Genomic DNA, 136,443 nt, shown 5'->3' with positions numbered 1-136,443 from the left:
GCTCACAGACTCTGCATGTTTCCATCGAGTCTGACAAAACCTGAGTTGGTCTGTAACTGCTCATTGAGACAAGTCCCCTGATGTCACATACAGATGCTGGGAGAATGACAAGTTTCTATAGAAATTTCTAAACCTTTACCCTGAATTTCTATGTTTCTATCATTACATAGAGATGACAGAGTGTTGACAGATTTTGAGTGGTCTTTAGTAATGAATTGTTGAAAGTCTGGTTTAGCTAAACTAGTTCATAAATAACTCAGCAGGTGCCTTTGCTGCCAGAATTCTCAGAGTCTCTATAAACTAATGAGCATTGGAAATCTGCAGGGGGGAAACAGAGTATGCAGTATCCCCCATCATGATTCAACCCCAGATTTTATTTTTCACTGAGCATCTCACACTTAGCAGTGTGTCTTTTCTATGCATTGGGCACTGGGAGATGATGTGTAGTCATCTCAACACAGACCTGGCCTTCAGACTCCACCACTCACTGCTGCTCTGTCCAGGTGAGCATCAACTTGCACTGTTTCAGAAGCAAAAGGAAAATGAACCACAGCCATTGAAGTCCCTCAGAACTGAGGAAAAGTTACTGACTTTCCTGATTTGTGTTCAATCTGGCTGGCCATGGGTACAGACACAGCTGGTTTCCCCATTTGTGAGTTGGACAGATTTCATTCCTGGGTGTTTGAATGATATATTCCCTCATCAGTGAAACCAACAGAGTAAATCAACTTAATTTTCTCTTCCTATGGCCATTTATACCCATTCAATTACGCCTGTGTCAATTAAACCAAACATTCTTACTGTCTCTATTTCTAATAAAAAGTGGTAAATACTCGAAAAACCTTTTCATAAATAGGCATGTATAAAAGCAATGACCCTAATAAAAATGTTGGACTTAATAAAAGTATTTTAAAAAACAGTGGGAACCCTAATATAATAAAGGCCTTGGCCAGGCGTGGTGGCTCACACCTGTAATCCTAGCACTTTGGGAGGTGGAGGCGGGTGGATCACAAGGTCAGGGGATCGAGACCATCCTGGCTAACACGGTGAAACCCTGTCTCTACTAAAAACACAAAAAGTTAGCCGGGCGTGGTGGTGGGTGCCTGTGGTCCCAGCTACTTGGGAGGCTGAGGCAGAAGAATGGTGTGAACCCAGGAGGCAGGGTTTGCAATGAGCAGAGATTGTGCCACGGCACTCCAGCCTGGGCGACAGAGCGAGACCCCGTCTCAAAAAAAAAAAATATATATATATATTATATAATATACATAATATATATATTATATAATATATACTATATAATATACATAATATATATATTATATAATATATATTATATAATATACATAATATATATATTATATAATATATATTATATAATATACATAATATATATATAATATACATTATATATATATTATATACATAATATATATATTATGTATATAATATATATATTATGTATATAATATATATAATATATATATATAATATATTATATATATATTATATAATATACATAATATATATTATGTATATTATATAATATATATATATACATTATATTATATATATATATTATATATATAAAGGCCTCATTTTGCAGGTGAGGACACTGAGGAGTATAGAAGTAAGACGGGCTTCGTGCAAAACCGCATTCCTTATTGTTGGTGGAACTGAGCCCACAACCTGGAACTCAAGTTTCTCTGCTTTTAGTAGACGCTCAAAGAATTATAATAATTTACAACAACGTCATAATCATTTGACATTTCTGAGCTGTTCATGTTTTATTTCATGTGTACTTCTCCCCTCAACAATTACTGTGCCCTTGGCAATTTAATAAAGCATGATAATATTCAACTCAGTGACCTACAGCTTGACAAGCATCTCCTACTCCCAGAAAACAGAAGGTGTTGTTGTCAAACTAATACTAAATAATAATTTTCTGTAGTCCTAGAACCTCTGGACTTCCCAATTACACAGCCAATAAACCCCCTCATTGTTGAAGCCAGTCTGAGCTGGGCAGCCTGACTGGAAGTCTAGAACATCCTAACTCGCACAAAGGCCCTTAAGATGACCCCAATCCACCTGTCTGGCTTTCTCTATTGTCACTTCCTTCTACATCCTCTCTTCAACAACCAAATTAGATTACTCACCATTCCCCACACTGCCTTGCGATTTTCTTTCTTTCTTTCTTTCTTTCTTTGAGATGGAGTTTTACTCTTGTTGCCCAGGCTGGAGTGCAGTGGTGTGATCTCGGCTCACTGCAATCTCTGCCTCCTGGGTTCAAGTGATTCTCTTGCCTCAGCCTCCCCAGTAGCTGGAATTACAGGTGCCTACCACCACGCCCAGCTAATTTTTGTATTTTTAGGAGAGACAGCATTTCACCATGTTGGCTAGGGTAGTCTCAAACTCCTGACCTCAGGCGATCCACCTGCCTTGGTCTCCCAAAGTGGATTTTCTTTTTTTACCCATACATTTGCCAAAGCAGACTTTCCAGCTAAAACCTTTCCCCTGGCCTTGCATCCTCTATATCCATCTGTCCAAACTTCCCTCACTCTCCAAAGTCTCATTTCAAATGTCGCTTTTCCCTGAAGCTTCTCCCGGAATGACCCATCTCTCCCTCTTCATTCTGATCATTTCCTCTTTGAATTCCCATAGCGTTTGGTGTGCCCTCCTCTTCCAGCACTGAATCCAGCCTTGCCTCAAATTAGAGTCACTTGTACACCTGACCTTAATCCCCCGAGGGCAGGGATAGTTTGTGTTTATCCCAAAGACCTGAAACAACTAGTACAGAACCTGAGACACAGGAAGGCCCCAGAATTGCCTACTGAATAGAACAGTGATAGTGTTGAATTTGGTTCCTCCTTTAACCTGTGTGACCCCAGACGTTTGTTTTCTATGAAGCCTCAAAACATGGTTATGTTTCCTAATTTACAACTAACACGTGGAAACCCATGTTTTGAAAATGGGGGTGGGGAGGATGAACTGAAGGCAGCCTCTTCACCCAAGTTCCAAAGGCCAGGTGGCCCACTGTGAACCTTGTTTAACCACACAGAACACACAAATAGCTAGAACAAGGGATCTAACAGTTACCAGAATATTTTCAGAAAGGTGACTTCAGAAGTGCCACACTTCAGGAAGACCTGGACTGAGAAGGGATCAGACAACTTTAGGAAAGTAGGTGCCAAACAGCCCTTTTACAGTTTACACACAGGCCTTGGTGTCAGAAAAATACTGGTTTGAGTACTGGTTATGCATCAGAGATGTCACTCTGGACAAGATCCTTACGCTCTCTGGGACTCAGCTTTCTCATCTAAAAAATGGGGATAATAGTCGGGCACGGTGGCTCATGCCTGTAATCCCAGCACTTTGGAAGGTGGAGAGGGGTTGATCACCTGAGGTCAGGAGTTTGAGACCAGCCTGGCCAACATGGCAAAACCCATCCCTGCTAAAAATACAAAAATTAGATGGATGTGATGGCTCACACCTGTACTTGCAGCTACTTGGGAAGCAGAGGCAGGAGAATTGCTTGAACCTGGGAGGCAGAGGTTGCAGTGAGCTGAGATCGCACCACTGCACTCCACCCTGGGCAACAGAGTGAGACTCTGTCTCAAAAAAAAAAAAAAAAAAAAAAAAGGAGGGGTGGATAATAATAGTGCCTACCTCAAGAGGTTGCTGTGAATACCAGAAGAAGCAATACACACCAAGTGCCTATAGATAGTAAGCACTTGGTAAAAATGTAACTGCCATTAACAATAAATATGATGCTCACAGGGTCAGTGGAAAAAGGAGTGGAAAGTAGGAGTGGTGGGAACAGAATAGGAGGGAACAAAGCACCTCTGAGTAGACATTTCTGTATAGCTCCAACTCTTTTTATGTTTCACCCTAATAATTCATTAAAACTAGGATAGGAAGGCTGAGGGTGTTTTTGGAATAGAAACACTAATGAACCAAACTGCATTATAAATAATGGCCACACTGAAAGGGATGAAGAAGAAAATAACTGATTTTGGAAAACAGCATTTTGACTGGATACTATAAGGCAAGCTTGTCCAACCTGCAGCCCAGGATGGCTTTGAATGTGGCCCAAAACAAATTAGTAAACTTTCTTACAACATTATGAAACTTTTTTGTGATTTTTTTTTAGCTCCTCAGATATTGTTAGTGTTAGTGTATTTTATGTGTGGCCCAAGACAATTCTTCTTTTTCCAGTGTGACCCAGGGAAGCCAAAAGTTTGGCCACCCCTGCTGTGAGGCTTAGGGTGAAAATATCTGTCCACAAACAATGGACTCCAGTTAGTCAACCTGTCACAGGCATATGGAACTACTTTATGATACTAGGGTCAAACAAATAAGTGAATAAAGTGTACATAACAAGAGCCACACTTCCCACTGTTGAAAAGGCTAAAAAGAAGGAAGAGGGGGAGGCTAGGATGAAATCTGTGCTTGGATTAAAGCAGAAACATTCGTTATCAACTCATGTTTATTTTAATATGTATACAGACAGATACAGAAACAGATGTAGATGTGTGTGTATGTGTGGTTAGTATGCATGTTTTATTTCCTAATCCTATTCACTGGGAGGACCTACAAAAAATTGACAAATTGTTTATATGACACTCCAATAGAAATGAGCATGCCTAGCACCAGATCCTGGTTTCTAACAGCATTCTCCAGTAACGGAAGCAGGGCTCCTTGAAGTAATGGCTGATTGTGGGTCAGGGTAGGGAAAACACAAGATGAGCGTGTAATGTCTTGTATGCCAGAAAATAGACACACTCAAGAAAGGGTAGTGGCATGGCAAGAGGACACAGGGGGCGATTGGAGGATGCGGGGCAAAAAGTTCCAGGCAGAGGAAAAAAGTTCCAAGTTTGGCAGAGGGCAAAAATTTCCAGCCACATGAAAAATATTCAAACCCTTGACATATGTTCAGAGCTCTGAGATATTGCCATAATTAAAGGAACAGAAAAAACTGTTGGGAAAGGAAGTTCTACTGAAAAGCTACCAAGTTTGAATGTCACTTAACTCATGAATCATGTTGAGGAAGTCCATTATGAAGTACATCCGTATTGTGTAAAGAGAAAACTTGAAATTTTCTTTATTTTTGTTTGTTTGTTTGTTTGTTTCTGAGAAGAGCCTCGCTCTGTTGCCCATGCTGGAGTGCAGTGGAATGATTTTGGCTCACTGCAACCTCCACCTCCTGAGTTCTAGAGATTCTCCTGCCTCAGCCTCCTAAGTAACTGGGATTACAGGCACCCGCCACCACACCTGGGTAATTTTGTATTTTTTTTAGTACACACGGGGATTCATTATTTTGGCCAGGCTGGTCTCCAACTCCTAACCTCAGGTGATCTGCCTGCCTCAGCCTCCCAAAGTGCTCGGATTATAGGCATAAGCCATCTCGCCCAGCTGATTTATTTCTATTATAGGTTGAATTACATACATTTCTGATGCTATGCCACTGCACTCCATTGCACTCCATAACCTAAAAAAAATGGCAATTTCATATGCATTAGCCTAACACATTATCTAGGGTCTCCAGTGCCATGTTCAGTAGAGACATCGATAGAAGGTACCATTGTCTATGTCCTAACTTTGATGAAAAGCACTTCTAAAATTTTACTATTAAGTATGATAATTGCTTTACACTAAGGAAGATAGGGCTGGGTGTGGTGGCACGCACCTGTAACCTCAGCACTTTGGAAGGCTGTGGGGAGGATTGCTTGAGCTGGGGAGATGGAGGTTGCAGTGAGCCAAGATGTTGACACTGCACCCCAGCCTGAGTGGCAGTCAGAACTTGTCTTAAAACAAAAGGAAGCTAGCTTGCTAATAGTGCAGTATCTGATGTTGACTCTGCCCTTGCATTATTGTAATAAAACCTAATTCACCATGATGCATTATTTGTGTGTGTACATTGTTGTATTCAACTTGGTATTATTTTACTTAAAATTTTGGAATTCATGTTCCTAAAAGTTAATAATAGCTAACATCTATTTGGTTTTCTATGTTCTGGGTATTGTTAAGTGACTTTCCTTGAATTATTTCATTTCATCCTAGAAGGCTTACTGTAAAGGTTATTTCCCCCTTTATCGATGAGGAAGTGAAGGTGCAGTGAAGGCGAGTCATTTTCCCGAAGGTCACAGGGAAGATAAGTAGTGGCAGCAGGAATACAAATCCGGATTGCCTGGCTCCAGAGGCTGAGCACTAAGCACTGCCCTGTGCCCTCTCCTGTGACAAAGACTCGCCATTCAGACTGTTCCATCGTGAACTTTCCTTGGACATCCTTGTTCCAGTTTTGTACCAAGATTATATTATTCTCCATAGATAATTAGATAGCTCTTCTTTTTCTTTTACTAAAAAAACTTATCAAACTTTTATAAAAACCTATTTAATCCTATCACATTTGCTAGCCTGACGTTGACAGTTTTGTAGTGTCCTCCAGGTTTTATGGCATTTCCAAGCTCCTGTCCTGGGGACACTGGAGAGGTATACATCCCATAAAGCCAGGGATACAGACCACAGATCAGTTTTGTTTTTTTTTAAGGCTAGTCAAGTGAAGCAGTGGGAGTGGAGAAGAAACAAATCTGTAACTAGTTACAATCAGTTGTAAACACCACCACACTATGATCAGCCAAGTATTCCTTTTCATCTCTTCTACTCACTATTCAGTAATTACTCTCGTTTTTCAGTTTGTTTTTTTTTTCTGGATAGTCTTCCAATTATAATAGTATGCATAAATTATCAGAAGTAACCTTTAATCAACATTATACTATTTCACATACGTGTAAGTACATATACAATATTAGCTGTATTATGGGCTATACAGGGCATGGTGGCTGGTGCCTATAATCCCAGCACTTTGGGAGGCTAAGGCAGATGAATCACCTGAGAACAGGAGTTCAGGACCAGCCTGGCCAACATGATGAAACCCCAACTCTACTAAAAAATAAAATTAAAAATTAGCCAGGCATGGTAGCACACACCTGTAATCCCAGTTATTCAGGAGGTTGAGGCACAAGAATCACTTGAATCCAGGAGACAGAGGTGCAGTGAGCCAAGATCATGCCACTGCACTCCAGCCTGGGTAACTGAGTGAGACTCTCTCAAAAAATAACAGAAAAAAAAAAGAAAAAAAAAACCTCACACATACAATATATACATAAAACAATATACACATAAAATATAGAGATACGATAAAATTCACATTAAACACGTCACATATGTTCCTCCAACCCTTTATACAATTGCTGTCATATATTTTACTTCTACTTATGTTATAAAACACACAATCCATTTTTCTGGCCTTAAACAATAGATTTAACAAGTTATGAAAAATTGTTTATTGTCCAACATATTTATCACTATAGCACTCTTCAATTATTCTTGTAAACCCAGGTTTATATTTGCTCATTTAACTTTAACATGAAAAATTCATTTTAACATCTCCAGTCAAATTCTCTCAGTTTGGAGACTAATTTACCCATTTTATTCTTTATTTCCTTTTTATTTTTGAGAATACTTTGGCAAAATATAGAATTCTGGGATAGCAATTTTTTTCTTTGAATACTTTAAAAATATTGTTCCACTGTCTAATGGCATCTATGGTTTCAAATGAGAAGTCAGCACACATTCATACAACTGTTTCCCAACATGGACTATATAGGATTTCTCTAATTGCTTTTAGGATTTTTCTCTGTAGTTTTGATTTTAAGCAGTTTGACTATGATAAGCCTAGATGTAGTCCTCTTTGGTTTAACTTGGTCAGGGTTCAATGTGATTCTTGGGAATGTGAGCTGACATTATCATCAATTTGGAAACATTTTCAACAATTATTCCTTCAAATATTCCTTCTATCTCATTCTTTCATCTCCTTCTGAGAATCAAATCATGTGACTGTTAGATAATTTTATATCATATTATTCCACAAAGTCTCAGACACTGTGTTCTGTTTTCTTCATTCTTTTTGCTTTGTGTGTCAGTTTGAGTCATTTCTATTAAACAGACCTATAATTCACTGATTCTTTCTTTTATTATGTTCTGTGATGTCCATCCAATAAGTGTTTTTGAACTTTTATTGTGAAATAATTATAAACTCACAGGGAATAGAAAAAGCAGTACAAAGAAGTCCCATATGCCCTTCCTCCAGTTTCCCATAATGGTAACATCTTACATAATTATAGAACAATATCAAAGCCAAAAGTCTGCCATTGGTACAATGTGCATATATAATTCTACATCACTTTACCACATGTGTAGATTCACACAACCACCTCTGCAATCAAAGTACAGAACCAATCAATCATGATGAAGATCTCCCTCATGTAATCCTTATGCACTCAAACTCTCCCTCTTCCCCCAATATACCTAACCCCTGGCAACAACTGTGATATAGTTTGGCTCTATGTCCCCACCCAAAGCTCACCCTGAATCATAATAATCCCCACATGTCAAGGTTGGGACCAGGTGGAGATAACTGAATCATGGGGGTGGTTTCCCTCATGCTGTTTTCACAATAGTAAGTTCTTACAAGAAGAGCTGATGGTTTTATAAGGGGCTTCCCCCTCCACTCGGCACTCATTCTCTCCTCCCGCCATGTGAAGAAGTGCCATCTGCCATGATTGTAAGTTTCCTGAGGCCTCCCCAGCCACGTGGAACTGTGAGTCAATTAAATCTCTTTTCCCTATAAATTACCCAGTCTTGGGTATTTCTTCATAGCAGCATAAGAATGGACTAATACACGCTGATCTGTTTTCTCACACTGTCATTTCAAGAATGGTATATTAATATGACATTTCACTCATCTAATGCCCTTGAAAGCCATCCAAGTTGTTGGGTATCAATAGTTCATTTCACTTTACTAAGCAGTATTCCATTCCAAGGATGTAACACAGTTTGTTTAATCATTCACAAACTGAGTGACATTCTAGTGTTTCCAGTTTCAGTTTATTACAAATAAAGCTAGGATGAATAGTCATATATAGATATTGGCATGAACATAAGATTTCACACCTCTGAAAAAAAGCTCAAAGTGAATATGTAATATGTATATTCATATGGATATGTAATATGGAGTTAAAATATGGTAAGTAAATGTTTAGTTTACCAAATGGCCAAAATGTTTCCAGAGTAGTTGTACGATTTTACACTCCCATCAGCAATGTACAGAGCTAGTTTTTCAGCATCCTTGACAGCACTTGGTACTGCCACTATTATACTGTTTTAATAGGCATATAGTTGCAGAATTAGTTTGCTTTTCTTTAACAGGTAACAATGACAAATATATTCTCATGTACTCATCTGCTATTCATATAGCCTCTTTGGTAAAATATTTCTCATGTCTTCTGCCCATTTTCTAATTGAATGTTTTTTGCGTTGAGGTTTGAGACATACTCCAGATATGAGTCCTTTGTCAGATATGTAGCTTTTAAAGATTTTATCCATGTGTCTATCTTGTCTTTTCATCATTTTAACAGGGTCTGTGGTGGAGCAAATGTTTTTAATTTTGATGAAGACAAATTTATTAACTTTTTTCTTATATAGATGATGCTCTTGGTGTTAAGTCTAAAATCTCTTTATCTAAGTCACAGTCACCAAGAGTTTCTCCTCTGAACCTTCAGGATAATATATACTAAAGACTCTCGATAACCTTATTTTCCTCCACAGAGCACTGAGTTGTGTTCTGGCAAGTAGCGTCTGGCCAGTCACCTCAATCCTGTGAAGGCTTCTTTTCGCTTTTGTTAGTACTAGTCTTTTCTTGTTTTTCCTTTAGCCCTAGGATGTAACCCTTAGTCCCGTTACATGATTCTTAGTCCTAAAGTGTGGCATGGCCCTTCTCACATTTCAATGGAAAATTCAAGGTGTTTACCAAGCCCCTCTTAACTTGGTGAGACTTTACCTCCAAACTCTATCTCCCTAGCTCGAGCAACTGCTGGAATTTCTGCTCAAATCTTTAACCTCCCAGCTGCTGCTTTCTGCTGGCTTCCACAGGGTGTCATTCAGCACATGCACAATGTCAAAGTTAGCCAATGACTGTAGAGGAACTTGTACACATATTTTGTGACTCTGCTCTCACTATGATTTTTCCCTACTCATTCTCCACCACTCTTTCCCAGCAGGGACAAATTCCAACCTCAGCTCCTTGCCCCAGGAAGAAGTCACTTCCTGCCTAAACTCTATTCCCTTGGTGTGAACTTAGCGCATCTGCAGGATAAACCAGTTAAATGTACAGCTCAGCCAGGTCACTTCCCTTCCTTCAAGTAGTGTGTTGCCTCCAGTTTCCATCTACTTTTGTTTTTATATTCCATGCAGATCTTTTATTATTATTATTATTATTATTATTATTATTATTATGATGATGATGATTAGCAAGAGGGTAAGCCCAATACAGCTCCTCGACCATTACCAGAACCAGAAGCCCAGGTGTGGTTGTTATGTTAATTTCCCAGTTTGGGAGAAGTATAATTTCATACCCCAAAACATGACGAAAATTGAAAACAAAAAACTGCAGTTGAAAATTTATATGGAAGACTTTTTTCCCTCTTTCTAGAGTTGAAGATAAAAATCAACAAACTGGCTGGGCGCCATGGCTCATGTCTGTAATCCCAGCACTTTGGGAGGCCAAGGCGAGTGGATCACAAGGTCAGGAGTTTAAGACCAGCCTGGCCAAGATGGTGAAACCCAGTATCTACTAAAAATACAAAAACTAGACGGGTGTGGTGGTAGGTGCCTGTAATCCCAGCTACTCGGGAGGCCGAAGCAGAGAATTGCTTGAATCCAGGAGGCAGAGGTAGCAGTGAGCCAAGACTGCACCACTGCACTCCAGCCTGGGTGACAGGGTGAGACTCAGTCTTAAATAAATAAATAAACAAACAAACTTCTTTGTTATCTCTCTGTGTAGGTAATAAGTGGGTTGCTTTTATTTTTTTTTCAAATTCCCCATTTTATTAAAAGAATAGCCTTCAAGGCTCTCAGCTCCACCTAACTGTTTCAGGCAAACCTCAGACCTCATCTTCTATTCTTAAATTGCATCAAACCTCAAAACTATTATACAACAGCAATAACTACCATCTCATCTTGTCCCAGGCAGCCTTAAAGTGTTACCATTTCAGGATTTTAGTTGCCCCCATTTCTGACTTTTGAAAATTTCCCTCACTTTCTTGTTCATTCCCATGTGTATTCCAAAGTCTTTTTGTTACATTTTACCTTGCATTTTTAGGTTTGTTTGTTTTGTGTTTTTTTGTTTTTGAGATGCAGTTTCACTCTGTCACCCAGGCTGGAGTGAAGTGTTGTGATCTCGGCTCACTGCAACCTCTGCCTCCCAGGTTCAAGCAATTCTCCTGTCTCAGCCTCCTGAGTAGCTGGGACTACAGGCACATGCCACCAGGCCCAGTTAATTTTTGTATTTTCAGTAGAGACAGGGTTTCACCATATTGGTCAGGCTGGTCTCAAACTCCCGACCTCAGTTGATCTACTCGCCTTGGCCTCCCAAAGTGCTGGGATTACAGGTGTGAGCCACTGAGCCCACCCTCTATGTTTGTTTTTGTGGTTTTTTTTTCTTTTGATGTGGGAGGATCACACATAATTTGGAAGATTATTTCAATAGCTAAATTGCCATAATTAGAAGACCACATGTTATTTTTATAATTAGAATATTTACAAAATCATAATAAATGCTACATGGAAAAACTATAGGGAAAAATAAGTCTGTATATATGTATATATAGTTCATACATCTCAGAAAGTGCAACAAGTGCTGTTTGTTCTTAAAAAAGATTATAAATTGAAAATGAGGACTATAGAAAATAAGGAGAATGACAGAACTGACACTGTGTAGTTCTAGAAATGAAAAGCAACACTAGTCAAGCTAGGAGACAGAGAACAGGAAGTAGTGCCATTGTGCATCTTAACATGGAGCAAGAGCCCAAAGTGGAGCCCACAGTCTCACAGCCTTTGAAACGGATTTGTCATATGCTATGTTTAGAGTTTCCAAAAGCACACACTTTTCAGAAAGAACTAAGTTAATTAATGCTTCCAATCACCATATATCCACTTTTAACATAAAATTCAATTCTATAACTAACTCAGTAGAAAGATAAAGAACACAGTACCAATATACTTAAGTCACTAATTCTTATGATATTTCACTCTTTTAAAGAACTGAATCATAAAGTGTGACCATCCCACAAAAAAAATGACGACATAGAATGTAAAATAAATTTTTCAAATTAAATTAGAGGCCAGCATTATTCTAAGGAAGTAACTCAGGAATAGAAATCCAAATATCTTATGTTCCCAATTATAAGTGGGGGCTAAGCTATGGGTATGCAAATGCATACGGAGAGTTATAATGGACACTGGAGACTCACAAGTGAGGGAGGGGAGAGGGAATTAAAAAATTACATATTGAGCACAATCTACACTACTCGGGTGACCAGTGCACTAAAAACTCAGACTTCACTGTTATACAGCTTATCCATGTAATCAGAAATCACTTGTACTCCAAAAGAAAATGAAATAAAAAATATACATTAAAATATATTAATTAATAAATTAATTAGAGGTCAGGTGCAATGGATCATGCCTGTAATCCCAGCACTTTGGAAGGCTGAGGCAGGTGGATTGCTTGTCACCAGAAGTTATTTCCCAGCCTGGGAAATAATACAAGACACCATCTCTACTAAAAGTAAAAATTAAAAGATTAGCCACGCATGGTGGCAGGGACCTGTAGTCCCAGCTGCTAGGGTGGCTGAGGTGGGAGGGTCAGTTGAGCCCAGGAGTGTGAAGTTGCAGTGAGCCATGATCATGCTACTGCACTCTGGGCAACAGAGCAACACTCTGCCTCAAAAAACGAAAATTAAGTTAGATTAATTTCAAAAACAATCATAGTGATAGTGAATTAATAATCTGTTGAGGCCAGGTGTGATGGCTCATGCCTGTAATCCCAATACTTTGGGAGGCTCAGATGGATGGATCACTTGAACCTGGGAGTTTAAGACCAGCCTGACCTGGTACACAGTAAGCATTCAATAAAGCTTGGCTAAAATGATATTTTTAAAACTAAGAAGACCAGCCTGGGCAACATAGGAAGACTACATCTCTCCAAAAAAAAAGAACAAACAAAAACAGCTGGGCATGGTGGCAAACACCTGTAGTACTAGCTACTTAGGAGGCTGAGGTGGGAAGATGGCTTAAGCCCAAGTAGTGAGCTGTGATTGTGCCATTGTAGTCCAGCCTGAACAACGCAATGAAACTCCAGCTCAAAAATAAAAATAGTAATAATCTGTTGAAAATAAAGAGAAAATGCAATGGCGATTAATGATAATATAATGATTAACATTTCCTGAACTAAAATTGTATGTTTTATATTAGAAAAATGTTAAAACAGCAGTTATAATCTACATGATTTTTAATATTATGTTCTTATTGCATACATCACATGAATGGTAAAGTGGCACTGCAAAGGAAAAGATGTACCTTTACAATGGAGCTCTCTGGCAGCACCACTTTAATCAAATGGTCAAAGTAGGCACAACTAATAAAACCTGACACTGCATGCTTCCTGATGAGTTGAAATATGAAGTACACAATATTACCTATGGTATGTTCTTATCAAAAAAAAAAAAGGTTTAACATGAATCTAATGAAGCTTCCAGACCTAACTTACACTTTATATGGAATGTGTGGACTAGAGGAATAAGTTGGCAATACCAAGAAAAAGCAAGCAGACAAATCTGGAATGTGGAACATTCTACAGGACAAACAGCCTGGACTCTCCAAGAGTCAATGTAATGTGGCAAGAAAAAATAGAGGAATCATTCTAGAAAAAAACATTAGGAAAGAGACTCCAAAAGTGAATTATAGAGAGCACCAAGTTGTTTCTTCTGAAGATGCAAAGGAGATTTATTTTTAAGAATTCCATTAATATAATCCACCTATTAATAGAGATAGGAAGAAAAATTCTATACTCGTATCTTCAGATGTCATACCAAACTCAATAACCATTAATGTTGAAAACAAAGAGGAAACTGGTAAATACTTATTTAACATGATTTTATGCCAACACCAAGCATTAATGAGAATATAGAGCACTGAGCATTCTTTCATTAGTCAAAGCATTTTAACTTCTACAACCTTTTTGGAAAAGAGTTTAGATTACCCCCTAAAGTTGAACACACACATGTCCTATAATCTACCAATTTTATTCCTACACATACCCAACAGAGAGCTTGCGCGAATGCATGAAAATGTGTATGCAAGGTTTATAATAGCCAAATACAGAAAACAATCCAAATGCCCATTGCCAGTGATGTAGTATACTCATGCACTAAAAATGAACTACAGATACCTGCAACAAGGATGATTCCATAAACATAATATGAAATAAGAGAAGCCAGATACCAAAGTATACATATCATATGACTCAATTTAAATAAAATTCAAAAGCAGGCAAAATCATCATAGAGTTGGAAGTTATGGTAACTTCCTTTGGCACAAACGGAGAGAACAGCGATTGGGAGAGGGCACAAGAGGGTCCCCGGGTATGCTGGCAACGTCGTACTCAATGTTCTGTTTCTTGACCCAGTGGCAGTTTCTTAGGTTTTCACACTTGCCAATAATTCATTAAGCAGTACATTTACCTCTTGTACATATTTCTGTATATTTCTAACACTTCAATAAAAAAGAATTATAAATTTTAAACCAGAAAGAAAGTACAAAGTCATCTCTAAATATCTAAAAAAAAAGAAAAGAAACATATATAACTATATATCATATTGGTGACAGAAGTAGGAAGTGAAGAATTATTTAAATTGATTTCAAAACTCAGTGTTTTGACTGTATGTATCATCCAGTGGGATATATCACCAGGGAAAAAAAGTACTTACAATGTACTTTGTAGTTTTGTTGTTAGTAACAATACATGTACTACTGTTTTTCAACTATTCTAAACTTTAAGCTAAAAAAAATAGATCATTATGTTAATGTTATTAATGGTCAAGATTTTTCTTTTTTTTTTTTTTGAGACAGAGTCTCACTCTGTTACCAAGGCTCAAATACAGTGGTGTGATCCCAGTAGCCACTGCCTCCTGGGTTCAAGCAATTCCCATGCCCCAGCCTCCCGAGTTGCCAGGATTACAGGTGTGCACCACCATGCTCAGCTAATTTTTATATTTTTAGTAAAGATGGTATTTTGCCATGTTGACCAGCTGATCTCAAACTTCTGAACTCAAGTAATCCACCTGCCTCGGCTCCCAAAGTGCTGGAATTACAGGTATGAGCCTCTGTGCCCAGCCAGGATTTTTAGCTTATAAAAAGAAAAATAAAAATTGTAAATCAAGAGGTACAAACAAATTTTAAATCTGAATTGGAGCCAGGTGCAGTGGCTCACACCTGTAATCCTAGCACCTTGGGAGGCCAAGGCGGGCAGATCACCTGAGCTCAGGAGTTTGAGACCAGCCTGGCCAACATGGTGAAACCCTGTCCCTACTAAAAATACAAAATTAGTCAGGCATGATGGTGCATGCCTGTAATCCCAGACACTCGGGAGGCTGAGGCAGGAGAATCACTTGAATCAGGGAGGCAGAGATTGCGGTGAGCCGAGATCGTGCCATTGCACTCCATCCTGGGCAACAAGAGTGAAACTCCATCTCAATAAAAAAATCTGAATTGGAAAGGTATCAATAAACTCAGAATTTCTCTCTTTTTAAGAAACAACAGTACCCAGACCTGACTTCTGAAAATCTCTACAAGAAGAAAAAAAAAATCCTAGAGAACCCAGACTGCATTCTCTAACTACATCTTCTAAAAAAAAGTAAATGAGATTCCTTATGGAAGTGGTTTCAAAACTAGGAGCTGACTATTCCCAAAACAAGCCTGTGATAGCACACTGCCAAGAAGCCCGCAAGCTATCAGAGACAGGAGTAGGCTCATGTCAAAGGGAAAAAGGAGCAAACTTGAATGGCTCCCACTGGATGGAGAGGAAACAATTTAAACATCAAAAAGACTAATGACTGCAAAGGACTAGATGACATACATATACATATATACATCTATAAGTTCTTAAGACTATAAAATCAATTTCACTGGACATTTATGGAGATTTCTAAGGTACCAACTCACTGGACATTTACGGAGATTTCTATGGTACCAACTCTTTATTCTGAAAACTGACCTACCAAGAGAAACAATCAAGCATTTATCCTGCCTTGAGAAACAAATTCTATTTTAGGATAACCAAATAGTTGATCAGGGAAAGCTCTTCTGTAAGAAAACTTCCAACTACAAATAGAAAGGAAATTACAGAATAAGAAAATTATCATTTTGCATCTCTAAAGGATTATTACATGTAGACAATAATCGATTGATGTTAAAACTATAAAAGAGTGATGAGTTCCTGGCTCACAGATGAAGATATGAAGAAAGAAAAGAGTGATGGGAATATTTATAATAAGGCCGACAACATCTGACTCCAGTGATCAACTTTAACCCCTCTAATAGGGGCATATAATGTTTAGTTGTCTCACTTTCTATGAAGTAATAGGAAAAATACAGCACCAACTATGAAAAATTCCTATTTCCCTAAGCCATCCCCCCAAAAGAGCACTGAACCAAGGGTCCACGTATAAGCAGCCACGTGCAAGAAAGGAGAGGCAGGTGATAAAGGACTCTGTTAAATAACACCAAAAGGGTGCAATAAAGCTTCTGATGTTCCCATTTGGGCCAAGACAAGGGACAATTTGTAACAAATAAATGACACTAAAAAAAGAGACCAGGAATTAAGAGACTTAGGGATCACATTACCTAAACACAATCCTGGCTCAAAGAAAAATTACAAAATGACATGTATGAAACCATCAAGAAAATCTGAACACTAACTGGGTATTAGATGATATTCAGGGACTACCGTTGAACGTATTGGGAGTGATAATGAAATTGTGGTTATATATTTTTCTAATCTTTTTCTGTTAGAAAAATATATTTGCTAATGAAATGATATCATTTTATTTAAAATACTCCAGTCAGAGAGAGAGGGGGAGAAAAAGGGAGAGGGAGAATGAAAGCAGGAGACATAGATGAAACAAGATTAGCCAGTATTGATGATTGCTGGAAGTGAATGATGCTACCTCATTATTCTAGTCTCTCTACTTCTATATATGTTGAAATTTTCCATAATAATAAAAAAAGATTTTGAGACAGGCTCTTGCTCTGTTACCCAGCTGGAGTGCAGTAGCATGATAATAGCCCACTGCAGCCTCAACCTCCCAGGGTCATGTCTCAGCCTCCTGAGTAGCTGGGACCACAGATCCGCACCACCACGCTAGACTGTTTCTATTTTTTCTAGAGACAGGGTCTCTAGACACAGTCTCTACCATGTTGCCCAGGCTGGTGTCAAACTTCTAGGTTCAAGTTATCCTGCCACCTCAGCCTCCCAAAGTACTGGGATTACACCCATGAGTCACCATGCCCAACCAATAATAAAGAAATTTAGTGAATGGGTTAACCTAAAATGTCTGTTAATATTCCTTTTGGCCAGGCATGGTGGCTCACGCCTGGAATCCCAGCACTTTGGGAGGCTGAGATGGGTGGATTATTTGAGGTCAAGAGTTCCAGACCAGCCTGGCCAACATGGTGAAACCCTGTCTCTACTAAAAATACTAAAAAAATTAGCTGGGTATGGCAGTGCATGCCTGTAATCCCGGCTACTCGGGAGGCTGAGGCAGGAGAATGTCATGAACCTGGGTGATGAAGATTGCAGTGAGCCAAAATCGCGCCACTGCACTCCAGCCTGGCTGACAGAATGAGACTTGGTCACCAAAAAAGGAAAAAAAAAATTCCTTTCAGTTATTGCATTTGATGAGTCTGTATTAAATTTCCTATAATATATCCACTGCATGCTTCACACTAAATATATTGGCTTAATAAGAGAAATATTTATTTAAATTATTACATATAGAAACCACAATGATTACACACTGGTAAATGTGTTATCTAGGAAAATAAGCTTCAGATAGGTATATTTTCCTGTGAAAAAGATACAGATGCCAATAAAGGCTTCTAAATGCATAAAGGAGATCACGGCTAGTTATTTTCTGTAGCTGCTGATGAGAGAATAAGATGAAAGAGACTTAAATTATATTACAAGGACAGTAAAATAGATTTTTGCTTCATTTTTTCTTTCTCTTTGTAACAAATTACACCATCATACTCTTCTAACATTCTTTTAATCATTCATTAAACCCTTCAGCTTTGACTGAGTGCCTGAAATACACATTACTTTGCTGGCTCGGCACTGTGGGGTACAAAGGTGAGTAACAAAATGAGGTTCTATGCCTTTAAAATGCTTATAGGGGCCAGGTGCAGTGGCTCACACCTGTAATCCCAGCACTTTGGGAGGCCGAGGCAAGTGGATCACTTGAGGCCAGGGGTTCAAGACCAGCCTGGCCAACATGGTGAAAACCTATCTCTAGTAAAAATACAAAAATTAGTGGGACATGGTGGCATAAGCCTGCAGTCCCAGCTACTCATGAGGCTGAGGCTGAGAATCTCTTGAACCCGGGAAGCAGAGGTTGCAGCGAACTGATATTACACCACTGCACTACAGCCTGGGCAACACAGAGAGACTCTGTCTCAAAAAATAAATGAGTAAATAAGTAAAATAAAAACTAAAATAAAGTGCTTATGAGATCTTCAACCACAATTTTTCTTGTTCACTGATAGTAAACCTAATAGAGAATTCAGGATTTATCTTACACTTGAAATTTTGTTACTGATTACTGAAGAATTATCTACAAGCACCCAACTCTGAGTTTTACAGAAACCTGGCCTCAGGAGTTCTGAACCAAAGATTCACCAGTGGACTCCACAGGGTTTTCAGATCCCCTGAAATCATGTGCTAGGTGCTGACTGAATTTTTCTGGAGAGGCTATAATGGTTTTCATTCATCTGATTCCTCTCAAATAGTAAAAATCACCAATGGAATGGAGCCACACATCCTGTAGCAGAAACTTCTAAAAAAACAGGAAAAAGATAAAACATGGTACCATGTAACTGCTCAGCCTCCACAGATCCTGCTTCTGGAAGTTGAAACATAAATTCTTAAAACTTGCACAACCTTTTTTCTAGTGCTTGAATGACCTCTAGTGGCTATTTAAATTATCACAGCCAATTGCTCACAGCAAGAATTAGGTTGGTGCAAAAGTTATTACAGTTTTTGCCATTAAAAGTAGTGAACTAAAGAACTAAAAGGTGTTGAGAAATAACAAAATTAAGACGGCATCACAAGGGAGCACCTGGCTCAATTTCAAGTTATTATATAAGCTCCCTACTATCCAACCAAATGTAGTTCACAATACAATGTGTGTGATACAAAACAGTCCACCAGATAGTTCAGTACACACCATTTTTTTAAATGAAATAAGTATGATTTTCCCTAAGTTCTTGCATTTCAAATTAATAAAGCATCAGCAAACACGCATGAAGAGAACAGTACCGGAATAAAAGATATAACAAGAACCTCGGGAATTAACACCCACACTTTCCTTTCAGTTGAGGCAGGACCAGAAATAATACAACGTCGACAAAGTACAACAACTGGAGTAGGAGAAACACTTTGAGAATACACACTGGCCACAGAACTCAACCTGAGTGAGCACAGGTAACAAATATGGTTCAGGAACTGCTGGGCCAAACTCTCCAAGTGGGAGTGCAGCAGCCGCAACAGCAAGTACCAGTAGAATGAGGGCAGCACATCACCCAGGGTGACCAGCAGGTCCCAGGTTACTTCACGTGCCCTCTGCCCAGTCCCTTGAGAATTCATGCAGCAGCAAAACATACCATCTTCCAGGCCCTGCTACAGGGAGTCCCAAGAATACTGATACACTTTCATTCACTTATTCTGAAATATTTGTCAGTATCTAGATATACACAAGACACTGTCTAGGCACTGGGGTGGAGTGTGGAATGAGACAGTTCACAATCCCTGTTCCAATGGAGCTTGTAGTCTAGTGTGGAAAGAGAAATAAATACATAAAATGCCAGGTGGTGATATATGCTGTGAAAAAGATCAAGTAGAACAATGGGGTTTGGAAATTACAGGGTGCCCATAGTATTCTTTTCTATAAGTTGGTCATCTCAATTCAAACTAGCTGTTCTTGAAGTGCTCAATACCTACAGTGGCTGGTGGCTACTATAGTAGACAGCACAACAAATCTGAAACTACCATTCATGCCTTTTTAGTTCATAATCTTTATCCTCTTTCTTTCTGAATGCTAAGAGAATTCATCCAACTGATCTTCAAATTCACTAACTCAGCTTCCTGAAGTATCCATACTCTACTGCAACTACTGAATCATTTAATTCAACAGTCATATTTTACACATTCGGAGACTCTTTCTTCACAGCTCCTGAGCAACACATGCCTGCTCTGACAATGCAGGAATATCCTCTAAAATCTTGAGACTTTCTCTTGGATTTTATGTTCTCTCCCATCTCCTACAGCTACTCCATCTCACTGGAGACCTTTTGCTCTGAGCCATCAGAAGGAACCATTTTTGAGATGCTAAGCCTTCTTACCTTCCTGGTAATACTGCCGTACATGCTCTTATCTTTTAGATAAAAATCTACTCGACACATCTCTGGGAACAAAGTTGGGTACCATTGGTAATCATATAGGTCACAATTCATTTATTTTAAGCCCCCACCAAAAAGGAAAAAATTAGACTTAGTGGCATTTTACTAGTAGCTCAGATATCCAACAATTTGCAGGAAATAGAGATGGAATTGTAAGCAATGGAAATACAATGAAATTAAATTAATCTCCACCCAGACACTGTAAGGACAGCTGGGATACTATCCCAGCAATTGGCTACTGCAGTGAACGGCACAGAGAGAAAAGTTTCCAATTTCCCTTAAGGCTCCAAATACCAGCTGGCTACTATAGTGGACAACATGTTGCGGGAAGTCAGGGACCCCAAACAGGGGAACCGGCTGAAGCCATGACAGAAGAACATGGATTATGAAGATTTTATGGACATTTATTAGTTCCCCAAATTAATACTTTTGTAATTTCTTATGCCTGTTTTTACTGCAATCTCTCAACATAAACTGTAAAGATTTCATGGACACTTACCACTTCCCCAATCAATACCCTTGTGATTTCCTATGCCTGTCTTTACTTTAATCTCTTAATCCTGTCAGTTGAGGAGGATGTATATTGTTCCAGGACCCTGTAATAATTGCGTTAACTACAAAAATTGTCCAGCATGTGTGTTTGAGCAATATGAAATGTGGGCACCCTGAAAAAAGAACAGGATAACAGCAATTGTTCAGGGAATAAGAGAGATAACCTTAAACTCTGACTGCCAGTGAGCCGGGCAGAACAGAGCCAATTTCTCTTCTTTCAAAAGCAAATGGGAGAAATATCGCTGAATTCTTTTTCTCAGCATGGGATATCGCTGAGAAAGAGAATGCGCAGCTAGGGGTAGGTCTCTGAATGGGCCCCCCTGGGGCGTACCTGTATCTTACGGTTGAGACTGCAGGGGTGAAATAAACTCCAGTCTCCCATAGCACTCCCAGGCTTATTAGGAAGAGGAAATTCCCACCTAATAAATTTTGGTCAGACTGGTTGATCTCAAAACCCTGTCTCTTGATAAGATGTTATCAATGACAATGGTGCCCAAAACTTCATTAGCAATTTTAATGTCGCCTCGGTCCTGTGGTCCTGTGATCTCACCCTGCCTCCACTTGCCTTGTGATATTCTATTTCCCTGTTAAGTACTTGATGTCTGTGACCCACACCTATTCGTTACTCCTTCCCCTTTTGAAACTCCCTAATAAAAATTGCTGGTTTTTGTGGCTTGTGGGGCATCATGGATCCCACCAATGTGTGATGTCTCCCCCAGACACCCATCTTTAAAATTTCTCTCTTTTGTACTCTGTCCTTTTATTTCTCAAGCCAGCTGACGCTTAGGAAAATAGAAAAGAACCTACGTGATTATCGGGGCAGGTCCCCCAATAACAACACAGACACAGAAAGTTTTCCAATTCCTCTTAAAGCCCCAAATACCACACAACCAGCTTCAGCTCTACAAAATACCCTCTCCTTACCCCTTTTTAACCTCCTTCAGGACCTCTTGCTATGTCCCATAAAAAGTCTTGGTTCTTTTCACCTACACTGACTCTTGAGCCTCTCCCAGTTCAAGGGATAAAACTCTATTACCAATTAAGTGTAATATACATTAACAGAATAGGTAGAAAGTAATCTTTTATACTAAAACACTAAATTCAAGGTGAAAAGCCAGAAGGATTTGAATTTTGAATTATAAGCTATGATTTAACTAGCAAATACATTAGCTGTAACAAAATGTTGGACAGACTATAAGAAAACTGGAAATGAAAAGTCTTATTGAAAAACAAATGAAATAATGATGAGTAGAGTTCACAAGCGTTGTTAACTCTGCTGTGCCATTTTAATGATGGACTACATTGTAAATGAGCTGCTGTGTTTAAGCCTAAAGGTCCGTTGAGGTGATAGTTCTAGAACAATTTCCACAATCCCACAAAGAAAAATCAAGTGAAGGTCAAGGAAAGCTGCATGTTCTAAATTACAGAATCAACAACAATATTTCTTGTCATTCATCACATTTCAGTCATAAAAGACATTACCTCAACAACAGGTGTATTTTCCTGGAGCTCAGTTGTGTGAGAAGCCAGTAAACCAATCACCCAAGCAACGTTGGCCCGTCTGTAAATGGAGAGAAAACAGGCTCTGAAGAGTAGGTACTGAGGAAACTAACCCGAGCTAGTTACATTATGCAACGATGAGCATTAGATATAAGACGGTGAAACAAAAGTTGAATGTGACAGGTCAGGCCCACATTCCCCATTCACTGGGCATCTACACAGCCCAGAGAATCTCTCCCTCGTATACACAGGGAGACATGAACTGTAATGTCTGCTGCAATTCTGCAATAGCAACAAAATTTAAACAAGTTGTGGTGTAATAGTAAAAGGAAAAATAAAATTTTTTAAAAGCCTTAACAAGAGAAAAGAGCAAAACAGTAATTAATCATTTTATTGCTGAATACAGAGACATTTGGCTAAAGGTCTCTTTTCTAATTGTTAGTAGATCAGTGAGTTTCTATGTAAGTGCTAAATATCTGAACAATAACATATCTGTATGCATTAAGTTTAAAAGAAATTTTTACAATCCAAACTTTTTACAGTATTGTACTATTTGCATAAACACTAGTCTTAATGAGGTGTTCCTTTAGTATCCAGCAGAAAACTGAATTTGATAAATCACTATTAATAAATCACATTCAGTATGATTTGAAAAGGTATTTCATACAGAAAAATTAGTTTTGATGACTTTTTTTCTAATTGAAATGAATGGTGAGTTGATGAGAACTGCACTCATTTAGTGATGTCTGCATGTTGTCTGGGATAATCAGTATGTACTTTAGTCAGCTTTTATTTTTTACCTTCTTAAAGTAAACCTATGTGTGGCCAGGCGTGGCGGCCCACGCCTGTAATCCCAGCACTTTGGGAAGCCGAGGTGGGCGATCACAATGTCAGGAGATCGAGACCATCCTGGCTAACACAGTGAAATCCCGTCTCTACTAAAAATACAAAAAACTTAGCTGGGTGTGGTGGCAAGCACCTGTAGTCCCAGCTACTTGGGAGGCTGAGGCAGAAGAATGGCATGAACCTGGGAGGCGGAGCTTGCAATGAGCCGAGATCGCGGCACTGCACTCCAGCCTGGGCAACAAAGCGAGATTCTGTCTCAAAATAAATAAATAAATAAATAAATAAATAAATAAACCTATGTGGCACCCATGGAGGAAAACAAATCAGACTCAGAGAAGCACTACAGGGAAAAGGTCTGGGTTATCACAACTCTAACATACAGAGATAATTCTTAGAAATTTCAACACTTATTAAATTGCCCATTAAAATTTCTTAACGTACACAAATTAAAGAAGTTCTAGGCAATTGTAGAGTTAGCATCCCACCTCTGAATAAAAAGATTATAGTTTAAAAGTAATCATTTTGAAAAATATCTGTAGGATAATTGGAAAAGCCATCCTCCCACCTCAACCTCCCAAGTAGCTGGGACTACAGGCGTGCACCACCATGCTCAGCTAATTTTTTCAGCTTTTGTAGAGATTGGGGTCTTATTATGATGCCCAGGCTGGCCTTGAACTCCTGACAAACAATCCTCCCATCTCAGCCTCCCAAACTGCTGGGATTACAGGACTGAGCCATTGCACCTGCCTATCTCTTTTCAAAGACAAGCTCAAAATATTTTGAAACACTGAACCATTGTTTAATCTATGAAAGTAAAACAGCTACCAGATTTAATCAACTAAAATAAAAATGTATCAACATGCCAGTTATTTTTCCTAATATGACCAAAACAATTCCTATTACAACAAAAGAAAATGCACTACCTAAAAATCCTATATTTTTAAAATAGAAACTTTAAATAGCTTATGAATAGTCACTTTTTACCAAAATCCTAAATACAAGTACCACATGCCCTGTAGGCAACACCCTCACAGTACAGATACCTTCTCAAAATTCAGGTTTTCTCAGGTCACCACTCCAGGTGCCCCCAGTGACTTGACACTGTACCTCAGAAACAACCCATCTCCATGACAGCGTCTAAGGCACCACTGTTTACCAAACCTTCATGCACTGACAAATGTCCCACATCTGCACTGTTCAATCCAGTATCCACTAGACACATGACTATCAAGCACATAAAATATGACAGATGCAAGTGAGGAACAAAATATTTATTTAAATTAATTTTTTTTTTTTTTTTTGGAGACAGGATCATCCAAGCTAGAGAGCAGTGGCTCAGTCTCCACTAACTGCAATGCCTCCTGGGCTCAAGTAATCCTCCAAACTCAGCCTCCCAAGTAGCCGGGACTATAGGTGTGTGTCACACACCTGGCTAATTTTTGTATTTTTAGTAAAAACGGGGTTTTGCCATGTTGTCCAGGCTGGTTTTGAGCTCCTGAGCTCAACTGATCTGCCCACCTTGGCCTCCCAAAGTGCTGGGATTACAGGCATTAGCCACTGCATCTGGCCTTAACTTTTATTTTAAAAATTACCCCCACAGTTGAGGGTGAGGGAGACAGTACCCTGGGGCCTGGTAGGCACAACAAGTAGGACGAATAACAATACATACCTCATGTCGTTAAAAGAAACAAAGGATACAATACATGTGCAGAAAGTACCATTGTGTCTGACAATACGTGCTGAATGAGTAAGCTACTATTAATTTTTAATTTACATAGCCCCCATGAAGTGAATGGCTACCACATTAGAGCAGAACTAAAATTTTGTTGTTACTTTTTCATTCGTTGACTTGTTTATTATCTGTCTCCCCAAGCAGCCCAGAAGATCCATGAAGGCAGGGCTGTATCCCGATCACCACTGTGACACTAGACAGTGCTTGGAGCACACTCGGGCATCTGAAAATGTATGTTGAACAAACGTATCAACATCAAAAGCAAAATAAACACATTAGTAGGAAAGGAGTGCATAAAAGTATGGCTGTACAAGGCAAACAAAATGCAAACAGGATTGCCAATGTAAATCTCAGTAGAATTCAAGGCTAAACTCTTCAGAAAAAGATTCCCTTTAAACTAAAAACTGTATGACCTACAAAAGATCTAAGGTGCGAATCTTTATACACCAAATAACAAAGCATGCAATGTAAACCCATAGCAGTGGTAAACTTCAATTTTCTTCTCCTCCAAGCACAGAGAGAAGGCAATAATGAATATATTAATCAATACATTCACACATTCAGGTATCCTAAATAAAAACTAATGAAGTCAAAGTAACAGACGTATCAAACTCTACACCCTACAAACAGTGACCACCCTTATTCAGTGGGAGGCTGCATAGGATGGTGTCTAACACTCTAGAATTCAAAGTCTTGGACCTAGCTCTGGCCCACCATTGGAGGTGAGGGAGACAGTACCCTGGGATAATTACTCATCTTTCATGGGCCTGGTAGGCACAACAAGTAGGACCAATAATAATATGTACCTCATGTTGTTCTAAGAATCAGGAGATAATCCACATGCAGAAATTACCATTGGGTCAAGACAACTGGTGCTGACTGAGCAAGCTACTATTACTACATTATTATAGATAGTTGACTACATTCATGGCATACATTAAAAATGATTTTATATTAGACCACAAAGATAAATTTTTAGAATTCCCTAGGGCAGAAATTATAAAGGACTCATTTTGATGTAGTAAAAGGAGAAAAGTAAAAATAGCAAATATAACCCAAAAAGCCTAAACACTTGTGGAATTAAAAGCACTTCTGCCAGACATGGTGGCTCATGCCTGTAATCCCAGCACTTTGGGAGACTGAGGCGGGTGGATCACTTGAGGTCAGAAGTCCAAAACCAGCCTGGCCAACATGGTGAAACGCCATCTCTACTAAAAACTACAAAAATTAGCTGGGTGTAATGGTGGGCGCCTGTAATCCCAGCTACTCGGGAGGCTGAGGCAGGAGAATTGTTGAACCCAGGAGGCGGAGGTTGCAGTGAGCTGAGATCATGCCACTGCACTCCAGCCTGGGCAACAGAGCAAGACTCCCTCTCATAAATAAATAAATAAATAAGTAAATAAAGCACTTCTATATACCTTATACCTCATATTAAAAAGTGAAAACTTTGGCCGGGTACAGTGGCTCACACCTGTAATCCCCAGCACTTTAGGAGGACAAGATGGAATGATCACTAAGGCCAGGAGTTCAAGACCAGCCTGGCCAACAAAGTGAGACTCTGTCTCTCCAAAAAAAAAAAAAAAAAAAAAAAAAAAATGGTAATTTAGCCAGGCATGATGGCATGTACCTGTAGTCCCATTCCAGCCTGGGGCACACAGTGAGACCCTATTTTTTTTAGAGTAAGTCTCTAAAAATAATAACAATAAAATAAATAAATGAAACAAAAGAAAAAATAAAAGGGAAAGGGAAAGAAAGAAAGCGTCTGTAAATCACAATCATGTAAGTAACACAGATCCAAACTTACGAGACATTCTTTGTCTTTAATGGTTGCAGACTAAACACTCGACACTCACTTTTCTGAACCCTCTAGAGTCTCTAAAATACAAGCTCTTTTTATTAAAGGAAAATTGGAAACAAAAAGGAGGGCTAAAAGTGGACTAGAAAGTTTGAGAAAATCTCAGATGCCAGACATGCAAAAATAAAATTAAGACTGACAGAGAATCAACAAAGGAATCCCCTGTCTAAGAACCACAGGTAGACAGACGTTCCCAAGGAAGCCTCAGGGACTTGGAATAAACTAAGACAAAAAGAAAGAATGAGCCACAAGACAATCATCAGATTAAACAACTGCACAAGGAAAAATTGTGTCCTTGTACAAGGAACAGTTGAGCCAATCAGACCGTGTCTCTTTTCCATCTCCCTTCCCTGGTACATGGAATAAACCCTGCAGCCCTGGCCTCCTGGGTAAATGCGGAAAATTGTTCCTACAGTGAGCAATCCACCTTGCTCACTGGATGGATGGATGCAGGAAGCAGCGACTGTGGTCCTCCACATACTGAAGCGGGGAAGGGGTTAAATGAGGAAAGCCAGCTCCACTGCAAAGAAAAACCCACCCTGGCAATTGCAGAGGCCTCCAGCCTGCCTATCTGATCTTCAGCCAGCTGGAACCCCAAATTAAACTCTACCAGTCAACAGGCCTCACCTACCCACATACCAGCCCTTTCTTTACAGGAGAGGCTATTGGAGAAAGAGACTTAGGCAAGAATAAAGGAAACTCGTATTGCCAACTTCTATACCAATCAATTTCATCATTTATTCATAATATAAACGAAGAACCAGAGATCACCAGGCATTTGAGAAATAAACAGCATTAAAAAGCAGGACCATGATGAAAAAGAAGTGACCTACAAGGTCAAGAGAGAAGAATACAATGTTTATAATCCAAATTTTGTTCCCTTTTTATCAAAGTCCAGGTTCCAGGCTTATATTATATAATCCTAACGTTTAGCCTTAAACATTAATAACAATATTTAATTCTAAATTCTGCTCCAAAAAGAGAATTTTTATAATCCTAATATTTATCCTCAAATTCAAAAGTACACACCAAATATAGGCAGCTAGGAAAAAGGACCAATCAGAGAAAAAGAACATGAACAAAAACTTTCAAATATGATTGCTCAAATTAAAAAATTAACTGGAAATCCTAAATAATAAAATGAGTGGGGATAAATACCAAGCTTGAGAGCTCAAAGATAAAGTCAAGGAAGGGCAATAAAAGAAGAAAGTTTGCATGGATACAAACAGGGAACAATCGACGCTGGGGCCTATTTAGGGTGGACGGTGGGAGGAAGGAGAGCATCAGAAAAAATAACGATTGCTCCTTACTAAGCTTAGTGCCTGGGTGACCAAATAATCCGTACAACAAACCCCCATAACATGAGTTTACCTATATAACAAACCTGCATATGTACCCCTGAACCTAAAATAAAAGTTTAACAAAGAGAGTTTGGCAGTTCTTCAAACAGCTGAACACAGAGTTACCATTTTATCCAGCAATCTCACTACTGCAGGAGAAATAAAATTGTATATGTTCACACAAAACCTTGTGGACAAATGTTCAGAGCGCCATTATTCCTAACAGCCAAATGTGGAAACAACCCCAAATGTCCATCAAGACCACATAAGCAAAATGTGGAACAGCCATACAAAGATTATGCAGGTAGAAAAAGAATGAAGTACTCACACATTCCACAATATGGAGGAACCTTGAAAACATTATGCTAAGTGACAGAAGCTAGACACAAAAGGCCACATACTGTATGATTCCATTTATATGAAATATGAAGAATAGGCAAATCAGCCAACAGGAAGCAGATTAGTTGTTGCCAGGGGTTGGAGAAGAATGGGTACTGGGTTTCACTGGGTGAGAAAACTGTTCTGAATTTAGATAGTGGCAATGGTTGAACAACTTTCAGTATACTGACACCTACTGAACTGCACACATTAAAATGGTGAATTTTATGGTATGTGAATTATATCTCAATAAACAAGAGAAAGTGAGAAAGCAAAAGAAAATTTGAAAAAAGAGTCAAGAGACACAAACCCGCACACCCATCCTGTAGGGGTTTCAGGAACAGAAAAAGGATGAAATAAGAGAGGAAGAAATCTAAGAAGTAATATAAAAGCTAAAGGAGGAGTGAAGAGGATAGGCATTGTGGCTTACACCTATAATCTCAGCACTTTGGGAGGCCAAGGCAAGTGGATCACTTGAGGTCAGGGGTTCGAGACCAGCCTGGCCAACATGGTGAAAACCAATCTCTACTGAAAACACAAAAATTAACTGGGCATGGTGGCACACACCTGTAATCCCAGCTACTCAGGAGGCTGAGGCAGGAGAATCACTTGAACCTGGGAGGTGGAGGTTGCAGTGAGCCAAGATTACCTCACTGCACTCCAGCCTGGGTGACAGAGCAATACTCTATCTCAATATAAATGGAAAGAAAAGAAGGGAAGGAAGGGATGGGAGAGGGGAAGGAAGGCATGGGAGAAGGGAAGGAAGGGGAAGAAGGGGAGAGAGGAAGGGAGAGAGGGAGGGAGGGAGGGAGGGAGGGAGGCAGGAAGGCAGGCAGGCAGAAGCAAATTAGTAAAAAGAGATGGCAGGAAGGCAGGCTGAAGCAAATTAGTAAAAGAGATTCCTAGAGACAATCTAGTAAAATCTACAGGCCTGGAATAAAAAGAAATGCTAACTCAAACAAGACACACAAAAGCGGGGGAAAAAAAGGTAAGGTTGACCCCCAAGTCCTACAGAGCTACAGTTAGTACAGGGAAGAGAGCTCAAACACCAAAGCATGGCAAAGAGGTAAGCCACTGAGAGGTCTTCTTCAAAAGAAAGCAAAACAAAAAATCTACCAGCCGGGCATGGTGGCTCAGGCCTATAATCCCAGCACTTTGGGAGGCCGAAGCGGGTGGATCACCTGAGGTCAGGAGTTCAAGACCATCTGGTCAACACGGTGAAACCCCGTCTCTACAAAAATACAAAAATTGCCAGGCATGATGGCAGGTGCCTGTAATCCCAGCTACTCGGCAGGCAGACACAGAAGAATCGCTTGAACCTAGGAAGCAGAGATTGCCGTGAGCTGAGATTGCGCCACTGCACTCCAGCCTTGGCGACAGAGCGAGACTCCGTCTCAAACAACAAAAAAACCCTATCCAATGATAAAATATAATCAACGAAGAGGAGAACTACAGCAAAGAAACAGGAAAACTGTGTTTTTATTAAAAAATTAATGATGGATGAGCATTTACTTTACCTTATTCAAGTATAAAACTCTTATTTAAAAAATAGAAAAATTCTTCCTAAATTCATATCTCAAAAAGGCACTTGCCACAGTAAAAAGCAACCAGTGTAATGAGAGAATATATTTGCAATCACTTATCTGACACGGGGTTAATATCTAGAATATATAAAAAATACCTACAACTCAACAACATAAAACTCAATATAAAAATTGGCAAATGATTTGATTAGACCTTTCTCCAAATAGCCAACAATCAAACAAAAAGATGTTCAACATCACTAGTCACAAAATACAAATCAAAACCATGAGATACTACTTCACACCCATAGGGATAGCTGTCAGCAAAAAACAAAAACAGAAAACACTAATGTTCATAGCAGCATTGTTCACAATAGCCAAAAGATATAAACAAGCCAGTGCCCAACAACAGATGAAAAAATAAACAAACTGTGGTATATACATACAAAGGGATATGATTCAGCCTTAAAAAGGAATGAAATGCTGACACGTTAGTTGCAACATGGATGAAACTTGCAAATGAAAGCAGCCCAATTGTCCTATAGAACTGATGCTTACAGTCTTTTAAAATAAACATAGAAATTGAGCCTCCCAGTCTTAAAACTTGAGAAAGTTACATTTGTCTTATCTGAATTCCTTTGTTGGGAAACCAACCATCAGGCCTCCCAGATAGTTATCAAGGAACTGAAACTTACCAGATCACCACATCTGGACCATAAGACACCAGACCACCTCACTCATCACAATTGCCTAACCAACTACCTGCTTCCTGTCGACCAACTTCTCTTCCCCACCCTTCCCTAACTCCTGTTTTCCCATACATGGTTACATTTCTTCCCTGCTAAATAAACCTCTGGTTTTAGTCAGTTGAGGTGACAAATTTGAGATTGATCTCCCATCTCCTTAGCTGCAGCACCCAGTTGAAGCCTTCTTCCCTAGCAACACTCATCGTCTCCGTGATTGGCTTTCTGTGCTGTGAGCAACAGGACCTAGACCAAACTCCTTGATGTTTTGGTAGCAATATGAGGTACTCACCATAAGCAAATTCACCAAGATAGAATAAGTAGAGTACAGGTCACCAGGACTGGGGAAGGGAAAGGGAAAGTTACCGTTTAATGGGTAAAGAGCTTCTGTTTAAGATGGTGAAAAAGTTCTGGAAATGAATAGTGGTGATGGTTATACAACAATGGGAATGAACTAAATGCCACTGTACACATAAAAATGGCTAAAATGGAACATTTTAAATTATGCATAATTTACAATTAACACATTTTAAAAATTACAGTATTACACTATTACTATATATGAATTATACCTCACAAAGTTGATTGGCAAGGAGAGAAGGATATACAATTTGATAAATACTCAATGTTGGAAGTTCTAACAAAAGGCATTTTAAACACATTGACTGGGATTATATATTGACACAATTTATTTGAGCACTTCAGCAATTTTTCAGAAGTCACAATGATATTTACTGCCTTCTACCCATTTGTTCTAATTTGTTCTAATTCTATGAATCTTCCCTAAAGGGAAAAAGAAAAAGCGGGCACAAAGATTTAATCTCAAAAATGTTCATCACAATGTTGTTTCCAACATTATAATACTATCCAAAATTAGTAAGCAAAATGATCAGATATTCACAACATATAAAAAGTTTACCTTAATTATTATGTATTTTATTTTTAAATGTTAATAACATTAAAAATACATAATATATGTGTTATGGGGGAAAACAAACATAAAATTATATCATGTGATTCTAATTTTTATAGGAAAAACAAAACTAAGAAATAAATATACCTACTTCAATAATAATTATCTCCCAGACTAAGTTAAGGACCCTTTATCATATGCTATGAAGGTAATATAACCTGAGATCAGAGAAAACCTCACTAGAAGTGGCTTTGAATGAAGGAGAATAAAAGAAGATTCCTACCAGAGAAATTGTCTACCTCAGTATCATTTTATTCAAATTAAAACAGTTTTACAATCAAACTTCATTAAAAGCAGAGGAAAAATAGTATGTGTGAATTTTGGTATCCAAGGGGATACTAGAACCAGTCTCCGGGCTGATACAGAGGGATAACTGTACTTGGAAATGATTTGGGATATCTGTTTGAAAATGTTAGCAGGGGGCACCCCATTCAAAGATATAACACGTTTTAAATAAAAGTGTTTAAATAAATATTTCATTGATTCATTTTTAATGAGCATACCATAAGCCTTCTCAAAGTATTAAATGCTCAAAGTATTAAATCCTACTTTCTATTACCAGATTTTACTTTGGGAGAGTAACATTACAAGATGTATAATAAGAATTACCCTTATTATTAAGCATTTTCTAAACTCCTATTGTTTCACCCATATTTTACCAGCATAGAAGAATAATTATTATACTACTGCCACAATTCACAAAATCCTTTCACCTCCGATTTTTCATGTGCTTGTCCTAACAATCATGAGATAAGCAAGCTTCATGATAATAACTGCAACTTCTACAACCCCAACCCCACTGTAAATGAAATACCCACTAAGAATCAGGCACTATATAAAGTACCTCATATATTTACCACATTCAAAGTGGAATAATTACCAAAAATCTATGAAGTGGTTATCTCATCCCCATCCCAATTTTATAGATGAGGAAACTGCGGCTCAGCAATTAAAGTAATTGGCCCAGAAAGCAGATCTTTGATCCACACCCAGGTCTGTCTGAATCCTAAACCTATGCCATTTCCTTGTTCCACCCACCCTCCCCAGGAAACAGAGAATGAGAAAAAGATAATCATTTGGCCGAGTCTTATAGGCAACTGGAACCCAGAGCCTTCTAACACTTGATCTATGGTGTTTTCTACCTGGTATGTCACTTCTACAAAAATCAAGGACACTTCCTTCCATCGGGAGTTTATAAATCATAATCTCATTAGATTATAAATAACATCATAGGGAAGCTATGTGCTACATGAGGGACAGATAAGCATGGCCAAGGGAAATTTTGAGGAAGTATAACTAAATTAATACACAGGGATCAGGGTTGAAGTATTTTAAAACCAATACTCAAAACAGTTATCAGCCTGGTGCAGTGGCTCACACCTGTAATCCTAACACTTTGGGAGTCAGAGATCAGACAATCACTTGAGCCCAGGAGTTCAAAACCAACTTGGGCAACATAGTGAGAGACCTTGACTCTATGAAAATAAAAAAACAAGAACACTTAATAAAGTTTCCAGGAGTAGCTTAGATAATCCCAGCATTGTATATTAGGAGAAGGGCTATTTTTAAATATTCTAGAGTTTATCATTGGAATGCCCATAAAAATTGCCTATGAGTAGAGTCATCATTATGTCAGAAAAATTTATGATAATTATTTAGGACTCTGCTTTTGATAAGTATGTATGCTGTAACTACTTAATAAAGTCACGAAAAAAATTTTAAAATATAAATGTTACTTACATATCGCAGTTTAGAGCTATCTGCGAATGCTGGATTACCAATTGGAACTAGAGTAAAAAATGTAAGTGTAAAAAAAGAAAAAATTAAAATATTTAAGTCACGAAACACAGAAAGTGACAGCAAAGTTAACAGCTCAGATCTTCATAAAAAGGAAATTTATACTGTACACCAAAAGTGATATTTACTAAATTACAAAGGCACTTGTATATGAATAAGATTAAAATAAAAACGAAGAACAGTACTTTTAGTTTCTCCTACCACTTTATATTCTCTAAATGACTGCCCTTACCTGATAGACACACACCAACTATAGAAAAAAGTAAACTTAATAATATCCTGGAAGCAAATGAACTTAAATTCTTTCAAGCCAATTCCCAAATGAGGGCCAACTACAGAAAACACCTCTGAACCACCATAATTCCTTTCTGAGGATGACCCCAAACACTCTGCCAACCGATGCTAAACATGAGCCAAAAGAAACAAAAAACAAAAAAAAACTCTGACAAATTCCCATGAGCTTACCAATGGACCAAGATAGTCCAAAAAGTAATATTCCCAGAGGATAGGAAAAAAATTTCTTAGAGGATTGATGTCTTCCTTCAAGGTCACAGCAGAAACCTTGCAGGTTACCAGATGACCCAGTAAAGGAACCAACACCCACAACCCATTCCACATGGGCAGTTCATTCCAGTCACTGATGAGAAGGGAAAAGGTCTTATGATATCACGTGTTTTTTTTTTTTTTTTCTTTTGAGATGGAGCTTCGCTCTTTTTGCCCAGGCTGGAGTGCAATGGCGCGATCTCAGCTCACTGCAACCTCTGGCTCCCAGGTTCAAGTGTTTCTCCTGCCTCAGCCTCCCCAGTAGCTGGGATTAGAGGAGTGCACCACCATGCCAGGCTAATTTTGTATTTTTCATAGAGACGGGGTTTCACCATGTTGGCCAGGCTGGTTTCAAACTGCTGACCTCAGGTGATCCACCAACCTCAGCCTCCCAAAGTGCTGGGATTACAGGCATGAGCCACTGCACCTGGCCCAATTTCATATATATATATATATATATATATATATATATATATATATGTATATATATATATATATATATTTTTTTTTTTTTTTTAAGACGGAGTCTCGCTGTTGCCCAGGCTGGAGTGCAGTGGCACAATCTTGGCTCACTGCAGGCTCAGCCCCCCACCGGGGTTCACGCCATTTTCCTGCCTCAGCCTACATATTTTTTTAAAATCTTACAAGTTAACATAAAATGGAAATCTGAGTATTACAAGCAACAACAACAACAACAACAGAAAGTTCAAAATCACCATCTACTCTCATCTACTGTAAGACCTAAGGATTAAGCAGAGGATAATTTCCATAAACCTAAAATCATGATAAATCAGTTTTTTCATGGTAGTTAAATCAAATTGCTATTTTAGCACTTGTTTGAGCCTCTAAAAAACATAAATTTAAATGCATAAGTCACATCACAGAGGCCTACCAGTGGGGAATGGAGTAGCCTGGTGGCCACCTCCTGGTGACCAGCCACCACGCACAAACAGCAAAGGAGATTAAGCTTGGCTCAGGAGGTCCTCGAGCTCTTCGCAATGGAGTCGATCTGTGAGCACACTTATTGCAAAAAAGTCATTCCAATCTTGGTCTTTCAGAAATTATAACTTATCCAGTGCCAAGGAAAGAAAATAACAGAAGTATGAATGATGAGAAAGACAACTACTGGAAACACTACATGAGAAATAAACACAGAATTATGACAGCTAAGATGAGGACAAAGAAAACACGACACTGTCAAAACCAAAAATACTCCAAAGATGACACTACTTCTATTTGTCCTTCTATATTTCCCATCTCTTTATCTATCCATGGAAACTTTTTAACCACTTCAATGGAAAACTATGCTTTCAAACCAAGCAGATGTCTAAAGCAGAATTGTCACACAACCTAGACTATAACAAAATGTAAAGTTGAATACAACTGGAGTAAAAGACAAAAGAGCCTTTGTATAAATAAATCAAGCCTCAAATATTGCAAAAAGCACAAATCCCACCGTTATTAAAAAGATCCAATAAAATTACTGTAAAAAATGACGAGGAAAACATGATAGCTAAAATCACCTGAAATGCCTACCTCCAAATCCGTATACAAAAAAAGGGCAAAATCTAGGAAATGTGATACCCCCTAAAATTAACATATTTTTGGCTGATCTCAATCTTTAGACAAAAGATATTATAAATATAATTTCCCAAATAACTCAAAGAAGAAAAAGGAAATAGTATTTCCCGGTAATAATTCTCTAGGTTTGCATAAATAGACCTACTTGGCACTGAAAGCACTATTATTAATATTTGGCTTCACTTTGGTCTTTAAACGTCCTTCTCCACAGGTTTTTCTGGTTGTTTTTATCGGTAATTAAGTTGACTGATATAAACCCTTAGCTGGTTTATTGAAACCTAAATATATTTTAAATTTACTTCAAATCATAGATTCTACTCTAGCCACAATGAATAATTTTCCCCAAATTGAGTTCAACAGCTTAAAATATAATTTGTTAAACAAACAAACAAAAAAAAAAGTTTAAGGTATGTAAAAATTTCTGACTTTCACCCTAAATAAGATTTTCATTAGCTCAACAGAAATGTAATAATTATCCCTTAAGTATCTCCACTACCACACCATCTCCACAGTCATGAAACACCTAGTCCCATTCTCAAATGTTCTGGTCCCACCAATAGAATCCCAATCCTTCCTTGTTGTCCCCAACCCTGTGCACCTACACCTGCCATAAATGGTGGAAATTCAACCAGCTCTATGAAGGGAAGGGAGGAGACCCTCCCCCAACCCACTCTACAGGAAAACTTGCCCAGATCTATAGGAACCTCCCCACACACAAGAGGACAGGACAGCCCAGACTCAGCTGAGAAATGTCAACAGCTGGCACAAATGAATTACAGATTATTTACAATTCACATTAACACTGCTCCAAGAATATAACCAACTGTCAAGACAAAAAAAATTTAGTTATTCACATACAAATATTCCATTTCTGAATAAATTTCACATTTGTATCTGTATACAAAGAGTCTACATGTTCGATAACTCCTTTATGATCTTACCTGAAAATGCTGGTAGATGCAATATTTTTGGATCAAATTTAACTGATGGTGGTTTTTTCGTTACCTGTGGTTAAAAAAAAAAAAACTTTTGAGACAATTTTTAAGATGGATATCTGTCTCCTTATATGTCCCTTATATCAGATAATAAATCAATGAGGACAAAAAAAGAATGTGTAAAATTTGTTACCAAAAAGAATAAGAACGATGCCTTTTCAGATTAAAACATATATATATAGATAATAATTTATTTTCTAAAATAATTTCAATTGATATCTGTAACAAAATACAGACTCAAAGAAAAAATTCACCCCTATCTTGGCTTACTCTTTAGATAATTTACCTCTAATTAGAAATTCAGTCATTCAACAAATATCTATTGGGTACCTGCCAAGGTAAGGCTCTATGTCAAGGGTTAAGGGGGATACAAAAATATAAAACACACAATCCTATTTTCAGAGAGCTGACATTCTGGTTGGGAAGATGAGACAAACATTTGATAAACAACAAAATATTTCACAATTGAAAAGAGGTAGGACAAAACTACAGACAAAACCCTGGACAGAAAGAATTTTTTTGTAAATAGTAGTTTAGAGAATACAGCAAGCACTTTACTTGATATAGTTGAGACCGGGTTTGCAGAAGAGGTAGGGGGTGGGTTGAGGTCTTGAAGAATGGTTAGAACTTTATGGTTATATCAGAGAAGACACCATTCAAGGAAGCCATAATAGCATGAATTGGAAAGTGCACAATTTATTTGAGAAATGTGAAGAAACCATGTAGTTGGATCCATGAGCTTAGGACGGCCAGATACTGCATCTTGAGACTTTTAATTAAAAATTCAACCATTATTTCTATACCTAACTCCTGCAAAATTTCTATATGTAGTATTTTTAAAACCTTTACCAATTAAGTAACCAGCATTACCGTATTTACGGTAGTATTCTTACTAAAATGCATATTCTCATTCTAATCTCATAATCCAAATTCATAATCTCATTCTAATCATGAGAAACCCTTAGATAAGCCTAAATTAAGGGACATTCTTCAAAACACTGAACCAGTTACTCTTCAAAGTGTCAAGGACTTGAGTCATACGTTTTATAACCTGTATTACAAAAACATACAAAGGCCAGGTGCGGTGGCTCACACCTGTAATCCCAGCACTTTGGGAGGCATAGGCAGGTGAATCATGAGGTCAGGAATTCAAGACCAGCATGGCCAACATGGTAAAATCCAATCTCTACTAAAACCACAAAACTTAGACATGCGCAGTGGCAGGCTCCTGTAATCCTAGCTACTCAGGAGGCTGAGGCAGGAGAATAGCTTGAACCCAGTCGGCAGAGGATGCAGGGAGCTGAGATCACACCACTACACTCCAGCCTGGGTGACAGAGTGAGACTTCATCTCAAAAAAAAAAAAAAAAAAAAAAAGACAAACTGTCAAGGTCATGAAAGGCAAGAAAAGTCTGAGAAATTCTGACAAAACCATGAAAGACTAGGACAGACTATAAGAGACTAAGGAGGCATAACAACTAACTGTAATGTGGGATCCTGGACAACAACAACAAAAAAGGACATTAGAGGCAACTGGTAGAATTCAAATAAATTTGGTAGTTTAGTTAACAGCACTATACTCATGTTTATTTTTCCTTTTTCAGAAAGAATTCAAAAGGAGCAATCAGGGTATTGCATGACATCATTACACAGAGATATGAATCAAGTATCATGCAACTCCAACTACCACATTCTACTGCCCTCCAAAAGGAGGAACAGGTAAGGATTATCCTGCCTGACTAGCACTATACCAATGCTAATTCCCAGGTGTTCTTAACTATACTATAGACCTATAAGATGTGAACATTAAGAGCAGCTGGGCAAAAGGTATACAGGAACTCTCAACTATTTTTTAACTTTCTCTCTAAGACTAAAAGTAGTTTAAAATTAAAAGTTAAACACAAAAATGTCCACTGACTAAGGCTTCCCATAAACTATCAAATATGGTTATAAGAGGAAAAAAAGAAACAAAGAATATTGTCTAAAGCAAGCTTGTGCAACCCACAGCCCATGGGCTTCATGCGGCCCAAGACGGCTTTGAATGTGGCCCAACACAAATTCCTAAACTTTCTTAAAACATTGTAAGATGTTTTTTGCAATTTTTTTTGTTTGTTTTTTAGTTCATCAGCTATTGTTAGTGTATTTTATGTGTGACCCAAGACAATTCTTCTTCCAGTGCCGCCCAGGAAAGCCAAAAGACTGGACACCCCTGGGAAAGATATCACAAATTGTTCTAGAAAACCCACTTTGAAAATGCACCAATGCACATCAAACTTAGCATAATAAAGTTACTCTGCCAGACATATGAACTCACAAAAAGAATTAGCTCCATTATGAAAAATAGCTAAATAATCTATATAAAATGCTGTCTATCTAGAAAATAAACATGAATCCAAGAACGCTTTGGTCTAAACCACAGTAATGTTCCCAATGAGATATGAAAAGACAGTCATGAATTAATACAGAAACAGAGATTTAAAAAAGAAAAAGAAGGCTGGGCGTGGTGGCTTACACCTGTGATCCCAGCACTTTGGGAGGCGGAGGCGGGTAGATCACGAGGTCAGGAGATCAAGACCATCCTGGCTAACATGGTGAAACCCTGTCTCTACTAAAAATACAAAAAATTAGCTGGGTGTGGTGGCGGGCACCTGTAGTCCCAGCTACTCTGGAGGCTGAGGCAGGAGAATGGCGTGAACCCAGGAGGCGGAGCTTGCAGTGAGCCAAAATCAAACCACTGCATTCCAGCCTGGGTGACAGAGGGAGACTCCATCTCAAAAAAAAAAAAAAAAGTAACAGAAGCAGGAAAACTAAAATAGAGCGTAAGTAGTGGAATGTATGTTGTGGAGTTGGAAGTCAAGACAAAACACAGGGACTTAGAAATGCATCTGTTTTTTAAAGTAAATACTCATTTTCCCCTAGCAATAAAGTAATATATTCCAAAAGGCAAGAAGCAAAAAAACTCACAGTGGTTTAGAAGTACATTGTGAACCATGACTCCTCCAGCTCCCATAGTGTCTCCTCACCGTCTCCCATGCAGTCTTAACAACCTGTGAGAGGGCAGGGCTTCCGTGTGATCTGCCTGCCCAGCCCAGCCTGGTGAGCATTGCCCTCTGACTGCTTCTGCCTTCAAAATACATCAGAGACTAGAATACTTAGAGTGATTCACATTAGTGCAGATGGAGAAACGATGGGACTGAGAGCTAAGGTCTGAGGTCAAGAGGCTGGCAACCCCTCTGTGGCATGTGGAAGAAAGCAGTAGTGAGAGGCAGAGCTGACTCATTCAAAACAGAGGGGAGAAAACTTAGAACTCCAGTGAAGTGGAAGTGAAGGCAGAGGAAAGGGTTGCAGACAGAGTGGGAGCTGGAAATGCAGACATGCAGCACAAATGAAACAGAAGCAGACAAGAGAAAAGGAAAGATTAGACAGTAAATAATATTCTGAATGAAAATCTCATGCAGATTTCAGATCTCAGTAAAGTCTACAACTCAGTTGTTAGAGTGCTTTCTGCACCTTTGGATTGTCGTTAATGGGGGTGACAACAAGATCTGAGTCCATGTAGATAAGCTCTCTCTCATCTGGGATTCCAGGTCCTGCTGACTCAGGTGTCCACTTGTAATCTGAAATGAGAACAAAAGAACAAAAATTAGACTTTGTTTCTGTGACTAATATAGAGCTTTAAAACACTGAACTAATAAGATGCTGAGGAAGACACCACTGTAAAATGTCACCTATATCAATGTACTTCAACTGCTATTCAAGACACTTGCAGTCTCACTTAATTTTCACAAAAATCCTAAACTGTACATACCATCATTTCCATTTTACAGATAAAAATATAAAACTCTGAGAAAGTAACTGAATTGCTCATGTTACCATTAAGCCTGGCCAGGACTAGAAAAAAGATCTTTACAATTCAATGTTCTAAACTGTGATGAGGTAAACTGGTTTTTCGATTATCAGCATGGGTTTTTTTTGTTTTGTTTTGTTTTTTAGGGATGGAGTCTCACTCTGTCACATAGGCTGGAGAGCAGTGGTGCAACCCTGGCTCACTGCAACCTCTGCCTCCCAGGTTCAAATGATTCTCCTGCCTCAGCCTCCTAAGCAGTGGAATGATGGGTGCACGCCACCATGCCCAGCTAATTTTTTTTTTTTTTGAGACAGAGTCTTGCTCTGTCACCAGGCTAGAGTGCAGTGGCACGATCTCAGCTCACCAGAACCACTGTCTCCTGGGTTCAAGTCATTCTCCTGGCTCTGCCTCTCGAGTAGCTGGGACGAGGTTTCACCACGTTGGCCAGGCTGGTCTCGAACTCCTGGCCTCAGGTGATCTGCCTGCCTCGGCCTCCCAAAGTGCTGGGATTATAGGTGTGAGCCACTGCACCCGACCCATGGCTTTATTTTTCATTCATAGAATGCTAATCAATTTATTTCTGCTTTACAGAATATTCAATGTGAAGTTGAAACTGTAACAGAGAAAAATTTTCAGACTTAAATACAGAACGGTTACCTAAGTGTTAAACCTCAATTATTTATTAAGCCTCATTAGAGTTGATACATAATAAAATGAATCACAATTCACCATCAGTTATTCCTTTGAGATGGTACTTTGTGCTCTATTTAAACATAATTTGTATTCCTAGTGCTATGCCCCAGTATTTCCCATCAGAAAAAAAAAAAAAGAGGATTTATGCTTAAGAACCTTAAAAGATAAAGGAACAGAGTTAGCTAAGAAAATTCCTGGAAACCCAATGTGCCCCTTGCAACTCAGATGAAAGATATAAGAAAACACACAAAGAGGCTGGGCATGGTGGCTCAAGCCTGCAATCCCAGCACTTTGGGAGGCTGAGGTGGGCGGATCACAACATCAGGGGTTCAAGACCAGCCTGACTAACATGAGGAAACACCATCTCTACTAAAAATACAAAAATTAGCTGGGTGTGGTGGCATGCGCCTGTAATCCCAGCTATTCAGGAGGCTGAGACAGGAGAATCACTTGAACCCAGGAGGCAGAGGTTGCAGTGAGTTGAGATTCTGCCACTGCACCAATTAAAAAAAAATATGCAAAAATTAATTTCCTATAGGTAAATTGAATGTAGGCACAAATGCCAAGTTATAAGAAATATCCCACTCACAACAGCAAAAATATATATAACAAAATGTTGAGGAATAAACTAAATGATCAATAATTGCAATGAGATCATGATCATTCAATGAAAATAATCATTATAAAATTATACTCTCTTGTTTCAAGGTGAACACATTATGTATAAAACCAGAAGTAGTGATATCAAAATGTATGAGATGTATGAGGTTACAGTGAACTATGATCATGCCACTGCACTCCAGCCTGAGCAACAGGCTCTTAAAAAAAAAAAATGTAATCGGTGTTTACCTGGGAATTTCATCATAAATAATTTTTCTATTGTCTTTTTCCTCTTTTATATTTTACAAGTTTTTTACAATTATCTATGTTTTGTAATAGAATAAAAAGTATCATTTAAAAATTATAAAACATAAGGCCAACACAGTGGCTTACACCTGTAATCCCAGCTCTTTGGGAGGCCAAGGCGGGCAGATCACGTGAGTCCAGGAGTCTGAGACTAGCCTGGGCAACATGGGGAAACCTCTACTAAAAATACAAAAAATTAGCCATGCATGGTGGCGCACACCTGTAGTCGCAGCTACTCAGGAGGCTGAGATGAGAGACTCACCTAAGCCCAAGAAGTTCAGGCTGCAATGAGCCATGATCATGCCACTCCACTCCACCCTGGGTGACAGGAGTGAGGCTCTGTCTCAAAAATATATAAATACCGAGATATATATGTAAAATAAACTACCTTAGGTATTCACATTATTGATTATATTTTCTCAATAGAATGATTATATATTCCTCTTTATAACCATCTGCCAGAAGAGCTTCAACATCTATCGCATTTCAGAATGAATTTTTTTTTGAGATGCAGTCTAACTCTGTCACCCAGGCTGGAGTGCAGTGGCGCGATCTCGGCTCACCGCAACCTCCGCCTCCCAGGTTCACACCATTCTCCTGCCTCAGCCTCTTGTGTAGCTGGGACTACAGGCGCCCACCACCACACCCAGCTAAATTTTTGTATTTTTAGTAGAGAAGGGGTTTCACTGTGTTAGCCAGGAAGGTCTCCATCTCCTGACCTTGTAATCTGCCCTCCTCAGCTTCCCACAGTGCTTGGATTACAGGTGTGAGCCACCGCGCCCGGCCCAGAATAAATTTTTAAATTTACATTGATTTTCTATTTCACATAACCAAAAAATTAGCACAGTGAGATTTTATTATAACCCATTTATATTAAATTTCAAAGCAGAAATAAGCTTCACATGGTCCAAATACACTTCACATTACATCAAAACTAGTTAAAAACTAAAAGGAATTATATTTGTCAAGCAATAAGTAGCATAAAAATAACTTAGAATTAATTCAAAGTAGGTCTGCATTCAACACAACTATGATTGAAAGAAATTAAAGTAAGACCTAAATAAGTACAAATACATCCTGTGTTCATGGAGGAAAACTTAATATTGTTAAAATGGCAGTACTTCCTAAGTTCATCTACATATTCAATGCAACTCTGATTAAAATCCCAGCTGGCTCCTTTGCAGAAACTGACAAGCTGATCTTAAAATTCATATGGAAATGCAAGTGACCCAGAACAGCCAAACCCACCTTAAAAAACTTTCTGGAGGATTCATACTTTCTGACGTCAAAGCTTACCAAACAGCTACAGTAATCAAGAGTGTGCTACTGGTATAAGGACAGATGAACAGATGAAAGAATAGAATCCAGAAATAAACTTTCACATATACAGTCAGTTGATCTTCAATAAGGGTTCCAAGACAATTCAATGGGGAAAGAATAAGCTTTTCAACAGATAGTTCTGAGATAACTGGATGTCTAGGTGCAAACAATGAAGCTATACCCCCCTACTTCATGCCACATGCAAAAATTAACTCAAATGGATAAAAGAGCTCAATATAAGAGATATTGACAAAACTATAAAACTCATAGAAAAAAACATAGACAGAAACCTTTGTGACCTTGGTGTAGCAATGTCTTTTTAGATATTACACCAAAAGCACAAGGAGCAAAAAAACACAAACGAAGAAAGATAAATTGGACTATATCAAAATTTAAAATCTTTGTGCTTCAAAGGACACCATCAAGAAAGAAAAAAAGACAATCCAGAAAAAGGGAGAAAATTGTTATAACTCCTATCTAGAATATGTAAAAACTTCTTACAACTAAATAATAAAGAGATACATAACCCACTTAAAAATAGGTTAAATTTTGGAATAAATATTTCCCCAAAGAAAATAGACAAATGGCCAATAAACACATAAAAAGATACTCAACATCATTAGCCATCACGTAAATGCAAATCAAAACCACTAAGACATAGAAATTCACACCTACTAGCTGGGCGCAGTGACTCACACCTGTAATCCAAATACTTTGGGAGGCGGAGACAGGTGGATCATTTGAGGTCAGGAGTTCGAGACCAGCATGGCCAACATGGTGAAACCCCGTCTCTACTAAAAATACAAAAATTAGCCAGCTGGTAGTGGTGCATGCCTATAATCCCAGCTACTCGGAAGGCTGAGGCTGAGGCAGAAGAATTGCTTGAGCCTGGGAGATGGAGGTTGCAGTGAGCCAAGATCATGCCACTGCACTCCAGACTGGGCAACAGTCAGACCCTGTCTCAATCAATCAATCAATCAATCAATGGAATTTCACACCTGCTAGATGTGAAATAGGATGGCGATCATGACAAAGACAGGCAATGCGAAACTATTCACAACAGCCAACAGGTGGCTGCAACCCAAGCATTCATCAACAGATGAAAAGATAACAAGGCGTATTAAATACATACAAGGGAATATTATTCAGCCTTAAAAACAAATGAAATTCTGGCACATGCTACAACATGCATGAACGTTAAAGACATTATGCTAAGTGAAATAAGCCAGGCACAAAAGGACAAATACTATATGAGACCACTTATGCCAGCAGTCCCCAAACTTTTTGGCATCAGGAACCAGTTTTGCAGAAGACAATTTTTCCACAGACAAGGTTGGGGGAGATGATTTTGGGATGATTCAAGGACATTGCATTTATTGTGCATTTTATTTCTATTATTATTACATTGTAACATATAAGGAAATAATTGTACAACTCACTATAATATAGAATCAGGGCTGGGCGCGGTGGCTCACGCCTGTAATCCCAGCACTTTGGGAGGCCAAGGTGGGAGATCATGAGGTCAGGAGATCGAGACCATCCTGGCTAACACGGTGAAACCCCGTCTCTGCTAAAAAATACAAAAAATTGGCGGGGCGTGGTGGCTGGCCCCTGTAGTCCCAGCTACTCAGGAGGCTGAGGCGGGAGAATGGCGTGAACCTGGGAGGCGAAGCTTGCAGTGAGCCCATATTGCGCCACTGCACTCCAGCCTGGGTGACAGAGCAAGACTCTCTCTCTCAAAAAAAAAAAAAAAAAAAAAGACTACAAATGATAAGCAACATAGAATAGATATTTAAGGAAAGGCTTTGAAAAGGAAAATAAGATCAAAATAAACTAACAAAATTATTACAGAACAAAGAGATTCTAGGGAGAAGACAAAAGAGTATCAAAATCACTTTGTAAAGATACTTGTGAATATATTACATGTATAAAACAAAACAGAGGCCGGGCGCGGTGGCTCACGCTTGTAATCCCAGCACTTTGGGAGGCTAAGGCGGGCGGATCATGAGGTCAGAAGATCAAGACCATTCTGACTAACATGGTGAAACCGCGTCTCTACTAAAAATCCGTCTCTACTAAAAACACAAAAGTTAGCCAGGCGTGGTGGCGGGCGCCTGTAATCTCAGCTACTCTGGAGGCTGAGGCAGGAGAATCGCTTTAACCAGTGGACTGTCAAGAGAGGTAGGCTGCAGCAAGCCGAGATCGCGCCACTGCACTCCAGCCTGGGCGACAGAGTGAGTGAGACTCTGTCTCAACAAAAAGAAAAAAAGAAAGAAAACTTTTTTTTGAGAGAGAGAGAGAGAAGTCTCGCTCTTCTCCCCTGGGTTTGAGTGCAACGGCTCGATCTCAGCTCACTGCCACCTCCGCCTCCTGGGTTCAAACCATTCTCCTGCCTCTGCCTCCCAAATAGCTGGGATTAAGTCGCCTGCCAACACGACCGGCTAATTTTTCTATTTTTTAGTAGAGACGGGTTTCAGCACGTTGGCCAGGCTGGTCTCCAACTCCTGACCTCAAGTGATCAGCCCGGTTGGCCTCCCAAAGTGCTGGGATTACAGGCGTGAGCCACTACGCCTCGCCAAAAAACCGAAAATCTTAAAGGTCTTTCCCCTTCCCCGCCTGGGCTCCAACAACTCGGGAGCCGCCCTGCCCCGCCCTGTCGCGGTCCCCAGAGCAGGTGGGCTCACTGAGGGCGACCATGGGTCCCAAGAGGGCTCCGGCAGCCGCGGGCTCCCACCTCGAAGCGCAGCGACAGGGGCCGAGAGGGGCCAGCAGCCCCCAAGCCAGCCCCGCGCTAGGAGTTGGAGAGACGCGCCCTCTGCCTTCTCCCACCCAAGCCTGGCCCAGTGCCCGGCGGGCCAGTTGCGGGAGAAAAGGGCGGGGAACCGGGGTCTCTCTAGGGCAGGTTCCCCTTTGTCCTGGGACTCTGGGCACCCCCTTTCCGCCCTCGCCCTGCGCCGCGAGGCCGCCACCCGGCGACTCACCTTGATGTTGCGGTGCAGCGTGAGCCGCGGCTGTGGCTCCTGGTTCTCGTGGAAGATAGAGGCCGGCAACTTCAGTTTGGCCTTGAACGCTGACAGGGACATCTTCCCCTCATCTCAGGCGGGAGGGGCGCGGAAAAGGAACCGGTCCCGAGCCGCTGTCATGGCCGCGACCACCCGGCGGGGCCCCCGGCCGAGCTCTCGCGGCTCCACCTCTCCCCGCCGCCATGACCCTCGTGGGAGCGCGGCTGGAAAATGGCAAGGGACACCGAGGACTTGGCGGGAGCTGTGTGGCTGCCTGGGGGGCTGCTCTCTTTATAACCGACTCCACCGACAGGAGGCGCGGCTCCCGTCAAGCCGCAGCTTAAAAGGGCAACAGCACCAGCGCCCCCGCTACCGCCTGGGAAAGGGCTGCCCCTACCTCGCCCTGGTCCTCGTGGCCCCTCACCTCTCACCCCTCACCCTTCACCCCTCAACCCGGCGCACCCTGCGTGTGCGCGCTCCCGGCTGCCCCCTCCTCTCTTGACCCAGCACCTTTCTGCCCGACCCATCTGGTCCCTTCTTCACACTCGCGACTGGGCGCCACAACCACGAAATCTCTGTGTGTGTGTGTGTGTGTGTGTGTGTGTGTGTGTGTGTGTGTGTGTGTGTGTGTGTGTGTGTGTGTGTGTGTGTGTGTGTCCCTGTCCCAAGGGGGCGTGGCTCACGCCTGTAATCCCACCACTTTGGGAGACTAAGGCGGGCGGATCAGGAGGTCAGGAGAGAAGACCATCCTGGCTAACACGGTAAAAATCCCATCTCTACCAAAAAAAATACAAAAAAATTAGCCGAGCGTGTGGCAGACGCCTGTAGTCCCAGCTACTTGGGAGGCTGAGGCAGGAGAATGGCATGAACCCGGGAGGTGGAGCTTGCAGTGAGCTGAGATCGCGCCACTGCACTCCCGCCTGGGCGACAGATCAAGACTCCATATCAAAAAAAAAAGAAAAAAAGAAAAATAAACCTCAAAGGATCACTAGTGGTCAGCAATTATATGCAAATAAATAGGAAAACGTACTAAAAATGGATAAATTTCCAGACACATCTAACCTACCAAGATTGAACCATGATGAAACCCAAAACCTGAACAAACTAATAACAAATAATGGGATCAAAGTGGTAATAAAAAGTCTCCCAGCAAAGAAAAGCCTGAATTCTAGCAAACATTTAAACAAGAACTAATACCAACCTTACCACGCCCGGCCTGTGGAGAGTCAGCCCCCGCCATCCCTCCCATCCCCCCACCATCCCTCCCATCCCCCCACCAAGCATGGGAGTGCTGTGAAGGCAGCTGTGTGTCCTGACAGTCTCTACCAGTCCTACTGTCCCTTGGCTGAGAATCAAACCCATTTCTGGATGACGGGGAAGTGTGTCCTCTGCTGGCTCTGTTCTCTGTGGAGCTCAGGGGAGGGGAAAGGCCAAGCCATTTTTAGGGTGCTGTTTAGAGGGGTGAAAAGGCCATAGCCTTTCCAAGGGACACTTCCTGGAAAGCCCCTGGAACTTAGCTGGCTCTTGTCCTGTGAAGCTGGCTCTGGCCACCACGGGGCAGGGCCACGAACTCAGCCTGAAGGGAGCCTGCGGGGCAGCCCAGCACTCTGGAGGGACAGACAGAACAGGCCATCAGGTGCAGACAGGGGAGGGAGGCAAGGGGACGGAAGGGAAGATGCCTTGGATGGGTGGAAGTCAGTGCCCTTAGGTGCTGGTACCTGTCTTCCCGGCCACCGCTACAACAGGCTTCTGAGCCTGTTGGCTGTCAGGGCTGGACTGTGCCCCATAGGTGACATGGCAGTCCCCGTGGAATCCCCCAGGCGCCACTAGGCAGCATACAGGTAACACACCTGGAAGGTCCCTAACAGCCTAGCTGGACATACTCAAGACACTCTAGGGCTCCTCGTTTGGTGGCACAAACTCCAGGACCCAGTGAGGGAAACGGGAACACACCAGGCCGGGCAGTACAGCTAAATCAATATATTCCAAAATAAAAAGCAAAATAAACAGGAGTCGCATCACCAGGGAACCACGACCCCATCCCCGCCTCCTTCCTCTGTCCTTTGCTAGCAATAAATAAGTTTCCCAGCCACAAATAATTATTAGAACCTCCTCCCCATGTGCCAGCTCCAACCTCTGCTAGGTACGATACAGGGGCGGCCCTACCCTCTGGAATATACAAAACCTTACACAGACACAATATGTACACCGGAGAAGGGTGGCCACCCCAGCAGCCCGTGCCCTCGCCTGGTCCACAGTTAGCCCCACTGTCCTGCCTCTCTGAATAAGAAGGGAGCCCCCCTGAGGGAAAAGTTGCTATGGTGAGAGTAAGGGGGCCATCAGGCCTCCTCCAAACAAACCAACTCCACCAGCCTCTGGCTCTTAAATAACAATCATCACCATCCAGAAATTTAGGGACTCAGCCCTGGTCAAGGTGGCAAAGGGTCTGTTTGTCTTTCCCCATTAGACAGAGGTCTTGTCTTGCTACCCTAATTGTAAAGGGGTGACTCGGAAGGGGTGGTAGGGACATGGTGGCAGTGGAGACTCCAGCCCCACTTCTCTAGGCTTTGCTGACAGTGGTCTGCTTTTTCCCATGACTTTTTTTTTTTTTAAATCCCATAACTTCTTTTTCGTAACTTTTTTTTGGTAACATTTCAGAAAGTTTTTTCTACTTTTCTGCCACATTTTTACAATTTTTATCCGATAACTTTTTCACCCCATAACTTTTTAAATCCCATACCTTTTTTATTTTGTGCTCTTTTAATAAACACTTGCATAGTTATACTACAATTTTGTGAAAATGAAACAGATTATCTCATGCCAAGCATGCCCAGTATTTGCACAGTATCAATACCTTTAATACTATAGTTTTCAAGACACACAAAATAAAATTTTAAGGCAAAAACAGCACTTTGCAACAACTTAATAATTTATTACATTACAGTAGCATCACGCCAGCAGTCAATAATGCCACTTTAGGCAAAAGTTTTCAGTATTTCCGTTACACATTCTGTTAACAAGAACTCATACATTGGTAAAATTCCTTCTAAGAAAACTTGGCAAATAAAGCTTTGGACTGGAATTGGCATTTCTTTCTCTACTTTTCCTTCCCACCATTTCTTTCTTTTAAACTACAGTATTCACATTTTAAAATGTTTTAACTTATTTCATAACATAAAGATAGCAGTTACATTTTTAAATATTTATATTATTTTAAAATGACTCTTAAAGTACAGTTTTAAACCCACGGGCTAGAAATCATACCACTGTTAATTAGCCACATTATTTGGTCTAATATTTTTTCTTTATCATTCTGAAACTGGGTTTATCTAATACATTGATAAATTCATACAATTTGGAAGAGTCAGTTGAAGTCACAAGGACCCAATATGTGCCCTCTTTCATTGAATGCTGGCAAATCTGTTATTCCATTGGCAAAATCATATTGCTGCTCTCCTGTTCATCTCATATTTATAAAAGGATCATGAGGATGCCAAATGCTAAAAATGGAGATGGTCTAGTGAGTAGAAAATCCCCACCCCAGGGAGCACACATACATCTCTCCCTACAACCTAATAATGTGATGTGTTTTGGAACACAGACATTAGAACTTCACGAAGTTTTAACTGTTGATTCTTTCCCAAGCATCATCAAGTTATGATTTAGGCAATGTATGACTGAAATGCGTTCATTCATCACTCATAGGCACAATCACATAAATATTGCACAAAATATGTCCCTGACTGAAACTGAGAGGTACAAAAACATATTTCACTCTTCGTAAAGAAGTTTGTGAGGAACTACAACTCTGCGATTGTATAAACACGTTTCCTGATAATACACTGACATTCACAAACGGTAGATTGCACCACAGTGTGTAAACATTTTAAGTTGCATAAACTTCTCCTTGATTTTCAAAGATAACATAATACTGTCTACTAAAATTCCTTTTTGTTTCAACTAAGTACTCTCACATATATTAGCTCATAATAATGTTTGTTATTAAAGTGTTTTCCACTCAAGGAAAAGAAGTAAATTCCTATGTCAGAGTAACCAAGGTGGTTGAAGAATAGGTATTAGCCAGAGACGTCTAGATGGTAACATCAATCTTCAAGCCTCAAAGAAGCTCCATGAACAGAGAGGAACGCCAGGTGTCACACAGCTTTCCTTCACTCTAATTCATTCTTGACCAGAGCCTGTATGCCTGTTCCAGGGACATTTAAACTCTTAAAGGATTTCTTATGATCTTCACTAAATACATTAAAAAGAATGCCAACCAGTGCCCTTTTGTGAACTGGGACAGGAAGTCATGTGATTAAAACAGGGAACATGAACTCTGACTTTAAAATGTATTATAGATACAAATGCTCTAAGCTAGGAAAGGTTTTCCACATCCACAGCCAATGATGGGAGCCTTTCATTCCTCGGAAATAAGCCCTTTTTAGGTCATTGGAAAAGAGTACAACTGCTGCAGCTCACGATGCAATATCTTCATGATCCCAGAGCATATAAAAATCCTAAGGGAACTGCCACAGTACAGTGCTCATTCTCGGCACCGGAACAAATGAAACACACTTTATCCTGCACATACCTGCCAGAGCAGGCCACTTTCCTCTTCTGTGAGATTTAAAAAGCTCCCCCAAAAGGTTATTACTCCCATCACCAATACACAGAAAATGGAGGAAAGGCTGTTTCCAGTTCTCGGCCTTTAAACAGCTCTAAATGTCAGTACTCATAGTGGCATATTACAAAGTAATAAACAGTGCACACTTGAGGGCAAAGCACATATTGAGCTCTTGAAGAGCTCACTGTGATTAAGATGAGATCAAGCATAATAGCAGAACATAAGCAAATTTTATCTGAATTCTGTAATGAATATGCACACTGCAATAACATTTAAAAAGCACGGGAGCCTATTTCAAACCAGAGAGAAGAGTTTTGTGCGACGACTGGGTCTTTGTGTGTTTGAACTCCCACCATGTAAGGGCAAACTCGATATGCATGCTAATGCCCTACAATTATGAAATTAAAAAGAAAAATGCTAAAGGATGCCAGAGTGAACATCCGTGAGAGCCACAGAGACCCACTCTCCTTTAATTTTCTACAAATAAACTTAAACTATAAATTAGAAACACAAATAATCATGAGTGGCTGTAACATTCAAATGAAGTAAATGAATTGTGTAGGAGATTAACCCCGTAACTTTGTTTCGTTTTTAACAATGTCTTGAGCAGCTCTTTGATGATGGTGGTATTTATCTCCTTCTGGGCAGCCAAGCCCAGCAAAAGCATGGCACACAGGGGTTGCTGCCCAAGCCTGGGTGCTCTTGGTGGTCCTGCATCTCACCAAGGAGCTGCACGATTGGCTGTGCAGTAGGGTTGTCCTGGGAAGAACCCTCCCTGGCTTCTCCTTGCGCAGGCTTCACGCTGTTGGTGAGGCTCATCTCACAAAGATCTTTGGAGAGAGGGAGGCGAGGATCTGAGTGGAGTGCTAGCCCCCCATGCTCCTGCCTGCTCACCCCACCTGGGGGCTCTACTCACCACCATGCATGTCGGCAGCCCCAAGCTCCTGGGGGGCTGGGGCTCCTGGACCGGGTTCAGCAGCAGGGTTCCGGGCAGCGGCCAGGAATTTGCCGTGCCCCTCGTTATAGTTGGCACAAGCCGCAACACCATCTCCTGCAGCTCCAGCAGCTTCACCTGAAGGGAGGGGTGCTCAGCTGTCAGGCCGCTGCTGGTGCTCACCCTCATGCCCACCCCCACCCGCACCCCCACCCCTACCCCCACAGGGATGTTGCACACCCTACCTTCCCCTCCTCCTTGTCCTGGGCCAGGCTGATGATGTCCTCCTCCAGGTGCCGCGTCTTTGGCACTGCCCCCTGGCTCTGTTAGAAGGCGATGCACTTTCCTGCGGGAGGAAAGGGCTCAGACGCTGGGGCCCCTCCCACAGCCCTGCAGCTCTCCCTGCCGTGCCCTGGTCTCCCACTCACTGATGGCATCTCTCTCTCCAGTACTGGATGAATCGAACTTCCAGTTTCTCCACATGCTCCCTCAGGTCCGCCTTCTCCTCCAGGAGGTCCATAAGGCCGCTCTGGAGCCAAAATTATGGGGTCACATCTCAGCAGCGACCTGCCCCACCCCTGCCCTTCTTGGCCCATGCTAGGACTCACTCACCTCCAGCTTCTCCATGACTTCCCGCAGGGCCGGGAGGGTCTCCCCACTCACAGACTCGCCCCCAGCCCCCGAGGCTGGGGCTGCTGCCTCTGGCTCCTTCTGGGCCGAGGTGACCGTCTCCGTCACCTGGCCCAGCTTCTCCTGCAGCTCCTTTACTTGCTGCTCCAACTGCAGGGCGCTCTTGTCCTCGTTCTTCTGGACAGAGAGAAGCAAGTTCTGCAGCTGGAGACCCCAGAACTTGGTGTCTGCCTCCCATGGCACCGGGAAGGGTGGAGGCAGGTTAGAAAAATACTCTCCTCTCTCCCACAGCCACCAGAGCAAAGCTCTGACTCACGGGTGCCTTTGGAAGTAATATTTCATGTGAGGGCTGCACTGCCCCATTTTACAGGTGGGGAAACAAAGGCCTGGAGGGCTAGGGAGGCGGGCAGGCTCCCCAGGTGAGGCAACCCACCAGCTCCTCGTAGTCACTCTGTGGCTCGGCCAGCTGCTGAAGCCTCTTCTCCTGTTCCCGAAGCCTCTCCTGCTGCTCCTGAAGCCACTCCTCCTGCTCGCAAAGCCTCTCCTTTTGCCCACGGTTCAGGACATTGATGTGCCGATTGTTTTCCACCTGAGCCTGGAGCTCTCCTGCCACTCTCTCCAGCTCCTTCCTCAGGTCTTGCAGCTCCACCTCAGAGGGCACTGCTGGGGGATCCGGGGGCAGTGGTTCAGCTGAGAAAGGAAGCAGACCATAAGGGCCTCTGGATTCTCAAAACAAAAAAAACAAAAAACAACAAAACACCCTCCTCTTGGCGCAGAGCTCCTCTCAGTCCCCCCAAACTTGGCCTCACTGCTAATGATTCCTCGCACCCGGATGGTAGCCAATCTTCCAAACCACTTTCAGATAAAGAGCACTGTGGGTGGCTGACAATGGGCCCTCTTTGCTCATTAGGACACTGAGGCTCATGGAGATGACAAGACTTGTCTCCTGGCACAGACCTCTTTCCCTCTGCCTCAAAGCCCTGCCATCCACCCACCTTCCTGGGGCATTCTAAGCCACCCCCACAGCCCTCTGATGCCAGTCCTGCTGCCAGGTCATGCCGGTCACATCTTACCCATCTGGTTTTTGAGTTTGGACAAACTCCTCTCCAGCTCTTCTACCCGATGCGTATCATGCTTCTTCGCCTCCTTCAATGTGCAAACCTGCCCAAAGCACAGGGGGAAAGGGCCCTGGAGAGAGGGGCTGGTGGCTGGACAGGCTCCCATCTCCCTCTCTGCCCCCACCTCCACAAAGCCCAGACCCAGGACCACCTCTGGCTGCACTATTCCCATTTTAAAGATGCCCAGAAAGATCCAGTGACCTATCTAAGTTGTTGGGGGGGCGAGAGGCTGAAGGGTCAGATCTCACCTCCTGTGACATTTTCCTCATCCTCTGCTGCCACTGGACCCTCTCTCCTTTTATTTGTTGTGCATATTGATCTCTCTCCAGCTGGACTTCTTTAAGCAACTCCTTCAACTGCAAGAATGGGCACAGAAGTTAGGAAAGGCTGTCACTGGTCCTCACCTGCTCCTGGCCACCCGGGGTCATCTTCCTTCCACATCCTTCCCTCTGCAAAACCTCACCTGTGTCACGTGTCGTTTCAGCAGTATCTGCTCCCTTATGGACTGCTCTAACTGCATCTTCATAAGTGCTTTACTGCGGCTCGAGAACTGGATGGTGAAGAGTGAGAAGTTTCGATCTGGGGAGCCTGGGCCATTCCACACAGTGCCCCTTAAAAGGGCTAGGGCTAGACCCAATATACAACTTGGCCAGTAAAGATCAAGGCATTTCCAAGCCCGTGGTCTGGTTTTGAAAAAAACTCAGTGAAGTTGGAAGGGACGAGGAGAGAGATTAGATAATATTGCTATTGTTATGACTATCACTGTTGGAACCTTTATGGAGTGCTTCAGCAGGTACCTCGCTAGCAATCCCATTGAATCCTCGCAACCACCATAGGAGACAGTTACTATGATTACCTCTCTTGGGTAGATGAAAAAACATGGAGTATTTGAGGTTAAGTGCTTGCCTAAGATCACTTAGGCAGAGCTAGGATTTGAATACCCAGGTCTATCAGATTCTCTAAGCCCATTTTTCTTGCTGGGGGTGGGGGCAGAGTCAGGAAGGGGAAAATTAATCTTTTATTCACTTTTTGAAAGGATGATACATTCACATAGTCCAAAACTCAGAAGGAATAAAAGGGAAGTATCTGCTAGCCACCCCGTTGCTCTCTTCTGAGTTGTTTATGAACACTTGCAGACATGTTTTATGTATATTATCATAGTGTGTACACACACACACACACACACACACGTTTCCTCTCTCTACAGAAATGGTAACATACTAAAGATACCCTTCTGTACCTTCACAGTATAAGTACCCAATACCCCACACCCCACCTAGGACTTGGCCAAGACCACGGCCAGGTAAGGGCAGGGCAGCCACTTGGCCTCCAAGCTCTGCATCCAGTGCTCGCTCCCCACCGCGCCCCCCAACTCACCCACAGCAGCTGACTCAGCCTCAGGCTGCCTCTAACAACCATACACAAAAGCAGTGAGAAATGGCCATGCTGCCTTCTGGGCAGGACACTCCATCCTGCAGAAGGGACCTTTAGGCTCCCTCCTCCATCTGCGAAGCCGGGCTCCCAGGGGACAGCGCAGGTGGTTGGACTCACCCCATCCGGCTTCTTCTGCGTGGCGGCGACAGCACAGAGAGCCCGCTCTAACTCTCCTGTACGCTGTGATGAATGTTGCAGGCGGCCGGCCAGATCCCTGGACTCTTCTGTAATGACAGAGTTGAGATGGGGCTCAAAGGACTCCCCCTACAGACCTGTCAAAGTGCCAGGTTGAAGGATGACAGGGTGCCCAGATTCCCACCTTCAAAGTATCTGAGAGAACGTTTCGTGCGATACAGGTCCGTATTTAGTTTCTTGTTCTCTATGTTCAATCTCTGGATTTGAACCTTTGGGAGAAAAGCCAAGCAAGTGCTGAAATGGAAAGAAACACTCTCCGGAGGACAGGAGGAAACTTCACACCCTCCACTCACCTCTAGCTCCCTTTGGGCTTTCTGTTTCTCATTGTTTGCTTCCTTTTCCTATAAGAAGAGGAAGACAGAGCTCTTACCAGGGAGAGGCAGAGATGGCACGGCAAGAGACATGCCCCCAGAATGCCACCAATGCCCCAGGACAGACCCACCCATGGGACCAGGTTATCAGGGGCCCTGTGGGGATGGGGTGGAATCTGAGGAGTGAGCCTTCTTCCCCAGGCTGGGAGTAGGCGAAATGAGACTGGGGCCTCTACATCTGAGTGTCCCCCAAACCCAGCAGTCATGTCACGAGCACACGAAGAAATCACGTTACTTCTTCCAGCTGATGTTCCACTTGTTTCTTCTGTTGTTTCTGTGGGGTGAGTCAAATTAAGGTGATGGAAGGTGGCCCCCTCAACTCTATTCCCCAGAGAGGAAGCGGTAGGCAGGGGCCAGGAATGGATTTTAAAGGCAAAGTTCTCAGACCCAATGGGAACAGGAACAACATGTTCCTAAGCTCCCAAGGACAGAGGATTTGGGTCTTTGTTGGTTTTCAGCCACAGCCACAGAACTCAAAGTCTGAATCAGGAATCTCTTGAGAGGACAGCAACATAAACCTCTAGAGATGGAGTTTGAGAAAGGCTCCCCCTTCTGCCACCTTGTGATTTAGAAAAGTGTGTTCATTTAATAAACATTTACTGAGCACGTATGGGCCAGGTACGGTTCTTCACAGCAGATATAGGATGGAAAAGGACAGACAGGAGCCCTTGGCCCTGAGGTTTCCATTCTAGGGGGTCTTTAAATCTCAGACTCTTAGAGCTAACAGAGACCTTTGATACTCACTACCTCCTCTGGAAACACTAGCCCAAAAAGGAGAGGTGGCTTGTCCAGAATCAAAGATCAAATTAGGGACTGAGTCGTGGCAGAAATACAGGGCCCCTGACAACCAGTCAGGCCAGCACTTCCCCAAGAGGCAACAACGCCAGGGCATGTGTAGTAAGGACTCGAGTAGGGGCGTCTGGAGGGGAGAGAGTTGGCAAAGAGGGCAGCAAAAGAAGAGCCATGCTGCATGCCCTGGGGTCCCTCCAGGTGAGTCCTGGGTGCCCCAGCTCCCTATCTGCCCTTGACGCCAGGGGCCCCCAGCCCCCTTCTTCAGGGCCCCAAGGGGAAACCGGAGCCTAGGATTGGCAGCGTGGAAACAGGGGACCCCACTGGACTCTTACCAAAGATTTGATGGTGTTATTCAGTCGACTGATTTTTACGGATCTCGAGTCCAGGACTGCTGCTTGTTCTTCGCATGGGTTCTGAGGTGCATGCAGAGAGGAGGAGGTGGAGGAGGAGTTGGGGGAGAGGTAGAGAGAGCAATCATTAGGGCTGGGGTGTGTGTGGGCTGTCTCAGCTGGCAGAAGGGCACCCAGTCCCCGTTGTGGGAGGAGGGTGGAGGGCTGGCCTGCGGGGTCACTGCACTTCTGCCCAGAGCCTCCTACCTCCAGATCCTTCAGGGTAGCAGATGATGTAGGGCCCTCCCCGTGGATACCTGTTGCTGACTACAAGAGATGAGAGTGCACATGGAGATGTTCTGTCCCCCAGTGTCTGAGCCCTCCGACTTCCTTTCTTCCCCATCAACTGGCAACATTTTCTTTTCTGCCTATCTTGGACCTTTGTCCCATAACTCCTTTATGCCAACTTCTCTCCTGGTTCTTATCTCCGCACCATCCCACCCTGGGGCCCTTTCAGTGACTCCTGATGGCAAGTGACTGTTCTCATTGTCCTGGCTTCCCCTTGAGACTGGGGATGAGGAAACTCAAACAGCAAAGACCATATCCTGGGTGTCCTGGGTGTTGACAGCAGGCCATGTACTAGGGATTAACATAAAATCGACAATAATAAATCTCATTTAAACTTCACAAATACAAGTCAAACAATACCACCTCTATTATACAGATGTGAAAAGAGAGGCCCAAAGAGCTCAAGCAACTTGCCCTAAATCATATCCCTAGCAGACGGAGAGGCAGGATTCAAACCCAGAATTCTTTTTTTTTTTGAAACGGAGTCTCTGTCTTCCAGGCTGGAGTGCAGTGGCATGATCTAGGCTCACTGCAAGCTCCGCCTCCTAGGTTCACGCCATTCTCCTCCTTCAGACTCCACAGAAGCTGGGACTACAGGCGCCCGCCACCACGCCCGGCTTTTTTTGGTATTTTTTAGTAGAGACGGGCTTTCACCGTGTTAGTCTGGATGGTCTCGATCTCCTGACCTTGGGATCCACCTGCCTGGGTCTCCCAAAGTGTTGGGATTACAGGAGTGAGCCACCGTGCCCGGCCAAATCCAGAAACCTTGACTAGTACCCAACAGTCCATCCACAATCTTAACAATTGCCCTCTACTGCCCCTTGGGCCCCCTGTCCCCAGGAGCCTGTCCAGGCAAGACTCACAGCCTCAGATGAGTGGCAACCACCAGAAGCGGCTGTCTCAGGGTTACCGCCATTTGCTTTCCTGTTCCTCTTCGCTGCTGCTGGAACACCAGGGCTGTTTCTCTGCCAATATTCTTTTAACTGTGGGAAAGAAGAGCAGTAATACTCATGAGAACTATCAGCCCCTACAGCCACATCCTCCTTTATAGTTTTTATAAAAGACTCTTATATACCATCTGATTTAATGACACCAACCACTCTATAAGGTGTCACAATCATTTAGGGACAGAGAAGGATTGATATCATGGCTAGAAAAAAAGAAAAAAGAAAAAGAAAAAGGTGATACTGGAACTTGGAAACCCAGTCTTCTGACTCTAAGCTCTGGGGTTTTGCCAAGAATCAGCAGCTGCCAGGGACCAAACCCAGAGGCAGAGGTAGAAAAGGAAACATTAAGTAGGCAGGAGCTGTATGTCATGTGGTTTAGAGTCATACATCCTCACATGTCTGTTAGTGGGAAGAACTGCACCAGTACCTCCCAAACTTTTATATCAATGTGTCCTCATGGCAGAAGGCAGCCTTTCAGTGAAATCTGGGAATTTACCAGAAAGAGGACAACCCAAGCCTCATTTCAGAGAGAAGTCTGGTATACTCTTAGACACCTATGGGACTGCCATCCCTAAGTACATTCATGTTTGTTCTCTTGATCTCAAGAGAATTAAAGGAAACTGATGCTTCAGAAAGATGTCCCACATTTATCCTGTGGCACTCAAAGTACCCAAGGTTGAGATAATATGAGGAAGATTCAAACTGTCAAGTTCAGTTTCCCAAGGTCTATTCCACAGAAGATGAGGAAATCTCACTTCAGAGACCACTGACCGAAGGGCAGTCTGGTCCCAGAACCATGGAGAATGAGAATATGAGGTGGAGAACTCGGAAAAAAATGTTAAAATCTCTCTGGAAAGTAGAAGCCTGGGAGAAAACCAAACCAAACCAAACTCATTCTCCAATTGCCATCCAGAGATACTGTCAACATTTTGAGTTCACGGGGGAAGTGTAGGCTTTTCCCACCATCAACATCTGTAAGGGAGTGAGGCAGCCTGAAACCTCTTGCTCCTGGGTCCCATAGTCTCCATTCCCCTTCCAGCTGGAAATTTCTGCTGTGACCAGAAGAACCAGAAATGGGGTGACAACGCTTAGGGGACTGGGCCATAAGACCAAAGCCAGTCTTGCAGTAATGACAGTTAGTAGACAGACTGTGACATCACTACATTCCACTCCTCCTAGTGCGGGGGAGGGACCACATCAGCGCGATGTCCGAGTTGCCGCTCCACGATGCGGGAGGGAAACACAGGGTTGTGACCCAGGTCCTTAGAGACGCCAGCGCAAAGAGCCCAGGGAGGTCGACCTTGAGGCAGCAGGAGGGGAGGGCAGAGTCTGCAGCAGGGAGCCCCAGGAGTCACCAGCCCAATGTCACCCAGGGACAACTGGTGAGGGCGGGGCCTGGGGCTGGGGGGCCCAGGTCCTTGGAGATGTGAGCCCAAAGAGCCCAGGGAGGTCCAACTTGGGGTGGCAAGAGGTGAGGGCCCAGTAATGGAGTGGGCAGCTCCAGGAGGCACCCGCCCAAAGTCACCCTGGGGTGATTGGCGAGGGCAGGGACTGAGCTGTTTGCTGAAGGGGCAGGGCTGACTGACAAGACTTTTGTAGGGGGAGCCCAGAAGCGCCGGTGTTGGGGGGCAAAGTCCAGTGTGCCTCAGGAGTAGTATGGACTCTGGCAGCGGTCTTGTCGTCGGAGGGAATCTGTGGCTGAGTTGGGGGGCCATGACCTGGTACGTCTTTACCTTTTTCTTGGCTGCAGCTAATTTGCTCTGTCGAGTTTCTTCTGCCATTGTGGGGTGGGGAGGGAGGCGGGGTTGGGGCCACGACAGCAAAATCCCAGCGAGCACCGATCAACGCCTCCAGTCACCTAGCAGGCAGCTGCGTAACTGAGCCAGAGGAGGCGTAACCAGGGCCCCAGTAGAATGTGGAATAGGGGTGTGGCCTTAATGCTCCAAGCCCATTGGTCAATGAGAAAGATGAAAGGGAAAGGGGGCGTGGCCAGGCAGCAGTGTGTCCAGAGGGACCTGTGGCTCATCAAGAAAGCTGCCCATGCAACCGCTGTCCCCACCCACTCTGAGAGAGGGGAGGGGCCACCCACTCTGAGAGAGGGGAGGGGCTGGCTTTTGCTTTAAAACTTTAAAAAACATATGTGTGTATACTTTATATATATATGTGCGTCTCTCTGTGTGTATCTATGTGTTCCTCCAGAGCTGTCTTCATTAACCAGCTTCTACGCAAGGTCTATGATTTTGGCCTATACCTTTCATCTTCAAATACTGTACAAAAATTACCAGTATTACCTGAACTGAGATACAGATCCTATAAAAGTGGGAAATCCATAGCATGCTTGATTATTAATGAAGCAGACTATATTATCCAACATTCCAATAAGATAAAATAATCAAAATGATTTCTTTTTTGGAAAAATGTTTCTCTTAATTCTCCTATATTATTGTTTTGTTTTTTTTTCTTAAACAGGAAAGATGGTTAATATCTGTAAAAACGCAAAGCTTTTGGGCTGGGTGCAGTGGCTGACACCTGTAATCCCAGCACCTTGGGAGCCTGAGGCGGGTGGATCACCTGAGGTCAGGAGTTCGAGACCAGCCTGGCCTCCATGGTGAAACCCCGTCTCTACTAAAAATACAAAAACCAGTCAGGGGTGGTGGTGGGTGCCTGTAATCCTAGCTATTCAGGAGGCTGAGGCAGGAGAATCATTTGAACCCGGGAGACAGAGGTTGCAGTGATCCAAGCTCACGCCACTACACTCCAGCCTGGGTGACAGAGCGAGACTCCATCTCAAAAGAAATACAATACAATACAATGCAAAATAAATTTAAAAAGCTTTCAATTTAATAAGCACTCAAAGCTCTTCACCGGTTTAAAACAAATACAAGGCCCATTTTTCTACAATCACCTGGACTCTCTAAGCCTTGCAAAGGAAACTGAATCTCTCACTTGATACTTGGCTATGAGTTGCAATCATGAAAACCAAGAATTGTGTTATGTCACTGTGTACTGCTTGTTACGTGAATTTCACACGAGGCTGGGATCAAGGGTTTAATCGTTCATGATTGGCTCCATAACCTGTGTGCTTCTTACCCCAGAACAAACTCAGCTTTTGTCTAGAGTTCTACAATTTATAGTTAGTAGACAAGAGCGGTTCTCAGTAATGTAGTCTCTGGACTAGCAGCACCAGCAGCACCTGAGAACTTTTTATAAGAGCAAATTCTCAGGCCCTACCCTGGACCTGGTGAATCAGAAACTCTGGAGAAGGGCTCAGCAATCTGTGCTGCAATAACCCCTCCAGGTGCTCAGGAACCTCTGGCATACAGCAGGTAGAAAAATGTGTTTCCTTCTGTAGGTCCAAAGCCAGGGATACTATATGTTCTGTCTCGATATGAAACAATGACATGCAATTAAAACACGTAACTCTCCTTGCTACTCCCACCCTCTATCCAATGTGATTTATTTTTATGAGTTCAATAAGAAAACAAGTGGCAATCAGACGTTTAGTCTAAAAAGTATATTTACAAGTATTAGTTGTCATCCAGCCTGATCTCATACGAAACCACTTACATCCTCTTACAGCTAAAGTTTTAAAAAAGTATCTTCACAATGTAAGTCTCGGGCACATTAGGAGTTCTATAACAAAACACCAAGTAGATCAGAATGTCCATGCTTACTAGAGAAGAAAAGTGGAATCATTGGCTATATTTTCAAATTGCGTTCAAAGGAAATTTAAGTTCTGAATTTTTTTCACCTTCATACTTTCAAGTTAATAGAATTTAACCAGAACACTCCATTCCTTCAATCAAAGCCTCTAGCCCGGCTAAGTTTTACTGTACTATTTCTTGCTTTCAATGGATGTAAAGCAGCGTCCTGGTAGGCACATTTTGTATACCTGCAAAGATGCAGAACTAAACAGTTCTTCCATCTGTTCCATATTAAAACAAAAGTCCTGTAAACCTTGGATGGTGAGTGTAATACTTCAGCACTGGCACCAATGCCTCAAATAGGAAAAGATACCAAGAACATCACTAGCAAAGAAAACTAAACACTCAGCCAGGAGCAGCAGTTCACATCTGGAATCCCAGCACTTTGACAAGCCAAGGTGGGAGGATTACCTGAAGTCAGGAGTTCAAGACAAGCCTGGGAAGCATAGCGAATTCACATCTCCACACAAAATTTAAAAAAACAGCTGGGCGTGGTGGCACACACCTGTAGTCCTAGCTACTCGGCAGGCTGAGGTGGGAAAACTGCTTCTGCCCAGGAGTTCGAGGATGCAGTAGCTATGATTATGGCACTGCACTCCAGCCTGGGTGACAGAGTGAGACCTAGATAATTACATTCTCTCCTGCTCCTGTTTACACTAAAATCACTAAGTTAAAACGCTTTCCAATTTGGCAGGATAAAAATTAAGTGAAATGTGACTTTGGAGTTTGGAGGGAGAAAGAAGGAAGGAAGGAAGGGATGGAGGGAGGGAGGGAGCAAAGGAATGAAGGAAGGAAGGGGAAAAGGAAGAGGAAAAAGAAAAGAAAGGAAAGGAAAGGAAGAAGGAAAAAGGAAGGAAAAAGGAAGGAAAAGGAAAGAAAGGAAGGAAACAAAAGAAAAAAAGGAAAGAAAAAAGAAAAGAAAGGAAAGGAACAGAAAGAAACTAAAGAAAAGGAAAGGGAAGGGAAGGAAGAAAGAAAAAAATGAAATGACAAATTACTTACTGGGAGAAAGTTTTAGTAAACTCAATGACAAATAAAAGGTTAGTATCCTTAGCCTATAAAGAAATCTTTAACATTACTCAGAAAAAAAAATGATTTTCAATAGAAAATGGGCAATGGAGAATCACGCACTTCTCACAAAAATAAAAATGGCCAGTAGGTATATAAAAAAGATTCAAAAGCACTAGAAATCAAGGAAATGTCATGAAAACAATGACATTTTCTGTATAAAGGTGCAAAGATGACAAATGGAAGGGGGAACCTGGAGCTCTGTCCCTGTTGGTGGGAGTGTAAACTGAGCCACTTTTTCTGGAGGATAATTTGAAAATTTCTATTCAAGACCCTAAACATTATTACCCTCCAGAAATTCTACTTCTATGAATTCAGTCCAAAAATGCTTGCTTGAGTCCATTCAAATGTATATATAAGAAAATTCACCTCTGCGGTAGCAATGATTCAATTAATATACATCCAGCCATTAAAAATGATGATGCCAGGATATATTTACTGCCACAGAAATATGCCCAAAATATAGTAAGTGACAAAAGACTATCTAGTATGATTCTACTTTTTAAAATGTTTACATGCATAAAAAAGTATAAAAAGCAACAAACCAGAATGTTTTGAGTGAGAAATTAAAGACTTTTCTTAATATTTGTCATCCAAATTATTACAGAAAGAATGTGATTTCCTTTGTAATCAGGGAGAAGTGTTATTTTCATTTATTTATATTTAAATCTCTTTTTTTTTTCTTTTTTTTCTCCCGTATGTGTCCCATGTAGGCTAGAATCCCTGCCTCCTGAGGGAAACCAGCCCATTTTTGGGAAGTGCACTATATAAAGCTGCCCCATCTTCCTTTTATTTTAAGAGATCGGGAGACACTTTTATTTCAAATTGTTTTATTGTTCTCAGAATATATATTTTTTAATATATGAAATTGAGGAAAAGATAAAGGAAAGGCTGACTCCCCACCCTCCTGGGGCTACTCTTCCGATTTTTGCTGCTATTGTTATGTATCAGTATTCACTGGGTACTAAAAAGATGGGCAGCCCCTTAGATCCTTTTTTCTTATCTCTTTCTCATAATCCTACTTCATTCCTTTATTCACTTATTTTTAAAAGGGTCATGTGTACAAATACATAGTTCAGAAAATTCCTAAATGTAACTATCTATAAAAGTATGTGGCTAAATCCCATTCACAGTCTTATTCTCCTTGCGGCAAAATCCCATTCACAGTCTCATTCTCCTTCCACAGCCAAACACTTTTAATTGGTTTCTTATATATCATTTCAGAATTTATCTTTGCAAATACACACATACGACGCCATTCCTTCTTCCTTTTAAAAAATACATACATACAGACACACATACGATGCCATTCCTTCTTCCTTTTAAAAAATACATACAATATATCCGAGTTCTTCTACAAGAGTACAGGGGTCTTTCTCATTCTTCTTTGCAACTGCACAGTATGCATCATTTGGATGTACCACAGTTTACTTAACCAGTTCCCTGTTGGTGGACACCAAAATCATCCCTATCATTCTATTACAGGCAATAATGCCAAGCATAACCACCTACACATACCAAGTTCATTTCTGAATCTGCCTTTGATGAAGCCTCTGTTTCAATCACCAGAATGTCGCAAGGCTGAAAAATTAGCCTCTTTTATAGTATTCATTATGTACAGCAGTATGTAGCAAAAGACTCCCCCGGGCAAAGCAAATGTACTCTTTAGGGATTTACTTCATAACAATAAATGGATAAACAGAACACCAACGAGAACCATTTCTATTTAACCATGCATATGTATGTATACAATACATGCATATGCATAGAAAGCATAAATAAATCCATCAAAGCATTAAGCATTGTCCCACTACGGTGGATCTATGGAGTGCTTTATAGACCGCCCTCCTTGACTATCAACTCTTTCTAATTTCACAACAGTAAATATATACACCTTTGCAATATAAAATTTCAAAAAATGCCAACTCCAATTAAGTTGCATATATTCCTTCAGTCTTCCCTATATTTGTATGGTGCTTCAGAGTGCTCAAATATCACTTCATTAAAAACATTTATTTATTTATTTTTCACAGATATAGAGATGTCAAGGTCTTGCTCTGTTGACCAGGCTGGTCTTGAACTCCTAGATCCTCCTGGATACTCCCACTTTCACCTCCAGTAGTACAAGCGTGAGCCATCACCCCCGGCAGGCTTCATTTCAGAACTCTTTCCCCAGCACTCCATATATTATGAATAATTCCTTTCTTCTTCTTTGGATAGCATTTTAGTCATATCTCTATTACCTCACTTGTCACATGATAACCAGTGGCTCACCCATCCATCTCCCTTGATTGCTCATGAGCTCCTTGAGAAGAGTCTGATTTTCAGCACCTTGAACAGTGTGCGACACATACATGCTTCATACGCAGAGAAGGAAATGATTTCACTACAGTGTAATTATTCCCAGAATTCAATACCTGTATTTCTGAATTGTTCTAGATATTCTGCCAACAACCTGAGAATGTTATGTTTTTTTCCCTAAAACTTCCATCCATTACTGTGTGTCTATGGTCATAGTTAACTCAATTGTGACATCCCCTCTGGCCAAGCCCATTAATAGTTTTTTTTTTTCTAGGTGATTTTTAATTTTAATTTTTGATTTTAATTGTTTCATTTTTGTGTTTTAAATCTAGCAGTGTTTGGTAAACTTCAACATCTCTATATCCCTGTGTCTTTGCCCCAGCTGGTCTCTGCTTGGAATAATGTCTCAAGGTTTTAGTCACCTGGAAAAAATTTCTACTCACCCTTAAAGAATCAGCATAAATAGGCTGGGCATGGTGGCTCATGCCTGTAATCCAAGCACTTTGGGAGGCGAAAGTGGGCGGATCACCTGAGGTCAGTAGTTCCAAGACTAGCCTGCCCAACATGGTGAAACCCCGTCTCTACTAAAAATACAAAAAATAGCTGGGCATGGTGGCAGAGGCCTGTCATCTCAGCTACTCGGGAGGCTGAGGCAGGATAATTGCTTGAACCTGGGAGGCAGAGGTTGCAGTGAGCTGAGATCATGCCATTGCACTCCATCTTGGGTGACAGACTGAGACATCATCTCAAAAATAAAAGCTTAAATAATACCTTCTCTGAGAAGCCTTTATATTTTCCTATTCTTTCAGGAAGTGTTGAAAATTCCTCAACTTTTGAAACATTTATGCCTCTATTACTATGTATCAGGCAGTGAACTGAGTGCCTAGGATAGAAAGATGAAACTGTAGATCCTGCCCTTATGGAGCTCATGGTCTAGTATGGAAAACAGCTGTATGAACAAATAACCACACTATAGGTCTTCAGAGCTCAAGTCCTATCCTAAATACTGCGAAATTAATGTTCTGTGAGGTTTTGAAAGTACGAGGGCCAGAGACAATATGGCTGCTTGGATGACTTTCCATCCAAGTTAACATTCGGCCCTCATCACAAAAGGAATACATGTGTGCCTCTTCCTTGCAACCCACCAGTGCCTAACACATCATATCACCACTTTTGAAATTAGGAAACAGGCTCAGAAGTCCAAGAGCTTGACCAAAGTAACTCAGCTGGTAGGTAGCAGAGCCAGGTCAGTATGATTCTTCTTCAATATCCTGCCAGCTACATGGGCAAGTGGCCTCAAAATCAACAAAAGTAGAGGTGGACATGCATCAATGGAGAGAGGCTCAAAAGGAGGATTTTATACACAAGAATAGAACAGAAATGTTCTGGAAGTATATCTGTGGATGTGAAGCAGGAGGGGGCACATCAGGTTTCACCCTGGCCAAGTGAATCTATAATTCCAACCTAGGCCTCGTCCCCTGAGCTCCAGACTTAGCTACCTGTCTTTCTTACTCTAATATAAAATCCACAGGGCAGGACCTTAATCTCTAGCTTGTTCACACAGATTAAAGCAGAGTCTGGCTTATAGTAAGTACTTAATAAATACATGAATGAATAAATAAACTATCAAAGAAGCTAAAGAAACATTCCACACTCTTGGGGGAAGGGATTACCATGAAACAGACCCTAGCAGTCACTTACAAATACAGTTGACCGTCATTATTTGTGTATCCCATATTTGCAAATTAGCTTACTTGCTAAAATGTCTTTGTACTCCCCAAATTAATACTTGTGGCACTTTCAAGGTGGCTCCTGGATAGACACACAGTAGTGAAAACTCTGTCACTCTTTGCACACGTCCCAAGCTAAGGTCAAATAAAGTGACCTTGGTCTGCTTGTTTCAACTCTCATACAAAGATGACCTGAGGACAGAGACAGTAGAGGACACTGCAGGGTAGTGCAAGAAGCTGTGGCTCTGGGGCCAGTTGGACGGGGTCTGAATTTTAACACTGGCACCTGTTAGTGGAGTGGCCTCAGACAAATCACTTACAATTCTGTACTTCCTTTATTCTTTTTGAAATAAAGAAAATTCAATCTACCAGGATGAGTTGTTTTTAGGAATTAAGATGATAACCTGCATGACATATGTATTTATGTACATATTTACACTGGAAATGAGGGTTTGCTATTTGGTTAATTCAGTGTTCTGGGCAACTTTATAGAATATTACTACTGCAAATAATAAGAGTTGGGTGTAATTATTTATAAAGAAATAACAGAGATGTAGACAAAACAATTATTTGGATGAGCTAGAGGCAGGCTTCAAGAAGCTTCTGAAGAAACAGAACTTCAGCAGGCACTTAAGGTGTAGAAAAGGCTTGCAAGGAGATAGAACAGCACCTACAGAGAGAGGTCCAGGTAGGGTCAGGAAACGGCATTTCAGGAAGTCTAGAGCAGTAGAAGATGAGGCCAGAACATGGTGCTACAGTGCTTCTCTGCACCCTGTATACACCCTGTACTGCAGAACCTCACTCTCTGCATTTAATTCTTGGTTTCCTGTTCTCTCTTCCATTAAACTGTGAGCCCCTCAAGATCAAGGTCTCTAAGAAGAAACTATAGCTACAGTCCTCTAAACTTGAAAACGAGTTATTAAACACAGATACACCCAAGAAGACCGTACAAAAATAATGCTGGATTTCAATTGCAGTCATAGAAATTCACAACTGGTATACATTTGCAATCTGTCCAGGATTTTTCTCTGATGACTGCTGTAACTCTGTCATAAACCCTTTTCATTGTTTTAGACACCGAAACATTTGTTAGAATGTTTGGGAAAGACATTCTAAAAGAGCAAGAAAGATCTTGATCTTTTTTGTGTAACTGATTGATTGGTTGACTGACTGAGATGGGATCTCATTATGTAGCCCAGGCTGGTCTAAAACTCCTAGATTCAAGCGATCCTCCTGCCTCAGCCTCCCAAGTGGCTGAGATTACAGGCACATGCCACCATGCTGGGCTCTAGTGTGATGTATTTATAAGGCTTAAACATATGGTTCATTATACAAGGCTGCCACCTCAGAGTAAAGATTTTTTTAAATTCACCCTAATAGACTTCTTTCTCTATATGCAAGATACAATTTTACCATAGTAAAACACAAGGAAACATACTGATATACATATATGTTACAAAGAGGATAAAAAAAGCAATATAATTTTCTCCACAAAAGCTTGCAAAATCCTGGCCAAAACACAGTAAACAGGATGTTAAACTCACAGCTTACATTTCTCCACTGAGACCTACGAAAAACAATGCCAGTTTTTGTACAGTCACAAAACGAAGCACTGTGAGAATTTACAAGATTTGGTTAACTTGTATATTCTCCCCACCCCGACAGACAAGTCCCAAAGGAGCCTAGCAGTTTTACCCCAACATTTCAATCTCCTCCAACCTCCAAAATAAAACCCTCACAGTCCAATATCTGAATTTATATTTTCAAACATCCAAAATCTTAATCAAAACAAAGAGCAGTGCATTAGCTTTGCCGCCATAGAATTCTTGGTATAATTTTACTTAGGCACATCACAGATGGTACTATTACCTAAAAACATATAGGTAGAACCAACATTACTAGAAACCAAATCGAACATATTATGCAGGTGAAAGGGAATAGGGAGTGTTGTTTTTAAACAGATTCAACGCTGTGATTCTCCACTCATAGGTTAGGTGTGATCAAATCACACTGTGCTGTACAGCTAAGTACGATCTACATTGTATGACAAAGTAGGGTAACCAATTATTTATTGAGGATGTGGTGGGTACAGAGAGGCATGCCAGAAGCTGTAAAAGACTTCATTCTTGCCCTCAAGAAACTTCCAAGTTTGTAGACAGCCTGATAGAAGGTAGTCGAAAGCAAATACTTCAAGCACTATCCATCACAATTGCCTTAGATATTTACTCTACCCTTCTACAAGCCTGAATATTTCGAGGCCCCCTTTCCTATCTCCCATGGACTCTATGGCTCAACATTCTTTAGAGCCACAGGCTTTCCTGGACTTCACGTTATTATTGAATCAACATGTCTTACTATCTGCCTCCTTCGCCAACTAAAATTCCACTTTCCATCCAACCACCACTTTGGCTTTGAAGCCACTGCCTGATACTGACACTTTGTCGATGTAGAATGACTATTCTTATACGTCTCTGTCTACTGATTAGGATCCTACTTTTAGTAGAAACAGTGCCATTGACTTCCAATCAACTAGTTTCAATAATATCTGAAATACTGGATAATATTTGACAATACTCCCAAAACAAATCATGAGTGATGTTCTCTCAAATACACGTATAATCAAATGTGAAATTGAGAAGATGGGGGCACCTTAGACTCAGAGATTGTATTCAGGCCTTTGTAGATGCATTTATTTGACATAATTATGCATTTAAAACATAAGTTAAATTGTCATCAGCCTGAAATTTATAGAGGCTTTTGTTGGTGAGAAACCTATTTTATATATCATCGTTTACCCATAGAAATGTTTTTGATTAATGTTATCTGTTAAAGACTTCAGTTCACAATATTTCCCCTGTTAATAGTATATATGTTTTTGGAGCTGATCTGGAGAATTCGAGGACCACGTTCTAATTGCTATCTGATGCTATTCTGGGAAGACAATTCATTGGCTTTGGGTTGCTGGGGGTTGGAACTTGAAGGCGCATCTGAGTCTAGAGATCTTGCCACTGACTTTGGAAACTCTGTTGATTCTACCTTTGGAAGTGCCTTTACATGCCTTATGGAAGGCCGGGCATGGTGGCTCACACCTGTAATCCCAGCAGCTTGGGGTTATTGATGAATAAATCAATTTGGGAAATGCTTGGTAAATTCAACAGGACCTCGCAGAGCAATGAATTTATATGGCCACGATTTTTTTTTTTTTTTCCAAAGAGCATTCGGAAGACTTTCTAGTACACCAGTTTGGGAACTGTTGGTGGAGGAATCAGGGTAATTAGGATTTGGACTATTCCAGGTACAGGTTGTCACCATATTCAAGGAATTTTTCTCAGTCTTTGTATATATCCGAATTAACTATAGCAAATTAACAAGCAGAAATATAAGAATTGGGCCTTGGAGGGAGGGAGAGGGCGAGAGAGGGGTAGATAGAAGTTTCCTATTTTAACTATGGTTCAATTCTAAGCATTCTACAATTTCATTGGATTTTTTAAACTAGGAATTACCAGGGTGTTTAACTTCCAAATTCATGTAGCTTTTGGTTAATCTCTTCATTATTAACTTCTAACCTTAATTGCTTCATATTTAAATTATAAGTTTTATGGTGTGGATGGTATGAATTGTTTTTCAATCCTCTGACTTGCTTAATGGGTTAATATATAATTAATGTTTCTCCCACAGTCCACATATGCTTGAGAAGAATATAGAATATCTGATTATTGGGTACAGAGGTCTATATTTGTCGATTGTATCATGTCCATTCACGGGTTATTCAAATCTATATATGGGCATTCTGTGTAACTTACTTATGGTAAGCCGGGTATGTTGAAATCTCCAAACACAATGGCAGACTTGTCAATTTCTCCCTGTGGTTTTATCAGTTTTTCCTCTGTATTTTGAGTCTATTTTGATAGGTAAATAAAATATGAAAATTGCTACATCCTAATTAATAGTCATTTAGCATCAAGTTGTTACTAATGCTTTGTGTTCCAAAATCCTATCTTGTTGAAACTGAAGCTCCATCACTTGTTTTTGGTTAATGTATACTGGCATATCTTTATCACTCTCTCTCCTTTATACAAACTTTCAATCTTTTCACATCCTCATATTTTCAATAAGATGGATTAAAACAGCTGGATATTGTTTTATTAGTTCCATCTGTCTAACTGGTAACTTTAGTCCATTTACATTTGTTGTGACTGATTAATGTGGACTTCCTTCTGTCACCTTTAGAACTTCTATTTCTCTCACTTTCCAATATAATTTTAATATCTCCTCCCGGGATTCCACTAAGACATATTTTAGAACTCATTCTGATCTCCCTCTCTCCTCCAACCCCACCAACTTCTGCCCTATCACTTATCCTCATGTCTGTCTGTGTAACATAAGGACTTACTTTTTGGAGATAATGGTCTAACCAATTAATCGTTTCTTCTGGTGTCTAATCCACCCACTCAGTTTCTTATTTCAACAATTCCATTGTATATTTCCTTATTCCATTTTATTCTGAGACAAAGTCTCACTCTGTCACCCAGGCTGGACTGCAGGGGCACGCACCTGCCACCTTGGCCTCCTGGGCTCAAGTGATCCTCCTACCCCAGCCTCCTGAGTAGCTGGGACTATAGGCAGGTAGGTGCCCCATACACAGCTTTTTCCTTTTTATTTATTTATTTATTTTTGTTTTGGTGGTGGTGGGGTATTTTTTGGAGAAATGAGTTCTCACCATGCTGCCCAGGCTTGTCTGCAACTCCTGGGCTCATGCCATGCTCCTGCCTCAGCCTTGCAAAAAGTGCTGGGATTACAGGTGTGAGCCACCATACCCAGCTATATATTTTATTTCTGTAAGTTCTATTTCATCCATTTTCCTTTCAGGTCTTCCTCATCATTCCTGGTGGTCTTACTGCTCACTCAATTTTATGAGTCCATCTTTTTTTATATAATAGATTTATTTCACATATAACTATTTTTTCACAATTCTAATATTTGAAGTCTGTATTCTGTATCTGATAATTCCAAAACCTACAGTCTTTGGGAAACATATTATGCATTGTTTCTGATAATTCTCAAATATATTGGGTTAACTACTTGAATGCTATGATTTCACTGAATTCATAGTTGCCTGGCTTTAGTCTTTGGGAATCCTACAGGCTTAAGTTAGAGATGCTTTCCTACAAAAAGTAACTGTGTCTGCTTCTGATGAGAGCTGTGGAGACAACTAACATGAGACTACTTTACCACCGTACGTAATCCTGACATTCTCTTGGATTCTCTTGGAGAATGTCAGGATTACACAAGGTTCTCAAATTTGGCTCCCCAACCTTGCTCATTTATACACAGAAGACTAGACTGTTTAGTATAGGTGGTGACTCACTTCCTCCTACCCTGGAAAAAACAAAACAGATCTCTCATCTGAATGTGATCACAGACTAGGGAATTCCGAAGGTGAATAACTGGAGGCTGTAGGCAGCAGGGAAAGACAGGTGTCTTTCCTGACCATAGAAATAGGTCAGAAGCTGCCCTAAAGGCTGTGTGCTCCAGGATTTCACTATTTAGCTCAACTACCAGTCCCTCCCTAAGAGTGAACGGAAGCTTCTTAGAGCACCATGTTGCCTTTAAACCACAAATTCTTGCTAAAAGTCACGGTCATGGTAAAAAACCTATGGCTTTGGAAGGCTTTCTTGGTCATGTCCTAGAATTAAGGTTAAGCCTGCGTTTCATGGTAACTGAACAGGAAACCAGCCCGACCAACATCCTTCTCCCCCGTGGCTTGCTATCAGCTCCTCTTGGTCGGGCCTTGGGCAGCCAGACGGTCTGGTTTTAATCCTTGCTCTGCCACCTGTAACCCTGGACAAGTTACCTACCTTCAGTTACCTCATCCACAAGATGCAGATATTAGTAATACCCTCTTTTTAAGTTATTAAGAGGATTGAAAGAGTTAATAAAAAGCAAAAAATAAAAAGACTTGGTAAGCATAGGCACAGAGGGAGGAAAAAGCAATAATAAAGGAATGATACTTCCATATTTTCTACAGATCATCTTTGTAACAAGAAGAAAACAAAGCAAATAAAATGAAACAAATTCTCTGAAAAAGAATTAACACAGGCAGAAGGCTCACAAAGTAATACAAAATATATCTTATGGTTTATGTAAAATTCTTTATAAAATACCTTCTTTGCTCCAAGCTGCACTCTGGCTTTGCCTTTGAGTCAGGTGGCATTTCTTTGTACGATGACTGGTTCTGTCGAGTAGGCACTGCTTCAGCCCTACAAAAAGAAGAAAACATCTCTAGAAAACCTGATTCCCACTTGGGAAGGCCTAACAAAATGGCATATGCCTCAACAGCAGCACATCAGTGTTAAAAAGTCTGGAGTCAAGGGGAAAAAGTAAAATTGGACCATTTCCAGAATCTCACCAAAAACAACAAACTGACGTTCCAAGTGGCCTACATGAGCAAATTAGAACCTTAAATAAAGGTCACTCTTAATGCCTATCCTAGCATAGATTCAGCACCAAGTACAATCTCATTTTACTGGTTTACCTTTTTCATTCTTGAAAGTAGGAGCTATGAAAAAAAAAACACTAAAATTTCTTTAAGAGAACCCTCTACTTACAACCTAACTTACGTAATCGAAACACTCTGTTGAGGGTGAAAATTGAGTATTATAAGAAAATAATCACCTGTTTTGTGAGAAGTTCAATACATAATGCTCCTCCACCCAATACATACCTTAAAAAGAAAAAAGGAAACATACAAAATTATCTCGAGAATTATTCTTGCTTAAACAATTTCTACATGCCATTACTAAGAAAGAATGCACACAGTAAACATGAGAAGAGAACATGCAAGCATGAACATACTTGTTAGGGATATAGGACAATGGGTAACTTAAAAACTCTGTTGGCATTACTCTCATGTAATTGCTCTGAAATTCTAGTCAATTGTTTGAAATGGCTCTTAGAACAGAATACTTTGAATTTTTATGATATCAAAAACTAAGAACTTAGCCCTAAGTATTCCAAAGAATAGGGGCAGAAGAACGCATTTCCTTAAAGTACTACCTCAGAATTCAATTCAGTAATTCCGATGTTGCCTGTAACATCAGAAAACAACTTCCTTAAAAGCATAGCAAGTTGGATTTACCAAGTTGCTGACCAGGTCGCATTCCCTCCTGCCCTCAATTCCATCTTTTGTGTTATACTTTATCTCCAGTTCCATTTTGCTTAGTACTCATTGTGCTCAAGTTGTCACTGTGGACATCAAAGCCTATAAATATATATTGTTGCGGCTCCTTCCTGTACATCTTTCCAAGTGATACCTGCTATTCTCCAAAGTCTGTGAATCCCGATACTAACAACTTGGAAATTCAGTTTAAGGTCCTCTGCAGAAGGTCAGTTAGCTCAAGGCAATCACATTTTTCTCAGGACTCATAAGAAATACTCCAACCCCAGAAAAAGGCCCTTCTCTCTGGTATCAGGAGCCGTGGGCCACAAACACAAATCCGACAGAATTTCCATTTACCTCCCACATGGTCCCTTCCCTAACGTTCTAGCTAAAGCAGGAAAAAAATCATGAAAACACCACCTGCAGTCATGAATCCTCCAGTTTCCTGGCCAAGATTTCATATTCCCTTCAAGATACCTCCCAAAGAGGACGTGACAAGGGAGGGGCACACAGAGTGCTACAGGTACCGAGAAGCTTTTATTTCTTTTATATATATATATATATTTTGAGACGGAGTTTCTCTTGTCACCAAAGCTGGAGTGCAATGGCACAATCTTGGCCCACTGCAACCCCTGCCTCCTGGGTTCAAGTGACTCTCCCACCCCAGCCTCCCATGAAGTGGGGGTTACATTACAGGTGCCCGCCACCATGCCCGGCTAATATTTTTGTATTTTTAGTAGAGACGGGGTTTCACCATATTGGCCAGGCTGCTCTCGAACTCCTGACCTCAGGTGATCTGCCTGCCTTGGCTTCCCAAATTGCTAGGATTACAGGCGTGAGCCACCACGCCCAGCCAAAGGTTCTATTTCTTAAGTTTGATGTTGGGCATATGGATGTATGATTTAATGTTTTAAAAAAGAAAGATACCTTCCTAGTTTTTTTGTATTTTCTTTTTTTGTTTTAGGCCTGTGTGCTTTATTCGTTACCCCATATGAATCTGTAAAGAAGTAGCCATTAGCAAATTCAGGCAATACATACCGGATTCATACTTCAGGAAGACAACCCAATTGACAACCACAACAATTCCTATGATAACAAAAGTGAGAGAAAATACTGACATTACGGTCATATCAAGAAAGTCATATCAAGAAAGTTCAATCATAAGATATATCCACAAGCAAAAATATACACAAAAAGCTAAGTACGAAGCTTTTAGAAAACTACTACCATTCTTAGAGTAAGTACAAGAAAGTATTCTTATATGTCTGTTTTTTTCATCAAAATACCGCATATAGCCATAGATTTTAAACCATTACATCTTATCTAGATTTTAAGCCATTACATCTTATCTAGATTCCATATTAGATTAACATTTCTTCTAGATTCCATCGTTATTCCTTTGTAACCTTTATTTTTAGTATCTTAAAAATATTTTATTAAATATAACACATACATTCAGAAAATTACATAAAATATACCTTAAGGTATACCTTAACAAGTTATTGTAAATTATTTGCCCATGTAACCACCAACCTGATCCAGAAATATATTCCAGCCAGTATCCAAGAAGCTCAGAGATGTCCCTTTCAGGTCACACATCCCTACCTCCCACCTGGATGGACTCCTTACCCTAACCTCTAAGTGATCACCTCTTTGTTCTTGATAGTTTTACTGCCCAAGTATGAATCCAGAAATAAGTGTTTCTCCGTTTTCTTTTCATTTTTGTCCCCCTAAGAAGCCTTTGTAGAAGTTTTCTTCCTAATTCTACCCCATGCCCCATGGAATTTTAACACCACAGATATATTTATGTCGGTTTATGTTATACGGCCCTTTGGAGGGCAGCAGACCAGTATAATAAGCAAGATTTTCTTTCACTCTGAGGACCAATTTTCACTCCACTGTAGACGATACTGCCTCCACTAAGAATGTATGCCCTAACCAACATTAGTTTTCCCTGTTGTTGAACTCTATATAGAGGAAATTGTACAAAATAGGTTTTGGGGGGTCTGGTCTCTTTTGCTTAACATAGTGTTCAAGGTTCGCCTGTCTTTCCCACATAGCTGTAAGCCATTTTATGAATACCACAATTCTTCATTTTCTTGGAATGAACACTTGGGTTATTTTCCGTTTGGGGCTATTATAAATGATGCTGCTCTAAACATTCCTGTGCCTCTTGGTTTCTACGTAACTCATTTCTTGTGGAGTATATATCCACAAGATTCCTGAACCATAGTGTATGAGTATCTTCCACTTTACCAAATTGTTTTCCATAACACTTGTACAAATATACACCCCCATTAGAAAAACAGAGAGTCCCGTAACAATTTCCTTACCTTAAAAGATAAGTTAAGCAAAATATCTCCTACACCTTCTTTTTCTTTGAAGATCTGAAGATCACTGTACAAAGGACGATCAGGGTCAACCGTAAGAATCACAAAAAAAAAACAGTTCAAACAAAAAGATAATTTTTTTTTTCAACTAACTCAAAAATGAACCAATCTGAAAGCTAAAATAGAGCACCTAGGGTAAGTTCAAGAAAGAGAAGATCTTAAGCTGCTCTATATCCCCAGGAAAAAAAGAGGTCACTATAGCTTCCAGCTCCTTTAGAATGAATGTCCAAAAGAGACCATGATAGCCTACATCTCATCTAATAAGGGGGTTTGGAGTTTGCAGTCATTCTAAAGGAAAAGTCACATGTATATAATTTTCTCAAGAATTCAAAAGAAGTTTAATACTCTTTCCTAAACTTGTATTATTAGCCAAGCGGTTCAAGGAGAACAATTTGCCATGGACGGAACTATGAAAAGTTAAATCACTAAAAAATCGGTATTTTTCCATAGCTGTCCTATATATAGATTTCTAATATGACTCCCACCCCCAACTCCCCTTTTGTCTTTTGTTTTTTGTTTTAAGAGACAGGGTGTCTCGCTCTCTCACCCAGGGTGGAATATAATGGTGCAATCACAGCTCATGTGCAGCCTTGACCTCTTCAAGCTCAAAAGATCTTCCTGCCTCAGCCTCCCACCATCTATAGTAGCTCACACTACAGGTGTACTACACCGACATATTTTAAAAGTAATAACATAACTACATCTACAATAAGAGTTAATTATGTTGCTTTCAAACCTGGGGGAAAAGTCATAAAAATCAGCTTGGCAATCATTCTCTGTATAATGAAATGTATTACTCTTACTTACTTTCCAACCAATGTTATTCAAGCTTGAGCTTTTTGCTACAAGATAAAAATCATGCAAGAGTTCACTCTATCAAGAAAATGACAAAAAAAATTCGATGGACATATAAAAACATTTTCAACACTCAACATTTCAAGAAGTAAAAAAAAAAAAAAGTCCAATTGAATGAAGCATTATGAAGTTTCAGAAAAATATAAAACTAGACACAAGTCTGGTTCATTTCCTATTTCTTATCATCTGAAAAACTCTAGCCAACATGTTCAGACCACCATGGACTCCATGATAGCACAGAATTCAGTATGAGTCTATTTCAAACCTCAGCAATTTGTGAAAATACTAGAAGACACTCAACGTGACACTAACTAAAAGAGACTTCCATTCATAAGACTACAAGCAAGAATATTACACAGATGGTCTAGTTCACACACTGACACACTGAGAAACACGTGTACCTACATGCAACTGGTTTCAGTTTTTCAGTGTGGGGACTTCTCTAAAGATGAAAACACATCCATATCTTATCCTAACACTAAGTAGAAATGGAACTACTTTTTAGTCATGTGAAACTAAAGGTTTTAAAGACTGCACTATACTTTGAAAAAGAAAAAAAAAAATCAAGTTTACAAAGATCTTACTTCCTAGATATGTAACCATGACCTCATTTCCTATCTATAAAATATGAGAAGTTTCTCCTATCTCTAAAATATGAAGAGCACCTATTTCACACAGCGGCTATGAAGACTAAATGAGAGGATATATAAAGTATAAAGTACTTAGCATAGTATCGGTCATGCAAAAGTGTTCAATAATTTATACTTGTTTTGAAGATAAACTGGAATCGATCACAAGACACGGAAAATACAGTAACATTATTTCAAATGCTACAAACTCAGTTTTTTAAATAACCAAGATATGAGAAATTGACTAAATTTCTTTCCTCTAGGAAAAATTACTAATTAAATTATATATAACTAAGACTGAAGGAGGGAGAGTAATCTATCTGGTTTCAACACTTGGCATCTACTTGCCTAACAATTCATTCCCTGTTTTGGAGAACCTGTGCCCAAGACAAAGTAACTGGTCCTCGGCTTTTGTGGAGTTGGTAAATAGCTCTAATACAAGGCATGAAGTAGTAAGTGTTCAGACAATCATCTGATGTTTCCCTACTCTGTCTGAGCATTTCATGTATATACACACATCATTCTCATTGATGTTTCACAGCAGTCATCCAAAAGGTATGTACTGTCTATCCATATTTGAGAGTTGAGCAAAGTGAAACCAAAAAAGGTGTGTTTGTCTCCAAACTCAGTGTTCTTTCACATCCGGCCGCTTCACATAAAAGAGATGTTAAGTCAAAAGAGAAGAATTAGTTTTGATTTGGTCAGAGCAACATGGAACAAAGTCAGCTTCATGAAGGAGAAATAATTTGAGTTGTGTTTTGTAGGAGAGAATGAACGTGAATATACAGATGCCACAGAAGGAAGGTAAGCAGAGAAAACAGCATCAACAGGCTGGAAAGGGGCATATACAGGGATCAGCAGGTGGTTCCAGGATGTGAAGAGCAGATGAACAGGGTAAAAAGTGGCTATTCATAGATGAGAAAGATAACCTTGGGCAAGAGAACATATGACCGTGGCTAGGGACGGTGGCTCATGCCTGTAATCCCAGCACTTTGGCAGGCTGAGGTAGGAGGATCGCATGAACTCAGGTGTTCCAGATCAGCATGGTCAACATAGTGAGACCCCATCTCTACTAAAAATCTAAAAAATTAGCCTGGTGTGGTGGCTTATGCCCATAGTCCAAGACACTTGGGAGGCTGAGGTAGGAGGATCGCTGGAGCCTGGGAGATCAAGGCTCCAGTGAGCTACGATTGTGCCACCACACTCTAGCCCAGGCGACAGAGCAAGACCCTGTCTCAAAACCAATAAACATGTGATTGAATCTACCCCTAAGGCAGGGATGGAGGAGGAGAGCAGCTGAGATCGGCATGTTGATGAATTGCCTGGTATTAACTATAATTACTTAAACAAAAATCCAGGCTCTGGCTATTTATACACACTTACACAATTAAATGGTCTTGCCTTTCAGTCTTCCTAATTTTCTCTAATATTGCCAAATTTTCTTTTTCAATTCCTTCATCCTCCAACTTTTTCCCACTAATCGGCTCTGCTTTCATCTCGTAGTGATGTAAGTCTTCTATATCCTGCAAAAAGAAGAAAAATGTTAGCTTATTCAACCTATTTTTCTTCAGCAGTTTCTTCTGCCAGAAGTTAAATTATTCTTGACTCAATGGGGGACAAGAAACAGAATATATCTATCCTACGGGGAGAGAGAAAAAGCCCCCACATTCCATTCAAGAGGCTCCCGCCTTTTATATCCTAGATTTTATTTAAAAGCTAGACTCTGGGTAAAGCAGATTTAAAAGCTTTACAAAGTCATAACTATTATGAAATAAGCCATCATTTATTTATTTACTTCTTTAATTTTTATTTCCTTTTTTAAAATAGAGTCTCACTCTGTCACCCAGGTGGGCGTATACAGGGGTGATCTCTGCTCACTACAAACTCTGCCTCCCAGGTTCAAGTGATTCTCATGCCTCAGTCTCCTGAGTAGCTGGGATTTCAGACATACATCACCATGCCCAGGTAATCTGTTTACATTTTTAGTAGAGAGAGGGTTTCACCATGTTGGCCAGGCTGGTCTCAAACTTCTGATCTCAAGTGATCCACCCACCTCTGTCTCTGGAAGTGCTGGGATTACTGGCATGAGCCTCCACGCCCAGCCAAGCCATCTTTTAAATCTCCTCTTAAGAGGAACCTTTGAGACAGTTTAGCAGCGGGTGTCAAGAACCTTAACTGTTCATAGTTTGTTCCAGAAATTCGACTTCTAGAATGGTATTCCAAGAAACTAGTCTAAGATGTAAACACAAATTTAGGCATAAGGATACCTATCTCAACCTTGCAACCAAAAAAACAAACACAAAATCTGCATGTGCAAAAATAGCAAAACAGTTAACTCAATTCCACGAAATATTAACAGGCCACTGAAATACCAACACAGCATAATTTCTCCTGTATCAAAAAACTTTGAAATGAAAAACGGAATACACAAAGGAATAGAAGAATTTCAATTATGCTGAAATATGCATAGGAAAAGACCAGAAGAACTTATATTGAAATGTTAATTTCAATTAATTTTAGTTGTTATCTCTGGAGACATTTGGTGCTTTCCCCTAATTTCAGTTTATGGTTTTATGTAGTAAGCATCTATTGATGTTAATAACTAAAACGTGAGTTAGAAAAAGAATTTGATTTCAGGTGCTCGGGAGGCGGAAATAGAAGGCTCGTTTGGGCCCAGGAATTTGAGGCTGCAGTAAGCTATGATCATGCCACTGCACTCCAGCCTGGGTGACAGAAACCCTATCTCAAAAAACAATAATAATTTAAAAAGAATTTGAATAGTATCCCCCAGAACAACATCTTTATTCACATCATTCTGCTCCCTCCCTTCCCATACTATCTTGTTCTTACACACATACAAATATAAGCAGATTTTTAAAAATCCTAACTTTTTTCAATTACCTTGTTTTTCTACTTTAAATGCCAAAATCTCTAAAGGAGTAGTTTATATTCATCTTGATTTTTTTTTTCCAAGCCGGCTAATTCACTGATTTCTAGACCAGGTTACTGACTACCTTCACTCAAACTCTGCCCATGACTCCACACTTCATGGAGCTCCCTTCTCCCTGTGTGCACCTTTCAGCCCTGATATTCCATCCTATGCTTGTTTTCCTCACAATGCTCACAAATGCCTTTGGCCTGTATTTCCTCCTATATGTTCAACCTCAGTCATGTTCCCATCCACAAAACTTCTCCACCTAAGTATTAATCAGCACATCACAAACAGAATTCAACACAACTTTCTAAAGCAATATCCTGAGCACACTGTTCCCTGCTTAAGGCTTTCCTATCAATAATCACACCAAATAGAAACACACGCCTGTCTTGAATTCAAGACTTCTAACCATCTGCCTTTTCTGGCCAATCTTGCTTTCCATGACTTCAGCACATCAACTTTCCTTCTCAAAACAAAAGCATCCAATGCACCGCAACACACCATGTCCAAGGTTGCTCTGGGCCTGTTCCCACCTTATTTTAGGAGCCCAGAATATCTGCTTTTCACCTGTCCTAATCTGACATCTCCAAAGTCCAGTCTCTTACCTTTCTAGATTTCCCTCAACGTTGCGGTCCCTTGTTTATTATCTTAGAGGGGAAAATGAAAGGGTTCATGATCTTTAGTACAATGGCTGCCTGACCCATGGAAAACGTTTAATGTTTTCATGCAGTTTATTCCACCTCAGCTAAACTGCATAAAAGCATTAAAACAAACTCTCATTCTAATTGGACAATTCTAAGAAGTATTTTACTCCCAGACTCATAAAACAAGCCTACAGCCAGGCACAGTGGCACACGCCTGTAATCCCAGCACTTTGGGAGGCCGAGGTGGTGGATCACTTGAGGCCAGGAGTTCAAGACCAGCCTGGGCAACAGAGCAAGACTCAAAATCTACAAAAAATAAAAAAAAAGCATTAGCTGGACGTGGGGCACCTGCCTGTAGTCCCAGCTGCTCAGGAGGATTGCTTGAACCTGGGAGTTGAAGGTTGCAGTGAGCCGTGACCACGCTACTGCACTCCAGCCTGGGTCACAGTGAGACCCTATCTCAAACAAACAAACAAACAAAAACAAGCCTACGACACTACTTCTTTAGTTTTGAAGCACTCGAAAGTATATTTTAGATTAATAATTTCCAAACCAAGAAAATGAAAGCCTAAAGTAATTATAAGACCCCAAACAGAAAAAATCTTGTCAAACAATCAAGACCATAACATTCACATACCTTCTATTTGGTCAATGCAGAGACACAGATCTTTGTTCTGAAATTTGCATTTAAATGCAAAGCTTCAGAGCCTGAAAACATCTAAAATTATAGTCAGGACTGACAACTGGCCTAGGCTCAATGTCTTTGGAATGTGCTCTACTAAATTTGCTACCGTTTGAATGTGTTCCCTCCAAAATTCAGGTGTTTCTAATGTGATGATATTAAGAGGTAGGACCTTTAAGAGGTGACTAGGCCAAGAGGGCTCCTTCCTCCTTAATGGGATTAAGGCCCTGATGAATGAGGCTTCACACATTGGACTAGCTTGCTCTCCTGCCCTTCTGCCTTCTACCATGTGAGGATGCAACAAGAAGGCCCTCAGACACCAAATGTTGGTATTTTCATCTTGGATTTCCCAGTCTCCAGAACTGTTGGAAAATAAATGTTTGTTCTTTATAAATTACCCAGTCTCTGGTATTCTGTTATAGCAGCATAAAACAGACTAAGAGAAAATTCCTGATGATTTTTCAATGAGACAGTTTCACTACTTCTGGTGAGTAGTCCCTAACATGTTCTCAAATTCTCTTTTTATGCAAACATAACATTTTTTAAACTTAGTCGTTCCTCTTCCTAAAAAGAACCAAATGCAGGTTAAGGACTGATCAGTATCACACAGAAATACAACTTTGGTGCTAAAATTAAGGGCTTTTGTTATTCAGGAAATCAAATCCAAAGAATTCAGATAAAGCAATTTGCTCAAAGGTGTATCATCAGTTAAAGGTAAAGCCAGACTTCAGAAATTATATTCCATTCCAAATACAATGTGCTTTCAATTATTCCACATTAATAGTAGTTTACAAAGCAGATTTATGGAATTACTCAAATAAAAAATGACATTTATGAAATGTCATTCTTACATCAAATACCTACTTCAGCCATCTCCTCTTCTTCCTCTTCCTCTGAAGTCACTTCTTCTGTTGTCCCATTCTGAAACAGAGAAAGAATCTGCCAGGTCTACACAGGCTGAATACAGGGCGAGTCCATTAGAAGACCCATGCCATAGCTTTAGGGACAAACCCTCAAACATCTGTCAATGCAGTGCCACTACCAGAGAGCTTATTAAAATTAAATGTTCATATTTAAATCCAAGTTTGATTTGACAAACAACAGTTATCAGCTTTTAAAAATGGAACAGAAAATAAAAGATTTAGGAATAAAGAAAAGCAGTCAAATATAAATGTAAAATACAAAAAATATAAGTCAAATATAAAGCAAAAGTGAAAAAATATTAAAACAATCTAATTTGTTTTTTAAAATTTAAAATAAGAAAATATTTTACTTTCATGGCTATGTGTGTAAAATCAATGGCTTATTTTGTTTAAAATATCACAAACTATCCATTCCTTAAAATAACTACCTGTTTAACTTTGAAAAGCCTGAACCATTACATAAATTCAATTGCCTTACATTTTAAAAGATCAGATGTGTGATTTATAGACACTTCACAAAACTAACAATTATGAAATGATTACCACCTTACTAAAAGGCAAATTTTAGTTTTCAAATCATGTTATTTACTACAAAATACCTCTCTACAAGACAGAATTTACCAACAGACACAATTTACAGTGATCAAGTTTAGAAATGAATTTAATGGGGTTTGAGGAAGTGCCTTCATACCCAGTTTGGGCAAAGTTCCAAAGATAAGCTTCCTGGACTGGGCACAGTATATAAATGCATCTTTAACCATGAAGGCCAGTTCAGGTTAGAACCCAGAATATGTAGAAGATCAAGAAACTAGGATCCAGAGATCAAGTAAGACCAACAAAGGTCTCAGCAGTTTCTAAGCATCTGTTTTTAGATACTCTGATGGAATAATTCTTAAGAAAAACAAACGCATGATCACAGAGGGTGTTAGAACTCTTCTGGATTAGTGAGCAGGAGAAAGCCATGTAGATAAACATACCCATGCAGAATTAACTTATATTTCCTTTAAATCTGCATCTCTTTAGACATTCTTTGTCTTCTAAAAACTAAATGGAAAAAGGAAGCAAGCAGCAGCTTCCAAAACATAATTCACCCCTTCTTCATTTCCCTAAATTGTTATATTCCAAATCAAACTATTTTGGGTATCTAAAGAATATATACTTAGCCTAAAAGTCCCAAAGACTTTGGCTGCATCAGTGATTGAAAGAACATTTTTGAAATGCTCACTGGCCAGGCGTGGTGGCTCACGCCTGTAATCCCAGCACTTTCGGAGGCCGACGTGGGCGGATCATGAGGTCAGGAGATCGAGACCATCCTGGCTAACATGGTAAAACCTTGTCTCTGCTAAAAAATGCAAAAAATTAGCCGGGTGTGGCGTCGGGCACCTGTAGTCCCAGCTACTTGGGAGGTTGAGGCAGGAGAACGGCGTGAACCTGGGAGACGGAGCTTGCAGTGAGCTGAGATCGTGCCACTGCACTCCAGCCTTGGGGACAGAGTGAGACTCCATTGCAAAAAAAAAAAAAAAAAAAAAAAAAAGAAATGATCATTTCAAAGCCTACCCTGAGAATCTGGGTTTTTGTTGTTGTTGTTGTTTTTTGAGACGGAGTCTCGCTCTGTCGCCAGGCTGGAATGCGGTGACAGGATCTTGGCTCACTGTAATCTCCGCCTCCTGGGTTCAAGCGATTCTCCTACCTCAGCCTCCCGAGTAGCTGGGACTACAGGCATGTGCCACCACACCTAGCTAATTTTTGTATTTTTAGTAGAGACAGAGTTTCACCATGTTGGCCAGGATGGTCTTCATCTCTTGACCTCATGATCTGCCCACCTCGGCTTCCCAAAGTGCTGGGGGGAATCTGTTTTTAAAAAGCTCTCTGAGGTGATTCTGACATGCATCCATGTCTGTAACCACCAGTCCAGTTACTATCTTTCATTTTACAAATGAGAAAGCTGAGCCCCCACCCCTCCAAAAGGGTAATTTAATCAAAACAAAAAGTGAGTTAGGGTTGTAAAATCCTAAGATGAATTTCATTTCAGGATGTGGCCTGGTCCTCTTTCCAAAACCCCACCAAAATGACAGTATTTTGTTAAAAAGAGTAAGTCTGCCACAGCAGCAGAAAAATAACAGATACAAGGAGATTACCCTTAGTGAACCAAAACCACAGGGACATGCCGGAAGACAGAAAGCTGACGGAATCAGGCTGCTGGGCTTGATAAAGCCAAAAACCGAATCCAAATAATGGAGGGACCACTTTTTTCCAGAAGAATCTAACATTCTTTATTGTACTTGTCCCAACTACAGTTGGTAAGGATCACCCTTGGATATAAGAAACCTATCTTGCTGGCCTCTTACTATGAGTGTGAAAATCAGAGAGAAAAGACAGAATGTTTTTAACATAACTCAACGCAGCAGCAAAATCTTATAACAGACTCCATCTCTGCCTTTTAACTCAGGAGCTAGAAATCTCTCCTGCCAGCACCTCCCCATCCTCGTGCCACAGGAGGAGCACGGGTCTGCAAACCAGGAGAGGGAGGTCACGGCAGAAAAGAGTGACAATTCTGAAGACATTTGTGATGGTTAATGCTGAGTGTCAAATTGATTGGATTGAACGATTCAAAGTACTGATGCCGGCTCTGTGAGGTGTTGCCGAAGGAGATTAACATTTGAGTCAGTGGGCTTAGAGAGGCAGACCCACCCTTAATCTGAGTGGGCACCATCTAATCAGCTGCCAGTGAGGCTAGGATATAAAGCAGGCAAAAAAAGTGAAAAGACTAGACTGGCTCAGCTTCCCAGACTGCATCTTTCTCCCATGCTGGATGCTTCCTGCCCTCAAACACCAGGCTTCAAGTTCTTCAGCTTTGAGACTAGGACTGGCTTCCTTGCTTTTCAGATTGCAGATGGCCTACTGTGGGACCTTGTGATTGTGTGAGCTTAATACCCCTTAATAAATACATATATGTGTGTGCATATATATATACTTTAGTTCTGTCCCTTTAGAGAACTCTAATACAACACTCATATCAACAACTGATACTGATCAATGGTATACCTCAGGTATAAATGAACAGATAACCATGCACCACAGAGAGTTGAAGAAAACTAGCAATCTGAGAGGAAGGTGCCAAGTCAAATAAGCACAAATGACCGGAAGCACTACTAATGAAGGAAATAATCAGAAATTAAAAACCTAATTGGAATCTTTAAGAGTAATTGAGAAGACTCTGTATCCACAAAATAAAAAACAGATTACTATGTAAAAGACAATTCTAGGAATGAAAATAAGATACCCTCCCCCCGCAAAAAAACAAAACAAAACAAAACAAAACAAACAAAAAAAGCCACCTGTAGAAGGGCCAGAGCACAATACACTTCTCAACAAAGCATTTATGATTAGGAAAATCAAACTGTGACATTCCCTTAGAACAGAGAAAAAAAGGAAATGGAAGGGAAAAAAAAGGGAATAGTTAAGGGACATGGAAGATACAGAGATCTAACATTCATCCAGAAGATGGAGGGGAATAGAAAGAAACAAGAGACAAATGCTGCTGAGCCAAAGAAAAACTTGAGAATATTAAGTGGCTCTGAATGCCCCAAAGGAATACTGAAAGCTAGACACAGTGGCTCATGCCTATAATACCAACACCCTCAGGAGGCCAAGGCAGGAGAATCACTCGAGCCCAGGAGTTCGAGGCTAGCTTGGGCAACATGGTAAAAACCCATGTCTACAAAAAAATTTTTAAAATTAGCCGTGCATGGTGGTGTGCACCTGCAGTTCCAACTACTCAGGAGACTGAGGTGGGAGGACTGCTTGTGCCCAGGAGGTAGAGGCTGCAGTCAGCCATGATCACACCACTGCACTCCAGCCTGGGCAACAGAGCAAGACCCTATCTCAAAAAACAAAGAAATACTGAAAAGTAAAACCCCCACACTTTACAATTACAGAGAAAATCATACTAACTACCAGAAAGAAGTAAGAATCAGATAGGCATCAGATTTTCATTTGTAACAATAAATATCAGAAGGTAAAAGTGTAAAGAACTGGGAAGAGACTCAACTATAAACTGAAAATTCTATATCTAGCTCCATCAAGACAGGAAGCATCTCTGTGTATGTTCGCCTCCGGATTCTCCACACCAAAGTGGATATCATTCAGGGATATACCTGAGGGGCAGGGAGCAGGAGACATAATACAAGAAATAGCAATGAACAAAGACAACAGTAACACCAATAGTGAAGTCTAAATGATTGCTCATAGATCACAGGGCGTATTCTCTGACTATATTGATGCACTAAAAATAACTCAAAAACCATGTGAAAATGCTTTTTAAAAAGCTTTTTTTTCCCCAGATAATTCTTGGGTAAAAGAAGAAATTGATCCTCATGCCCCAGTCATCCAACTCCTAAGTACGTGCCCCAGGGAAATGCCGGCACAAGGGTACCATGAAATACAGACAAGAATAATCATAGCAGCATTCACTGTTTCTAACAACACTGGAAACAACACAGATGTCTGCATATAGTCAAAGGGATAAATGGTATGGTGTATTCAACAATGGAGTAAATACAGCAATGCAAAAGAACTATAGCTACACACAATAGGAACAAATTTCACACACAATGTTGAACACAACAAAGGTATGAAAAATACATAAAATATAATTTTCAAAAGCTCAAAAAATAGGCAACACTAAACTATATTGTTCAAGGATGCACACATGAGTGATAACACTAGAGAAAAGTAAGGAAAGATGAGTGTACAGAGAACAGTGATTTGGAAGCAGCCGGCAGATGGTTTCTGTAGTGCTAGCAATGTGCCTTCTCTTCACCTGGGTGCTATTTGGTCAATGCAGAGACACAGATCTTTGTTCCAAAATTTGAACTTAAATGCAAAGCTTCAGAGCCTGAAAACATCTAAAATTATACCCAGGACTCACAACTGGCCTAGGCTCAATCTCTTTGGAATTTGCTCCACTAAATTTGCTACCGTTTGAATGTGTTCCCTCCAAAATTCAGGTGCTTCTAATGTGAATATGATGCAAAAAGTGAAAACTTTATGCATCTTTACAACAGCCTAGAAGTATGGATGAAGCAATCATTTTTTTTTTTTTTTTTTTTTTTTTTTAAGAATCTACAGTTACTAAAAACTAACTGAAAAAGTGGGAAATCTGGAGACCAACACATAGAAGAAAAACGGCAGTCAAAGACTCACTCTCCAAATTGGACATTTATTTAAACCAGGGTTTCTCAGCCTCAGCAATATGTATATACTGGGCCAGACAATTTGTGGAGGGTTCTCCTGTGTGTTGTAGGATGTTTAGTAACATCCCCTCTACCCAAGAAATGCCAATAGCACCTCCCATCATGACCAGTTGTGACAACCAAAAATGTCTCCAGATTATTTCCAAACATCCCATGGGGGCAAAAATCTCCTTCAGTTGAAAATTACTGTGTAAACTAGAGCTACATCCTAGATCTGAGAAAAAGATGTAAGCTTCCCAAGTCAGCCCTGCATACCATTGGTACGGAAATGAAATAAGAGCCTAGAAGGAAACAAACAAAACTATAATCTTATTTAATATAAAAGTAAAAATGCAAAAATAAAATACTACCATATCCATTCTAACAGTCTTTATTATAGGAATACAAGGATGATTCAAAATTAGGAAAATTTCATCAGGTAATTCACAAATTATATTTCTACATAGAATTGAAGGCACAATCATGAAAAACAAAGCAGCTCTATATGCATTAAGTCCATGATCTATTCAGTGACAAACACAGGTTGCAGATGTCTTACAGAAGGAAAACTGAACACCAAACACGTATTTCTCCCATCTGCTCTTTGTCCTGAGGCTCCATGGGAATTACAGTGAAGAATAAACATTGTATAAACACACACAATTACAAAAAAAAAGGAATGGGGTTACCAACAGAAGAGAATTCACCTCCAATAGACAATGACAGTAAATGGGAAATGGTTAATTAATGAAGCAAAGCAAACAGTGGAGGTTAGGGGGATACTGATGACAAGGAGGCTAATTTGTCCCATAGTACCCTGGAGAGGCACTAGACTCAGACACCAGGTACCTCGGAGAGTGGGACTGATAGGCAAGACTGAAAACAGATTAACCAAAAGCCTACATACAGAACTCATTTTCCAGGCCCTGAAACACATTGTTCTCCCACATCTCCTTAAGCAGAACCCCAGCAAACATGCACCTACCTCAGGCAAGAGAACATAGATTTCACTTCCAGGGGAATGGAGTAGTTCCTGCCATCATTTATGATTGCACAAGGAGATAAGATAGAGGAGTGGGGATAACAATTGGGAATCAGCATAAATTCCCCCTAAAAACCCTTTCCCCTAAAAGCTATCAGTTGACAAGTCTTGGCCACAAAGAACTCCCAATCTTTTTTTTTTTTTTTTTTTTTTTTTTTTTTGAGACAGTGTTTCACTCTTTCGCCCAGACTAGAAGGCAGTGCATGCATGATCACAGCTCACTGCAGCCTCAACCTCCTGGGCTCAAGCAATCCTCCCACCTCAGCCTCCTGAGTAGCTGGGACTACAGGCAGGCATCACCACATCCGGCTAATTTTTTATTTTTTGTAGAGATGGGGGTGTCTCACTATGTTGCCCAGGCTAGTCTTGAGCTCCTGGGCTCAAGTGATCCTCCCACCTCGGCCTCCCAAAGCGCTGAGATTATAGATGTGAGCTACCACACCCAGCCTCCCATTGTCTTTTAGTCCTTCTCTCAAACATGAATGAACAAAAGGGGGAATTTTAAAAGACTACAAATGATGAGCAATGTAGAACAGATATTTGGGGAAAGGCTTTTGAAAGAAAAATAAGACCAAAATAAACTAAGAAAAAATTATTAAAGAAAAAAGACATGCTAGGGAGAGGACAAAAGAGTATCAAAATAGCTCCTTAAAGACACTTGTGAATATATTACATCTATAAAACAAAAAATAGAATATGAATAAGGAATAATCAGAGAAGAAAAAGTTCTCAGAACTCAGGCTTCATCTTTGGAGTTGGTCCCCAATGAGCCACAACTCCTGTCATTCATGTCCTCAGAAGGGACCATTCCACAGTGAATCTAGGTTGGCTCCGAGACTTACTTTAACCTATAGAATGTGGTAGAAATGAAACTGCACCTGTTCTAGGTCTAAGCCTTAAGAACAACTGACAGCTTGCACTTTTCTGCTTCTGGAAGCCAAAAAGAAGAACTGACTATCCTCTTGGAGAAAGAGAAGCTACATGAAGAGGGCCAAGAGTATGAGATGCTATGTAGAAAGGCCACATGAAGAAACACCAAGGCAGCAGACCTGTGGGTGAAGAAGCCATCTCAGACATTCCACTGCAGCTGAGCATCCAGACGACCAGTCCCTGACACTGTCTAACCATGCGGTGAGAGCTGTCGAATGAGACCAGCAGAAAAACTGTCCAGCTAGCCCATTAACCCATACAATAGTGAGAGACAGACAAATTTGCGGTTTTATGCCAAACCCTTGTGGAAGTCAGTGTGGTGATTCCTCAGGGATCAAGAACTAGAAATACCATTTGACCCAGCCATCTCATTACTGGGTATATACCCAAAGGACTATAAATCATGCTGCTATAAAGACACATGCACACGTATGTTTATTGCGGCACTATTCACAATAGCAAAGACTTGGAACCAACCCAAATGTCCAACGATAGATTGGATTAAGAAAATGTGGCACATATACACCATGGAATACTATGCAGCCATAAAAAATGATGAGTTCATGTCCTTTGTAAGGACATGGATGAAATTGGAAATCATCATTCTCAGTAAACTATCACAAGAACAAAAAACCAAACACCGCATATTCTCACTCATAGGTGGGAATTGAACAATGAGAACATATGGACACAGGAAGGGGAACATCACACTCTGGGGACTGTTGTGGGGTGGGGGGAGGGGGGAGGGATAGCTTTAGGAGATATACCTAATGCTAAATGACGAGTTAATGGGTGCAGCACACCAGCATGGCACATGTATACATACGTAACTAACCTGCACATTGTGCACACGTACCCTAAAACTTAAAGTATAATAATAATAAAATTTAAAAAAAAGTTTTGGGATAATTGGTTAAGCAACAATAAATAACCAAAACAAAACTTAAAGTTATGACTAGCCAAATAAAATTTCCCAAAAGCTCGTACACACATGGTCACAGCAGCAGTATTCACATTAATCAAAAGGTAGAAACAACTCAAATGTCCCTGAGTGGATGAATGGATAAATAAAACTTAATATAGCCCTCCAGCTGCAGTGAGCCGAGATCATGCCACTGCACTCCAGCCTGGGCGACAAGAGTGAAACTCCGTCTCAAAAAATAAAGATAATAAAAAAAAACAGCCATTCAGCGGAATATCATTCAGCGGAATATCATTCAGCCTCAAAAATGAACGAAGTACTGACACATGCTACAACAGGGATGAACCATGAAAACATTATGTTGGTGAAATAAGCCAGACACTAAAGGGTACATATTGTCTGATCCCATCTTTATGGAATATCCGGAATAGGCAAATCCAAAGTGAGGGAAAACAGATTTTTCATTGTGGGGGCTGGGGGGAGAGGGAAGAATGGGGAGTGACTGCTTAATAAGTACAGGGTCTCCTCTGGGGGCAGTGAAAATGTTCTGGAACTAAATATCAGAGGTGGCTGCACAACATTGTACTAAATGCCACTGAATTGTACACTTTAAAATGGTAAACTTTATGTTACGAGTGTATTACTACAATTTAACAATAATGGGAGAAGCAAGAGTAAGGAGAGCCCTCTAAGGGTCTCAAACATACTGCCCTATGAGAGTCCCTTCACCTAAGCTCTACGGAGGTCACCTGCCAGCTTGTACTGAGCTAACCCTCCAGTGACTCACACCCAGGCAAAGTGGGAGATGGTCCAGGGGAGGGGCTGGGTCATCCAGGCAGCAGAGGCAGCTGTCCGTCAACCACTGAAACCCCCTTCTCCTGGTCACCTGCCTCACATACCAGGTGCCACTCTGGGTCTATTTGTGGGGAAGGTGGGAGCTCTGCCACTTACAGCCCCCAGAGTTGCAGAACTAGGGAGAATTCCATTTGGTTTTGTTCAATTCTCAAATGAGAAAATCTTCACCAACCCTTTCTAATACCATTGCTTAGGGGTCAGCATGGCTGCTTCTTCATGCTTGCTGCAAACACCTGCAATTTTTCCATCCTGCTAACTTAAAGGCAAGAAGCCCTGTGTGCATAGTTTAATGACAGCAACCTACTGGGGATAAAAATCATTCATGTGGCTCTATCGGAGGCTCAAGCCTGCAGTTCTCTCAGGAGGCTTGACCTGTGACCTCTCCTGTATTCACCCAGTGGCCTCCACACTCGGCTTCCAACCCTGCACACATTCTGAGAAAACTAGCTTGACATCTGAAACATGAATGTAACGATGGTGCCCAAGCCAAAAGGAAATTAAATGACCAATAGTAAGTCAGCATTAGACTTCAGTTTCCAGAGGGCATTTTCTACAGTATTTAACTTCCACTCATTTACACAGGCCAGATCTCTGTTCTCCTAATATGGGGAGTCCACAGTTCCGGTCAATAAGATTAGTCCTAATAAGAAAAAAACTGAGTTTAGTCTCGATGGAACTGCCTAAGGCTATAGACATTAAAACAAAGTCCTATGACTCATAATTTGAAAAACAAGTTTCACCAGATGATCTATAAAGAAGGTACCAATGATCCAGTTAACTTCACTAAATCTACCTGTCTACTTTTAGGAATATACACAATAGAATATCTGGGATATTTAAACTTGTGGAAAAGGCAAGAGGATAGCAGAAAGAGCTGTTATTTAATGGTGGATTTAACGATATATGATTATTTTAATGACACTCACAAGGCATGACCACAATCACTTTACTATAAGCCACAGCCTGTGGGATCTATGTTCCTTCCACTCCCGCCAAAGGGGGCTCATGATCCATACAAGACCTAGGAGAGAAGGGGAGGCTCCCCACTCCCACTCAGGATGTGGTTGTATTATTTACTCATGGCTCATTTTGGTCGTGAATGTCCTCCTGACACCTCCCAGGGCTATGCCGACCCACCGCCCCACGACCACACACGCCAGGTCCACAGGCCTGAATGGGTGTAATCACAGCTCGTCCCTACTGTGGCTACATCTAAATAGTTTTGATTTGGCCCAAAATGTTTTTGCTTCTTTGTGGGTGATACAGTTTGGATATTTGTCCCCACCTCAATCTCATATTGAAATGCAATCCCCAGTGCTGGTGGTGGGGCCTGGTGGGAAGTAGGTGTCTGGATCATGGGGCACATCTCTCATGAATGACGTGGGCCATCATCTTGGTGATAGGTGAACTCTTGTTCTGAGTTCACAAGAGATCTGGTTGTTTAAAAGTGTGTAGCACGCCCCCTGCACAGCCCCCTGATCAATCAATCAATCTCTCTCTCTCCCCCATTCTCACCACGTGAAGTGCTAGAACAGCTTAGTACAGTGTGATTCTGGCTACATGGGTTCAGCCTGGCTCAGCTTAGCTTTAGAGGGTCCAAATTGGCTCGAGCCCGTTCGTCATCCAAAAACCTTTTATTTCTTATTTCTTTTATTGTGGTAAGTATACATAATGTAAAATTTACCATCTTAACCATTTTTAGGTGTAGAGTTCAGTGGCATGAAGTGCATTCACACTGTTGTGCCATCTTCACCACCATGCCTCTCCAGAACTTTTCCATCTTCACAACTGCACCCATTAAACACCAGCTCCCCACTCCCTGCTCTCTCCAGCCCCGGCCACCCCCATTCTACTTCCCGTCTCTGTGACTCTACTGTGGGTGCCTCAGAGAAGTGGAATCACACAGGACTTGTCCTTTTGTGACTGGCTCTAGCAGGATGTCCTCAAGGTTCATCCATATTGTAGCCTGTGTCAGAACTTCCTTCCCTTTTCAGGGTGAATGAAATTCTACTGCATGTGAAATCCTTTTCTTTTGTAAGGTGTTCGCTATGCCGGCGGCTCAGAAGAGCAAGAGGAGCCCTGACCCGCCACTGCTTTGTCTGTGGAGTGGGTTTTGAGGGCTGGGGAATGGCTGGATGACCCCCCCTCTCTTGAAGATGAACACAAATATTTCTAAAAGTGGCTAACATGCTACTGTTCACATACTTGGGACCCAATGAATGAATCAAGAGGGGGCAGACAGGCTCCAGAGGCAGAATCAGAGGCCACCTGCAAGCACATGAGCCAAAGGACAGAGGCTGATGAGACAAGAGGGTGAATGAGTGATGCCGCCACACACAGCAACAGCCTCCACCCTGACATCGCACCCGAGCAGCTCTTGGGGAGCAATGTCTCCCCACCTTAAGTCCAGCTCAGGCTCCCTGACCTGCACAGCTTGGCTGCACCCAGAGCAGACCTGGAGGGCCACCCTTGGGGCAGACCCAGAAGTGAGTCAGCACCCAGTGTCTCTTAAAAGGCCCAGTGTCTCTTCAAGGCTGAGTGCGGTGGCTAACACCTCTAACCCCAGCATTTTGGGAGGCTGAGGTGGGTGGATCACCTGAGGTCAGGAGTTCTAGACCAGCCTGGCCAGTACGGTGAAACCGCGTCTCTACAAAAATACAAAAAATAGCCGGGCATGATTGTGGGTGCCTGTAATCCCAGCTACTCGGGAGGTTGAGACAGGAGAACTGCTTGAGCCCAGGAGGCAGAGATTGCAGTGAGCTGAGATCACGCCATTGCACTCCAGCCTGGGCAACAGAGCAAGACTCCATCTGCAAAAAAAAGGACCAGGACCAGACAGAGGCCTGGACCATAGGCAGCTGTTGACACTGCAGGAGCGGAACGGCTTCTATGAGCCTAGCCCAAACATGCGTCAGCTACAACAGTTTGGGCCTTGGCTTGGTCTCAGCTGGAGAGAGATCAACTTCTCTTCTGTGAAGGTTGACTGGGGAGTTGGGGGCAGACGTGGGTGTGGCAGGTCCTGGAGGCCTCTATCAGCCCAGGGGGCTTCATTCCATTCCCCATCTCCTTTCTGAACGTCTGAGTTATGCGTAGCTTTCCTGAGCTGCTCATGGTATTATCTGACATAGGATTAGGAGTTATTTTTGGACAGCCCCCTATTACCATAGTCCCTTGGGGTAAAATTCCCATGCTTACTATCACCATGGGACCTGCTATGCATCCCACAGCCCCCTGTAAACACGGAATTGCTGTGAATGACAGGAACACCCCCAAAATGAAGTCAACTGACACTTAATGTGCTTTAGAGAGAAGACAAGACATTAAAATACAATTGCTGAAAATCCAGGAGTCAATATGATTTCCATTCCAAACCCAAGCTCTCAGTACACACACAAACACACACACACACACACACACACTCTCAAATTCATGAATTCTTCTCAGAAAAAAATAGTAGTTAAGGCTTAAAAAATATGAAAGCAGTCCACATAATTGGCCAAATAGAAGTTCCTTCACCCAAGTCCAATAATCACATCTTCTTTATATACTCACAGTGAGGCTTTTTTTTGGAAGGCGGCTTTTCAAATGTGTTTATTAGAATGCACGCTGACTTTGCTATAATTAAAATACAGTTATGCTGACATCCACTGCCCTCATTAGCATGCGTTTCTTCCCCGAGGTTTTGCCAAACTTTCAAAAAATCCTTTCCCAAATAGGTATTCACAGCTGACTGCCCATCAGGTCAAGGCCCCCGGGCTTTCAGAGACCCGTCCATTGTGAAACGCACTCTGGCCCCGACCCCAGCCACCAGGCCACCCAACCCTGGCTGCAGCAGTGTGTGAGCACCAGCACCCCCACGTCTTTGCCACTGCCCTCCTGGTCTGAGTACACCCGTGAGGATTGAGGGGCTCTCCCACACATACTGCCCCACCATGAGCAGACCCAGGGCAGTGGGCAAGAAATTGAACCTCTCTTCTAGGGTAGGAGGAGGAGTGTCTTCTGCGAGACACGAGTCGCCACTCAGCCCTCAACTGGCTTTACTCCTGAGTCTGAGCGGTGAGCTTAAGAGTGGCTGGAACATCCACACAACATGTCTCCCAACTGGACCAATGAAGAACTCAGCCACCATTAGAACTGTGAGGCACCCAGCACCCCCTACTGCCTTGCTTCAGCATCTGCGAGGCCTGTACCCTGAGGTCCCTTGCTCTAGGGCCCCTCTGCTCCCTTCCCCCGGACAGCCAGAGTCCTACCTGCTCGTGGGGCCACTTCAGCCTCTCTTCTGGGGTCCTGGTCTTGGGCTTGAAGCCTCTCTGGGGGTCTCCGGGGTGCTTGGCCTTGGGAAGGAGGTTCAGCGACTAGGGCCTCGCCTCGTGCCTGCTGGGGCTGCAGCTGGCCTTGACGGGTGGGCAGGCCTGTGCAGAGCCTGCAGGCCCTGGCTCAGGCCCATGCTTGGGGCTGGCCTCACTGGTGCTGGTGATGCTGGTCATACTCAGGCTTATCTTGATCTCTGCCACGATCTGGTTGATGTCCTCCTCCTGGTCCTCCAGGTCCCCGTCCCCGCACCTCAGGGGGTAGGCAGAAGCGCTGGTGTTCCCGTTAGTCTCCACAGGGTAGTAGTCCTGGCAGCCCTCTTTGCTGGGACAGTAGTGACTGTCTTCTTCCTGGTCGTGGGCCTCCAGGACAGAGGGCTCATCCTCCGTGATGGGCAGTTGGCCATCAGGGTAGTCCTGGTTGCCTTTAGCCCCGTGACCATGGGGGTGCAGGCCCGTCCAGGCCGTCTACTCCACTGCATCCTGGCACCCGTCAATGTCCACTGGGTGTGCGCTGTGAGTCAGGTACTCCTCCCTGTTGCAGTCCATGCTCTCCAGGTAGCTGTCATCCTCAGGGCAGTAGCGGATGTAGTAGGGGATGCCCTCCTCCTCCTCAGCGAGGCCCTCATCATAGTCCTCCTCCTCAGAGGTGTTGTTCACGTAGTCAGAACTGGAGTCCCCATCGGGGCTGTGGTTGTGGCACTCCTGTTCCTTAGGTGTGGGGCTCTCACTGAGTGAGGGTCTGTGCTACATTCCAGGAGGATCCAAATGTGAACACAGCTAGGTTCCAGCTCTGGGACTCGGGAAAAGGAGGCACAGGGAGCAGGACATGTGCTGCAAGGACATTAATGCTCCCGTGCTTCATTCACTCGCTCATCCAACAACAGCGCTAAGGCTCCACTGTGTGCCAGGCACTTTTCTAGCTACTGGGGATCCAGAGGTGAAGAAAGTCTTTTACATTTGAGTGGTAAGAGACTGACAATAAACAAACAAGTATACAAATAACACACCGAATGTTGAGTACTGAGGAGAAACACAAAGCAAGGTTAACAAGAGAAGGGGAAGTAACGCTAATTTATGTAGGGCTGTCAGGGAGCCGGCAATAAGTGAGGGGCCGGCCAGGTGGGCATCTGGGGGTGGCTGATGCCAAGGGGGTGGGAATAGCATGTGCAAAGGCCTGGAGGCAAGAGTGGCCTGGCAAATCTGAGGACCAAGGGATAAGACGAAAGAGCCCACATTCAGTTAGGATCTCTGGGATGGACATGGGCCAAGATGACAGGTGGGGATGGGGTGGGGACAACCCAGGGCAGATCTGGGCAATGAGCCTGTCTGCCTGGAGCCAGGACACCCTGGAGGGGCCATTCTTGGGAGTGAGTGGGGGAACTTGAGAAAAATCAGGCTGAGTAACATGGATGTGGAGGGAGCACTGGAAAGACTGAAGGCCTGGGCAGTGGTGACACACCTGGCCTGGGCCAACTTGCAGACTCAGGGGTACCCCACAGCCCAACCTGGGAAACCTCACAGCCGGCACAGAAATCATAACGCACACAGCAATGGCACCCCACCAGTACGCAGGATTCCACAGAGAGAGCCTGGCTGCATGACCTTGAGGTCACCTAACTCCCGGGCCTCCCTGGTGTGTCTGGACAGGGAGAGAGGGGAGGATTGGCTTCAGGAGAGGGGAGAAAAGACAGTGCCCATGACAGCTGACTCAGCCTGTGCCAGCAGGCTGCTCTGAGACACGAGCTGGACCCAACCGAGGCGGTGGGCGGCAGGCGGGTGGGGAGGAACTCTGGGAACGGGAGGAGCCAGAGAAGCCACCCTGTGGGCGCTTGGGCCAACCACCACCGAAGGGAACAATGAGCACCCCCAGCCCCTGCCGGGCACACAGGCTGCCTCCTGGTGAGCAACCGTCTCAAACTTGACCTACATCCGGGAGGCCTGCCTGGTGGTCAGTGGCTACCTTACACCCTACCTGTGCCTCCACGTTCCCAGTCCTCACGGCCACCTGGTAAGGGTGAGGAACTGAGACTGCAGGGGGAGGGCACACAGCCTGTGAGCAGTACAGCCAGGACCGCCGCCCAGGCCCAGAGCTCTCTCCCCCGTCCGTTTCTCTAAGGACCAGGCTGCAAGGCAGGACATGTGATCTCTGCCGAAGACATTCAAGCCACCCAGTGATGTGTGCTGGGTCTCAATTCCCACCGACTGCCAGTCCTCTCCTCCCCTGGATAGTAAAGGTTTCTCCAAGACTTCAGACCATGGTGTCCCCTGAGGCCCACACCTGTTGAGTCACCGGGACAGGTATGCGTGGCAGAGGACAGCCAGGAGCGCCGGAGAGGAGCTGAAGCCTGGAGGGGGCCTCTGCAGCCAGGCTCAACCCCCACTCCAACAGCCCTCACCGTAGCCACAGCGGTCCAATCCAAACACAGCCCAGGGTGATGCCAACCTTACCATCAACTGTTTTTCCTCTGACTTCCTCAGTTTTGTCTAGGAAAAATCAAGGTGTCTTATCCCACCTCTAAGCTTCCAGGGATGTGATCAGTGTCCTTTACAATTATCTTTCACTTTTATCCAGCATTTCTTAGCTCAGTTGGCAAACTGGATATTTATGCACCTCCATTTCACAATCCATCCCCACCAATTATTCCTGTGAAACTAACATTTTGATTTTTTTTTAAAGGTTAGAACTACTTAAGAAGGTTATGTAAACAAGTTAACTAGCAGGCCACAACTTGGGTCTGGGGTGTCAGAGAAAACATGCAAGGTAGAAGAGAATGAGGAGCTGAAGGTCACCAGCTTTACCTCCTTCCAGCACACACTCCTGCTCACACACACACCCCGTGGGACTCAGCCTGCAGCTTCTCCCAGCCCAAGAGCCAGACAGTGGGGAGTGGCACAGACCGCACTTCCTAACAAATGAGAGGGAAGACTTGGTGCCCCATTGCTACTGCCATCACCCAGTCCCAGCCCAGCCAGGGAGCCCACTCCAAGGGCCCCCCTGCCAGTACTGGTAGGGCCCACCGAGGGCTGCCGGCACACAGCTGCAAGCTCCAGCTTTATCTACTCATGCCCTGGACAATGCCCGGAGCCCCAGCAGGTTCCACGTGTCCTTGTCACCCCAGCCCTCCTGCCCCACAGATCCTAAGCTCAGGAGACCCTCTCCAGCGCAGCCTGGCGGGGAAGGCAGCCCCCACGGTCACCCAGGAATCAGCGCAGAGGGCAAGGCATCCTGGACTCCCCGGACTGGGAAACCCAGTTCCTGTCCCCCTGCGTAGTGGCCACACCTCTGGGAGGGGAGAAACCCCTGCCTCACCTCACTGGAGGGACCCTGACCCAGAGGCCTGAGAAAAAGCCACCTGCAGGCTCCTGGCAACTGCCAACTGCACCTTAGGGAAACTTGTCCCACTTCAACCTACAAAGCTCTCAGGTCATTACTTCTAAAACCACTGTCCTTTCTCAAAGAGGAAGGAAAATAGAAAAACAAAAACAACAACAACAAACAAACAAAAACAGAAAGAGGCACAGGAGGTTGAAGACGCCAGAAGCAGTTTAGCCCAAAAACAAAGTGCCAGATGCAAGATGCCAAGTTTGGGGCGCTTCATCCACCGCATGCCCGTTTAGGAGCTGACTGCACTCAACTACAGATTCACGTCTGCTGCCTGCCAGGTCGTATCTGAAGAGATCTGAAGAAATAAGCCTTCCTTCTGCCAGTAAATACTAAGACTAGCAGGCCCCTCTAAGGCTCTGCTCTCCACTGGGGTACCGCAGGACAGGCCTCTCAGCGGGCGTTCCCCGCACCCTCCCTCCGCGTCGGCCCCGGGGAAAAGAAGTTCGCCCCTCGCCTGGGCTTACCAAGGCCCGCCGCCCGGTCCATGGAGCCCTGCTTGGGGACTGAGGGCCTCGATGTTCTCCTTCACCATCTGCGGCCAGATCTCCCTCCAGAAGCCTTGCCAGGCAGTGCCTGGCGTGGAGAAGGGGCCCTGCCGAGGGGCAGGTCCGCGCCGTGCCCCCAACCCGGCGCCTGCAGCCCAGGGGCAACAAGCTATGGGGTTTTTAATTGAGAAGTTTTTCCCTCTGGGCGTTATTATACAGGGAAAGGGAAGGGGGAAGATCCGGGCTCGGGTTCTCCCGGGGCAGCGAACCCAGAGGCGACCCCAAACTCAGTAGTTGCCCGACACGGGGACTTGATGCCGGCGCCAAGCGGGGCAGCGGAACGCACCAGCGGCCCCGCCAGCCCGGCGAGACCCGAGCGGGCCGCCCCGCCAGACAGCGCCACTTGCCCGCGCCGAGAGTGGCCCCTCGCCCCGGTGAGCCCCTCCCGGGATGCGAAAGCCATCGCCTGGTCCCCGCCGCACCCGCCCGCCCCTCATGGGAGGAGGATGGGCCGGTCCGAGAGGCGTAGGGCCGCGGGCTGCACCCCTAGATCCCAGCGGCGGCCTCCCCGCAGCCCCGCCGAGTCCGGGGGGCAGCGCTCGGGAGCTCTTGGCCCGCAGCTTCCGCGCCGCCCCCCACGCGTCCGGGTCCCCGCGGCGCCGCTGGCGGCCCCAGGCTGCCGCCGTCAGCGAGTCAGGCAGCCAAGGTTCCCCAGCTTACCTGGCCAGGGCGCGGGGCTGCCCCGGTGCGCCTCCGTCCTCGCCGCGCCGCCGCCCGCTCCGTCCGGGAGGCTGAGCTCCTGCAGAGCCCGCGCCTAGCCGCACCCTGCGACTGCTAATTAGCCCGACAGCTGAATAGCCGCAGGGATGTACCGCCAGCGGAGTACGGAAAGCCCGCAGGGCCGTGCTACAGGGCGCACGCGCACTGAGCTGCATACCTATGTAACAAACGTGCATGTTCTGCACATGTATCCCAGAACTTAAAGCATGCCAATTTTTTTTTTTTTTTAAACCTGATTCCATTATTAGGAACAACTGGAATAGTTCAGTCACAACCCATATGCTGGCTTCTGGTGTCTAAACTTTTCCTGACAAAACTTGTAAAGCAATACTATGTCAGTCCTTATATGCTTATCCATCTCCAATCTGGAAAGACAAGCCTTATATGTTTCCTTTTTAGTCCCGTAATTTCTCTTTATGACACAAATCCAGTTGGCAGTATTAAAGACGGGGCTGATTCTCCTTTACTTATCTGGAATATGCTACCATTCCAGATAAGTAATAGTAAAATGGCCATTTCCTCTTGCTAATCAAATGTCGTTTTTGAACACAAAGCCACTGGGTTTGGAGTATAAAACATAAACATAAAACGTATCATACACTATCTGTGAGGTTTTCATAAACTCACATGATCCTTTTATATTTTTCTTTTATATAAAACAAAATATTTTACATTAAAAATTATTGAGATAATTAAATGAGAAAATGCCAATGTTATTAAAATATAAAATTTTCTTATTTATTCAAAGAAAATTGTCACTTTTGGTTTGTGCTAAAAAATAACGGTAACACTAGAAGCCTGCTTTAAAATATTTTAAGTGTGCAATACCATATTACTTCTCATTTACTCTTTGCATTTCTAGACAGCCAAGCTTATTTTTTTTCTCAATTCAGTTTAAAATCAGAGGGAACAAAATTTAAAACGTGACATAATATCAAGGTTAACATGCTAGCTATGTAATAACTGTAAAATTTGGCCACAAATGCATTTGCTTTGAGAAAAATAATCATGTGAAATTCCTAAATATTTGGGCCATATGGAAGATGATATCAGAAGAATAATATATTCTTCTCTGTATGTCAAAGGAGGAGGAGAATAAAAACCGTAGTCATTAGGTTAGTACAAAAACAATTACACTATTCGTCATTGCCAAAAATTGCAATTGCTTTTGCAGCAACGTAATAATAAAAGTATGGTTGAGTTTCGGTAGAATTCTGGCAAAGGATGAGCATCCTTAATCTGAAATCCAAAACTCTCCCAAATTCGAAATTTTTTGGATGCCCATATGATGCTGCAAGTGCAAAATTCTACACCTGACCTCATGCAATGTATCATAGCCAAAGCACAGGTACACAACACACAGTTTATTCAGTGTTTTCAAGAGAAAATTAAAAGTAACATGAGGCTACATGTAAATAAATTTTGTTTTTAGACTTGGGTCCCATCCCAAGATCTCTCATTATGTATATGCAAATATTCCAAAATTCAAAAAAATCCACAATTTTGGATTTTTCAGGTCCCACGCATTTTGATTAAGAGATACTCAACCTGTCCCTGTTTGGAAACAGTTCCCTCTAGATAGATTACACTGGCCTAACAGAGACAAAAGGTAGTATCTGTTGCTGGACTTGAGAAAGAATAAATATTTACACACAAAAGTGAGGGCAAAAGCAGACCACAAAAACATTCTTATTGAAATTAAATAAAATTATGCCCTTTTCTCTATGTAGCTCTTTGGCCAGTTTGAACAATGAATACCAAGAGCCAATGACTGAATTCTAATTATATATTTGGTGATTATGCTCAGATAGACTTGAAGAGAGCAATTTCATAAGCATCATTTTGGCATTTGATTTTCTAATAACAGAGCATCTTCAAAATATTTTTATTCTTCATAATTCCCAGAATTTTTTTTTTTTTGGTAAATCTTGCATATGGCTCCAACGTGCAAGTTATTTGTAACACTACCAATAACTTTTCTATTCTTTTGGAAGAGAAAATATTCCATACATGATTATGTATATATATACACACTACACTACATATATAGTTTATATATTCCAATTCTGCCCTATTAATCTATAAATGTATGCATTAAGAAAATATGTAGTTACTAGGACTGTAAGCTATATTTATATCAGATAAAATAGATAAATAATTCTATTAGTTTTATTTTCAAATATATCTGTGTATTAGGCCGTTTCCTCACAGCTGATAAAGACATACCTGAGACTGGACAATTTACAAAAGAAAGAGGTTTAGTTGAACTCACAGTTCCACGTGGCTGGGAAGGCCTCACAATCATGGCAAAAGGCAAGGAGGAGCAAGTCACATTTTACGTGGCTGGCAGCAGACAAAGAGAGCTTATGCAGAGAAACCCCCAGTTTTAAAAACCATCACATCTCGTTGATGAGATGAGAACATGTGGGAATTGTGGGAGTTACAATTCAAGATGAGATTTGGGTGGAGACACAGCTAAACCATATCAATCCATTTCCTGAAATTTGCTCTTTGATAAAAAGTTAAGAGTCAGATTACCTGAGTCAAAAAAAGCTATAAACCGGCATTTTAGCTTAGCTAATTATAAAAGTATAGGTTAATTTAAGAAAAGCTGAGGGTTTTAAAAGAATATTTAGTTTTATGCACAGAAAAAAGGTATAAAAGTAAAAACCTGCTGCTCATTTGGATATTAAAGGTATAAGTGTTTAGTATAAATGTTATATGTTCTAATTGGCTAGTAATTTATGTACTTTTATTTATATCTTTTTGTATATTAATTTTTCCCAAAACATACTGAAAGTTTTTGTTTTAATACTTTTCTATTGATTTTCACAATTTTCAACTTCTTCAATCCAAATTTATCAATTAGTAATGATGTTGCTTTTTTCTTTTTAAGTTTTTACCTATTGTGTTTTCTGCCATATTAATCAGTATTTTAAAAAATCACTAATGGCTGTAATAGGCGACACACACAATTTGTTTGTTAATGAGAATGCATCAAGTTTCTCACCATTAAGGGTAATGTTTATCTGTCTTCATATAGCCATATATGTTTTATATATGTGTGCATGTGTTGCATATGTGTGTGTAGTTATGTGACGACATACCATATTCTTTATTAAACTCATTGAAATTAAGAAATGTTAATATTTTCAGATGCATTTTGGTATCTTTGGAGATAATACTGTAATACTTCTTCAGTAATATGATATGATGAAAAATATTAACAAAACTATCCTCACATTGTTGCCAATAATCTCTCGTGGTCATGGACTATCTTTTTTTTTGAGACAGAGGCTCGCTCTGTCACCCAAGGCTGGAGTGCAGTGGCGGGATCTCAGCTCACTGCAAGCTCTGCTTCCTGGGTTCATGCTATTCTCCTGCCTCAGCCTCCCGAGTAGCTGGGACTACAGGCACCCGCCACCATGCCCAGCTAATTTTTTTGTATTTTTAGTAGAGACAGGGTTTCACTGTATTAGCCAGGATGGTCTCGATCTCCTGACCTCGTGATCCACCCGCCTCGGCCTCCTAAAGTGCTGGGATTACAGGCGTGAGCCACTGCGCCTGGCTGGACTATCATTTTTAATAGCATGCTCAATTCAATTTGCTAGTATTTTATTTGGTGCTTTTGGGCATACATTTTCAGGTTTTTAACTGGAATGCAATGTCATGCTGACTTCATAAACATAATTCCAAGATTACCTTTCTCTGCAAATATTCTGAAACATTTTAATTATCAAGGGAATTATCTGTTCCTGAAGTTTGGATAAATATTACTCAAAATACTGATGAACCCTGGTATCTATTACTGGAATAGGGGAAGTGATGGGAATAAAAAGGTGAGACCTTTTGTATCTTGGTGATATTCTCTTTTTATTTATTTTGTCTTTATTCAGTAATCTGCTTTGATATCCTGAATCAGTATTTCCTTAGGTGGAGAGAGTTTTCTTATATGGAATATTAGATTCTTTCTCCAATTTTACTTTTAGAACTATAGTTACCATTCTGTATTTAGATCTCCACAACTTATTCATCCTGCCTAACTGAAACTTTGTACAGTTTGACACATATCTCTTCATTTTTTCTTAGCTCCTCATTTATTCTCTTTTTCTATTTTCTAGAAACACTGACTTTTACTTGGGGTATACCTTTTTATTCCCCCATATATATCCTTTTCTTTCTTATCTCTTATTGTCTCTTTGCCCCTTTCCCTTGGATCCTAAGGAAGACTCCTACGTTTTCATTGACATCATTTAGTATTCTATAGCTTTAATTCTTTTCTTCATTGGTTCCAATGCAGCCTCTAGTGTTCCTTTAATATTTTAAGTTTCCTTACAATGCTACCTTCACTCAGCTCTCTTTTTCTTGCCCTGTAATAAGTCAGAAAAAATATTTGCTGTAGTTTATATTTTATATCATGTTTTCCATTTTAAAATATTTTACACTGTTACATATTTTAAAATATCTTACTTTTAAATATTTTAATATATTTTAACACAATAAAATATTTTATCTGAAAGATACATTATATTTCTTGTAATTATTTTATTCACAGATAAACCTTTTATCTGATGTTTTGTTTTCTTATTATATTGTTAAACATTTCTGAAATTATCACGTACTACATATATATGTATATACCTATCATTAAATAAGGCAGGATCTACCCATTTTTTTGATACCCCATAAACAGAGTATACAAGTGTATCTTGGTTCCCTCTCTATCCATCTGTCTCAGCTCATTTTATGCTGCCATAACAGAATACCACAGACTGGGTAATTTATTTAAAAAACAGAAATTTATTGGCTCATATTTCTGGAAATTCAGAAGACAGAGCATGGCACCAGCATGTAGAGAGGGCTTTCTTATTTCTTCATCTTATTTCTTCATGTTATGGAACGCAAAATATGAAAAGATGAAAAGTGACAATGTACAAACCATGTATGTATGTGTATATGTACCTAAAGTTCCCACTTCTCACTACTGTAGCATTGGTGACTGATATAAGTTTCTAATACATGAACTTTGGCAGACACATTCAAACTATAACCCCATCTGATTATTCGTAGAGTTCTCAACAGATCTCAGGCAGAAGGCTTTTTAATAGATCCAGCCCCTTATCAATTGTAGATAATTAGAAGTGATACACATCTTTACCAGGCTTAATGCCTTCCTTCTGCCAAGCTTACATTCCTAAACATAAAGCACATCCTCATTCACTTGAGTTTTTCATCTATATTGAGCTTCTTGGAATTCTAGGCCTCAAATCAATGCAGAATAAAAGGAGATGATAGTAAATTTGAAGAATTAAATGATCATGACCATTTTTAAGTCAGGTCTTTTGCAATGGCCCTGGTCAATAATGGCCAAGACAAATGGAGACGAATTATAAATAGAGTGAATACATTAACATGTCATCTACTCTTCTTTCTCCAGAAGGCTTCACTGTTCTATGTGGGCGTCTCATCTGCCTTTTTATTAATTAACCTTTCTACTGAAGTCTGGATGATCTCCAACCAGTATTACTAGTTTGTGGTATTGTAGAAATATATTTTTGTGTTTTAATGAGTCAACAAAGCATTTGTAAGAAATCATCATAAAAAATCTATTAAGCATTCATTTTGCATCAAACATTTATTGCATAAAATAAGTAGATACAATGAAAATTCTTCTTGATGGTGGAAAGGTATCACTAAAAAATCATTATCATCTTGGGTTGCAATACAGCAGTAAACACAGAGATTTTGATATACGTAGGATCTATATTGCTGAGCTTAGCTATGCTCTCTGTATTTTGTTTCTTTGCCCTTCTTGTCAAGTTGTCAGCAATCACTTCACACTACTGAAAATATAACTGCCTTTAGCAGTTCCCTCCCTGCTTCTAACCTTATACTTTGAAGCAGAAGCAGAAAATTACTTTGGCTGAGAGTCAGAGCTAAGCTGAATCTTGTATTAAGTAGAGGTCAAAAGTCTCTGAAAATGTACTGGGGGCTTTTTTTTATGGATGAAATGGTATAAAACTTTTGTTTTATTGATCTGCGCTTCCTACTTTTTATACTTACAACCATTGTCCATAATTTTATATATTGCTTCAGATGTCTTGTATTCCACACCAATGGAAGGTACTGCATCTTATTCATCCTTCACCTCCAAGTTCCTACCAAAGTGCCTGACATGATAGGTACTTAGTGAAAATTGAATGGAATCAACTTAGTGATTATTCTCCCTTGGATATCTCACATGCATCTGAAACTTAGTATGTGGGAAACTGAGCTCATTTTCCTTTTTCCATGCTCAATGTTGTCTTTTCCCTCCTGTGTTTCCTATTTTGATGAACAGCCCATATTCTCAACCAATTACCTGGGCCAAGAGCCTTGGAGCCAGCCTTTCTCTTTTCAACTCACTACTCACAACTAATTGATAACCAACTCTTGTCTAACCCCCCTGTCCCCTGACCCCCCCCAAAAAAAACAGCAGATTAATCCACGACCTCCTCTCCACTCTCACTGCACTGCCTTGGTCATGACCCTCACAATTCTTCATCTGGAATGTAATATCTCCTAATAGTCCTATCAATTCCAATTCACTTTCCAGATTCCTGACAAAAATAATTTTTCTGAAGAGAAATCTGATCATTAAATTTAGTTGATTGATCGCAAAATTAAGTTCTGCATGTTAGAGATGAGAGTCTGGGAAAAAGAAGGCAGCAAGAATTCACAAAGAAGAATAACAGAGATCGGAAAACTATCCACAGAGACAGCTTCAGAGATTTTCAGGGGTTGTGCAGATTTATTGAATCTTCCAATTAATACTGATCAACACAAATATGTGAGGAAATGATCAAGGCCAGGGTACAAACCACAAGAAAGGGAAGGCAAAAAAGTCTCCAGAATTCACATAGGGTCATAAGTAATTTGTGTTTCCACTAGCCAGGGTAGAAAATCCTCGGATCAGTTAGAGTACTCAGAAGGGTATTGTCTCACTAATGTGGAAAAAATTCTATCTAGACTGAAAGGTGCTCTGGTTCTACCAAGCAAAGCTTAAAAGCAAACTTCAACACAAGCAAATGATTCCTAAGTAATTTAACTGCATCCCAGAAGAAAGCTTAACTATTCAGCACAAAATAAGGTAAAATTCACTATGTCCAGCATTTGATAAGAATATATCAGGCATACAAATAAGCAGAAAAATATGATACATATTGAAGAGAAAAAATCAATCAAGAGAAACAGACCCATAATGACACAGTTGCTAAAATTAGTAGATAATGACATTAAAACAGGTATCTATGTTTGAAAAGGTAGAGGAAAGCATCAAATGAGAGACATGGAAGAGACAGCAAAATGTGAAATCGACTTCTAGGGATTAATCAAACAAACATGGGAACAATGTCTTAGATGAAAACTATACTGGATGAAATCAAAAGCAGATTATCAATTGTAGTAAAAAAAAAACAGTGAATGTAATTGTTTAACAATAGAAAGTATCTGAAATGAAAAATAAAAATGGGAAGAGAACATCAGTGGGATAACTTCAGTGGCCTATTATAAGGGTAACTGGATTCCCCAAAGGATATGAGAGAAAAAAGTTTTCAGGAAATAATGTATGAAAGAATAATTACTGAAAACAATTAAATTTAATAAATTGAGTTCTCCTCAGCCTAACGAGTGTCAAAAGTCTCTTCTTTTCTTGGACTTTCTGCTGACCTGAACATTGCTTTGAGACAAGTCTACATGAAAAAAAAATGAGGCAAAGGTAAAGAAAAGGAAACCTTCTCTTGGTCAATCGGATGAGATGGCTGAAAAGAATGCCAAATCCTCACCACAAGTGATGGAGTGAATGGTCACCTTGGTCCGGAGTGAGAAGACTGTGAGCCTCAGGATGGTTCTAACACAGGATTACCCACTCACCTGGCTGCCGTCCCTGTAATTCAGACCCATCTTTAGGGCTTTTCCTCGGATCCACAAGTCAGCTTCCTGTTTTCTCTTATACTCCTCCTGTCTCAGATCTTCTTAGTCTCTCTCTAAGCTCTACAGAAGCGTCTTCTTTGTTGTTTCCTCATATACTTTATATCTACCTATGAATTACCATCCCCTGAATGTTACGGCTTCTATGAAAGATAATGCAATAATGTTTGTAATCTAGTTATTTCTTAGGGACCACCACCACTCACTCTTGTCTGTGTTTAGCACAAAGAGCAAGGGGCAGAGTACTCGTCAACTCAGGGGGAGGAGGAGTCAGTAGAGAAAGCATTCATGAAAAAAGGTTTACATCTCAGCAATTTCTAGGCACAAAAGACTTATGAAATTCTAATATTTTATTTTGACACAGTTCTTTTTTAGTATTTTGTTAGATACAGATTTTGAAAAATCATTTTATAATAATTACAGTATTTGCCAATCTGTTTAAACCACGTAAATTCTATGTATAAATAGGTGGAGAGGTAGTCATAATATTGAGGGGCACGTTGCACAGTATCTTGCATCATAGCTCACTATCTTTTACATAATATGCTTTAGTATGTTCAGTAAAAATTTTTAGTAAAGGGCTCAGAAATTATGATAGAGTAATACCAGTCACAGAATCAAGAAAGGCATCTAGTTTTATCTACAAAAGATTTTAGAAATAATCTTGTAACATATCCACTAAACTGAATGATGAACATTAGACCACTTTTTATTCCATTATAATCTTATTTTCTCTCATAACGCTATCCATTAAAGAACAGATTCTATTGTAAAAGCTTCTAAAAAAAGTATCAAATCTTCCTTTGTTCCATTCCAGCTGTGTTTCTCACCTGTTCTGTGCTTGCTAAAAGTAAAATGAGAAAATAAAATGACTATCTAAAGTGGTTTTACAAAAGACTGTATCATAGATCCTGTGAAATCCTTCCTGATTTAAATCCTTTGAGTGGCTGCATATCTTGAAATGGCAAATGAATTGGCCACAGAATGTGCACACTGTTAAAGGTTTGTTCATGGAGTCTTTTTTTATTTTTTATTTTATTTATTTATTTATTTTTTGAGACACAGTCTCGCTCTGTCGCCCAGTCTGGAGTGCAGTGTTGTGATCTCGGCTCACTGCAAGCTCCGCCTCCCGGGTTCACACCATTCTCCTGCCTCAGCCTCCCAAGTAGCTGGGACTACAGGTGCCCACCACCACACCCAGCTAATTTTTTGTATTTTTAGTAGAGACGGGGTTTCACCATGTTAGCCAGGATGGCCTCGATCTCCTGACCTCATGATCTGCCTGCCTCAGCCTCCCAAAGTGCTGGGATTACAGGCTTGAGCCACTGCACCCGGCCATGGAGTTTTATCACAGTGATCTGTGGGCATAACATAATCTATACAGTGTTCATTTTTCTCTGAGTTGGTCTAGGCATTCTTTTTCTTTTTTTTTATTTGAGACGGAGTCTCGCTCTGTTGCCCAGGCTGGAGTGCAGTGGTGTGATCTCGGCTCACTGCAAGCTCTGCCTCCAGGGTTCACACCATTCTCCTGCCTCAGCCTCCCGAGTAGCTGGGATTACAGGTGCCCGCCACCACGCCTGGCTAATTTTTTGTATTTTTTTTTTTTTTCAGGAGAGACGGGGTTTCACCGTGTTAGCCAGGATGGTCTCTATCTCCTGACCTCGTGATTCACCCGCCTTGGCCTCCCAAAGAGCTGGGATTACAGGCTTGAGCCACTGCACCCGGCCCATCTGGGCATTATTAAACCATTTATTCAAACACTATCTTTTCAGTTCTACTTTATAATTTTTATTTCTAAAGCGAAGTGAGCACAGACCAGGTACCTGTACCTGGGTAGTGGTTTTCTAGGATATAGTAAAATGCAGGAGACATTGAAAAGCAAATGGGTGCAGATGAATTGAAAACTCTTCCCTCCCCACATCGAAGCCTGGTTGAAGGTTGGCATTTGAACAGAAAACATCTTTATAGACATGAATGGGAAAAGTTAATGCTCAGAGTCCAGAAGTAAAATGCAACCACTCCTACTCACTGCTTCTAGAAATCACTTTATAAGTGATCCTGAGGAATTCTTTCTCTCTCTCTCTCTCTCACTCTCCCTCCTCCCTCATGTCTTCCCTCTCCTAATTCTGGCTGAAACTGGCACCTAAGTCAAATGTAGCTAAGCAAACAGACTAGAGTCTCAGTATGAGACAGATAGATATGTATGCACAATACACATATATACTTACATGTATATATATATACATACATATATATGTATTATTTTTCTCCTAATTCTACCCACAAAAGAAGCACTAATACTTTAAGAGCCATAAGCGAATTTTGTGCCCAGATGGTTTTTAATACCTGTCCCTACTGAAAGGAACAAGAGCCTCTTGGAGCAATGTCTGGTTCCAGGGCTGGGACAAAGAAGGTGCATGATGAAACTGGAACACCTTTTTGTGCCAGAAAGAAAGGGAGTGCTCAAGAAAACAACAGGGACATGTCAAAAAGAAATAGGCCATAGCTTCAAGGGATTCCCACTGACTAAATCCAGGGACAATTTGAGTACCAAAATAAATGAGGATTGCAATGGATTCTAACAATTACATAAAATAGGATGATTAAATAAAGTAGGAAAGTATTCGTTTATTATAATAAGCAAACAAACAGATACATGCATACATAAACGGATAAATAGGCAGAAGAGAAAAGAGAACATTTCTTTAAATTAGTATGCCAGCTGATACATGTGAAAGGAAGAGTCATGGAGTGGCCGGGTGGAGGGAGGTGGGGCGGGGAATACCATTTGCAACTATGGTGGTAAAGAATAATTTAGGCAAGAAGTATCAGGAGAATACTTATCTTTGGGAAGAGCTGGATGAGAAGCAGGCTGCTTGCATGTTCTCAAAGTATCCTCTCAGACTGCTATTCATTACAAGGAGAAAAGTACTAATTAAACAGTGAAGAATGCAAATGACACTTTGACCTTTTGCTGCAAAGTAACCTCACCAATAAGAGGCATGTAGATGTCTTGCATTTGGGGACTATGGTACCCCAAGAAGGACACCACATCACTGCTGCATTATTCCATTTGCAGCTGTATAACCGAGTCTAATCATGAGAACACATCAATCAAGCTCAAATGAAGAAACATTCTGTAAAATTACTAGCCTGAATTTTTCAAAACTCCCGATGCCTTGATAAAGAAAGGCAGAGAAATGCTGATAGAATAAAGAAGGTGAAAGAGATATAAAAACTAAATGCAGTATGTGATTCTAGACATGGAATACGGACTACATAGATTAGATGAAAATATTACTTCAGTGTTAAATTTCTTGAATTTTATTATCTTCAGATGCTTATTTGAGGATATTTAATTCAGTCTGGAGAGTTTTATTGCAGTTTATCTTTCTTCCTAGTTGGTTTGGGGGGAAGAATTTCTTCAGCTGAAATGTTTTGACTCATATTTTCTGTTTTCTACAGTAGCTTTTATATTGCAGTTTTTGTAGTTATGTTTTTTATTCTGTTCCCAGGTATCATAGAAATGGAGCTCCTAGTTCCAGAGCATCCTTTTCTATAAATAGAGTAAAATGCAGTTTATTTAATAAGAGATGTTGGTACTTTGGGCAGAAAGGGAGTGGTAGGCACGTGGCACTTCTCTTTCGTCTGGACATATTCCTTAATTTTACCTCCTTTTTTTCCTTTCTGTGCCATGACTCCTGATCAATCAAATAGACAACTGAAATTATTTGCAGATCTGAAACGTTTTATTATTTCTGTTACCAGATTTGTAGCTCTTCAAAGCATGTTTAACCTGTGCACATAGTCTAATTTTCACTGCTGGTATTGACAGAAAAAAATATTTCAAAAATGGAAGCTGAGGTTTGTAATATAGTGTAGGTATATAATGGCAATGGCACTATTTCTGCTTTTCCTGTGCTTTGGGTCTACCTGAACAGTAGTGTGCACTTGCTGTGAATGGTAGAGCCTACCTACATTAGATTGATGATTTATTGTTGAAGTCAAAAAAACTAGTGAAATTTTACTGAGTAGACTCTTGATCAGCAGGGTAGCAGATGTCTCCCAGAATATTTTCCTTCTCAAATTTACAGGGCTTCTACCTTTCATAGAAAACCATCCTCACCTGTGACTCATGTGACTTATCTTTGGGTATTGCCTCCTCTTGGCAATCTTTGGGACCACCTCGAAGCAGAATTAATCCTACCCTGCTTAGTGTTCCCTCGACTCTTCTTCCGTTACATGGTAGTCCACTGGCGTCTCAAAAGGTCTGTGCATTATCAGACTGTGAGCTCCCTGCTCCCTCAACCAGATAGAGATTGAAGAGGACACCATCTCTTTCAACTAAATTGTGTGAGGCCATTACAAATGGCCAATATTTGTAGGCCACTACATATGGGCTACTACTCACTTGTGTTTTAGCCCAGCCCTTGAGTTTGTAGAGTGCGTTGGGTTAAATTTGTAGTTAGACAATTTAGCCGAGTGAAGCTTAAATGTTCTGTGTAGAGCAGTGGGAGAAATATGTTCTTGTTATTTTTGCTGTTCCTGAAACAAAAGAAACAGAAAAGGGAGAAAAGAGGTGAAGAATAAATAAGAAAGAGAAGTAGAAATGCAGTCTGCAACAGATGACGGCAGACTGAAGCTAGAATCCAGACCAGGCCAAGGAACTTTATGATTTTAAGGAGGATGGCTAACACACAACTTGAGGTGTTGGCAGTGCTACAGTGGTCAGTTGTATACATTTTTCTGGCCCTCAAAAACTTGAGTAAGTTCAGTTAAAACACACATAGCATGAGTAAGAATTTTGATTTTATGAACACTAAGGAAAATGCTGTGTTTGTTACATGATAGGCCAAAATAATTAGAAAAAGAACCCTACACAGAACAGTTGCATAATTTTGAAACGAAGTTAAATCAGAGGAAGTGGGGGGGGTGGTGGTAGGAGGAGAATGACCACAAAATTATAAGCCTACAGATAATTTGGAAAAATCCGGAGGAGGATTTTTAAGAAAGTGTTCAGTGAAAGCTTGGAGCAATCTCATCCAGTGTTTAAGAAAAAAGGATTTCCTTGCTGATTTCTATGATGTGTTTTTATTCATACACAGGTACAGCACCTATGTAGCACGTAATAGGCTATTTACTTAGATAGCAGGTGAGCCCAAATATAATACCTGTACTTTAGCTGTTATCTTTAGAAATAAACTTCTAATAGGATCTATTTTGGCACTGCAATGGAAACTATCAAAATTGGAAAACTACTAAGTAAGTGTTCAACAATAGAGAAATGACTAAACAAATTACAGTATATTTGCTCTATTTTGTGCATGTCACAATCATAAGATTGAAATCCATCTATATAAGCTGACATGTTAAGTTCCCTTACACATAATGCCATGTGACAAAAAAAATGTTGCCCTACTATACAACTGCCCTACTTATGCAAATGTTCAGAAAACTATGTATTAACAACAATTGCCCCCAGTTGAAGGATTTGATTGGAGGGAAAAAAAGCAGATCTTCATTTTCCTCTTCCTATCCTTTTATGTTACACAAAATTTTGTCATGAGAATTTATATATATGCACACAATATTAATATATTTATATTAATAGTTATCTTATTAACATATTAATATATTTATATATTAATATATTTATACCAATACTTATATAATTAATATATTATTAATATATTTATATTTATATAATTAATATATTAGTAATATAATTATTGTTACATTAATATTTTAACATATTAATACATACATTAATACATGTACACTATAAAACAGAACATCTGTTTTTGGAACATGGTTAGTTGAGCTAATTCAAAATGCTTTCTGTTACAATTAACATGGTGGAGAATTATAAAACTTGTGCATAGTGCTGGGAGTTCACAGAAAAGAAATGGAGATGGCAACCCATAGATATTGTGAAAAAATGGAAAGAGGTGAGATTGCATGACAAATGAGAACCATATAAGGTAAACTTTGTTGGACTTATGACTCAAAATTGGCTCTCAAAAATATAGGTTTGGAAGTCTCCTTTTATTCAACTTTACTGCAGAATTTCAGAAGGTGACATCCACTAATTCTACTTGCACAGTTCAACAAGTTTTGATAAAAGCATAGTTACATAGGCCCTACCACATTCAACCCTTAAAACAATCCCAGCCAGAAACTCCTCTGGTGCCCCTACATAGTCAATTCCTTTCTACCATGCCCAGCTTCTGTGCCCAGGCTGGAGTGCAGCGGCACGATCTCAGCTCACTGCAGCCTCCACCTCCAAGGTTCCAGCGATTCTCCTGCCTCAGCCTCCCAAGTAGCTGGGACTACAGGTGCCCACCACCACGCCTGGCTAATTTTTGTATTTTTAGTAGAGACAGGGTTTCACCATGTTGGCCAGGCTGGTTTTGAACCCCTGACTGGGAATCTTTAAATGAATTTTTGTCCTTGTAGTTTTGTGTTTTCTAGAATTTCATATAAAGGAAATCATACATGAAGTAGTAAGTCAAAATCTAACATTTTTATTAGCATAATGCACTTTAAAGTAAGTCTTGTCTTTATATGTATTAGTACTTCATTACTTTTTTTTTTTGGTTAAATAGTATTTCGTTGCATGGATATGCCCCAATGAGTTTATTTACTTACCAATTAATGGACACTACAGTTGTTTTCAGTTTGGGGTTGTTCCATAGAAAATTGCTATAAACATTCATGTACAGATACTGTATAGACTTACATTTTTATTTTCCTTGGTAAAAACCTGGAAATGGAATTCCTCAGTCATACAATAAGTGCATGTATGAATTTATAACATAAAGTGCTAATCTGCTTTCCAAAGTGGCTATAGTAATTTAAATTCTCATCAAAAACATATGAGCGTTGGGTTGTTCATCCTTACCAGAACATGGTTTTGTTATCTTATCTTTATTTTTATTTTAAATGTTCCAATAAATAGTGATACTTCCTTAAGATTTTAATTTGCATTCCCCTAATGATTAATAATGTTGATCATCTATTTGTTTGTCATCACAATCATTGTTTTTTGGTGAAGTGTCTTTTCAAATATTTTACCTAATTTTTTTAACCAAATTGTTTGGCTTCTTGAGTTGTAAGAATTCTTTGTATATTCTGGATACAAATTCCTTATCTGATATATGATTTGCAAATATTTTCTCCCATTCTGTGGATTATCTTTTAATTTTCTTAATGGTGATTTTTAACAGCAGGAGTTCTTAACTTTTATAAAGTCCAATTTTTCTATTTTTAATTTTTATTATTTATCCCATTTTCTTGCCTTATCTAAGAAATCTTTTCCTAACCATGTTCATAAAGATTTTCTCAAATATTTTCTTCTAGAAGTTCTAGAGTTTGACATGTTACATTCAGGTCTCTGATCTATTTCAACTTAATATTTCTTATAACAAGAAAGGTGAAGATCAAGACTCATCTTTTTTCATATGATCACCAAGTTAATCAAGCATCATTTGTAAAAAACTCTCTTCTTTCACCACTGAGAATCAATCATTGTAGAATACTAGCTGACTATATATGTGTAGATCCATGTTTAGACACTATATTCTGTTCCAAATTATTCTGTACATTTCTATACTTTATCTCAACGCAACCTTATCTTACTATAGCTTTATAGTGTGACTTTAAGTCAAACTGTATGAATCCTCCACATTCGTTCTTTTAAAATACTGTTTTAGTTATTCTCCAGGTTTGCATTTTCATATAAGTTTTCAAATCAGCTTGTCAATTCAACAAAAATACCCGATGGGATTCTGATAGGGACTGAATTGAATTTATAAATTAATTTTGGGTAGAATTGAGATTTAAATACTATTCAGTCTTTTATTCCATAAACATAGTGTATCTCTCCATTGCTTTATTTTTATGTTGATTTTTTATCAATGATCTTTAATTTCCAGCACACAAACCTTGCTTATATTTTACTAGATCTATTCTGAATAATTTCATGTTTTTGATATATTGCAAATGGTATTATGTTTTTTAATTTCAATTTTCAGTTATTTTTAGCTCATCTACAAGGGTGTGATTATACATATATAAACATATATATAATATAAACATATATTATATATATATATGCTGACATGACATTCTCTGACCATAGAACTTTCACGTTTAAATCAGTTTAGCATTTTTGTAGCCTTTTTGAGATTTTCTAAATAGCTAATTATAACATCTGTTAATAAAGACAGTTTTGTTTTTCCCAGTTTGCATGCCTCTATCTCTTTTTCTTCCCTTATTATTTTCACTAAGACCTCAGCCTAATGTTGAATAGAAATGGTGAGAAAAGACATCCTTACCTAGTTCTCAACCTTAGGGGGTACTCATCAGTCTTTCAAAATTTAGTATTATATTCACTGTAGGTTTTGTCAACTTGAAAGTGTTCCTTATCTTTCTGATTTGCTAAGATCTTTATAACTGTAACTAACAAATGTTGAATTTTATCAAGTGCATTTCTGCATGTATTGAGATCCTCCAGGTGCTTGGATGTCAGTGCTCCTGTTGCAGGGCCGGGCAATAAGATCTGTATGTGCTTTCAAGCAAAAAGCTGAATCTAAGCTGCCTACATAGGCCCAGGAATAAATGCAGCACCCTCAGTTGACAGGGACTAGAAAATTCCTCCTCTCCAGTTGGAGACATGACAAGGAATCTTGGTTCTGCTCTGATTCTGGACACCAAGCAGATAATCAAACCTCAAGCAGATTTTGAACTCTAATCTGAAATACAATGATAATAATAGAGTTCCTGATTTCAGACATTAACATCAAAGTTGTTTCTGAGTTCATTATAGAATCAAAGGCTAAAGGTTCTGAAGAGACATTTCTGCCATACAGGCCACATGATATCTTTAGTTGAGAATAATGGAAGCTAACTCTCCTAAACTCTTCTTACTGTATTGAAATTTAAGTAGAATATATGACAGAGTATATATTTTTTTCATTCATTCAACAAATATTTGTTGAATGTGTCTGTTAGGGGTCCAAGCATTTTTCAGACTCTGATATGATGAAAGGAAAACATGAAAAACCATGTCTTGTTCCAAGGGGAGATTATTATTCTTATTTCCATGGTACTGCAGCCAAATGTGTTCATCTTATTAGAGTACATGTTGACTGAGTATAACATGATAGCCTCCCTTAGGATATACAGTACTTTTATATCCTAAAATGTTTGTGAGACCTTTTCTAAATAATCACTAATAATCTAAAATATGTACATATATGATTATATATATATATCTCTTCACTTCATTATTATTTTCAATAATAACATAAAAACTGGCTTTGTTCTTGGAAGTTACTTTGCTTTGTAATGTTTCTGCATTTATTTATCCTCTATACACCTCTTACTAGATAGAATTATGCTGAGTTGCTACAAATGAAATAAGCCAACTTCTATACATTATTTGTTTTGTCAAATAACACCATGTTCAGTCGTTGCAATGTATCTATTCTTCTGGGGTTATTTTAAGATACATACTTCAGTTTATATTGATAGCACCATACTAATCATTTCATAAAAATATATGAAATTTAATTGCTGATATTCAATATTAGACATATTTTATGCTATTTTATCCACCAAAGTAAAGCCTCCTCCTAGTGCAAATCTGAGTAACCACCATTCCCCTCTGCTATCAAATATTTCCAAATTAATTACAGTTATTTCAATGTTTTTGCCCTATTTTGATTTGTTCAACTATTTAATTTCAAATTAAACTCATTTTACCTAAGTTACAAACTAAGTGGATGTCTAGATTTGTTGTTTCCAGATTTATTTCAGACATTAAGAAAGCTACATTCGGTCTTTAATATACTTAACAGAACAAAACTCAAGTTGTTGTTTTGCTAATTATTCTCTATATAGATTAAAACATTAATCCCTGTTAAAATCATGCTATTTAGTACTAAGTTTTGTTGGATGAAGGGAGGATCAAACTGGGGCATGTCATTTTTTTGACATCAGAGTTAACTGAGTGAGTGGCTCTGAATGGCTCATTAGGTGTAACTTTCCTCTAACACTGTTACATGCGAGCTTCCGGTAGGAGTGCCTTCTCATGGAGAGGGTGGTTATTCATCAGTCAAGAGGATTTAAGTGTGTATAATCACCAGCTAGCACATTCAGTACGCAACAGGCTTCCTTCTGCCTTCGTGTGTAATAGTGGTCTTTAAAGCTGGAGCTTTTGCTGAATGTTGTTGATATATTACAACAATATCCAGAAAATGCAACTCTATTTCCTCACTAATCCAAAGCGGACAATGGAATATTTCTAAATTAATAAGAACACTGAAAACCACAAACATTTAATTCCAAAATCTTGTTGCTGACATTGGGATACATGTAAAAATTTAATCCAAGTTCAACTTAAATGCTTCCAACAGTTTTTGTTTGGTTGCTGTGGAGTTTTATAGGAAATTCAGATAGCTATAGGTTTCCTGTATAAGTTCTCTTCAATAATTTGATTCTTGCCAATAATAAATCTGTCCATCATGGTAAGTGATGCTTTTGTTATTCACATTGCCTTATGTTTATTTCACACAAAACTCTATTTGTATATCTCCACTGAAGTCCTTGGTAATTTTTGATTGTCCATTAAATTGTGTTTTAAAATTGGCATTGAGTTTCAAGTCATAATGTCTAAACTGCCAGTGGTAAGACACTCACTGTTTCTTTTAAAGCCGTGATAAGTATAATTCACTTTTCTGCTAAATGGACTCAGTTCCAAGTAGAATTACAAAGGATGCCAAAATGTCTTTGAAATAAACTTTGTAGCAGAGAACAAAGTAAACAATCCTTGATAAGAATCAAGAAATTTACATTATCCTCCTGGCCAAGCAACCACCTGCCTGTAATTTTGTAAAACAAAGTTGGCTTCATTGATGTCTCTCTCCTTGTCAGTAAAGTAAGAGAGAAATAATTGAATTCATTATTCTCCCTATCAGTAAATAGTTTATTACTTTTAAAACCTAATTTCCTTAAACTTTGAAACTATGACTTTATGATTATTGTCTTTAATTATTGGTAATACTTTGAATAATTTAAAAATGCTAGGCAAGGCATGTCCATTGTACTCATTTTATGCCTCAAAAATATTCACAGTTGATGGATTAGTCGTATTTAGGAAAACATGCATAGCTTTAAGCATAAAAATGCAATGTCAATTTGAGGGTTTTTTGTTGCTGTTTCTCATCATAAGTTCACCTGTAAGATCTTACTTTCAATGTAGCATAGTATCATTGACTTTACTTATGTCTGTTATTTTTCATTTTTCACTGAGTATACAATATATCTAATTCTTCAGTGTCATTATTGTTTATTATGTCAGGTAGCAATGCTGATCATTTAGGGTTTGGAATTTTTCAAAGCCTATAGCATTTTGAAGTCAATGCCGTAGGCTTTCAGGATAACAAATGAAACAGCAAAACGACTCATTTTCCATTTGATGTCTTATAAATATAATTATATGAGGAAATTCCCTTTATCCATTATAGGATTCTGCCCTCAGAAATGTTTCCAGAGATTTTCAGAGCAAATGGCCTGCAAATGAAAATCTCACTTAATACAAACATGCTTCCAAATGTTTTAGACATGTTACCAATTTTAGTTCAAATTTAATATTTTAATAATTGTGTTATGAATACTAGTACTAAAGCATCAATTATACATCAGTATTAGGGTCTATGCTGAAAATACAGTGCATATATAGGCCAGATATTCTTGAAAATCCACATAATAGTAGAGCTTATGCTTGAATAGTTTAAGACCTTCTGGGAAAAATCAACCTGATAAATTAAAATTTGCATATATTTATGAAAGTCTCTAAGGAGATTTTGCCCGTTAATAGACTTTAAAAAAAGACAGCATACCTCTTGTATGAATAATAATTGGTGATGTACAGTGACATTTTTCTTTTAGGGTTTTCTTTTTTAAGTTTTTTTAAAATTGTACTTTATGTTCTGGGATACATGTGCAGAATGTGGAGGTTTGTTACATAAGTATATGTGTACCATGGTGGTGTGCTGCATCTATTAACCCATCCTCTAAGTTTCCTCCCCTTGCCCTGATGTGTGTTGTTCCCCTCCCTGTGTCCGTGTGTTCTTATTGTTCAACTCCCACTTATGAGTGAGAACATGCAGTGTCTGGTTTTCTGTTTCTGTGTTAGTTTGCTGAGGATGATGGCTTCCAGCTTCATCCATGTCCCTGCAAAGGACATGATCTCATTCCTTTTTATGGCTTCATAGTATTCCATGGTGTATATGTACCACATTTTCTTTATCCGGTCTATCATTGATGGGCATTTGGGTTGTTGGTTCCATGACTTTGCTATTGTAAATAGTACTGCAATAAACATACATGTGCATGTGTCTTTACAGCAGAATGACTTATATTCCTTTGGGTATATACCCAGTAATGGGATTGCTGGGTCAAATGGTATTTCTGGTTCCTAGATCCTTGAGGAATTGCCATACTGTCTTCCACAATGGTTGAACTGATTTATATACCCCACCAACAGTGTAAAAGTATTCCTATGTCTCCACAACCTTGCCAGCAACTATTGTTTCTTGACTTTTTAATAATTGCAATTCTGACTGGTGTGAGATAGTATCTCACTGTGGTTTTGATTTGCATTTCTCTAATGATCAGTGATGTTGAGCTTTTTTTCATGTGTTTGTTGGCTGTGTAAATATCTTCTCTTGAGAACTGTCTTTCAGTGAATTTTTGTTTACCTTCCTTTAATTTCCAGAAACTTTTCAAGATTACTTCCCTGATTGTTTTGTTGATATGTTGCTTTACTGAGAGTAATATATATGTTTAGAGATATTTTTGTATGCATGTAATATTTCTTTCGATACTTAGACCATTTCTAATTTTATGATTTACTGATATTGACTCCCTCTAGCTCAACTGTGGTTATAGCCAATTAGAGTAATTCCAATCTCTTCCCATCAACATTCATCAACTACCTAAGGGTTATCTCATCTCAGCCTCCTTCACTTTTCCTGATGCTTGTTTTTCAAAGTTGATACCACTAGTTTGTTGCCAGTTTTACTTTTATTTTTTTCAACCTCCAGTTCCCTGGTTTTTTGTTTGTTTTTGCTAATATTTCCACATATAAGTAAATCAAGGTCTATTTTTACTAAAACCATAACTTCTAAATTGAAGTAAAGGATTACAGGAATGATTTCAGAATAATTAACTGGAATTAATATCTACAAACAATATCCATCATCTGAATTCATAGCTTCTTAGGCGTTATATCATCTTAAAAAGTAACTGATTTGATAAACATCTACAAAAAATCCTGCATTATACTTAATGGTGTGGAACTGGAAGTGTTTTTGTTAGGTTTAGAAGCAAGTCTAGGATGCCCTCTCTTATAACTCCTATCCCACATTTTATTGGAAGAAATAGCTGATGTAATATGTGAAAAAGAAGGAAAATGTTTATAGATTGCAAAGGAATGGAATAAAATGTCTTCCTTTGTAGATGACATGGCTTGCCATGGAGAAAATTCCAAAGAAATGTTAAAAAATAAAAATACCACCAAGATCAATAAAGTCAATAGAATACAAAGTTAATATATAAAATAAATTTCTTTCCTATATTCCATAAACAAACATTTCAGAATTTTAAAAAAGAATGATGCAATCACAATAGCACCAAAAAACTTTCTCGTTAGCACCAAAAAATGAATTACTTATGTATAAATATATAGAGAGTCTATATGTAGAAATCTACAAAACATGATAAAAGACTAAAAGAAGATCTAAATAAATGGAGAAATATTCCATATTCGTGGACTGGAAGACTCAATATTGTTTGATGTCAACTAAATATATAGATTCAAAATAAAAGCAATAAAAAAATTGTATTTAATAGCTCTTAGCAAATTGATTCTAAAGTCTATGTTGAAAAGAAAAAGACCTAAAATAGGCAAGATAATACTGAAGAGAAACAAAGTTTGAAGACTCATGCTACCTGGTTTTAGTATTTAGTATAAAGCTACCATAATCAAGACAGCATGGTATTGGTTAAAATAAAATACACAGATCAGTGGAAGAGAAGAGACAGTCTAGAAGGAGCACACACAAATATAGTCAGCTATCTTTGAAAAAGGTGAAAAGACAACTCCATGGAGAAAGAATTATATTTTCAACAAATGATGCTGAAGCAGATACACATCTGTAGCAAAAAAAAAGAACCTAGCAGCAAACCTTATACATGTTGCAATAATCAACTCAGAACAGATCACAGATCTAACTGTACAATATAAAGCTATAAAAATTCTAGAATAAAATCCATGAGAAAAATCCACATGAACATGGGTTTGGTTATGCTTTTAGCTTTAATACCAAAAGCACAATTTGTGGAAGAAAAGTTTGATGTTGGACTTTATTCAAACTAAAAGTGCCTGTTCTGTGAAAGACAAGTTAAGAAAATGGAAACACAAGCCACAAACTGGGAAAAAATGTTTGCATAGCAAAAATCTGATAAAGGACTGGTATTCAGCATATACAAACACTTCTTAAAAGTCAACACTAAAATAACAAACATCCTAATTTAAAAATGGGCAAAAGATCTGAACAGACATCTTACCCAGGATGATATACAGATAACAAATAAACACATGAAAATACACTCTAATAATCTGTCATTAAGGAATTGCAAATTAAAACAACAACCAGATATGCACTTATCAGAATGGCTAATATCCAAAAAACCGAAAATACCAATTGCTGATGATATGGAACAACAGGAAATCTCATTCCTTGCTGATAGTAATGTAAAATGATACAGTCACTTTGGAAAACACAGCGTGGCAGTTTCTAACAAAGGTAAACATAGTATTATCATTTGACCCAGCAGTCATGCTTCTGGGTATTTACTGAATGTTTTTTAAACACATGACCACACAAAAACCTGCAGGTAAATGTTTATAGTGGCTATATTCATAATAGCCAAATTTGGAATCAACGAAAATGTTCTTAATTAGGCAAATAAACACACTATTATACTTTGATGCAATGGAATATTATTCAACAATAAAAAGTAAGGAGTTATCAAACCACGTAAGCACACGGCTAAGTATTAAAGTACATATTGTTAAGTGAAATAAACCAGGCTGGGCCGGGTGCTCATGCCTGTAATCCCAGCACTTTGAGAGGCCAAGTCGGGTGGATCACGAGGTCAGGAGTTCGAGACCAGCCTGGCCAACATGGTGAAACCCCATCTCTACTAAAGATACCAAAAATTAGCTGGGCATGGTGGCGTGTGCCTGTAATCCCAGCTACTCTGGAGGCTGAGGCAGAAGAATCGCTTGAACCTGGGAAGTGGAGGTTGCAGTGAGCTGAGATCACGCCATTGCACTCCAGCCTGGGCAAAAAGAGCAAAACTCCATCACACACATACACACACACACAAATAAAATAAAATAAAAATTATTTAGAGGTCAAGGGCATCCCTGGATAGAATGCAGAATGTGACAAAAGGATCTAACCACATTACAAGCTCTCCGAGGGTGGGGAGGATGGGAGTGCTGAAGTAAGGAAGTGCTAAAGCAAAGCAAAGCAAAACAAAACAAAACAAACAAAAATACCCCAAAATGCTCAGTGATGAGGATATGTCAGGGACAAAGAAACCAACTGAAGGAGTTCTCAACAAAAGCTATAGCAATTTGAGCAACAGAAAAAAATACAGTAGTATTGGATTATAACTCAAAGTATAAATAACTATGAATTCATACAAACAATAAATGATGTGTAAATAAATAAATGGGAAAAACGGATAAATATTCTGGTCAGAAGAAGTCCAAATAGCTTATGTGGATACTCTGCCCTCAGTGAGATAGGGCATAACTCCTTGTTTTTTAAGTATGGGCTGTGCATAAGGACCTCTTTCCAAAGACTGCCATATGTGAGAGTTAATATTGAGTGTCAACTTGATTGAATTGAAGGATGCAGGGTGTTGATTCCTATGTGTGTCTGTGGGGTGTTACCAAAGGAGATCAGCATTTGAGTCAGTGGGCCGGGGAAGGTGGACCCGCCCTTATTCTGGTGGGCACAGTCTAATCAACTGCCAGCAAATATAAAGCAGGCAGGGAAACATGAAAGGAGAGATGGGCCTAGCATCCCAGCCTACATCATTCTCCCGGGCTGGATGCTTCCTGGCCTCGAACACTGGACTCCAAGTTCTTCAGTTTGGGGCCTCAGACTGGCTCTCCTTGCTCCTCAGCTTACAGACAGCCTGTTGAGGGACCTTGTGGTCATGTAAGCTAATACTTAATAAACTCCCCTTTATATATATGTATAGCTATCCTATTAGTTGTGTCCCTCTAAGAGAACCCTGATGAATACACCATATGAAAACTGAAAAAAAAAAATCGAGTAACTTCGCAGTGGAGAAATTTGACAAACACTACCCCAGCCAAGTAATCAAAGTGAAAATCAACAGCGATATGCCTTGTTGATAATATGTCATTGAAATGGTGTGATGAAATGGCACTTCTCCACTGTGGTCTTCTCCAGAACACATGACGTCAGTCTAATCATGGGAGAAACATTAATCAAATCCCAGTTGAGGGTCATTCTACAAAATACCTAACAAGGACTTCTCAGAACTATCACGGTCATCAATAACATGAAGACTGGCAAAACTGTCACAGCCAAGAGGAGCCTATAGAGACATGACAAACAAATGGAATATATTATTGTGGTTGGGATCCTGGAACAGAAAGAGGATACTAGAGAAAAACTAAGGAAATCTGAATAAAGTGTGGGCTTTAGTTAATAATATATCAATATTGATTCATTAATTGTAAAAAATGTACCATATTAATGAGAAATGTTAATAATAGGAGAAATTTGATGTGGGCTGTATAGAAGTCTCTGTACTATCTTAGTAATTTTTTGGTAAATCTAAAACTATTTTAAAATTGGAAGCTTATTAAAAATAAATTTAAAATGTGATTGATAATTAAAGTAGTATAATTATGCAGCTGATGTTATAGTTAAACTAGTAAGAAGAATATAATTAGATTCATGTGTACTGATATGGAAGAAAGCCAAAGATACATTATGCTAAAAAAAGCAAATTGCAAAAACATCGATTGCTGTGACGCACTTTATGCAAAAATGTGAACACATATGCGTACACACAAATAGTTGAAGAGTACACACTAAAGTATGGTTACTTTAAAGACAGCAGTAACACTGATGTGGTGGTAGAAAATGGGGTGAATGTGGGCATAGGCCTCTTTTTCTATACATTTGTCTTATTTGAATATTTTATAACAAACATGTATTTGTAGATACATGTAAGTTATTTATGATTTAAAACGCTTTTCTTAGATATATTTTAACTTCTTTTTGCTACCAAGCCTGCCTTAATCCATTATTCCCTTTCATTAATGTAACATCAAGTGTCTTCTCCAATGCTTCTTTTTTCTAGGCACGTAAACAAGAATAAGTTTCTCCCAGGTTAAAGAGGAAAATAACAAAACAAAATAAAACAAAAAGCTACCTTATGCCTTTCAGTTACCCTGTATTTTTTTTCTGCCAAATTTCCTGAAGGTGTTGTGTATGGTCATTATTTCTAGTTCCCTATGCAGTTTTCTCTGTCAGTTCACCACAGGCTGTCTTCTGCCTTTACCTCTCTACTCAGTCCAGTGTATGGCAACCTTCCTGACAGTGTGGTGGAGAGGGTAAAGCTCTGGGCAGATTTGGGCTCTGTGTCTGAGAATTTGCATATTTTATTTTACTTTCCTAATCTCAATTTCCTTATGTCTAAAATGAGGACAGTATCCTTCTTGCTAACTTCTAGTATAGAAACTGATACATAACATATTTTTTAAAATATTGATCAGATGATCTAAAAAGCAATCTCATCATAGCATCATGGCAAAGATGTAATCCCTCATCATCTTTCCTCTAGATTCTTGCGGTGGTCTACTAGTGTTATAGATGAACTAACCTCCCTAAAGAGTCTCAGTGTGTCTGCCCTCACAACTCTTCAAATCTCTGTCAACACAATATCCAGTGGGCCCACTGAAGCCCAAAATTGTGCATGTCTCCTCTCCTCAGAACCTTCCAGAGCTTACTATTGCACAAGAATGTGTTTGTGTAGTGTTTGTATGGCATGTGTATATGTGTGTGTGAGAGAGAATGTGTATTTGTGGAGGTAATCCTAGGAATCAACAACACTGGAGTGGAAAAGTATGGCATGGAAGAAACGAAGCCAATAAAGTTTTGTTATCAAGCAGTGTACTGCTGTGGGCACCAGGTGCCTAGGCTCAGTAGGAAACTCAGAAGGATAGGGTGAATATGACCCAGAGGAGTTCCAACCAAGGTTCCAAGAAGCTGAGAATTTGGTCCACATTATCTGGCAGTTATTGGTTGATGGCTGCCTTGGGGAAGGATGTGGAAAGAATGGATTAGTTTCTAACATGCCCAATCTACTTTATCTTTAAGCCCGGCAAACTGCAGCAGCCAAAGGGAGTGCTCAGTTGAAGAGTTGTCAATAGGGAGCATACCCAAGAATGGTGAAAGCCAAAGAGATATGGATGGGTTGCTGACAGCATCTACTAAAATGTCTTTTTTTTTCAAATATCTAATGTATTTGTATTTCCTTTCTAACCCTATGCATCATGTAAGGTTCTTTAGGAAACAGAAGGCATAGTCAAAGGGGATAATTAAAGAGAATTTAACAAAATGGCTATTTATAAATATGTAAGCAGTTTTCAAGAATTTCACAAGTTAGAAGAAGCTAGATGGACTAAAGCTATTTCCATTGTCTAAAGGAGCAAGGGTAAGGAACAGACAATTGAACCTATTAGATGTGGCCTTAAGTAACAGAAATCAGGCACTGCCAAGCTATGCCTCAGCAGGGAAGGATCCTGAGAAATCACAATCAGATTGATCTCTCCTCCAACCTCTGATCTGCTCTGTCTTTTGTTGGTCAAAGCAATACCAAGCCAGAGTATAGAAAGTGAAGCAGTACTTAGGAGTCAGTGGCCAGAGCTCAAACCTCACTGAAGTATGAGAAGTGGAACCAGAGGAGCAGGTGGAGAATATTCAGCATGACTAGGGCAATGTAAGTTGCAAGAGAGCCTGATTTTTGTCCCCCTGTTTCCTGCACTATCCCCTACAAATAGAACAGTGCGTCATACATAGTCAGTACTAAATAGGTATTTGTTGAATGTTTCAGTCCATTCACAATACTTTTGCTATTCATTGTAAATTATTCCAGGATTGCACTTCATTTAACTTTTGCCTTCCGAAAAGTACGAATTGATATCTCAATATTGTGAATGAATACCCTTAAAATGTTTAAGTGCTTCATCATAGGGGAGTGTCACAGCTTCTAATAATCATGATGTAAAGACTGGTTTTTTAAAAAAGTCATCTTCTCTTGTAACTCAATATTTTCATTTCCTCTTCTCAATGAAGCAATAAAAATGGTTTTCCTGAGTTGCCAGATAAAGTCCTTATTCAAAAACTGTTTGACTTCCATGAACCCAAAATAATTCCATTTGATAAAGTATATTTTATTAGTATTTACCATCACTTTTAAGGAAAGGCATATGTAGGAGATTGCCTAGTGCTGATATTGGATGACCATATATCAGAAAAATATATATTAAATTACACTTGATCATTTCTATATTTCTAACTTGAGAGAATATTTCTGTCAGTCAGTGATTCAGGATCCTGTATTTAATTAGCTGTTAAACATTTATCACAATTTTTGATTTTGTCATTTTTTATTATAATAGTTTTAACAAACATGATTCATTGAAAATAATATTCTCATCCCATATTAAAGATAGTTTTCTACTTTTATTTTTTCTACTCAACTCTTTTTACCTTATATTCATCAAAGAAAAGTAGAAGTAAATGTATCCCCCCAAAATTCATTTCTACCTGGGCTCTGTGAATGTGACTTTATTTGAAAATAAGATATTTTCAAATATAATAAAGTTAAGATGAATTTACACTGGATTGCTAAAGATCTGAAATCCAGTATGACTGATGTTCTTATAAGAAGAGGGAAATTTAGAGACGGACACAGGCACATAGAAGAGATGAGTGTATAGATGGAGACAGAGGTTGGAGTTAGGTTGCCACTGGCAAGAGTGCCAAAGATTGACGGCAACCACCAAAAACTAGGGAAGAAGCATGAGCTTGATTTTCCCTCAGAGCCCTCAGAAGAAGCCAATCCTATTCACACCTTCATTTCAAATGTTCAGACTCCAGAACCACAAGAGAATGAATATATCTGTTGTTTGAAGTCACCAGGTTTGTGGTGATTTGTTACAGCAGTCCAAAGAAATATATACAGAATAAAATACAGTACCAGATCTGTTCTCATCCACTGACAGACATTTTTTGGAATATTAATTCTGGAAATGAAGAGTTGATTGCCGCTTTTTTTTTTTTTTTTTTTGAGATGGAGTCTCGCTCTTGTCGCCTAGGCTGGAGTGCAATGGCACAATCTTGGCTCACCGCAACCTCTGCCTCCTGGGTTCAAGTGATTCTCCTGCCTCAGCCTGCCGAGTAGCTGGGATTACATGCATGCTCCACCATGCCTGGCTAATTTTTGTATTTTTAGTAGAGATGGGGTTTCACCATGTTGGCCAGGCTGGTCTTGAACTCCTGACCTCCGGCGATCCACCCCGCTTCGGCCTCCTAAAGTGCTGGGATTACAGGTGTGAGCCACCGTACCCAGCCAATTGCCACTTTTGGAGTATCAAGAGTTGGCCTTTATTAGCAAGTATTTCTATCTGCCAGTTTGGGTTGAGCAAAATTAGAACTGACAATGGACCAGATGCTTCTATTACCAGTATTTCAACCTCCAGAGGATCTGGATAACAGTTTTCAAGTAACTCTCATAGTAGCCTAAGCTTACTTAAACTCTAAAATGAAAGAATAGAAGTAGACTCAGGATGCCAAAAAGTCATATATTTATCTGATTTAAACTCATCAAACTGAAATTTAAAATCAAAATTATCTTGAAAATCTGCTACATAGCAAACACTGTGTTAGCTTCTGGGAATACAACACTGAATAAGACAATTTCCCTGACTTCAAGGAATTTGAAGTATGACTGTAATATACAATGAAATATACAATGAAAAGGGAAACAGGAGGCTACAGAAATAAAATGAGGCATATCATGTTCAGCTATATGCTGAAGGCATTTGCAAGTCATTGAGGAGTTTGAAGTTGGGAAGCAACAGGATAAAATTTGTTGTTTAGAAAACAGCACAGGGTAGAGTGGAGGGCAGTTTGGGCAGATGCAAGCCTGGAATGACTGGGAGATGAGCTAGGCCATTATAGCTGACATTTTGAGAAAAAGTTGAGGTGGCTTCACATAGAGAGTTAGCAATGAAAAAATGAAAGTGAAAAAACGGACGGAATAAAAGGATGTTTAAATGGTTAATCAGCAAAGTTTAGGGATTTAATTGGGGTAGAGATGGGAAGGAAAGAGAGTGGGAAGGGAAAGGCAGATTCCAGTTAGTGGAAGTTAGTGGCGTCATGGTGCAGTTTTCTCCAGGCAGGAGGCCCAAGATGAAGGGCAGGGTCCAGATACACAATGGAGAGGCAGGTACAATGGGTGACATTCAAGGAAACAGATTTTCTGTTATTTACATTCAAGTTATTTTTATACACACCCACTCACAAACACTTTTTTATTCTATCAAATGAATTTTAGCCTACTTCTTTCTATTTATGAACACATTTGGTGGATTTGGCTCACTATTTAACTAAACTAAGTTCAGTCAACTTTCAAAAATAGCAAAAACAGGCCAAAGTGGGAGGATCACTTGAGGCCAGGAGTTTGAGACCAGCCTAGGCAATATAGTGAGACCCCTGTTTCTACAAAAACAAAACAACAACAACAACAAAAAGTATCCATGCCTGGTGGCATGCATTTGTAATCCCAAATTGCAAAGGCTGAGGACAGATGATGGCTTGAGCTCAAGTGTTCAAGGCTGCAGTGAGCTATGCTGTCACCACTGCAATGCAGCCTGGGTGACAGAGACCCTGTCTCAAAAAAAAAAAAAAAAAAGTTTTTGGTATTACACAGCTAGATATTTTCAAAACATAATTAAAAAGTAAAAGAAATAATTTGAGGTAATTGTAAAAGACATAATTTTAAGTAAAATTTAAAAATCTACATGAATATTCCTTGCTCTCATTAGATGGTGAATATTTAACTGAACTTTGTAGATGATGGCAAAGACAGGCTAATAATAAACATGATGACTTGAAGTAGTAACTCAATTTATTATTTTAAGGTATATTAAGTATGATAAATTTATTTAAACTAAAAGAAAAAGTCATATTTAATTTCTTGGAAATACTAAACAAATAAAAAGTACAAACATTATTCCAGAAATAAAACTGCAACCCTTTAATGATCTGACCTGAGGCCTCAACCTGGCTCTCAGTTCTAAAGTCTTTTCATTCTAAGTGTTTGCTCTAACACTGGATCCCTGTGTGTTTCACTCCAAATCCAGATCCCAGGGTGCAAGGATAAGACAAATCGCATATAATCAAAAGGGAAAAACCAGTAACTATGACTAAATTAGAGAAACAACTGGCACGCAAGAGCATGAGTCAGAACTACTAGTTTTCTAGAAGGCTTTTTTTTTCTTAAATTCAAAAATTGAAGTATGGACAGGTGTATTCTGTGTCCTGTGAAGCTGTGGGGCAATTTTAAAGGCCATCCTTTCAGTAGCATCAACATTGGTAACCTACATGTAACCACATGCTCTGCACAATGAATACTTCAAATTTTCCAAGATGAGTCTGCAGAAAACAGGAAATGGATTCTTCACTCTGCAATTTTTTATTTCTAAGGTTACATTCTTTTAACTTTTCAGACTGTTACTACAGTCTATATCACATACTGAGTGTTTCCTAGAAAACTCATAAAGTTGAGATCATCTGAATTGCTTTTCTATTTTTCTGCACACTGGTATGAATCATACTTCTCTAAGCAAATATGTTCCTTAAGGTATTACTTTTCTTACTTTGAAAACTCTAAAACTACCTACTTTAATTTATAATATCACAGAACTTTACTCTGTGTTTATTATACATTTACCTCCATTCTATCATTTTTATTCTACATACAATCCTCATCAGATTGTCACTGTCTTTCTTATCATCTGTGTGGGTATTAGTCATGAGACTGGAAACTTATTGGGGTAAAAAAATCCCAATATTCGTAATTATATTGGCTAGCTTCCAGCATCATACATGACATAGGTATTTTATCTATTGTTTGAAATTGACAGCCTTATAAAACCGTAAAATCACTCATTGGCTTGGCACTCTACATGGCAATATTTAACAATGACTATGAAGAGCAAGACACAATGCAAAGTGTGTATTCAATCTTATAGAGAGCATTTGGGGACATCTATGTTGTTGCAGAATTTAGAGTTCTATTTATTTGGATTTGAGAATGATAATGTGACATGCATGCCATTTTAAAGTCACACTGGTTCCAGCACTGGGCGGTACCACGTTTTGCCTCCCATGTTTCCAGATCAGGTATTGCCACCAAATGAGTTCAAGCTGTGTCAAGTTTTGTTGTGTAATACAATATTTAAAAATCTTCTAGTTTTAAGAGCTGGTATTTTGGTTTTACTGTTGTTGCTGTTGTTTCAGGATTTCAAACTGTGGAACACATTGTCAGACAAACAGTGATCTGAAGAAGGAAGAGATAGGCATTTCAGGAAAATGACATAAAGCGTAAGAAAACAGAGATGAGGGGAAAAAAAAGAGATACTTTAGAAAAGACCTGTAACCCAGAGAGCTGGGAGTATAGATCTTGGGAAGGGGTCAACTGCATTACAGCTGGAGCAAGGCATCAAGGTTGAATTACAGGAGATGTATGTTTTGCTCCTGTTTTCTTCCCTGCTTTATTGAGATATAATTGACAAATAAAAGTTGTATATGTTTAAGGTATACAACATAATGAGTTAATATGTTTATGTGTTGTGAAGTGATTACCACAATCAAGCTAATTAAAATGCCCATCACCTCACATAGTTACTGGTTTTCTGTGTGTGGTGAGAACACTTGAGATCTACTCTCGGCAAATTTCAATTATACAACACAGTGTCATTAACTAGAGTCACCATGCGTACATTACATCACTCAAACCTATTAATCTTATAACTGGAAGTTTATATCCTTTGGTCAATTTCTCCTCATTTTCCCAACTTCCTAGCCCCTGGCAAACATCATTCTACTCTCTGTCTCTGTGAATTCGACTTCTTTAGATTCCACATATAAGTGAGACCATACAGGATTTGTCTTTCTGTGTCTACTTTATTTCACCTAGCATAATATTCTCCAGGTTCATCCATGTTGTCACGAGTGGCAAGATTTCCTCTGTTTCATAGCTAATATTGTACTGTGTATATACCACATTTTCTTCATCCATTCATCTGTTGGCAGATGCTTTAGTCTGTTTCCATATCTTGGCTATTATGAATAATACTGCAGTGAACATGGGAGTGCAGGTATCTCTTCAAGATACTGATATATTTTCCTTTGCATATATACCAACAAGTGAGATTGCTGGATCATAAGGCAGTTCACTTTTTATTTACATATTTATTTTTAAGGAACCTCCAATGATTTTCCATAATGACCATACCCAATTAAATTTTCATCAATAGTGTAGAAAGATTCCTCTGTCTCCACACCCTTGCCAATGCTTGTTATTTCTTGTCTCTTTTTAAATAATAGGCATCCTAACGTGTGAAATGACAAATCCTTATGATTTTGATTTGAATTTCCATGATGGCTTGTGATGTTAAGCGTTTTTTCACACACCTATTGGCCATTTTTATGTTTTCTTTAGAAAAATATCAGTCTTGTGCACATGTGCCCTAGAACTTAAAGTGTAATAATAAAAAAAAAAAATAGAGAAAAATGTAATTCCAGTCCTTTGCCCATTTTTAACCAGGTTTTTCTTTTGCTATTGAGTTGTAGTTTCATATATAATTTGGATATTAACCCCTTAACAGACATCTGGTTTGCAAATATTTTCTTTCTCTCCCTGGGTTGCCTTTTCATTTGGTTGACTTTTTTTTTTTTTTTTTTTTGCCTCTTCCAGAGCAATTAAATACACTATTAGCTATGCTAGCCCTTATTTATTCATGACTCCCTAGCTCTAGACAGAAAACTCTGAGGAACAACTGTTCCCTATATCCTCCCACTTACTACATGTGCATATTGTATAGACACTTCAAATTCAATTTGTCTAACCATATTCATCCATTAATTTAATAAGCCATTATTAGCCAATGTATAAGACATTGGAGGTTCAATGGTGAAAGTCATACCAATTGCATTTTTGGTGCAATTTCTTCAATAATGTCAGACATTACAAAATTACAAACTGAGGCATACTCTGATGGAAGGAATGAATGTCCTCCGCAGAGAGTATATACGAAGGTAGCTTTTCCACATCTGGTAGGGCTGATGTTCTCTGAGGAAGTGACAGCTGATCCGGGATATGAGAGTGAAAAGGAAAGGAAGGAAGGCTACCAGAATGGGAACAAGCATGTGCAAAACCCCCGTGGTAAGGCAGAGTGGAAGGAATCAGAGAAAGTGAAAGAAACCCGTGTGGAAAGAAAGCCAAGGAACCACTGCTTGTATATGAAACCATCACTGTTGGCCCTCTAGAAGCCTTCTGTCTGCTCTTCCAGTCACAGCCCCCTTTCTTCCACTGAAGGAATAGTAACTACACTGTTCAAATATTTATGGCAATAATTCCTTATTATATTTAGTTACCACTCTTAAGAATTTCCTTTTAAGTTTATATAAATGGAACCATAAGGCATATAGTCTTTGTGTATGATTTTACCTACAGTACATTTTGTTTTCCAATTCGTTTATGTTCTTGAGTCACATATTTCATTCATTTTGGATGCTCGATAGGATTCTTTGTTTGAATAAACAATAATTCATGAACCTAATGCTTTGATGATGAACAGTTTTGATGTTTCTGTGTTTCTAGTGATCACAAATCATATATGATGAAACATCTAGGCACACATATGCAGGTCATTTCTCTAGAATAAACAGCAAGAAGTATATATATGTGTATATATATATATGAACATGAACATATGCAAACACAAGTTCATGCATAATACTAATATAAAATTATGTACTATTCTATCTCCTTTCACACATTTTCTGTTTTTGTCTCTCTTTTCATTATTGATGTTTTCTTCTTCCCTTTCTTGCATTTAATGATCTCTCTGCATCTTATCCATTGAATTCTTAATTTAGGCTATTTCACGTATTACATTTAGTTCTAGAATTTCTATTACTTTCTTTTCTGAAAAATCTGCCTGACGGATCTCTTAGTCTACACAATCTAACACAATTTTCTATTATGATGGAAATATTCTATAAATCAGTATTGCACAACACAGTATTAACCAACCACACATAGCTATTCAGCTCTTGACTAAAGAATTGAATTTTTATTTTTATTTATTTATAACTATTTCAAAGTTAACATCGGTAGCAACTTCTATATTAGATAGAAGGTCTTCTATGATTCTATTTTCACCATCCACTTACACTTAAAAGTAAAAAAAATGTAACTCACTCAGGGCAGGCAGGGTGGCTCATGCCTGCAGTCACAGCACTTTGGGAGGCCAAGGCAGGAAGGTTGCTTGACTCAGGAGTTTGAGACCAGCCTGGGCAACAAAGTAAAACCACATCTGTAGTAATAATAACAAATAATTAGCGGGGAGTATTGGTGTGTGCCTATGCTCCCAGCTATTAGGGAGGCTGAGATGGGAGGATCACTTGAGCCCGAGACGTGAAGGCTGCAGTGAGACACATCATGCCACCGCACTCTGACCTGGGCAACAGAACAAGACCCTCTCTCAAAAAACACAAAAAACATAAAAATTACTATGCTCAATCGGAAAAATTTGAAAAAATAGACAATCATAATC

General features: G+C 40.3%; 1 protein-coding gene, 1 non-coding gene and 1 pseudogene across 6 annotated transcripts; all 3 read right to left on the bottom strand.

The window, feature by feature from the left end:
* Positions 1–38,592: 38,592 nt before the first annotated feature.
* LOC129050603 (U8 small nucleolar RNA) lies at positions 38,593–38,724 on the bottom strand. The gene has a single exon (XR_008514282.1). It is a non-coding gene; the product is annotated as a U8 small nucleolar RNA (small nucleolar RNA).
* A 10,937-nt stretch (positions 38,725–49,661) lies between these two features.
* Positions 49,662–76,855, bottom strand: LOC112131969 (golgin subfamily A member 8B-like). 5 transcript variants are annotated; one of them, XM_063716547.1, is made up of 20 exons: positions 76,768–76,855; positions 75,473–75,520; positions 73,951–73,999; positions 73,440–73,535; positions 58,389–58,508; positions 57,445–57,504; positions 57,181–57,261; positions 56,292–56,330; positions 55,979–56,026; positions 55,810–55,894; positions 55,608–55,714; positions 54,520–54,606; positions 54,305–54,412; positions 54,012–54,099; positions 53,372–53,628; positions 52,921–53,115; positions 52,737–52,837; positions 52,554–52,654; positions 52,291–52,446; positions 49,662–52,204 (listed from the first exon to the last, which is right to left on the bottom strand). In XM_063716547.1, exons 12-20 carry the CDS (start codon positions 54,580–54,582, stop codon positions 52,005–52,007), a joined length of 1,269 nt encoding a protein of 422 aa, XP_063572617.1. In that variant the 5' UTR covers positions 54,583–54,606; positions 55,608–55,714; positions 55,810–55,894; positions 55,979–56,026; positions 56,292–56,330; positions 57,181–57,261; positions 57,445–57,504; positions 58,389–58,508; positions 73,440–73,535; positions 73,951–73,999; positions 75,473–75,520; positions 76,768–76,855; the 3' UTR covers positions 49,662–52,004. The 5 variants fall into 5 exon arrangements, with proteins under 5 accessions (XP_063572617.1, XP_063572616.1, XP_054388507.1 ...); XM_063716546.1 differs by lacking the exons at positions 75,473–75,520; positions 76,768–76,855 and adding an exon at positions 74,589–74,745; XM_054532532.2 differs by lacking the exons at positions 73,440–73,535; positions 73,951–73,999; positions 75,473–75,520; positions 76,768–76,855 and adding an exon at positions 60,206–60,349.
* Positions 76,856–79,810: 2,955 nt separating this feature from the next.
* Positions 79,811–99,239, bottom strand: LOC129050038 (amyloid-beta A4 precursor protein-binding family A member 2-like; annotated as a pseudogene).
* Positions 99,240–136,443: the final 37,204 nt, after the last annotated feature.

The sequence above is a fragment of the Pongo abelii genome, chromosome 16 (assembly GCF_028885655.2).
Source record: "Pongo abelii isolate AG06213 chromosome 16, NHGRI_mPonAbe1-v2.0_pri, whole genome shotgun sequence".
NCBI lineage: Eukaryota > Metazoa > Chordata > Mammalia > Primates > Hominidae > Pongo > Pongo abelii.
This window is presented reverse-complemented; position numbering and strand designations above follow the sequence as displayed.

What these genes read in the sequence shown, in the direction of transcription:
- LOC112131969 (XM_054532532.2), bottom strand. Translation starts at nt 60,253, where the DNA reads ATGGCAGAAGAAACTCGACAGAGCAAATTAGCTGCAGCCAAGAAAAAG. An exon ending in CTACCCTGAAGGATCTGGAG is followed by an intron (nt 57,262 to 57,444) that starts GTAGGAGGCTCT and finishes CATGCACCTCAG; the next exon opens with AACCCATGCGAAGAACAAGC. An exon ending in AGAGTGACTACGAGGAGCTG is followed by an intron (nt 53,116 to 53,371) that starts GTGGGTTGCCTC and finishes CTCTCTGTCCAG; the next exon opens with AAGAACGAGGACAAGAGCGC.